Source organism: Acomys minous (genome assembly GCF_964271855.1).
Source record: "Acomys minous genome assembly, contig: scaffold_29, whole genome shotgun sequence".
NCBI lineage: Eukaryota > Metazoa > Chordata > Mammalia > Rodentia > Muridae > Acomys > Acomys minous.
In genome coordinates this window covers 777195-921373 of record NW_028182176.1, presented here as the reverse complement: position 1 = coordinate 921373, position 144179 = coordinate 777195, and positions in this window count along the sequence as shown.

The following is a 144179-nucleotide window of genomic DNA, read 5'->3' as shown; positions in this document are numbered from 1 at the left end:
GTCAGAAATGAGTTTTTTGCCTAAAGAGACATGCCTATTTGCGCAGTAGTACAGATTCTGAGTATGTAACTGGGCTTGATGAAATCAGCATTTCTCTTGCTTCCCTGTGCGTAGAGAAGCTCAGTTTTAGTCACAGTAGCTACCACAAGTGTCTCCTCAGTGTGTTCCCATTTCCTTAGAAACAGTGTATTTGCTGGGAGAAAAGTGCATTACTGTGCGCATTCACCGTTCAGCAAATACAAGTGTAGAAGCACAGCGCTAGCAGACACGACCGTTTCTCGACGTTTTCTAACTCAGGGAACAAGTTGCACACTTCTGAGATGCATTTGGGCAACTTTGTCAGAAATGAGTTTTTTGCCTAAAGAGACATGCCTATTTGCGCAGTAGTACAGATTCTGAGTATGTAACTGGGCTTGATGAAATCAGCATTTCTCTTGCTTCCCTGTGCGTAGGGAAGCTCAGTTTTAGTCACTGTAGCTACCACAAGTGTCTCCTCAGTGTGTTCCCATTTCCTTAGAAACAGTGTATTTGCTGGGAGAAAAGTGCATTACTGTGCGCTTTCACCGTTCAGCAAATACATGTGTAGAAGCACAGCGCTAGCAGAAACGAACATTTCTCGACGTTTTCTAACTCAGAGAACAAAATGCACACTTCTGAGATGCATTTGGGCAACTTTGTCAGAAATGAGTTTTTTGCCTACAGAGACATGCCTATTTGCGCAGTAGTACAGATTCTGAGTATGTAACTGGGCTTGATGAAATCAGCATTTCTCTTGCTTCCCTGTGCGTAGCGAAGCTCAGTTTTAGTCACAGTAGCTCCCACAAGTGTCTCCTCAGTGTGTTCCCATTTCCTTAGAAACAGTGTATTTGCTGGGAGAAAAGTGCATTACTGTGCGCTTTCACCGTGCAGCAAATATATGTGTAGAAGCACAGCTCTAGCAGAAACGAACGTTTCTCGACGTTTTCTAACTCAGGGAACAAGTTGCACACTTCTGAGATGCATTTGGGCAACTTTGTCAGAAATGAGTTTTTTGCCTAAAGAGACATGCCTATTTGCGCAGTAGTACAGATTCTGAGTATGTAACTGGGCTTGATGAAATCAGCATTTCTCTTGCTTCCCTGTGCGTAGGGAAGCTCAGTTTTAGTCACAGTAGCTCCCACAAGTGTCTCCTCAGTGTGTTCCCATTTCCTTATAAACAGTGTATTTGCTGGGAGAAAAGTGCATTACTGTGCGCTTTCACCGTTCATCAAATACATGTGTAGAAGCACAGCGCTAGCAGAAACGACCGTTTCTCGACGTTTTCTAACTGAGGGAACAAGTTGCACACTTCTGAGATGCATTTGGGCAACTTTGTCAGAAAAGTGTTTTTTGCCTAAAGAGACATGCCTACTTGCGCATTAGTACAGATTCTGAGTATGTAACTGGGCTTGATGAAATCAGCATTTCTCTTGCTTCCCTGTGCGTAGGGAAGCTCAGTTTTAGTCACAGTAGCTCCCACAAGTGTCTCCTCAGTGTGTTCCCATTTCCTTAGAAACAGTGTATTTGCTGGGAGAAAAGTGCATTACTGTGCGCTTTCACCGTTCAGCAAATACATGTGTAGAAGCACAGCGCTAGCAGAAACGACCGTTTCTCGACGTTTTCTAACTCAGGGAACAAGTTGCACACTTCTGAGATGCATTTGGGCAACTTTGTCAGAAATGAGTTTTTTGCCTAAAGAGACATGCCTATTTGTGCAGTAGTACAGATTCTGAATATGTAACTGCGTTGATGAAATCAGCATTTCTCTTGCTTCCCTGTGCGTAGGGAAGCTCAGTTTTAGTCTCTGTAGCTCCCACATGTGTCTCCTCAGAGTGATCCCATTTCCTTAGAAACAGTGTATTTGCTGGGAGAAAAGTGCATTACTGTGCGCTTTCACCGTTCAACAAATACATGTGTAGAAGCACAGCGCTAGCAGAAACGACCGTTTCTCGACGTTTTCTAACTCAGGGAACAAGTTGCACACTTCTGAGATGCATTTGGGCAACTTTGTCAGAAATGAGTTTTTTGCCTAAAGAGACATGCCTATTTGCGCAGTAGTACAGATTCTGAGTATATAACTGGGCTTGATGAAATCAGCATTTCTCTTGCTTCCATGTGCGTAGGGAAGCTCAGTTTTAGTCACAGTAGCTCCCACAAGTGTCTCCTCAGTGTGTTCCCATTTCCTTAGAAACAGTGTATTTGCTGGGAGAAAAGTGCATTACTGTGCGCTTTCACCGTTCAGCAAATACATGTGTAGAAGCACAGCGCTAGCAGATACGACCGTTTTCGATGTTTTCTAACTCAGGGAACAAGTTGCACACTTCTGAGATGCATTTGGGCAACTTTGTCAGAAATGAGTTTTTTGCCTAAAGAGACATGCCTATTTGCGAAGTAGTACAAATTCTGAGTATGTAACTGGGCTTGATGAAATCAGCATTTCTCTTGCTTCCCTGTGCGTAGGGAAGCTCAGTTTTCGTCTCTGTAGCTCCCACAAGTGTCTCCTCAGTGTGTTCCCATTTCCTTAAAAAACAGTGTATTTGCTGGGGGAAAAGTGCATTACTGTGCGCTTTCACCGTTCAGCAAATACATGTGTAGAAGCACAGCGCTAGCAGAAATGAACGTTTCTCGACGTTTTCTAACTCAGGGAACAAGTTGCACACTTCTGAGATGCATTTGGGCAACTTTGTCAGAAATGAGTTTTTTGCCTAAAGAGACATGCCTATTTGCGCAGTAGTACAGATTCTGAGTATGTAACTGGGCTTGATGAAATCAGCATTTCTCTTGCTTCCCTGTGCGTAGGGAAGCTCAGTTTTAGTCACAGTAGCTCCCACAAGTGTCTCCTCAGTGTGTTCCCATTTCCTTAGAAACAGTGTATTTGCTGGGAGAAAAGTGCATTACTGTGCGCTTTCACCGTTCAGCAAATACATGTGTAGAAGCACAGCGCTAGCAGAAACGACCGTTTCTCGACGTTTTCTAACTCAGGGAACAAGTTGCACACTTCTAGATACATTTGGGCAACTTTGTCAGAAATGAGTTTTTTGTCTAAAAAGACATGCCTACTTGCGCAGTAGTACAGATTCTGAGTATGTAACTGGGCTTGATGAAATCAGCATTTCTCTTGCTTCCCTGTGCGTAGGGAAGCTCAGTTTTAGTCACAGTAGCTCCCACAAGTGTCTCCTCAGTGTTTCCCATTTCCTTAGAAACAATGTATTTGCTGGGAGAAAAGTGCATTACTGTGCGCTTTCACCATTCATCAAATACATGTGTAGAAGCACAGCGCTAGCATAAACGACCATTTCTCGACGTTTTCTAACTCAGGGATCAAGTTGCACACTTCTGAGATGCATTTGGGCAACTTTGTCAGAAATGAGTTTTTTGCCTAAAGAGACATGCCTATTTGCGCAGTAGTACAGATTCTGAGTATGTAACTGGGCTTGATGAAATCAGCATTTCTCTAGCTTCCCTGTGCGTAGGGAAGCTCAGTTTTAGTCACAGTAGCTCCCACAGTGTCTCCTCAGTGTGTTCCCATTTCCTTAGAAACAGTGTATTTGCTGGGAGAAAAGTGCATTACTGTGCGCTTTCACCGTTCAGCAAATACATGTGTAGAAGCACAGCGCTAGCAGAAACGAACATTTCTCGACGTTTTCTAACTCAGGGAACAAGTTGCACACTTCTGAGATGCATTTGGGCAACTTTGTCAAAAATGAGTTTTTTGCCTAAAGAGACATGCCTATTTGCGCAGTAGTACAGATTCTGAGTATGTAATTGGGCTTGATGAAATCAGCATTTCTCTTGCTTCCCTGTGCGTAGGGAAGCTCAGTTTTAGTCACAGTAGCTCCCACAAGTGTCTCCTCAGTGTGTTCCCATTTCCTTATAAACAGTGTATTTGCTGAGAGAAAAGTGCATTACTGTGCGCTTTCACCGTTCATCAAATACATGTGTAGAAGCACAGCGCTAGCAGAAACGACCGTTTCTCGATGTTTTCTAACTGAGGGAACAAGTTGCACACTTCTGAGATGCATTTGGGCAACTTTGTCAGAAAAGTGTTTTTTGCCTAAAGAGACATGCCTACTTGCGCAGTAGTACAGATTCTGAGTATGTAACTGGGCTTGATGAAATCAGCATTTCTCTTGCTTCCCTGTGCGTAGGGAAGCTCAGTTTTAGTCACAGTAGCTCCCACAAGTGTCTCCTCAGTGTGTTCCTATTTCCTTAGAAACAGTGTATTTGCTGGGAGAAAAGTGCATTACAGTGCGCTTTCACCGTTCAGCAAATACATGTGTAGAAGCACAGCGCTAGCAGAAACGAACGTTTCTCGACGTTTTCTAACTCAGCGAACAAGTTGCACACTTCTGAGATGCATTTGGGCAACTTTGTCAGAAATGAGTTTTTTGCCTAAAGAGACATGCCTATTTGCGCAGTAGTACAGATTCTGAGTATGTAACTGGGCTTGATGAAATCAGCATTTCTCTTGCTTCCCTGTGCGTAGGGAAGCTCAGTTTTAGTCACAGTAGCTCCCACAAGTGTCTCCACAGTGTGTTCCCATTTCCTTAGAAACAGTGTATTTGCTGGGAGAAAAGTGCATTACTGTGCGCTTTCACCGTTCAGCAAATACATGTGTAGAAGCACAGCGCTAGCAGAAACGACCGTTTCTCGACGTTTTCTAACTCAGGGAACAAGTTGCACACTTCTGAGATGCATTTGGGCAACTTTGTCAGAAATGAGTTTTTTGCCTAAAGAGACATGCGTATTTGCGCAGTAGTACAGATTCTGAGTATGTAACTGGGCTTGATGAAATCAGCATTTCTCTTGCTTCCCTGTGCGTAGGGAAGCTCAGTTTTAGTCACAGTAGCTCCCACAAGTGTCTCCTCAGTGTGTTCCCATTTCCTTAGAAACAGTGTATTTGCTGGGAGAAAAGTGCATTACTGTGTGCTTTCACCATTCAGGAAATACATGTGTAGAAGCCCAGCGCTAGCAGATACGACCGTTCTCGACGTTTTCTAACTCAGGGAACAAGTTGCACACTTCTGAGATGCATTTGGGCAACTTTGTCAGAAATGAGTTTTTTGCCTAAAGAGACATGCCTATTTGCGCAGTAGTACAAATTCTGACTATGTAACTGGGCTTGATGAAATCAGCATTTCTCTTGCTTCCCTGTGCGAAGGGAAGCTCAGTTTTAGTCATAGTAGCTCCCACAAGTGTCTCCTCAGTGTGTTCCCATTTCCTTAGAAACAGTGTATTTGCTGGGAGAAAAGTGCATTACTGTGCGCTTTCACCGTTCATCAAATACATGTGTAGAAGCACAGCGCTAGCAGAAACGATCGTTTCTCCACGTTTTCTAACTCAGGGAACAAGTTGCACACTTCTGAGATGCATTTTGGCAACTTTGTCAGAAATGAGTTTTTTGCCTAAAGAGACATGCCTATTTGCGCAGTAGTACAGATTCTGAATATGTAACTGAGTTGATGAAATCAGCATTTCTCTTGCTTCCCTGTGCGTAGGGAAGCTCAGTTTTAGTCTCTGTAGCTCCCACATGTGTCTCCTCAGAGTGATCCCATTTCCTTAGAAACAGTGTATTTGCTGGGAGAAAAGTGCATTACTGTGCGCTTTCACCGTTCAGCAAATACATGTGTAGAAGCACAGCGCTAGCAGAAACGACCGTTTCTCGACGTTTTCTAACTCAGGGAACAAGTTGCACACTTCTGAGATGCATTTGGGCAACTTTGTCAGAAATGAGTTTTTTGCCTAAAGAGACATGCCTATTTGCGCAGTAGTACAGATTCTGAGTATGTAACTGGGCTTGATGAAATCAGCATTTCTCTTGCTTCCCTGTGCGTAGGGAAGCTCAGTTTTAGTCACAGTAGCTCCCACAAGTGTCTCCTCAGTGTGTTCCCATTTCCTTAGAAACAGTGTATTTGCTGAGAGAAAAGTGCATTACTGTGCACTTTCACCGTTCATCAAACACATGTGTAGAAGCACAGCGCTAGCAGAAACGACCGTTTCTCGACGTTTTCTAACTCAGGGAACAAGTTGCACACTTCTGAGATGCATTTGGGCAACTTTTTCAGAAATGAGTTTTTTGCCTAAAGAGACATGCCTACTTGCACAGTAGTACAGATTCTGAGTATGTAACTGGGCTTGATGAAATCAGCATTTCTCTTGCTTCCCTGTGCGTATGGAAGCTCAGTTTTAGTCACAGTAGCTCCCAAAAGTGTCTCCTCAGTGTGTTCCCATTTCCTTAGAAACAGTGTATTTGCTGGGAGAAAAGTGCATTACTGTGCGCTTTCACCGTTCAGCAAATACATGTTTAGAAGCACAGCGCTAGCAGAAACGACCGTTTCTCGACGTTTTCTAACTCAGGGAACAAGTTGCACACTTCTGAGATGCATTTGGGCAACTTTGTCAGAAATGAGTTTTTTGCCTAAAGAGACATGCCTATTTGCGCAGTAGTATAGATTCTGAGTATGTAACTGGGCTTGATGAAATCAGCATTTCTCTTGCTTCCCTGTGCGTAGGGAAGCTCACTTTTAGTCACAGTAGCTCGCACAAGTGTCTCCTCAGTGTGTTCCCATTTCCTTAGAAACAGTGTATTTGCTGGGAGAAAATTGCATTACTGTGCGCTTTGACCATTCAGCAAATACAAGTGTAGAAGCACAGCGCTAGCAGATGCGACCGTTTCTCGACGTTTTCTAACTCAGAGAACAAAATGCACACTTCTGAGATGCATTTGGGCAACTTTGTCAGAAATGAGTTTTTTGCCTACAGAGACATGCCTATTTGCGCAGTAGTACAGATTCTGAGTATGTAACTGGGCTTGATGAAATCAGCATTTCTCTTGCTTCCCTGTGCGTAGGGAAGCTCAGTTTTAGTCACAGTAGCTCCCACAAGTGTCTCCTCAGTGTGTTCCCATTTCCTTAGAAACAGTGTATTTGCTGGGAGAAAAGTGCATTACTGTGCGCTTTCACCGTTCAGCAAATACATGTGTAGAAGCACAGCGCTAGCAGAAACGACCGTTTCTCGACGTTTTCTAACTCAGGGAACAAGTTGCACACTTCTGAGATGCATTTGGGCAACTTTGTCAGAAATGAGTTTTTTGCCTAAAGAGACATGCCTATTTGCGCAGTAGTACAGATTCTGAGTATGTAACTGGGCTTGATGAAATCAGCATTTCTCTTGCTTCCCTGTGCGTAGGGAAGCTCAGTTTTAGTCACAGTAGCTCCCACAAGTGTCTCCTCAGTGTGTTCCCATTTCCTTAGAAACAGTGTATTTGCTGGGAGAAAAGTGCATTACTGTGCGCTTTCACCATTCAGCAAATACATGTGTAGAAGCCCAGCGCTAGCAGATACGACCGTTCTCGACGTTTTCTAACTCAGGGAACAAGTTGCACACTTCTGAGATGCATTTAGGCAACTTTGTCAGAAATGAGTTTTTTGCCTAAAGAGACATGCCTATTTGCGCAGTAGTACAAATTCTGACTATGTAACTGGGCTTGATGAAATCAGCATTTCTCTTGCTTCCCTGTGCGAAGGGAAGCTCAGTTTTAGTCACAGTAGCTCCCACAAGTGTCTCCTCAGTGTGTTCCCATTTCCTTAGAAACAGTGTATTTGCTGGGAGAAAAGTGCATTACTGTGCGCTTTCACCGTTCAGCAAATACATGTGTAAAAGCACAGCGCTAGCAGAAACGACCGTTTCTCGACGTTTTCTAACTCAGGGAACAAGTTTCACACTTCTGAGATGCATTTGGGCAACTTTGTCAGAAATGAGTTTTTTGCCTAAAGAGACATGCCTATTTGCGCAGTAGTACAGATTCTGAGTATGTAACTGGGCTGGATGAAATCAGCATTTCTCTTGCTTCCCTGTGCATAGGGAAGCTCAGTTTTAGTCACAGTAGCTCGCACAAGTGTCTCCTCAGTGTGTTCCCATTTCCTTAGAAACAGTGTATTGGCTGGGAGAAAGTGCATTACTGTGTGCTTTCACCATTCAGGAAATACATGTGTAGAAGCCCAGCGCTAGCAGATACGACCGTTCTCGACGTTTTCTAACTCAGGGAACAAGTTGCACACTTCTGAGATGCATTTGGGCAACTTTGTCAGAAATGAGTTTTTTGCCTAAAGAGACATGCCTATTTGCGCAGTAGTACAGATTCTGAGTATGTAACTGGGCTTAATGAAATCAGCATTTCTCTTGCTTCCCTGTGCGTAGGGAAGCTCAGTTTTAGTCACAGTAGCTCCCACAAGTGTCTCCTCAGTGTGTTCCCATTTCCTTAGAAACAGTGTATTTGCTGGGAGAAAAGTGCATTACTGTGCGCTTTCACCGTTCATCAAATACATGTGTAGAAGCACAGCGCTAGCAGAAACGATCGTTTCTCCACGTTTTCTAACTCAGGGAACAAGTTGCACACTTCTGAGATGCATTTTGGCAACTTTGTCAGAAATGAGTTTTTTGCCTAAAGAGACATGCCTATTTGCGCAGTAGTACAGATTCTGAATATGTAACTGAGTTGATGAAATCAGCATTTCTCTTGCTTCCCTGTGCGTAGGGAAGCTCAGTTTTAGTCTCTGTAGCTCCCACATGTGTCTCCTCAGAGTGATCCCATTTCCTTAGAAACAGTGTATTTGCTGGGAGAAAAGTGCATTACTGTGCGCTTTCACCGTTCATCAAATACATGTGTAGAAGCACAGCGCTAGCAGAAACGACCGTTTCTCGACGTTTTCTAACTCAGGGAACAAGTTACACTTCTGAGATGCATTTGGGCAACTTTGTCAGAAATGAGTTTTTTGCCTAAAGAGACATGCCTATTTGCGCAGTAGTACAGATTCTGAGTATATAACTGGGCTTGATGAAATCAGCATTTCTCTTGCTTCCATGTGCGTAGGGAAGCTCAGTTTTAGTCACAGTAGCTCCCACAAGTGTCTCCTCAGTGTGTTCCCATTTCCTTAGAAACAGTGTATTTGCTGGGAGAAAAGTGCATTACTGTGCGCTTTCACCGTTCAGCAAATACATGTGTAGAAGCACAGCGCTAGCAGATACGACCGTTCTGGACGTTTTCTAACTCAGGGAACAAGTTGCACACTTCTGAGATGCGTTTGGGCAACTTTGTCAGAAATGAGTTTTTTGCCTAAAGAGACATGACTATTTGCGAAGTAGTACAAATTCTGAGTATGTAACTGGGCTTGATGAAATCAGCATTTCTCCTGCTTCCCTGTGCGTAAGGAAGCTCAGTTTTAGTCTCTGTAGCTCCCACAAGTGTCTCCTCAGTGTGTTCCCATTTCCTTAAAAAACAGTGTATTTGCTGGGAGAAAAGTGCATTACTGTGCGCTTTCACCGTTCAGCAAATACATGTGTAGAAGCACAGCGCTAGCAGAAACGAACGTTTCTCGACGTTTTCTAACTCAGGGAACAAGTTGCACACTTCTGAGATGCATTTGGGCAACTTTGTCAGAAATGAGTTTTTTGCCTAAAGAGGCATGCCTATTTGCGCAGTAGTACAGATTCTGAGTATGTAACTGGGCTTGATGAAATCAGCATTTCTCTTGCTTCCCTGTGCGTAGGGAAGCTCAGTTTTAGTCACAGTAGCTCCCACAAGTGTCTCCTCAGTGTGTTCCCATTTCCTTAGAAACAGTGTATTTGCTGGGAGAAAAGTGCATTACTGTGCGCTTTCACCGTTCAGCAAATACATGTGTAGAAGCACAGCGCTAGCAGAAACGACCGTTTCTCGACGTTTTCTAACTCAGGGAACAAGTTGCACACTTCTGAGATGCATTTGGGCAACTTTGTCAGAAATGAGTTTTTTGCCTAAAGAGACATGCCTATTTGCGCAGTAGTACAGATTCTGAGTATGTAACTGGGCTTGATGAAATCAGCATTTCTCTTGCTTCCCTGTGCGTAGGGAAGCTCAGTTTTAGTCACAGTAGCTCCCACAAGTGTCTCCTCAGTGTGTTCCCATTTCCTTATAAACAGTGTATTTGCTGAGATAAAAGTGCATTACTGTGCACTTTCACCGTTCATCAAATACATGTGTAGAAGCACAGCGCTAGCAGAAACGACCGTTTCTCGACGTTTTCTAACTCAGGGAACAAGTTGCACACTTCTGAGATGCATTTGGGCAACTTTGTCAGAAATGAGTTTTTTGCCTAAAGAGACATGCCTACTTGCACAGTAGTACAGATTCTGAGTATGTAACTGGGCTTGATGAAATCAGCATTTCTCTTGCTTCCCTGTGCGTATGGAAGCTCAGTTTTAGTCACAGTAGCTCCCACAAGTGTCTCCTCAGTGTGTTCCCATTTCCTTAGAAACAGTGTATTTGCTGGGAGAAAAGTGCATTACTGTGCGCTTTCACCGTTCAGCAAATACATGTGTAGAAGCACAGCGCTAGCAGAAACGACCGTTTCTCGACGTTTTCTAACTCAGGGAACAAGTTGCACACTTCTGAGATGCATTTGGGCAACTTTGTCAGAAATGAGTTTTTTGCCTAAAGAGACATGCCTATTTGCGCAGTAGTATAGATTCTGAGTATGTAACTGGGCTTGATGAAATCAGCATTTCTCTGGCTTCCCTGTGCGTAGGGAAGCTCAGTTTTAGTCACAGTAGCTCCCACAAGTGTCTCCTCAGTGTGTTCCCATTTCCTTATAAACAGTGTATTTGCTGAGAGAAAAGTGCATTACTGTGCGCTTTCACCGTTCATCAAATACATGTGTAGAAGCACAGCGCTAGCAGAAACGACCGTTTCTCGACGTTTTCTAACTCAGGGAACAAGTTGCACACTTGTGAGATGCATTTGGGCAACTTTGTCAGAAATGAGTTTTTTGCCTAAAGAGACATGCCTACTTGCGCAGTAGTACAGATTCTGAGTATGTAACTGGGCTTGATGAAATCAGCATTTCTCTTGCTTCCCTGTGCGTAGGGAAGCTCAGTTTTAGTCACAGTAGCTCCCACAAGTGTCTCCTCAGTGTTTCCCATTTCCTTAGAAACAATGTATTTGCTGGGAGAAAAGTGCATTACTGTGCGCTTTCACCATTCATCAAATACATGTGTAGAAGCACAGCGCTAGCATAAACGACCATTTCTCGACGTTTTCTAACTCAGGGATCAAGTTGCACACTTCTGAGATGCATTTGGGCAACTTTGTCAGAAATGAGTTTTTTGCCTAAAGAGACATGCCTATTTGCGCAGTAGTACAGATTCTGAGTATGTAACTGGGCTTGATGAAATCAGCATTTCTCTTGCTTCCCTGTGCGTAGGGAAGCTCAGTTTTAGTCACAGTAGCTCCCACAAGTGTCTCCTCAGTGTGTTCCCATTTCCTTATAAACAGTGTATTTGCTGAGAGAAAAGTGCATTACTGTGCGCTTTCACCGTTCATCAAATACATGTGTAGAAGCACAGCGCTAGCAGAAACGACCGTTTCTCGAAGTTTTCTAACTGAGGGAACAAGTTGCACACTTCTGAGATGCATTTGGGCAACTTTGTCAGAAAAGTGTTTTTTGCCTAAAGAGACATGCCTACTTGCGCAGTAGTACAGATTCTGAGTATGTAACTGGGCTTGATGAAATCAGCATTTCTCTTGCTTCCCTGTGCGTAGGGAAGCTCAGTTTTAGTCACAGTAGCTCCCACAAGTGTCTCCTCAGTGTGTTCCTATTTCCTTAGAAACAGTGTATTTGCTGGGAGAAAAGTGCATTACTGTGCGCTTTCACCGTTCAGCAAATACATGTGTAGAAGCACAGCGCTAGCAGAAACGAACGTTTCTCGACGTTTTCTAACTCAGGGAACAAGTTGCACACTTCTGAGATGCATTTGGGCAACTTTGTCAGAAATGAGTTTTTTGCCTACAGAGACATGCCTATTTGCGCAGTAGTACAGATTCTGAGTATGTAACTGGGCTTGATGAAATCAGCATTTCTCTTGCTTCCCTGTGCGTAGGGAAGCTCAGTTTTAGTCACAGTAGCTCCCAAAAGTGTCTCCTCAGTGTGTTCCCATTTCCTTAGAAACAGTGTATTTGCTGGGAGAAAAGTGCATTACTGTGCGCTTTCACCGTTCATCAAATACATGTGTAGAAGCACAGCGCTAGCAGAAACGACCGTTTCTCGACGTTTTCTAACTCAGGGAACAAGTTGCACACTTCTGAGATGCATTTGGGCAACTTTGTCAGAAATGAGTTTTTTGCCTAAAGAGACATGCCTATTTGTGCAGTAGTACAGATTCGGAGTATGTAATTGGGCTTGATGAAATCAGCATTTCTCTTGCTTCCCTGTGCGTAGGGAAGCTCACTTTTAGTCACAGTAGCTCGCACAAGTGTCTCCTCAGTGTGTTCCCATTTCCTTAGAAACAGTGTATTTGCTGGGAGAAAAGTGCATTACTGTGCGCTTTCACCATTCAGCAAATACAAGTGTAGAAGCACAGCGCTAGCAGAAACGAACGTTTCTCGACGTTTTCTAACTCAGAGAACAAAATGCACACTTCTGAGATGCATTTGGGCAACTTTGTCAGAAATGAGTTTTTTGCCTACAGAGACATGCCTATTTGCGCAGTAGTACAGATTCTGAGTATGTAACTGGGCTTGATGAAATCAGCATTTCTCTTGCTTCCCTGTGCGTAGGGAAGCTCAGTTTTAGTCACAGTAGCTCCCACAAGTGTCTCCTCAGTGTGTTCCCATTTCCTTAGAAACAGTGTATTTGCTGGGAGAAAAGTGCATTACTGTGCGCTTTCAACGTTCATCAAATACATGTGTAGAAGCACAGCGCTAGCAGAAACGAACGTTTCTCGACGTTTTCTAACTCAGGGAACAAGTTGCACACTTCTGAGATGCATTTGGGCAACTTTGTCAGAAATGAGTTTTTTGCCTAAAGAGACATGCCTATTTGCGCAGTAGTACAGATTCTGAGTATGTAACTGGGCTTGATGAAATCAGCATTTCTCTTGCTTCCCTGTGCGTAGGGAAGCTCAGTTTTAGTCACAGTAGCTCCCACAAGTGTCTCCTCAGTGTGTTCCCATTTCCTTAACAACAGTGTATTTGCTGGGAGAAAAGTGCATTACTGTGCGATTTCACCGTTCAGCAAATACATGTGTAGAAGCACAGCGCTAGCAGAAACGAACGTTTCTCAACATTTTCTAACTCAGGGAACAAGTTGCACACTTCTGAGATGCATTTGGGCAACTTTGTCAGAAATGAGTTTTTTGCCTAAAGAGACATGCCTATTTGCGCAGTAGTACAGATTCTGAGTATGTAACTGGGCTTGATGAAATCAGCATTTCTCTTGCTTCCCTGTGCGTAGGGAAGCTCAGTTTTAGTCACAGTAGCTCCCACAAGTGTCTCCTCAGTGTGTTCCCATTTCCTTAGAAACAGTGCATTTGCTGGGAGAAAAGTGCATTACTGTGCGCTTTCACCATTCAGCAAATACATGTGTAGAAGCCCAGCGCTAGCAGATACGACCGTTCTCGACGTTTTCTAACTCAGGGAACAAGTTGCACACTTCTGAGATGCATTTAGGCAACTTTGTCAGAAATGAGTTTTTTGCCTAAAGAGACATGCCTATTTGCGCAGTAGTACAAATTCTGACTATGTAACTGGGCTTGATGAAATCAGCATTTCTCTTGCTTCCCTGTGCGAAGGGAAGCTCAGTTTTAGTCACAGTAGCTCCCACAAGTGTCTTCTCAGTGTGTTCCCATTTCCTTAGAAACAGTGTATTTGCTGGGAGAAAAGAGCATTACTGTGCGCTTTCACCGTTCAGCAAATACATGTTTAAAAGCACAGCGCTAGCAGAAACGACCGTTTCTCGACGTTTTCTAACTCAGGGAACAATTTGCTCACTTCTGAGATGCATTTGGGCAACTTTGTCAGAAATGAGTTTTTTGCCTAAAGAGACATGCCTATTTGCGCAGTAGTACAGATTCAGAGTATGTAACTGGGCTGGATGAAATCAGCATTTCTCTTGCTTCCCTGTGCATAGGGAATCTCAGTTTTAGTCACAGTAGCTCGCACAAGTGTCTCCTCAGTGTGTTCCCATTTCCTTAGAAACAGTGTATTTGCTGGGAGAAAAGTGCATTACTGTGTGCTTTCACCATTCAGGAAATACATGTGTAGAAGCCCAGCGCTAGCAGATACGACCGTTCTCGACATTTTCTAACTCAGGGAACAAGTTGCACACTTCTGAGATGCATTTGGGCAACTTTGTCAGAAATGAGTTTTTTGCCTAAAGAGACATGCCTATTTGCGCAGTAGTACAGATTCTGAGTATGTAACTGGGCTTAATGAAATCAGCATTTCTCTTGCTTCCCTGTGCGTAGGGAAGCTCAGTTTTAGTCACAGTAGCTCCCACAAGTGTCTCCTCAGTGTGTTCCCATTTCCTTAGAAACAGTGTATTTGCTGGGAGAAAAGTGCATTACTGTGCGCTTTCACCGTTCATCAAATACATGTGTAGAAGCACAACGCTAGCGGAAACGATCGTTTCTCCACCTTTTCTAACTCAGGGAACAAGTTGCACACTTCTGAGATGCATTTGGGCAACTTTGTCAGAAATGAGTTTTTTGCCTAAAGAGACATGCCTATTTGCGCAGTAGTACAGATTCTGAATATGTAACTGAGTTGATGAAATCAGCATTTCTCTTGCTTCCCTGTGCGTAGGGAAGCTCAGTTTTAGTCTCTGTAGCTCCCACATGTGTCTCCTCAGAGTGATCCCATTTCCTTAGAAACAGTGTATTTGCTGGGAGAAAAGTGCATTACTGTGCGCTTTCACCGTTCATCAAATACATGTGTAGAAGCACAGCGCTAGCAGAAACGACCGTTTCTCGACGTTTTCTAACTCAGGGAACAAGTTGCACACTTCTGAGATGCATTTGGGCAACTTTGTCAGAAATGAGTTTTTTGCCTAAAGAGACATGCCTATTTGCGCAGTAGTACAGATTTTGAGTATATAACTGGGCTTGATGAAATCAGCATTTCTCTTGCTTCCATGTGCGTAGGGAAGCTCAGTTTTATTCACAGTAGCTCCCACAAGTGTCTCCTCAGTGTGTTCCCATTTCCTTAGAAACAGTGTATTTGCTGGGAGAAAAGTGCATTACTGTGCGCTTTCACCGTTCAGCAAATACATGTGTAGAAGCCCAGCGCTAGCAGATACGACCGTTCTCGACGTTTTCTAACTCAGGGAACAAGTTGCACACTTCTGAGATGCATTTGGGCAACTTTGTCAGAAATGAGTTTTTTGCCTAAAGAGACATGCCTATTTGCGCAGTAGTACAGATTCTGAGTATGTAACTGGGCTTGATGAAATCAGCATTTATCTTGCTTCCCTGTGCGTAGGGAAGCTCAGTTTTAGTCACAGTAGCTCCCTCAAGTGTCTCCTCAGTGTGTTCCCATTTCCTTAGAAACAGTGTATTTGCTGGGAGAAAAGTGCATTACTGTGCGCTTTCACCGTTCAGCAAATACATGTGTAGAAGCACAGCGCTAGCAGAAACGACCGTTTCTCGACGTTTTCTAACTCAGGGAACAAGTTGCACACTTCTGAGATGCATTTGGGCAACTTTGTCAGAAATGAGTTTTTTGCCTAAAGAGACATGCCTATTTAAGCAGTAGTACAGATTCTGAGTATGTAACTGGGCTTGATTAAATCAGCATTACTCTTGCTTCCCTTTGCGTAGGGAAGCTCAGTGTAGTCACTATAGCTCCCACAAGTGTCTCCTCAGTGTGTTCCCATTTCCTTAGAAACAGTGTATTTGCTGGGAGGAAAGTGCATTATTCTGCGCATTCAACGTTCAGCAAATACATGTGTAGAAGGACAGCGCTAGCAGAAACGACCGTTTCTCGACGTTTTCTAACTCAGGGAACAAGTTGCACACTTCTGAGATGCATTTGGGCAACTGTGTCAGAAATGAGTTTTTTGCCTAAAGAGACATGCCTATTTGTGCAGTAGTACAGATTCTGAGTATGTAACTGGGCTTGATGAAATCAGCATTTCTCTTGCTTCCCTGTGCGTAGGGAAGCTCAGTTTTAGTCACTATAGCTCCCACATGTGTCTCCTCAGTGTGTTCCCATTTCCTTAGAAACAGTGTATTTGCTGGGAGAAAAGTGCATTACTGTGCGCTTTCACCGTTCAGCAAATACATGTGTAGAAGCACAGCGCTAGCAGAAACGACAGTTTCTCGACATTTTCTAACTCAGGAAACAAGTTGCACACTTCTGAGATGCATTTGGGCAACTTTGTCAGAAATGAGTTTTTTGCCTAAAGAGACATGCCTACTTGCGCAGTAGTACAGATTCTGAGTTTGTAACTGGGCTTGATGAAATCAGCATTTCTCTTGCTTCCCTGTGCGTAGGGAAGCTCAGTTTTAGTCTCTGTAGCTCGCACAAGTGTCTCCTCAGTGTGTTCCCATTTCCTTAGAAACAGTGTATTTGCTGGGAGAAAAGTGCATTACTGTGCGTTTTCACCGTTCAGCAAATACATGTGTAGAAGCACAGAGCTAGCAGACACGACCGTTTCTCGACGTTTTCTAACTCAGGGAACAAGTTGCACACTACTGAGATGCATGTGGGCAACTTTGTCAGAAATGAGTTTTTTGCCTAAAGACACATGCCTATTTGCGCAGTAGTACAGATTCTGAGTATGTAACTGGGCTTGATAAAATCAGCATTTCTCTTGCTTCCCTGTGCGTAGGGAAGCTCAGTTTTAGTCACTGTAGCTCCCGCAAGTGTCTCCTCAGTGTGTTCCCATTTCGTTAGAAACAGTGTAATTGCTGGGAGAAAAGTGCATTACTGTGCGCTTTCACCGTTCAGCAAATACATGTGTAGAAGCACAGCGCTAGCAGACACTACAGTTTCTCGACGTTTTCTAACTCAGGGAACAAGTTGCACACTTCTGAGATGCATTTGGGCAACTTTGTCAGAAATGAGTTTTTTGCCTAAAGAGACATGCCTATTTGCGCAGTAGAACAGATTCTGAGTATGTAACTGGGCTTGATAAAATCAGCATTTCTCTTGCTTCCCTGTGCGTAGGGAAGCTCAGTTTTAGTCACTGTAGCTCCCACAAGTGTCTCCTCAGTGTGTTCCCATTTCCTTAGAAACAGTGTATTTGCTGGGAGAAAAGTGCATTACTGTGCGCTTTCACCGTTCAGCAAATACATGTGTAGAAGCACAGCGCTAGCAGAAATGAACGTTTCTCGACGTTTTCTAACTCAGGGAACAAGTTGCACACTTCTGAGATGCATTTGGGCAACTTTGTCAGAAATGAGTTTTTTGCCTAAAGAGACATGCCTATTTGCGCAGTAGTACAGATTCTGAGTATATAACTGGGCTTGATGAAATCAGCATTTCTCTTGCTTCCATGTGCGTAGGGAAGCTCAGTTTTATTCACAGTAGCTCCCACAAGTGTCTCCTCAGTGTGTTCCCATTTCCTTAGAAACAGTGTATTTGCTGGGAGAAAAGTGCATTACTGTGCGCTTTCACCGTTCAGCAAATACATGTGTAGAAGCACAGCGCTAGCAGATACGACCGTTCTCGACGTTTTCTAACTCAGGGAACAAGTTGCACACTTCTGAGATGCATTTGGGCAACTTTGTCAGAAATGAGTGTTTTTCCTAAAGAGACATGCCTATTTGCGCAGTAGTACAGATTCTGAGTATGTAACTGGGCTTGATGAAATCAGCATTTATCTTGCTTCCCTGTGCGTAGGGAAGCTCAGTTTTAGTCACAGTAGCTCCCACAAGTGTCTCCTCAGTGTGTTCCCATTTCCTTAGAAACAGTGTATTTGCTGGGAGAAAAGTGCATTACTGTGCGCTTTCACCGTTCAGCAAATACATGTGTAGAAGCACAGCGCTAGCAGAAACGACCGTTTCTCGACCTTTTGTAACTCAGGGAACAAGTTGCACACTTCTGAGATGCATTTGGGCAACTTTGTCAGAAATGAGTTTTTTGCCTAAAGAGACATGCCTATTTGCGCAGTAGTACAGATTCTGAGTATGTAACTGGGCTTGATGAAATCAGCATTTCTCTTGCTTCCCTGTGGGTAGAGAAGCTCAGTTTTAGTCACAGTAGCTACCACAAGTGTCTCCTCAGTGTGTTCCCATTTCCTTAGAAACAGTGTATTTGCTGGGAGAAAAGTGCATTACTGTGCGCTTTCACCGTTCAGCAAATACAAGTGTAGAAGCCCAGCGCTAGCAGACACGACCGTTTCTCGACGTTTTCTAACTCAGGGAACAAGTTGCACACTTCTGAGATGCATTTGGGCAACTTTGTCAGAAATGAGTTTTTTGCCTAAAGAGACATGCCTATTTGCGCAGTAGTACAGATTCTGAGTATGTAACTGGGCTTGATGAAATCAGCATTTCTCTTGCTTCCCTGTGCGTAGGGAAGCTCAGTTTTAGTCACTGTAGCTACCACAAGTGTCTCCTCAGTGTGTTCCCATTTCCTTAGAAACAGTGTATTTGCTGGGAGAAAAGTGCATTACTGTGCGCTTTCACCGTTCAGCAAATACATGTGTAGAAGCACAGCGCTAGCAGAAACGAACATTTCTCGACGTTTTCTAACTCAGGAAACAAGTTGCACACTTCTGAGATGCATTTGGGCAACTTTGTCAGAAATGAGTTTTTTGCCTACAGAGACATGCCTATTTGCGCAGTAGTACAGATTCTGAGTATGTAACTGGGCTTGATGAAATCAGCATTTCTCTTGCTTCCCTGTGCGTAGCGAAGCTCAGTTTTAGTCACAGTAGCTCCCACAAGTGTCTCCTCAGTGTGTTCCCATTTCCTTAGAAACAGTGTATTTGCTGGGAGAAAAGTGCATTACTGTGCGCTTTCACCGTGCAGCAAATACATGTGTAGAAGCACAGCGCTAGCAGAAACGAACGTTTCTCGACGTTTTCTAACTCAGGGAACAAGTTGCACACTTCTGAGATGCATTTGGGCAACTTTGTCAGAAATGAGTTTTTTGCCTAAAGAGACATGCCTATTTGCGCAGTAGTACAGATTCTGAGTATGTAAATGGATTGATGAAATCAGCATTTCTCTTGCTTCCCTGTGCGTAGGGAAGCTCAGTTTTAGTCACTGTAGCTCCCACAAGTGTCTCCTCAGTGTGTTCCCATTTCGTTAGAAACAGTGTATTTGCTGGGAGAAAAGTGCATTACTGTGCGCTTTCACCGTTCAGCAAATACATGTGTAGAAGCACAGCGCTAGCAGAAACGAACGTTTCTCGACGTTTTCTAAATCAGAGAACAAGTTGCACACTTCTCAGATGCATTTGGGCAACTTTGTCAGAAATGAGTTTTTTGCCTAAAGAGACATGCCTATTTAAGCAGTAGTACAGATTCTGAGTATGTAACTGGGCTTGATTAAATCAGCATTACTCTTGCTTCCCTTTGCGTAGGGAAGCTCAGTGTAGTCACTATAGCTCCCACAAGTGTCTCCTCAGTGTGTTCCCATTTCCTTAGAAACAGTGTATTTGCTGGGAGGAAAGTGCATTATTCTGCGCATTCAACGTTCAGCAAATACATGTGTAGAAGGACAGCGCTAGCAGAAACGACCGTTTCTCGACGTTTTCTAACTCAGGGAACAAGTTGCACACTTCTGAGATGCATTTGGGCAACTTTGTCAGAAATGAGTTTTTTCCCTAAGGAGACATGCCTATTTGCGCAGTAGTACAGATTCTGAGTATGTAACTGGGCTTGATGAAATCAGCATTTCTCTTGCTTCCCTGTGCGTAGGGAAGCTCAGTTTTAGTCACTGTAGCTCCCACAAGTGTCTCCTCTGTGTGTTCCCATTTCCTTAGAAACAGTGTATTTGCTGGGAGAAAAGTGCATTATTGTGCGCTTTCACCGTTCAGCAAATACCTGTGTAGAAGCACAGCGCTAGCAGAAACGACCGTTTCTCGACGTTTTCTAACTCAGGGAACAAGTTGCACACTTCTGAGATGCATTTGGGCAACTGTGTCAGAAATGAGTTTTTTGCCTAAAGAGACATGCCTATTTGCGCAGTAGTACAGATTCTGAGTATGTAACTGGGCTTGATGAAATCAGCATTTCTCTTGCTTCCCTGTGCGTAGGGAAGCTCAGTTTTAGTCTCTGTAGCTCGCACAAGTGTCTCCTCAGTGTGTTCCCATTTCCTTAGAAACAGTGTGTTTGCTGGGAGAAAAGTGCATTACTGTGCGTTTTCACCGTTCAGCAAATACATGTGTAGAAGCACAGAGCTAGCAGACACGACCGTTTCTCGACGTTTTCTAACTCAGGGAACAAGTTGCACACTACTGAGATGCATGTGGGCAACTTTGTCAGAAATGAGTTTTTTGCCTAAAGACACATGCCTATTTGCGCAGTAGTACAGATTCTGAGTATGTAACTGGGCTTGATAAAATCAGCATTTCTCTTGCTTCCCTGTGCGTAGGGAAGCTCAGTTTTAGTCACTGTAGCTCCCGCAAGTGTCTCCTCAGTGTGTTCCCATTTCGTTAGAAACAGTGTATTTGCTGGGAGAAAAGTGCATTACTGTGCACTTTCACCGTTCAGCAAATACATGTATAGAAGCACAGCGCTAGCAGAAACGAACGTTTCTCGACGTTTTCTAAATCAGAGAACAAGTTGCACACTTCTGAGATGCATTTGGGCAACTTTGTCAGAAATGAGTTTTTTGCCTAAAGAGACATGCCTATTTAAGCAGTAGTACAGATTCTGAGTATGTAACTGGGCTTGATTAAATCAGCATTTCTCTTGCTTCCCTTTGCGTAGGGAAGCTCAGTGTAGTCACTGTAGCTCCCACAAGTGTCTCCTCAGTGTGTTCCCATTTCCTTAGAAACAGTGTATTTGCTGGGAGAAAAGTGCATTATTCTGCGCATTCAAGGTTCAGCAAATACATGTGTAGAAGCACAGCGCTAGCAGAAACGACCGTTTCTCGACGTTTTCTAACTCAGGGAACAAGTTGCACACTTCTGAGATGCATTTGGGCAACTTTGTCAGAAATGAATTTTTTGCCTAAAGAGACATGCCTATTTGCGCAGTAGTACAGATTCTGAGTATGTAACTGGGCTTGATGAAATCAGCATTTCTCTTGCTTCCCTGTGCGTAGGGAAGCTCAGTTTTAGTCACTGTAGCTCCCACAAGTGTCTCCTCAGTGTGTTCCCATTTCCTTAGAAACAGTGTATTTGCTGGGAGAAAAGTGCATTATTGTGCGCTTTCACCGTTCAGCAAATACATTTGTAGAAGCACAGCGCTAGCAGAAACGACCGTTTCTCGACGTTTTCTAACTCAGGGAACAAGTTGCACACTTCTGAGATGCATTTGGGCAACTTTGTCAGAAATGAGTTTTTTCCCTAAAGAGACATGCCTATTTGCGCAGTAGTACAGATTCTGAGTATGTAACTGGGCTTGATGAAATCAGCATTTCTCTTGCTTCCCTGTGCGTAGGGAAGCTCAGTTTTAGTCACTGTAGCTCCCACAAGTGTCTCCTCTGTGTGTTCCCATTTCCTTAGAAACAGTGTATTTGCTGGGAGAAAAGTGCATTATTGTGCGCTTTCACCGTTCAGCAAATACCTGTGTAGAAGCACAGCGCTAGCAGAAACGACCGTTTCTCGACGTTTTCTAACTCAGGGAACAAGTTGCACACTTCTGAGATGCATTTGGGCAACTGTGTCAGAAATGAGTTTTTTGCCTAAAGAGACATGCCTATTTGCGCAGTAGTACAGATTCTGAGTATGTAACTGGGCTTGATGAAATCAGCATTTCTCTTGCTTCCCTGTGCGTAGGGAAGCTCAGTTTTAGTCACTATAGCTCCCACATGTGTCTCCTCAGTGTGTTCCCATTTCCTTAGAAACAGTGTATTTGCTGGGAGAAAAGTGCATTACTGTGCGCTTTCACCGTTCAGCAAATACATGTGTAGAAGCACAGCGCTAGCAGAAACGACAGTTTCTCGACATTTTCTAACTCAGGAAACAAGTTGCAAACTTCTGAGATGCATTTGGGCAACTTTGTCAGAAATGAGTTTTTTGCCTAAAGAGACATGCCTACATGCGCAGTAGTACAGATTCTGAGTTTGTAACTGGGCTTGATGAAATCAGCATTTCTCTTGCTTCCCTGTGCGTAGGGAAGCTCAGTTTTAGTCTCTGTAGCTCGCACAAGTGTCTCCTCAGTGTGTTCCCATTTCCTTAGAAACAGTGTGTTTGCTGGGAGAAAAGTGCATTACTGTGCGTTTTCACCGTTCAGCAAATACATGTGTAGAAGCACAGAGCTAGCAGACACGACCGTTTCTCGATGTTTTCTAACTCAGGGAACAAGTTGCACACTACTGAGATGCATGTGGGCAACTTTGTCAGAAATGAGTTTTTTGCCTAAAGACACATGCCTATTTGCGCAGTAGTACAGATTCTGAGTATGTAACTGGGCTTGATAAAATCAGCATTTCTCTTGCTTCCCTGTGCGTAGGGAAGCTCAGTTTTAGTCACTGTAGCTCCCGCAAGTGTCTCCTCAGTGTGTTCCCATTTCGTTAGAAACAGTGTATTTGCTGGGAGAAAAGTGCATTACTGTGCACTTTCACCGTTCAGCAAATACATGTATAGAAGCACAGCGCTAGCAGAAACGAACGTTTCTCGACGTTTTCTAAATCAGAGAACAAGTTGCACACTTCTGAGATGCATTTGGGCAACTTTGTCAGAAATGAGTTTTTTGCCTAAAGAGACATGCCTATTTAAGCAGTAGTACAGATTCTGAGTATGTAACTGGGCTTGATTAAATCAGCATTTCTCTTGCTTCCCTTTGCGTAGGGAAGCTCAGTGTAGTCACTGTAGCTCCCACAAGTGTCTCCTCAGTGTGTTCCCATTTCCTTAGAAACAGTGTATTTGCTGGGAGAAAAGTGCATTATTCTGCGCATTCAAGGTTCAGCAAATACATGTGTAGAAGCACAGCGCTAGCAGAAACGACCGTTTCTCGACGTTTTCTAACTCAGGGAACAAGTTGCACACTTCTGAGATACATTTGGGCAACTTTGTCAGAAATGAGTTTTTTGCCTAAAGAGACATGCCTATTTGCGCAGTAGAACAGATTCTGAGTATGTAACTGGGCTTGATAAAATCAGCATTTCTCTTGCTTCCCTGTGCGTAGGGAAGCTCAGTTTTAGTCACTGTAGCTCCCACAAGTGTCTCCTCAGTGTGTTCCCATTTCCTTAGAAACAGTGTATTTGCTGGGAGAAAAGTGCATTACTGTGCGCTTTCACCCTTCAGCAAATACATGTGTAGAAGCACAGCGCTAGCAGACACTACAGTTTCTCGACGTTTTCTAACTCAGGGAACAAGTTGCACACTTCTGAGATGCATTTGGGCAACTTTGTCAGAAATGAGTTTTTTGCCTAAAGAGACATGCCTATTTGCGCAGTAGAACAGATTCTGAGTATGTAACTGGGCTTGATAAAATCAGCATTTCTCTTGCTTCCCTGTGCGTAGGGAAGCTCAGTTTTAGTCACTGTAGCTCCCACAAGTGTCTCCTCAGTGTGTTCCCATTTCCTTAGAAACAGTGTATTTGCTGGGAGAAAAGTGCATTACTGTGCGCTTTCACCGTTCAGCAAATACATGTGTAGAAGCAAAGCGCTAGCAGAAACGACCGTTTCTCGACATTTTCTAACTCAGGGAACAAGTTGCACACTTCTGAGATGCATGTGGGCAACTTTGTTAGAAATGAGTTTTTTGCCTACAGAGACATGCCTATTTGCGCAGTAGTACAGATTCTGAGTATGTAACTGGGCTTGATGAAATCAGCATTTCTCTTGCTTCCCTGTGCGTAGGGAAGCTCAGTTTTAGTCACAGTAGTTCCCACAAGTGTCTCCTCAGTGTGTTCCCATTTCCTTAGAAACAGTGTATTTGCTGGGAGAAAAGTGCATTACTGTGCGCTTTCACCGTTCAGCAAATACATGTGTAGAAGCACAGCGCTAGCAGAAACGAACGTTTCTCGACGTTTTCTAACTCAGGGAACAAGTTGCACACTTCTGAGATGCATTTGGGCAACTTTGTCAGAAATGAGTTTTTTGCCTACAGAGACATGCCTATTTGCGCAGTAGTACAGATTCTGAGTATGTAACTGGGCTTGATGAAATCAGCATTTCTCTTGCTTCCCTGTGCGTAGGGAAGCTCAGTTTTAGTCACAGTAGCTCCCACAAGTGTCTCCTCAGTGTGTTCCCATTTCCTTAGAAACAGTGTATATGCTGGGAGAAGAGTGCATTACTGTGCGCTTTCACCGTTCAGCAAATACATGTGTAGAAGCACAGCCCTAGCAGAAACGACCGTTTCTCGACGTTTTCTAACTCAGGGAACAAGTTGCACACTTCTGAGATGCATTTGGGCAACTTTGTCAGAAATGAGTTTTTTGCCTAAAGAGACATGCCTATTTGCGCAGTAGTACAGATTCTGAGTATGTAACTGGGCTTGATGAAATCAGCATTTCTCTTGCTTCCCTGTGCGTAGGGAAGCTCAGTTTTAGTCACAGTAGCTCCCACAAATGTCTCCTCAGTGTGTTCCCATTTCCTTAGAAACAGTGTATTTTCTGGGAGATAAGTGCATTACTGTGTGCTTTCACCGTTCAGCAAATACATGTGTAGAAGCACAGCGCTAGCAGAAACGAACGTTTCTCGACGTTTTCTAACTCAGGGAACAAGTTGCACACTTCTGAGATGCATTTGGGCAACTTTGTCAGAAATGAGTTTTTTGCCTAAAGAGACATGCCTATTTGCGCAGTAGTACAGATTCTGAGTATGTAACTGGGCTTTATGAAATCAGCATTTCTCTTGCTTCCCTGTGCGTAGGGAAGCTCAGTTTTAGTCACAGTAGCTCCCACAAGTGTCTCCTCAGTGTGTTCCCATTTCCTTAGAAACAGTGTATTTGCTGGGAGAAAAGTGCATTACTGTGCGCTTTCACCGTTCAGCAAATACAAGTGTAGAAGCACAGCGCTAGCAGACACGACCGTTTCTCGACGTTTTCTAACTCAGAAAACAAGTTGCATACTTCTGAGATGCATTTGGGCAACTTTGTCAGAAATGAGTTTTTTGCCTAAAGAGACATGCCTATTTGCGCAGTAGTACAGATTCTGAGTATGTAACTGGGCTTGATGAAATCAGCATTTCTCTTGCTTCCCTGTGCGTAGGGAAGCTCAGTTTTAGTTACTGTAGCTCCCACAAGTGTCTCCTCAGTGTGTTCCCATTTCCTTAGAAACAGTGTAATTGCTGGGAGAAAAGTGCATTACTGTGCGCTTTCACCGTTCAGCAAATACATGTGTAGAAGCACAGCGCTAGCAGAAACGACGGTTTCTCGATGTTTTCTAACTCAGGAAACAAGTTGCACACTTCTGAGATGAATTTAGGCAACTTTGTCAGAAATGAGTTTTTTGCCTAAAGAGACATGCCTATTTGCGCAGTAGTACAGATTCTGAGTATGTAACTGGGCTTGATGAAATCAACATTTCTCTTGCTTCCCTGTGCGTAGGGAATCTCAGTTTTAGTCACTGTAGCTCCCACAAGTGTCTGCTCACTGTGTTCCCATTTCCTTAGAAACAGTGTATTTGCTGGGAGAAAAGTGCATTACTGTGCGCTTTCACCGTTCAGCAAATACATGTGTAGAAGCACATCGCTAGCAGAAACGACCGTTTCTCGACGTTTTTTTTTTTTTTTTTTTTTTTGGTTTTTGGAGACAAGGTTTCTCTGTGTAGCCTGGGCTGTCCTAGACTCGCTTTGTAGACCAGGCTGGCCTCGAACTCACAGCGATCCGCCTGCCTCTGCCTCCCGAGTGCTGGGTTCTCGACGTTTTCTAACTCCGAGAACAAGTTGCACACTTCTGAGATGCATTTGGGCAACTTTGTCAGAAATGAGTTTTTTCCCTAAAGAGACATGCCTATTTGCGCAGTAGTACAGATTCTGAGTATGTAACTGGGCTTGATGAAATCAGCATTTCTCTTGCTTCCCTGTGCGTAGGGAAGCTCAGTTTTAGTCACTGTAGCTACCACAAGTGTCTCCTCAGTGTGTTCCCATTTCCTTAGAAACAGTGTATTTGCTGGGAGAAAAGTGCATTACTGTGCGCTTTCACAGTTCAGCAAATACATGTGTAGAAGCACAGAGCTAGCAAACACTACAGTTTCTCGACGTTTTCTAACTCAGGGAACAAGTTGCACACTTCTGAGATGCATTTGGGCAACTTTGTCAGAAATGAGTTTTTTGCCTAAAGAGACATGCCTATTTGCGCAGTAGAACAGATTCTGAGTATGTAACTGGGCTTGATAAAATCAGCATTTCTCTTGCTTCCCTGTGCGTAGGGAAGCTCAGTTTTAGTCACTGTAGCTCCCACAAGTGTCTCCTCAGTGTGTTCCCATTTCCTTAGAAACAGTGTAATTGCTGGGAGAAAAGTGCATTACTGTGCGCTTTCACCGTTCAGCAAATACATGTGTAGAAGCACAGCGCTAGCAGAAACGACCGTTTCTCGACGTTTTCTAACTCAGGGAAAAAGTTGCACACTTCTGAGATTTATTTGGGCAAGTTTGTCAAAAATGAGTTTTTTGCCTAAAGAGACATGCCTATTTGCGCAGTAGTACAGATTCTGAGTATGTAACTGGGCTTGATGAAATCAGCATTTCTCTTGCTTCCCTGTGCGTAGGGAAGCTCAATTTTAGTCACTGTAGCTCCCACAAGTGTCTCCTCAGTGTATTCCCATTTCCTTAGAAACAGTGTATTTGCTGGGAAAAAAGTGAATTACTGTGCGCTTTCACCGTTCAGCAAATACATGTGTAGAAGCACAGTGCTAGCAGAAACGACCGTTTCTCGACGTTTTCTAACTCAGGGAACAAGTTGCACACTTCTGAGATGCATTTGGGCAACTTTGTCAGAAATGAGTTTTTTGCCTAAAGAGACATGCCTATTTGCGCAGTAGTACAGATTCTTAGTATGTAACTGGGCTTGATGAAATCAGCATTTCTCTTGCTTCCCTGTGCGTAGGGAAGCTCAGTTTTAGTCACAGTAGCTCCCACAAGTGTCCTCTCAGTGTGTTCCCATTTCCTTAGAAACAGTGTATTTGCTGGGAGAAAAGTGCATTACTGTGCGCTTTCACCGTTCAGCAAATACATGTGTAGAAGCACAGCGCTAGCAGAAACGAACGTTTCTCGACATTTTCTAACTCAGGGAACAAGTTGCACACTTCTGAGATGCATTTGGGCAACTTTGTCAGAAATGAGTTTTTTGCCTAAAGAGACATGCCTATTTGCGCAGTAGTACAGATTCTGAGTATGTAACTGGGCTTGATGAAATCAGCATTTCTCTTGCTTCCCTGTGCGTAGGGAAGCTCAGTTTTAGTCACAGTAGCTCCCACAAGTGTCTCCTCAGTGTGTTCCCATTTCCTTAGAAACAGTGTATTTGCTGGGAGAAAAGTGCATTACTGTGCGCTTTCACCGTTCAGCAAATACATGTGTAGAAGCACAGCGCTAGCAGAAACGAACGTTTCTCGACGTTTTCTAACTCAGTGAACAAGTTGCACACTTCTGAGATGCATTTGGGCAACTTTGTCAGAAATGAGTTTTCTGCCTAAAGAGACATGCCTATTTGCGCAGTAGTACAGATTCTGAGTATGTAACTGGGCTTGATGAAATCAGCATTTCTCTTGCTTCCCTGTGCGTAGGGAAGCTCAGTTTAGTCACAGTAGCTCCCACAAGTGTCTCCTCAGTGTGTTCACATTTCCCTAAAAACAGTGTATTTGCTGGTAGAAAAGTGCATTACTGTGTGCTTTCACCGTTCAGCAAATACATGTGTAGAAGCACAGCGCTAGCAGAAACGAAAGTTTCTCGACATTTTCTAACTCAGGGAACAAGTTGCACACTTCTGAGATGCATTTGGGCAACCTTGTCAGAAATGAGTTTTTTGCCTAAAGAGACATGCCTATTTGCGCAGTAGTACAGATTCTGAGTATGTAACTGGGCTTGATGAAATCAGCATTTCTCTTGCTTCCCTGTGCGTAGGGAAGCTCAGTTTTAGTCACAGTAGCTCCCACAAGTGTCTCCTCAGTGTGTTCCCATTTCCTTAGAAACAGTGTATTTGCTGGGAGAAAAGTGCATTACTCTGCGCTTTCACCTTTCAGCAAATACATGTGTAGAAGCACAGCGCTAGCAGAAACAAACGTTTCTCGACGTTTTCTAACTCAGGGAACAAGTTGCACACTTCTGAGATGCATTTGGGCAACTTTGTCAGAAATGAGTTTTTTGCCTAAAGAGACATGCCTATTTGCGCATTAGAACAGATTCTGAGTATGTAACTGGGCTTGATGAAATCAGCATTTCTCTTGCTTCCCTGTGCGTAGGGAAGCTCAGTTTTAGTCACAGTAGCTCCCACAAGTGTCTCCTCAGTGTGTTCCCATTTCCTTAGAAACAGTGTATTTGCTGGGAGAAAAGTGCATTACTCTGCGCTTTCACCGTTCAGCAAATACATGTGTAGAAGCACAGCGCTAGCAGAAACGAACGTTTCTCGAGGTTTTCTAACTCAGGGAACAAGTTGCACACTTCTGAGATGCATTTGGGCAACTTTGTCAGAAATGAGTTTTTTGCCTTCAGAGACATGCCTATTTGCGCAGTAGTACAGATTCTGAGTATGTAACTGGGCTTGATGAAATCAGCATTTCTCTTGCTTCCCTGTGCGTAGGGAAGCTCAGTTTTAGTCACAGTAGCTCCCACAAGTGTCTCCTCTGTGTGTTCCCATTTCCTTAGAAGCAGTGTCTTTACTGGGAGAAAAGTGCATTACTGTGGTCTGTCACCGTTCAGCAAATACATGTGTAGAAGCACAGCGCTAGCAGAAACGAACGTTTCTCGACGTTTTCTAACTCAGGGAACAAGTTGCACACTTCTGAGATGCATTTGGGCAACTTTGTCAGAAATGAGTTTTTTGCCTACAGAGACATGCCTATTTGCGCAGTAGTACAGATTCTGAGTATGTAACTGGGCTTGATGAAATCAGCATTTCTCTTGCTTCCCTGTGCGTAGGGAAGCTCAGTTTTAGTCACAGTAGCTCCCACAAGTGTCTCCTCAGTGTGTTCCCATTTCCTTAGAAACAGTGTATTTGCTGGGAGAAAAGTGCATTACTGTGCGCTTTCACCGTTCAGCAAATACATGTGTAGAAGCACAGCGCTAGCAGAAACGAACGTTTCTCGACGTTTTCTAACTCAGGGAACAAGTTGCACACTTCTGAGATGCATTTGGGCAACTTTGTCAGAAATGAGTTTTTTGCCTACAGAGACATGCCTATTTGCGCAGTAGTACAAATTCTGAGTATGTAACTGGGCTTGATGAAATCAGCATTTCTCTTGCTTCCCTGTGCGTAGGGAAGCTCAGTTTTAGTCACAGTAGCTCCCACAAGTGTCTCCCTAGTGTGTTCCCATTTCCTTAGAAACAGTGTATTTGCTGGGAGAAAAGTGCATTACTGTGCGCTTTCATCGTTCAGCAAATACATGTGTAGAAGCACAGCGCTAGCAGAAACGAACGTTTCTCGACGTTTTCTAACTCAGGGTACAAGTTGCACACTTCTGAGATGCATTTGTGCAACTTTGTCAGAAATGAGTTTTTTGCCTAAAGAGACAAGCCTATTTGCGAAGTAGTAAAGATTCTGAGTATGTAACTGGGCTTGATGAAATCAGCATTTCTCTTGCTTCCCTGTGCGTAGGGAAGCTCAGTTTTAGTCACAGTAGCTCCCACAAGTGTCTCCTCAGTGTGTTCCCATTTCCTTAGAAACAGTGTATTTGCTGGGAGAAAAGTGCATTACTGTGCGCTTTCACCGTTCAGCAAATACATGTGTAGAAGCACAGCACTAGCAGAAACGAACGTTTCTCGACGTTTTCTAACTCAGGGAACAAGTTGCACACTTCTGAGATGCATTTGGGCAACTTTGTCAGAAATGAGTTTTTTGCCTAAAGAGACATGCGTATTTGCGCAGTAGTACAGATTCTGAGTATGTAACTGGGCTTGATGAAATCAGCATTTCTCTTGCTTCCCTGTGCATAGGGAAGCTCAGTTTTAGTCACAGTAGCTCCCACAAGTGTCTCCTCAGTGTGTTCCCATTTCCTTAGAAACAGTGTATTTGCTGGGAGAAAAGTGCATTACTGTGCGCTTTCACCGTTCAGCAAATACATGTGTAGAAGCACAGCGCTAGCAGAAACGAACGTTTCTCGAAGTTTTCTAACTCAGGGAACAAGTTGCACACTTCTGAGATGCATTTGGGCAACTTTGTCAGAAATGAGTTTTTTGCCTAAAGAGACATGCCTATTTGCGCAGTAGTACAGATTCTGAGTATGTAACTGGGCTTGATGAAATCAGCATTTCTCTTGCTTCCCTGTGCATAGGGAAGCTCAGTTTTAGTCACAGTAGCTCCCACAAGTGTCTCCACAGTGTGTTCCCATTTCCTTAGAAACAGTGTATTTGCTGGGAGAAAAGTGCATTACTGTGCGCTTTCACCGTTCAGCAAATACATGTGTAGAAGCACAGCGCTAGCAGAAACGAACGTTTCTCGACGTTTTCTAACTCAGGGAACAAGTTGCACACTTCTGAGATGCATTTGGGCAACTTTGTCAGAAATGAGTTTTTTGCCTAAAGAGACATGCCTATTTGCGCAGTAGTACAGATTCTGAGTATGTAACTGGGCTTGATGAAATCAGCATTACTCTTGCTTCCCTGTGCGTAGGGAAGCTCAGTTTTAGTCACAGTAGCTCCCACAAGTGTCTCCTCAGTGTGTTCCCATTTCCTTAGAAACAGTGTATTTGCTGGGAGAAAAGTGCATTACTGTGCGCTTTCACCGTTCAGCAAATACATGTGTAGAAGCACAGCGCTAGCAGAAACGACCATTTCTCGACGTTTTCTAACTCAGGGAACCAGTTGCACACTTCTGAGATGCATTTGGGCAACTTTGTCAGAAATGAGTTTTTTGCCTACAGAGACATGCCTATTTGCGCAGTAGTACAGATTCTGAGTATGTAACTGGGCTTGATGAAATCAGCATTTCTCTTGCTTCCCTGTGCGTAGGGAAGCTCAGTTTTAGTCACAGTAGCTCCCACAAGTGTCTCCTCAGTGTGTTCCCATTTCCTTAGAAACAGTGTATTTGCTGGGAGAAAAGTGCATTACTGTGCGCTTTCACCGTTCAGCAAATACATGTGTAGAAGCACAGTGCTAGCAGAAACGAACGTTTCTCGACGTTTTCTAACTCAGGGAACAAGTTGCACACTTCTGAGATGCATTTGGGCATCTTTGTCAGAAATGAGTTTTTTGCCTACAGAGACATGCCTATTTGCGCAGTAGTACAGATTCTGAGTATGTAACTGGGCTTGATGAAATCAGCATTTCTCTTGCTTCCCTGTGCGTAGGGAAGCTCAGTTTTAGTCACAGTAGCTCCCACAAGTGTCTCCTCAGTGTGTTCCCATTTCCTTAGAAACAGTGTATTTGCTGGGAGAAAAGTGCATTACTGTGCGCTTTCACCGTTCAGCAAATACATGTGTAGAAGCACAGCAATAGCAGAAACGAACGTTTCTCGACGTTTTCTAACTCAGGGAACAAGTTGCACACTTCTGAGATGCATTTGGGCAACTTTGTCAGAAATGAGTTTTTTGCCTACAGAGACATGCCTATTTGCGCAGTAGTACAGATTCTGAGTATGTAACTGGGCTTGATGAAATCAGCATTTCTCTTGCTTCCCTGTGCGTGGGGAAGCTCAGTTTTAGTCACAGTAGCTCCCACAAGTGTCTCCTCAGTGTGTTCCCATTTCCTTAGGAACAGTGTATTTGCTGGGAGAAAAGTGCATTACTGCGCGCTTTCACCGTTCAGCAAATACATGTGTAGAAGCACAGCGCTAGCAGAAACGAACGTTTCTCGATGTTTTCTAACTCAGGGAACAAGTTGCACACTTCTGAGATGCATTTGGGTAACTTTCTCAAAAATGAGGTTTTTGCCTACAGAGACATGCCTATTTGCGCAGTAGTACAGATTCTGAGTATGTAACTGGGCTTGATGAAATCAGCATTTCTCTTGCTTCCCTGTGCATAGGGAAGCTCAGTTTTAGTCACAGTAGCTCCCACAAGTGTCTCCTCAGTGTGTTCCCAGTTCCTTAGAAACAGTGTATTTGCTGGGAGAAAAGTGCATTACTGTGCGCTTTCACCGTTCAGCAAATACATGTGTAGAAGCACAGCGCTAGCAGAAACGAACGTTTCTCGACGTTTTCTAACTCAGGGAACAAGTGGCACACTTCTGAGATGCATTTGGGCAACTTTGTCAGAAATGAGTTTTTTGCCTAAAGAAACATGCCTATTTGCGCAGTAGTACAGATTCTGAGTATGTCACTGGGCTTGATGAAATCAGCATTTCTCTTGCTTCCCTGTGCGTAGGGAAGCTCAGTTTTAGTCACAGTAGCTCCCACAAGTGTCTCCTCAGTGTGTTCCCATTTCCTTAGAAACAGTGTATTTGCTGGGAGAAAAGTGCATTACTGTGCGCTTTCACCGTTCAGCAAATACATGTGTAGAAGCACAGGGTAGCAGAAACGACCGTTTCTCGACGTTTTCTAACTCAGGGAACAAGTTGCACACTTCTGAGATGCATTTGGGCAACTTTGTCAGAAATGAGTTTTTTGCCTACAGAGACATGCCTATTTGCGCAGTAGTACAGATTCTGAGTATGTAACTGGGCTTGATGAAATCAGCATTTCTCTTGCTTCCCTGTGCGTAGGGAAGCTCAGTTTTAGTCACAGTAGCTCCCACAAGTGTCTCCTCAGTGTGTTCCCAGTTCCTTAGAAACAGTGTATTTGCTGGGAGAAAAGTGCATTACTGTGCGCTTTCACCGTTCAGCAAATACATGTGTAGAAGCACAGCGCTAGCAGAAACGACCGTTTCTCGACGTTTTCTAACTCAGGGAACAAGTGGCACACTTCTGAGATGCATTTGGTAAACTTTGTCAGAAAAGAGTTTTTTGCCTACAGAGACGTGCCTATTTGCGCAGTAGTACAGATTCTGAGTATGTAACTGGGCTTGATGAAATCAGCATTTCTCTTGCTTCCCTGTGCGTAGGGAAGCTCAGTTTTAGTCACAGTAGCTCCCACAAGTGTCTCCTCAGTGTGTTCCCATTTCCTTAGAAACAGTGTATTTGCTGGGAGAAAAGTGCATTACTGTGCGCTTTCACCGTTCAACAAATACATGTGTAGAAGCACAGCGCTAGCAGAAACGAACGTTTCTCGACGTTTTCTAACTCAGGGAACAAGTCGCACACTTCTGAGATGCATTTGTGTAACTATCTCAAAAATGAGTTTTTTGCCTACAGAGACATGCCTATTTGCGCAGTAGTACAGATTCTGAGTATGTAACTGGGCTTGATGAAATCAGCATTTCTCTTGCTTCCCTGTGCGTAGGGAAGCTCAGTTTTAGTCACAGTAGCTCCCACAAGTGTCTCCTCAGTGTGTTCCAAGTTCCTTAGAAACAGTGTATTTGCTGGGAGAAAAGTGCATTACTGTGCGATTTCACCGTTCAGCAAATACATGTGTAGAAGCACAGCGCTAGCTGAAACGACCGTTTCTCGACGTTTTCTAACTCAGGGAACAAGTGGCACACTTCTGAGATGCATTTGGTAAACTTTGTCAGAAATGAGTTTTTTGCCTACAGAGACGTGCCTATTTGCGCAGTAGTACAGATTCTGAGTATGTAACTGGGCTTGATGAAATCAGCATTTCTCTTGCTTCCCTGTGCGTAGGGAAGCTCAGTTTTAGTCACAGTAGCTCCCACAAGTGTCTCCTCAGTGTGTTCCCATTTCCTTAGAAACAGTGTATTTGCTGGGAGAAAAGTGCATTACTGTGCGCTTTCACCGTTCAACAAATACATGTGTAGAAGCACAGCGCTAGCAGAAACGAACGTTTCTCGACGTTTTCTAACTCAGGGAACAAGTTGCACACTTCTGAGATGCATTTGGGCAACTTTGTCAGAAATGAGTTTTTTGCCTACAGAGACATGCCTATTTGCGCAGTAGTACAGATTCTGAGTATGTAACTGGGCTTGATGAAATCAGCATTTCTCTTGCTTCCCTGTGCATAGGGAAGCTCAGTTTTAGTCACAGTAGCTCCCACAAGTGTCTCCTCAGTGTGTTACCATTTCCTTAGAAACAGTGTATTTGCTGGGAGAAAAGTGCATTACTGTGCGCTTTCACCGTTCAGCAAATACATGTGTAGAAGCACAGCGCTAGCTGAAACGACCGTTTCTCGACGTTTTCTAACTCAGGGAACAAGTGGCACACTTCTGAGATGCATTTGGTAAACTTTGTCAGAAATGAGTTTTTTGCCTACAGAGACGTGCCTATTTGCGCAGTAGTACAGATTCTGAGTATGTAACTGGGCTTGATGAAATCAGCATTTCTCTTGCTTCCCTGTGGGTAGGGAAGCTCAGTTTTAGTCACAGTAGCTCCCACAAGTGTCTCCTCAGTGTGTTCCCATTTCCTTAGAAACAGTGTATTTGCTGGGAGAAAAGTGCATAACTGTGCGCTTTCACCGTTCAACAAATACATGTGTAGAAGCACAGCGCTAGCAGAAACGAACGTTTCTCGACGTTTTCTAACTCAGGGAACAAGTTGCACACTTCTGAGATGCATTTGGGCAACTTTGTCAGAAATGAGTTTTTTGCCTACAGAGACATGCCTATTTGCGCAGTAGTACAGATTCTGAGTATGTAACTGGGCTTGATGAAATCAGCATTCTCTTGCTTCCCTGTGCGTAGGGAAGCTCAGTTTTAGTCACAGTAGCTCCCACAAGTGTCTCCTCAGTGTGTTCCCATTTCCTTAGAAACAGTGTATTTGCTGGGAGAAAAGTGCATTACTGTGCGCTTTCACCGTTCAGCAAATACATGTGTAGAAGCACAGCGCTAGCAGAAACGAACGTTTCTCGACGTTTTCTAACTCAGGGAACAAGTTGCACACTTCTGAGATGCATTTGGGCAACTTTGTCAGAAATGAGTTTTTTGCCTACAGAGACATGCCTATTAGCGCAGTAGTACAGATTCTGAGTATGTAACTGGGCTGGATGAAATCAGCATTTCTCTTGCTTCCCTGTGCATAGGGATGCTCAGTTTTAGTCCCAGTAGCTCCCACAAGTGTCTCCTCAGTGTGTTCCCATTTCCTTAGAAACAGTGTATTTGCTGGGAGAAAAGTGCATTACTGTGCGCTTTCACCGTTCAGCAAATACATGTGTTGAAGCACAGCGTTAAAAGATATGACCATTTCTCGACGTTTTCTAACTCAGGGAACAAGTTGCACACTTCTGAGATGCATTTGGGCAACTTTGTCAGAAATGAGTTTTTTGCCTACAGAGACATACCTATTTGCACAGTAGTACAGATTCTGAGTATGTAACTGGGCTTGATGAAATCAGCATTTCTGTTGCTTCCCTGTGCGTAGGGAAGCTCAGTTTTAGTCACAGTAGCTCCCACAAGTGTCTCCTCAGTGTGTTCCCATTTCCTTAGAAACAGTGTATTTGCTGGGAGAAAAGTGCATTACTGTGCGCTTTCACCATTCAGCAAATACATGTGTAGAAGCACAGCGATAGCAGAAACGAACGTTTATCGACGTTTTCTAACTCAGGGAACAAGTTGCACACTTCTGAGATGCATTTGGGCAACTTTGTCAGAAATGAGTTTTTTGCCTACAGAGACATGCCTATTTGCGCAGTAGTACAGATTCTGAGTATGTAACTGGGCTTGATGAAATCAGCATTTCTCTTGCTTCCCTGTGCGTAGGGAAGCTCAGTTTTAGTCACAGTAGCTCCCACAAGTGTCTCCTCAGTGTGTTCCCATTTCCTTAGAAACAGTGTATTTGCTGGGAGAAAAGTGCATTACTGTGCGCTTTCACCGTTCAGCAAATACATGTGTAGAAGCACAGGGTAGCAGAAACGACCGTTTCTCGACGTTTTCTAACTCAGGGAACAAGTTGCACACTTCTGAGATGCATTTGGGCAACTTTGTCAGAAATGAGTTTTTTGCCTACAGAGACATGCCTATTTGCGCAGTAGTACAGATTCTGAGTATGTAACTGGGCTTGATGAAATCAGCATTTCTCTTGCTTCCGTGTGCGTAGGGAAGCTCTGTTTTAGTCACAGTAGCTCCCACAAGTGTCTCCTCAGTGAGTTCCCAGTTCCTTAGAAACAGTGTATTTGCTGGGAGAAAAGTGCATTACTGTGCGCTTTCACCGTTCAGCAAATACATGTGTAGAAGCACAGCGCTAGCAGAAACGACCGTTTCTCGACGTTTTCTAACAAAGGGAACAAGTGGCACACTTCTGAGACGCATTTGGTAAACTTTGTCAGAAAAGAGTTTTTTGCCTACAGAGACGTGCCTATTTGCGCAGTAGTACAGATTCTGAGTATGTAACTGGGCTTGATGAAATCAGCATTTCTCTTGCTTCCCTGTGCGTAGGGAAGCTCAGTTTTAGTCACAGTAGCTCCCACAAGTGTCTCCTCAGTGTGTTCCCATTTCCTTAGAAACAGTGTATTTGCTGGGAGAAAAGTGCATTACTGTGCGCTTTCACCGTTCAGCAAATACATGTGTAGAAGCACAGCGCTAGCAGAAACGACCGTTTCTCGACGTTTTCTAACTCAGGGAACAAGTCGCACACTTCTGAGATGCATTTGTGTAACTATCTCAAAAATGAGTTTTTTGCCTACAGAGACATGCCTATTTGCGCAGTAGTACAGATTCTGAGTATGTAACTGGGCTTGATGAAATCAGCATTTCTCTTGCTTCCCTGTGCGTAGGGAAGCTCAGTTTTAGTCACAGTAGCTCCCACAAGTGTCTCCTCAGTGTGTTCCAAGTTCCTTAGAAACAGTGTATTTGCTGGGAGAAAAGTGCATTACTGTGCGCTTTCACCGTTCAGCAAATACATGTGTAGAAGCACAGCGCTAGCTGAAACGACCGTTTCTCGACGTTTTCTAACTCAGGGAACAAGTGGCACACTTCTGAGATGCATTTGGTAAACTTTGTCAGAAATGAGTTTTTTGCCTACAGAGACCTGCCTATTTGCGCAGTAGTACAGATTCTGAGTATGTAACTGGGCTTGATGAAATCAGCATTTCTCTTGCTTCCCTGTGCGTAGGGAGGCTCAGTTTTAGTCACAGTAGCTCCCACAAGTGTCTCCTCAGTGTGTTCCCATTTCCTTAGAAACAGTGTATTTGCTGGGAGAAAAGTGCATTACTGTGCGCTTTCACCGTTCAACAAATACATGTGTAGAAGCACAGCGCTAGCAGAAACGAACGTTTCTCGACGTTTTCTAACTCAGGGAACAAGTTGCACACTTCTGAGATGCATTTGGGCAACTTTGTCAGAAATGAGTTTTTTGCCTACAGAGACATGCCTATTTGCGCAGTAGTACATATTCTGAGTATGTAACTGGGCTTGATGAAATCAGCATTTCTCTTGCTTCCCTGTGCATAGGGATGCTCAGTTTTAGTCCCAGTAGCTCCCACAAGTGTCTCCTCAGTGTGTTCCCATTTCCTTAGAAACAGTGTATTTGCTGGGAGAAAAGTGCATTACTGTGCGCTTTCACCGTTCAGCAAATACATGCGTAGAAGCACAGCGCTAGCAGAAAAGACCGTTTCTCGACGTTTTCTAACTCAGGGAACAAGTTGCACACTTCTTAGATGCATTTGGGCAACTTTGTCAGAAATGAGTTTTTTGCCTAAAGAGACATGCCTATTTGCGCAGTAGTACAGATTCTGAGTATGTAACTGGGCTGGAAGAAATCAGCATTTCTCTTGCTTCCCTGTGCGTAGGGAAGCTCAGTTTTAGTCACAGTAGCTCCCACAAGTGTCTCCTCAATGTGTTCCCATTTCCATAGAAACAGTGTATTTGCTGGGAGAAAAGTGCATTACTGTGCGCTTTCACCGTTCAGCAAATACATGTGTAGAAGCACAGCGCTAGCTGAAACGACCGTTTCTCGACGTTTTCTAACTCAGGGAACAAGTAGCACACTTCTGAGAGGCATTTGGTAAACTTTGTCAGAAATGAGTTTTTTGCCTATAGAGACATGCCTATTTGCGCAGTAGTACAGATTCTGAGTATGTAACTGGGCTGGATGAACTCAGCATTTCTCTTGCTTCCCTGTGCGTAGGGAAGCTCAGTTTTAGTCACAGTAGCTCCCACAAGTGTCTCCTCAGTGTGTTCCCATTTCTTTAGAAACAGTGTATTTGCTGGGAGAAAAGTGCATTACTGTGCGCTTTCACCGTTCAGCATATACATGTGTAGAAGCACAGCGATAGCAGAATCGAACGTTTCTCGACGTTGTCTAACTCAGGGAACAAGTTGCACACTTCTGAGATGCATTTGGGCAACTTTGTCAGAAATGAGTTTTTTGCCTATAGAGACATGCCTATTTGCGCAGTAGTACAGATTCTGAGTATGTAACTGGGCTTGATGAAATCAGCATTCTCTTGCTTCCCTGTTCGTAGGGAAGCTCAGTTTTAGTCACAGTAGCTCCCACAAGTGTCTCCTTAGTGTGTTCCCATTTCCTTAGAAACAGTGTATTTGCTGGGAGAAAAGTGCATTACTTTGCGCTTTCACCGTTCAGCAAATACATGTGTAGAAGCACAGCGCTAGCAGAAACGAACGTTTCTCGACGTTTTTTAACTCAGGGAACAAGTTGCACACTTCTGAGATGCATTTGGGCAACTTTGTCAGAAATGAGTTTTTTGCCTACAGAGACATGCCTATTTGCGCAGTAGTACAGATTCTGAGTATGTAACTGGGCTTGATGAAATCAGCATTTCTCTTGCTTCCCTGTGCGTAGGGAAGCTCTGTTTTAGTCACAGTAGCTCCCACAAGTGTCTCCTCAGTGAGTTCCCAGTTCCTTAGAAACAGTGTATTTGCTGGGAGAAAAGTGCATTACTGTGCGCTTTCACCGTTCAGCAAATACATGTGTAGAAGCACAGCGCTAGCAGAAACGACCGTTTCTCGACGTTTTCTAACACAGGGAACAAGTGGCACACTTCTGAGATGCATTTGGTAAACTTTGTCAGAAAAGAGTTTTTTGCCTACAGAGACGTGCCTATTTGCGCAGTAGTACAGATTCTGAGTATGTAACTGGGCTTGATGAAATCAGCATTTCTCTTGCTTCCCTGTGCGTAGGGAAGCTCACTTTTAGTCACAGTAGCTCCCACAAGTGTCTCCTCAGTGTGTTACCATTTTTTTAGAAACAGTGTATTTGCTGGGAGAAAAGTGCATTACTGTGCGCTTTCACCGTTCAGCAAATACATGTGTAGAAGCACAGCGCTAGCAGAAACGAACGTTTCTCGACGTTTTCTAACTCAGGGAACAAGTTGCACACTTCTGAGATGCATTTGGGCAACTTTGTCAGAAATGAGTTTTTTGCCTAAAGAGACATGCCTATTTGCGCAGTAGTACAGATTCTGAGTATGTAACTGGGCTTGATGAAATCAGCATTTCTCTTGCTTCCCTGTGCGTAGGTAAGCTCAGTTATAGTCACAGTAGCTCCCACAAGTGTCTCCTCAGTGTGTTCCCATTTCCTTAGAAACAGTGTATTTGCTGGGAGAAAAGTGCATTACTGTGCGCTTTCACCGTTCAGCAAATACATGTGTAGAAGCACAGCGCTAGCTGAAACGACCGTTTCTCGATGTTTTCTAACTCAGGGAACAAGTGGCACACTTATGAGATGCATTTGGTAAACTTTGTCAGAAAAGAGTTTTTTGCCTACAGAGACGTGCCTATTTGCGCAGTAGTACAGATTCTGAGTATGTAACTGGGCTTGATGAAATCAGCATTTCTCTTGCTTCCCTGTGCGTAGGGAAGCTCACTTTTAGTCACAGTAGCTCCCACAAGTGTCTCCTCAGTGTGTTACCATTTTTTTAGAAACAGTGTATTTGCTGGGAGAAAAGTGCATTACTGTGCGCTTTCACCGTTCAGCAAATACATGTGTAGAAGCACAGCGCTAGCAGAAACGAACGTTTCTCGACGTTTTCTAACTCAGGGAACAAGTTGCACACTTCTGAGATGCATTTGGGCAACTTTGTCAGAAATGAGTTTTTTGCCTAAAGAGACATGCCTATTTGCGCAGTAGTACAGATTCTGAGTATGTAACTGGGCTTGATGAAATCAGCATTTCTCTTGCTTCCCTGTGCGTAGGTAAGCTCAGTTATAGTCACAGTAGCTCCCACAAGTGTCTCCTCAGTGTGTTCCCATTTCCTTAGAAACAGTGTATTTGCTGGGAGAAAAGTGCATTACTGTGCGCTTTCACCGTTCAGCAAATACATGTGTAGAAGCACAGCGCTAGCTGAAACGACCGTTTCTCGATGTTTTCTAACTCAGGGAACAAGTGGCACACTTATGAGATGCATTTGGTAAACTTTGTCAGAAATGAGTTTTTGCCTACAGAGACGTGCCTATTTGCGCAGTAGTACAGATTCTGAGTATGTAACTGGGCTTGATGAAATCAGCATTTCTCTTGCTTCCCTGTGCGTAGGGAAGCTCAGTTTTAGTCACAGTAGCTCCCACAAGTGTCTCCTCAGTGTGTTCCCATTTCCTTAGAAACAGTGTATTTGCTGGGAGAAAAGTGCATTACTGTGCGCTTTCACCGTTCAACAAATACATGTGTAGAAGCACAGCGCTAGCAGAAACGAACGTTTCTCGACGTTTTCTAACTCAGGGAACAAGTTGCACACTTCTGAGATGCATTTGGGCAACTTTGTCAGAAATGAGTTTTTTGCCTACAGAGACATGCCTATTTGCGCAGTAGTACAGATTCTGAGTATGTAACTGGGCTGGATGAAATCAGCATTTCTCTTGCTTCCCTGTGCGTAGGGAAGCTCAGTTTTAGTCACAGTAGCTCCCACAAGTGTCTCCTCAGTGTGTTCCCATTTCCTTAGAAACAGTGTATTTGCTGGGAGAAAAGTGCATTACTGTGCGCTTTCACCGTTCAACAAATACATGTGTAGAAGCACAGCGCTAGCAGAAACGAACGTTTCTCGATGTTTTCTAACTCAGGGAACAAGTTGCACACTTCTGAGATGCATTTGGGCAACTTTGTCAGAAATGAGTTTTTTGCCTACAGAGACATGCCTATTTGCGCAGTAGTACAGATTCTGAGTATGTAACTGGGCTTGATGAAATCAGCATTTCTCTTGCTTCCCTGTGCGTAGGGAAGCTCAGTTTTAGTCACAGTAGCTCCCACAAGTGTCTCCTCAGTGTGTTACCATTTCCTTTGAAACAGTGTATTTGCTGGGAGAAAAGTGCATTACTGTGCGCTTTCACCGTTCAGCAAATACATGTGTAGAAGCACAGCGCTAGCTGAAACGACCGTTTCTCGATGTTTTCTAACTCAGGGAACAAGTGGCACACTTATGAGATGCATTTGGTAAACTTTGTCAGAAATGAGTTTTTGCCTATAGAGACGTGCCTATTTGCGCAGTAGTACAGATTCTGAGTATGTAACTGGGCTTGATGAAATCAGCATTTCTCTTGCTTCCCTGTGCGTAGGGAAGCTCAGTTTTAGTCACAGTAGCTCCCACAAGTGTCTCCTCAGTGTGTTCCCATTTCCTTAGAAACAGTGTATTTGCTGGGAGAAAAGTGCATTACTGTGCGCTTTCACCGTTCAACAAATACATGTGTAGAAGCACAGCGCTAGCAGAAACGAACGTTTCTCGACGTTTTCTAACTCAGGGAACAAGTTGCACACTTCTGAGATGCATTTGGGCAACTTTGTCAGAAATGAGTTTTTTGCCTACAGAGACATGCCTATTTGCGCAGTAGTACAGATTCTGAGTATGTAACTGGGCTGGATGAAATCAGCATTTCTCTTGCTTCCCTGTGCGTAGGGATGCTCAGTTTTAGTCCCAGTAGCTCCCACAAGTGTCTCCTCAGTGTGTTCCCATTTCCTTAGAAACAGTGTATTTGCTGGCAGAAAAGTGCATTACTGTGCGCTTTCACCGTTCACCAAATACATGCGTAGAAGCACAGCGCTAGCAGAAAATACCGTTTCTCGACGTTTTCTAACTCAGGGAACAAGTTGCACACTTCTGAGATGCATTTGGGCAACTTTGTCAGAAATGAGTTTTTTGCCTAAAGAGACATGCCTATTTGCCCAGTAGTACAGATTCTGAGTATGTAACTGGGCTTGATGAAATCAGCATTTCTCTTGCTTCCCTGTGCGTAGGGAAGCTCAGTTTTAGTCACAGTAGCTCCCACAAGTGTCTCCTCAATGTGTTCCCATTTCCATAGAAACAGTGTATTTGCTGGGAGAAAAGTGCATTACTGTGCGCATTCACCGTTCAGCAAATACATGTGTAGAAGCACAGCGCTAGCTGAAACGACCGTTTCTCGACGTTTTCTAACTCAGGGAACAAGTGGCACACTTCTGAGAGGCATTTGGTAAACTTTGTCAGAAATGAGTTTTTTGCCTACAGAGACGTGCCTATTTGCGCAGTAGTACAGATTCTGAGTATGTAACTGGGCTTGATGAAATCAGCATTTCTCTTGCTTCCCTGTGCGTAGGGAAGCTCAGTTTTAGTCACAGTAGCTCCCACAAGTGTCTCCTCAGTGTGCTCCCATTTCCTTAGAAACAGTGTATTTGCTGGGAGAAAAGTGCATTACTGTGCGCTTTCACCGTTCAACAAATACATGTGTAGAAGCACAGCGCTAGCAGAAACGAACGTTTCTCGATGTTTTCTAACTCAGGGAACAAGTTGCACACTTCTGAGATGCATTTGGGCAACTTTGTCAGAAACGAGTTTTTTGCCTACGGAGACATGCCTATTTGCGCAGTAGTACAGATTCTGAGTATGTAACTGGGCTTGATGAAATCAGCATTTCTCTTGCTTCCCTGTGCGTAGGGAAGCTCAGTTTTAGTCACAGTAGCTCCCACAAGTGTCTCCTCAGTGTGTTACCATTTCCTTTGAAACAGTGTATTTGCTGGGAGAAAAGTGCATTACTGTGCGCTTTCACCGTTCAGCAAATACATGTGTAGAAGCACAGCGCTAGCTGAAACGACCGTTTCTCGACGTTTTCTAACTCAGGGAACAAGTGGCACACTTCTGAGATGCATTTGGTAAACTTTGTCAGAAATGAGTTTTTTGCCTATAGAGACGAGCCTATTTGCGCAGTAGTACAGATTCTGAGTATGTAACTGGGCTTGATGAAATCAGCATTTCTCTTGCTTCCCTGTGGGTAGGGAAGCTCAGTTTTAGTCACAGTAGCTCCCACAAGTGTCTCCTCAGTGTGTTCCCATTTCCTTAGAAACAGTGTATTTGCTGGGAGAAAAGTGCATAACTGTGCGCTTTCACCGTTCAACAAATACATGTGTAGAAGCACAGCGCTAGCAGAAACGAACGTTTATCGACGTTTTCTAACTCAGGGAACAAGTTGCACACTTCTGAGATGCATTTGGGCAACTTTGTCAGAAATGAGTTTTTTGCCTAAAGAGACATGCCTATTTGCGCAGTAGTACAGATTCTGAGTAGGTAACTGGGCTTGATGAAATCAGCATTTCTCTTGCTTCCCTGTGCGTAGGTAAGCTCAGTTATAGTCACAGTAGCTCCCACAAGTGTCTCCTCAGTGTGTTCCCATTTCCTTAGAAACAGTGTATTTGCTGGGAGAAAAGTGCATTACTGTGCGCTTTCACCGTTCAGCAAATACATGTGTAGAAGCACAGCGCTAGCAGAAACGAAAGTTTCTCGACGTTTTCTATCTCAGGGAACAAGTTGCACACTTCTTAGATGCATTTGTGTAACTATCTCAAAAATGAGTTTTTTGCCTACAGAGACATGCCTATTTGCGCAGTAGTACAGATTCTGAGTATGTAACTGGGCTTGATGAAATCAGCATTTCTCTTGGTTCCCTCTGCGTAGGGAAGCTCAGTTTTAGTCACAGTAGCTCCCACAAGTGTCTCCTCAGTGTGTTCCCAGTTCCTTAGAAACAGTGTATTTGCTGGGAGAAAAGTGCATTACTGTGCGCTTTCACCGTTCAGCATATACATGTGTAGAAGCACAGCGCTAGCTGAAACGACCGTTTCTCGATGTTTTCTAACTCAGGGAACAAGTGGCACACTTACGAGATGCATTTGGTAAACTTTGTCAGAAATGAGTTTTTTGCCTACAGAGACATGCCTATTTGCTCAGTAGTACAGATTCTGAGTATGTAACTGTGCTTGATGAAATCAGCATTTCTCTTGCTTCCCTGTGCGTAGGGAAGCACAGTTTTAGTCACAGTAGCTCCCACAAGTGTCTCCTCAGTGTGTTCCCATTTCCTTAGAAACAGTGTATTTGCTGGGAGAAAAGTGCATTACTGTGCGCTTTCACCGTTCAGCAAATACATGTGTAGAAGCACAGCGCTAGCAGAAACGACCGTTTCTCGACGTTTTCTAACTCAGGGAACAAGTTGCACACTTCTGAGATGCATTTGGGCAACTTTGTCAGAAATGAGTTTTTTGCCTACAGAGACATGCCTATTTGCGCAGTAGTACAGATTCTGAGTATGTAACTGGGCTGGATGAAATCAGCATTTCTCTTGCTTCCCTGTGCGTAGGGATGCTCAGTTTTAGTCCCAGTAGTTCCCACAAGTGTCTCCTCAGTGTGTTCCCAGTTCCTTAGAAACAGTGTATTTGCTGGGAGAAAAGTGCATTACTGTGCGCTTTCACCGTTCAGCAAATACATGCGTAGAAGCACAGCGCTAGCAGAAAAGACCGTTTCTCGACGTTTTCTAACTCAGGGAACAAGTTGCACACTTCTGAGATGCATTTGGGCAACTTTGTCAGAAATGAGTTTTTTGCCTACAGAGACATGCCTATTTGCGCAGTAGTACAGATTCTGAGTATGTAACTGGGCTTGATGAAATCAGCATTTCTCTTGCTTCCCTGTGCGTAGGGAAGCTCAGTTTTAGTCACAGTAGCTCCCACAAGTGTCTCCTCAGTGTGTTCCCATTTCCTTAGAAACAGTGTATTTGCTGGGAGAAAAGTGCATTACTGTGCGCTTTCACCGTTCAGCAAATACATGTGTAGAAGCACAGCGCTAGCAGAAACGACCGTTTCTCGACGTTTTCTAACTCAGGGAACAAGTTGCACACTTCTGAGATGCATTTGGGCAACTTTGTCAGAAATGAGTTTTTTGCCTGCAGAGACATGCCTATTTGCGCAGTAGTACAGATTCTGAGTATGTAACTGGGCTTGATGAAATCAGCATTTCTCTTGCTTCCCTGTGCGTAGGAAAGCTCAGTTTTAGTCACAGTAGCTCCCACAAGTGTCTCCTCAGTGTGTTCCCATTTGCTTAGAAACAGTGTATTTGCTGGGAGAAAAGTCCAATACTGTGCGCTTTCACCGTTCAGCAAATACATGTGTAGAAGCACAGCGCTAGCAGAAACGACCGTTTCTCGACGTTTTCTAACTCAGGGAACAAGTTGCACACTTCTGAGATGCATTTGGGCAACTTTGTCAGAAATGAGTTATTTGCCTACAGAGACATGCCTATTTGCGCAGTAGTACAGATTCTGAGTATGTAACTGGGCTGGAAGAAATCAGCATTTCTCTTGCTTCCCTGTGCGTAGGGAAGCTCAGTTTTAGTCACAGTAGCTCCCACAAGTGTCTCCTCAGTGTGTTCCCATTTCCTTAGAAACAGTGTATTTGCTGGGAGAAAAGTGCATTACTGTGCGCTTTCACCGTTCAGCAAATACATGTGTAGAAGCACAGCGGTAGCAGAAACGACTGTTTCTCGACGTTTTCTAACTCAGGACACAAGTTGCACACTTCTGAGATGCATTTGGGCAACTTTGTCAGAAATGAGTTTTTTGCCTACAGAGACATGCCTATTTGCGCAGTAGTACAGATTCTGAGTATGTAACTGGGCTTGATGAAATCAGCATTTCTCTTGCTTCCCTGTGCGTAGGGAAGCTCAGTTTTAGTCACAGTAGCTCCCACAAGTGTCTCCTCAGTGTGTTCCCATTTCCTTAGAAACAGGGTATTTGCTGGGAGAAAAGTGCATTACTGTGCGCTTTCACCGTTTAGCAAATACATGTGTAGAAGCACAGCGTTAGCAGAAACGACCGTTTCTTGACGTTTTCTAACTCAGGGAACAAGATGCACACTTCTGAGATGCATTTGGGCAACTTTGTCAGAAATGAGTTTTTTGCCTACAGAGACATGCCTATTTGCTCAGTAGTACAGATTCTGAGTATGTAACTGTGCTTGATGAAATCAGCATTTCTCTTGCTTCCCTGTGCGTAGGGAAGCTCAGTTTTAGTCACAGTAGCTCCCACAAGTGTCTCCTCAGTGTGTTCCCATTTCCTTAGAAACAGTGTATTTGCTGGGAGAAAAGTGCATTACTGTGCGCTTTCACCGTTCAACAAATACATGTGTAGAAGCACAGCGCTAGCAGAAACGAACGTTTCTCGACGTTTTCTAACTCAGGGAACAAGTTGCACACTTCTGAGATGCATTTGGGCAACTTTGTCAGAAATGAGTTTTTTGCCTACAGAGACATGCCTATTTGCGCAGTAGTACAGATTCTGAGTATGTAACTGGGCTTGATGAAATCAGCATTCTCTTGCTTCCCTGTGCGTAGGGAAGCACAGTTTTAGTCACAGTAGCTCCCACAAGTGTCTCCTCAGTGTGTTCCCATTTCCTTAGAAACAGTGTATTTGCTGGGAGAAAAGTGCATTACTGTGCGCTTTCACCGTTCAGCAAATACATGTGTAGAAGCACAGCGCTAGCAGAAACGAACGTTTCTCGACGTTTTCTAACTCAGGGAACACGTTGCACACTTCTGAGATGCATTTGGGCAACTTTGTCAGAAATGAGTTTTTTGCCTACAGAGACATGCCTATTTGCGCAGTAGTACAGATTCTGAGTATGTAACTGGGCTGGATGAAATCAGCATTTCTCTTGCTTCCCTGTGCGTAGGGATGCTCAGTTTTAGTCACAGTAGCTCCCACAAGTGTCTCCTCAGTGTGTTCCCAGTTCCTTAGAAACAGTGTATTTGCTGGGAGAAAAGTGCATTACTGTGCGCTTTCACCGTTCAGCAAATACATGCGTAGAAGCACAGCGCTAGCAGAAAAGACCGTTTCTCGACGTTTTCTAACTCAGGGAACAAGTTGCACACTTCTGAGATGCATTTGGGCAACTTTGTCAGAAATGAGTTTTTTGCCTAAAGAGACATGCCTATTTGCGCAGTAGTACAGATTCTGAGTATGTAACTGGGCTTGATGAAATCAGCATTTCTCTTGCTTCCCTGTGCGTAGGGAAGCTCAGTTTTAGTCACAGTAGCTCCCACAAGTGTCTCCTCAGTGTGTTCCCATTTCCTTAGAAACAGGGTATTTGCTGGGAGAAAAGTGCATTACTGTGCGCTTTCACCGTTCAGCAAATACATGTGTAGAAGCACAACGTTAGCAGAAACGACCATTTCTCGACGTTTTCTAACTCAGGGAACAAGTTGCACACTTCTGAGATGCATTTGGGCAACTTTGTCAGAAATGAGTTTTTTGCCTACAGAGACATGCCTATTTGCGCAGTAGTACAGATTCTGAGTATGTAACTGGGCTTGATGAAATCAGCATTTCTCTTGCTTCCCTGTGCGTAGGGAAGCTCAGTTTTAGTCACAGTAGCTCCCACAAGTGTCTCCTCAGTGTGTTCCCATTTCCTTAGAAACAGTGTATTTGCTGGGAGAAAAGTGCATTACTGTGCGCTTTCACCGTTCAGCAAATACATGTGTAGAAGCACAGCGCTAGCAGAAACGACCGTTTCTCGACGTTTTCTAACTCAGGGAACAAGTTGCACACTTCTGAGATGCATTTGGGCAACTTTGTCAGAAATGAGTTTTTTGCCTACAGAGACATGCCTATTTGCGCAGTAGTACAGATTCTGAGTATGTAACTTGGCTTGATGAAATCAGCATTTCTCTTGCTTCCCTGTGCGTAGGGAAGCTAAGTTTTAGTCACAGTAGCTCCCACAAGTGTCTCCTCAGTGTGTTCCCATTTCCTTAGAAACAGGGTATTTGCTGGGAGAAAAGTGCATTACTGTGCGCTTTCACCGTTCAGCAAATACATGTGTAGAAGCACAACGTTAGCAGAAACGACCATTTCTCGACGTTTTCTAACTCAGGGAACAAGTTGCACACTTCTGAGATGCATTTGGGCAACTTTGTCAGAAATGAGTTTTTTGCCTACAGAGACATGCCTATTTGCGCAGTAGTACAGATTCTGAGTATGTAACTGGGCTTGATGAAATCAGCATTTCTCTTGCTTCCCTGTGCGTAGGGAAGCTCAGTTTTAGTCCCAGTAGCTCCCACAAGTGTCTCCTCAGTGTGTTCCCATTTCCTTAGAAACAGTGTATTTGCTGGGAGAAAAGTGCATTACTGTGCGCTTTCACCGTTCAGCAAATACATGTGTAGAAGCACAGCGCTAGCAGAAACGACTGTTTCTCGACGTTTTCTAACTCAGGGAACAAGTTGCACACTTCTGAGATGCATTTGTTCAACTTTGTCAGAAATGAGTTTTTTGCCTACAGAGACATGCCTATTTGCGCAGTAGTACAGATTCTGAGTATGTAACTGGGCTTGATGAAATCAGCATTTCTCTTGCTTCCCTGTGCGTAGGGAAGCTCAGTTTTAGTCCCAGTAGCTCCCACAAGTGTCTCCTCAGTGTGTTCCCATTTCCTTAGAAACAGTGTATTTTCTGGGAGAAAAGTGCATTACTGTGCGCTTTCACCGTTCATCAAATACATGTGTAGAAGCACAGCGCTAGCAGAAAAGACCGTTTCTCGACGTTTTCTAACTCAGGGAACAAGTTGCACACTTCTGAGATGCATTTGGGCAACTTTGTCCGAAATGAGTTTTTTGCCTACAGAGACATGCCTATTTGCGCAGTAGTACAGATTCTGAGTATGTAACTGGGCTTGATGAAATCAGCATTTCTCTTGCTTCCCTGTGCGTAGGGAAGCTCAGTTTTAGTCACAGTAGCTCCCACAAGTGTCTCCTCAGTGTGTTCCCATTTCCTTAGAAACAGGGTATTTGCTGGGAGAAAAGTGCATTACTGTGTGCTTTCACCGTTCAGCAAATACATGTGTAGAAGCACAGCGCTAGCAGAAACGAACGTTTCTCGACGTTTTCTAACTCAGGGAACAAGTTGCACACTTCTGAGATGCATTTGGGCAACTTTGTCAGAAATGAGTTTTTTGCCTATAGAGACATGCCTATTTGCGCAGTAGTACAGATTCTGAGTATGTAACTGGGCTGGATGAACTCAGCATTTCTCTTGCTTCCCTGTGCGTAGGGAAGCTCAGTTTTAGTCCCAGTAGCTCCCACAAGAGTCTCCTCAGTGTGTTCCCATTTCCTTAGAAACAGTGTATTTGCTGGGAGAAAAGTGCATTACTGTGCGCTTTCACCGTTCAGCAAATACATGTGTAGAAGCACAGCGCTAGCAGAAACGAACGTTTCTCAACGCTTTCTAACTCAGGGAACAAGTTGCACACTTTTGAGATGCATTTGGGCAACTTTGTCAGAAATGAGTTTTTTGCCTACAGAGTCATGCCTATTTGCGCAGTAGTACAGATTCTGAGTATGTAACTGGGCTTGATGAAATCAGCATTTCTCTTGCTTCCCTGTGCGTAGGGAAGCTCAGTTTTAGTCACAGTAGCTCCCACAAGTGTCTCCTCAGTGTGTTCCCATTTCCTTAGAAACAGTGTATTTGCTGGGAGAAAAGTGCATTACTGTGTGCTTTCACCGTTCAGCAAATACATGTGTAGAAGCACAGCGCTAGCTGAAACGACCGTTTCTCGACGTTTTCTAACTCAGGGAACAAGTTGCACACTTCTGAGATGCATTTGGGCAACTTTGTCAGAAATGAGTTTTTTGCCTACAGAGACATGCCTATTTGCGCAGTAGTACAGATTCTGAGTATGTAACTGGGCTTGATGAAATCAGCATTTCTCTTTCTTCCCTGTGCGTAGGGAAGCTCAGTTTTAGTCACAGTAGCTCCGACTAGTGTCTCCTCAGTGTGTTCCCATTTCCTTAGAAACAGTGTATTTGCTGGGAGAAAAGTGCATTACTGTGCGCTTTCACCGTTCAGCAAATACATGTGTAGAAGCACAGTGCTAGCAGAAACGAATGTTTCTCGACGTTTTCTAACTCAGGGAACAAGTTGCACACTTCTGAGATGCATTTGGGCAACTTTGTCTGAAATGAGTTTTTTGCCTACAGATTCATGCCTATTTGCGCAGTACTACAGATTCTGAGTATGTGTCTGGGCTGGATGAAATCAGCATTTCTCTTGCTTCCCTGTGCGTAGGGAAGCTCAGTTTTAGTCACAGTAGCTCCCACAAGTGTCTCCTCAGTGTGTTCCCATTTCCTTAGAAACAGTGTATTTGCTGGGAGAAAAGTGCATTACTGTGCGCTTTCACCGTTCAGCAAATACATGTTTAGAAGCACAGCACTAGCAGAAACGAACGTTTCTCGACGTTTTCTAACTCAGGGAACAAGTTGCACACTTCTGAGATGCATTTGGGCAACATTGTCAGAAATGAGTTTTTTGCCTACAGAGACATGCCTATTTGCGCAGTAGTACAGATTCTGAGTATGTAACTGGGCTGGATGAAATCAGCATTTCTCTTGCTTCCCTGTGCGTAGGGAAGCTCAGTTTTAGTCCCAGTAGCTCCCACAAGTGTCTCCTCAGTGTGTTCCCATTTCCTTAGAAACAGTGTATTTGCTGGGAGAAAAGTGCATTACTGTGCGCTTTCACCGTTCAGCAAATACATGTGTAGAAGCACAGCGCTAGCAGAAACGAACTAGTCTCGACGTTTTCTAACTCAGGGAACAAGTGGCACACTTCTGAGATGCATTTGGGCAACTTTGTCAGAAATGAGTTTTTTGCCTACAGAGACATGCCTATTTGCACAGTAGTACAGATTCTGAGTATGTAACTGGGCTTGATGAATTCAGCATTTCTCTTGCTTCCCTGTGCGTAGGGAAGCTCAGTTTTAGTCACAGTAGCTCCCACAAGTGTCTCCTCAGTGTGTTCCCATTTCCTTAGAAACAGTGTATTTGCTGGGAGAAAAGTGCATTACTGTGTGCTTTCACCGTTCAGCAAATACATGTGTAGAAGCACAGCGCTAGCAGAAACGACCGTTTCTTGACGTTTTCTAACTCATGGAACAAGTTGCACACTTCTGAGATGCATTTGGGTAACTTTCTCAAAAATGAGTTTTTTGCCTACAGAGACATGCCTATTTGCGCAGTAGTACAGATTCTGAGTATATAACTGGGCTTGATGAAATCAGCATTTCTCTTGCTTCCCTGTGCGTAGGGAAGCTCAGTTTTAGTCACAGTAGCTCCCACAAGTGTCTCCTCAGTTTGTACCCAGTTCCTTAGAAACAGTGAGTGTATTTGCTGGGAGAAAAGTGCATTACTGTGCACTTTCACCGTTCAGCAAATACATGTGTAGAAACACAGCGCTAGCTGAAACGACCGTTTCTCGACGTGTTCTAACTCAGGGAACAAGTGGCACACTTCTGAGATGCATTTGGGCAACTTTTTCAGAAATGAGTTTTTTGCCTAAAGAGACATGCCTATTTGCGCAATAGTACAGATTCTGAGTATGTAACTGCGCTTGATGAAATCAGCATTTCTCTTGCTTCCCTGTGCGTAGGGAAGCTCAGTTTTAGTCACAGTAGCTCCCACAAGTGTCTCCTCAGTGTGTTCCCATTTCCTTAGAAACAGTGTATTTGCTGGGAGAAAAGTGCATTACTGTGCGCTTTCACGGTTCTGCAAATACATGTGTAGAAGCACAGCGCTAGCAGAAACAACCGTTTCTCGACGTTTTCTAACTCAGGGAACAAGTTGCACACTTCTGAGATGCATTTGGGCAACTTTGTCCGAAATGAGTTTTTTGCCTTCAGAGACATGCCTATTTGCGCAGTAGTACAGATTCTGAGTATGTAACTGGGCTTGATGAAATCAGCATTTCTCTTGCTTCCCTGTGCGTAGGGAAGCTCAGTTTTAGTCACAGTAGCTCCCACAAGTGTCTCCTCAGTGTGTTCCCATTTCCTTAGAAACAGTGTATTTGCTGGGAGAAAAGTGCCTTACTGTGCGCTTTCACCGTTCAGCAAATACATGTGTAGAAGCACAGTGCTAGGAGAAACTAACGTTTCTCGACGTTTTCTAACTCAGGAAACAAGTTTCACACTTCTGAGATGCATTTGGGCAACTTTGTCCGAAATGAGTTTTTTGCCTAAAGAGACATGCCTATTTGCGCAGTAGTACAGATTCTGAGTATGTAACTTGGCGTGATGAAATCAGCATTTCTCTTGCTACCCTGTGCGTAGGGAAGCTCAGTTTTAGTCACAGTAGCTCCCACAAGTGTCTCCTCAGTGTGTTCCCATTTCCTTAGAAACAGTGTATTTGCTGGGAGAAAAGTGCATTACTGTGCGCTTTCTCCGTTCAGAAAATACATGTGTAGAAGCACAGCACTAGCAGAAACGAACGTTTCTCGACGTTTTCTAACTCAGGGAACAAGTTGCACACTTCTGAGATGCATTTGGGCAACTTTGTCAGAAATGAGTTTTTTGCCTAAAGAGACATGCCTATTTGCGCAGTAGTACAGATTCTGAGTATGTAACTGTGCATGATGAAATCAGCATTTCTCTTGCTTCCCTGTGCGTAGGGAAGCTTAGTTTTAGTCACAGTAGCTCCCACAAGTGTCTCCTCAGTGTGTTCCCATTTCCTTAGAAACAGTGTATTTGCTGGGAGAAAAGTGCATTACTGTGCGCTTTCACGGTTCTGCAAATACATGTGTAGAAGCACAGCGCTAGCAGAAACGAACGTTTCTCAACGCTTTCTAACTCAGGGAACAAGTTGCACACTTCTGAGATGCATTTGGGCAACTTTGTCAGAAATGAGTTTTTTGTCTACAGAGACATGCCTATTTGCGCAGTAGTACAGATTCTGAGTATGTAACTGGGCTGGATGAAATCAGCATTTCTCTTGCTTCCCTGTGTGTAGGGAAGCTCAGTTTTAGTCACAGTAGCTCCCACAAGTGTCTCCTCAGTGTGTTCCCAGTTCCTTAAAAAGAGTGTATTTGTTGGGAGAAAAGTGCATTACTGTGCGCTTTCACCGTTCAGCAAATACATGTGTAGAAGCACAGCGCTAGCAGAAACGACCGTTTCTCGACCTTTTCTAACTCATGGAACAAGTTGCACACTTCTGAGATGCATTTGGGCAACTTTGTCAGAAATGAGTTTTTTGCCTACAGAGACATGCCTATTTGCGCAGTAGTACAGATTCTGAGTATGTAACTGGGCTGGATGAAATAAGCATTTCTCTTGCTTCCCTGTGCGTAGGGAAGCTCAGTTTTAGTCACAGTAGCTCCCACAAGTGTCTCCTCAGTGTGTTCCCATTTCCTTAGAAACAGTGTATTTGCTTGGAGAAAAGTGAATTACTGTGCGCTTTCACGGTTCTGCAAATACATGTGTAGAAGCACAGCGCTAGCAGAAACGAACGTTTCTCAACGCTTTCTAACTCAGGGAACAAGTTGCACACTTCTGAGATGCATTTGGGCAACTTTGTCAGAAATGAGTTTTTTGTCTACAGAGACATGCCTATTTGCGCAGTAGTACAGATTCTGAGTATGTAACTGGGCTGGATGAAATCAGCATTTCTCTTGCTTCCCTGTGTGTAGGGAAGCTCAGTTTTAGTCACAGTAGCTCCCACAAGTGTCTCCTCAGTGTGTTCCCAGTTCCTTAAAAAGAGTGTATTTGTTGGGAGAAAAGTGCATTACTGTGCGCTTTCACCGTTCAGCAAATACATGTGTAGAAGCACAGCGCTAGCAGAAACGACCGTTTCTCGACCTTTTCTAACTCATGGAACAAGTTGCACACTTCTGAGATGCATTTGGGCAACTTTGTCAGAAATGAGTTTTTTGCCTACAGAGACATGCCTATTTGCGCAGTAGTACAGATTCTGAGTATGTAACTGGGCTGGATGAAATAAGCATTTCTCTTGCTTCCCTGTGCGTAGGGAAGCTCAGTTTTAGTCACAGTAGCTCCCACAAGTGTCTCCTCAGTGTGTTCCCATTTCCTTAGAAACAGTGTATTTGCTGGGAGAAAAGTGCATTACTGTGCGCTTTCACCGTTCAGCAAATACATGTGTAGAAGCACAGCGCTAGCTGAAACGACCGTTTCTCGACGTTTTCTAACTCAGGGAACAAGTTGCACACTTCTGAGATGCATTTGGGCAACTTTGTCAGAAATGAGTTTTTTGCCTACAGAGACATGCCTATTTGCGCAGTAGTACAGATTCTGAGTATGTAACTGGGCTTGATGAAATCAGCATTTCTCTTTCTTCCCTGTGCGTAGGGAAGCTCAGTTTTAGTCACAGTAGCTCCGACTAGTGTCTCCTCAGTGTGTTCCCATTTCCTTAGAAACAGTGTATTTGCTGGGAGAAAAGTGCATTACTGTGCGCTTTCACCGTTCAGCAAATACATGTGTAGAAGCACAGTGCTAGCAGAAACGAATGTTTCTCGACATTTTCTAACTCAGGGAACAAGTTGCACACTTCTGAGATGCATTTGGGCAACTTTGTCTGAAATGAGTTTTTTGCCTACAGATTCATGCCTATTTGCGCAGTACTACAGATTCTGAGTATGTGTCTGGGCTGGATGAAATCAGCATTTCTCTTGCTTCCCTGTGCGTAGGGAAGCTCAGTTTTAGTCACAGTAGCTCCCACAAGTGTCTCCTCAGTGTGTTCCCATTTCCTTAGAAACAGTGTATTTGCTGGGAGAAAAGTGCATTACTGTGCGCTTTCACCGTTCAGCAAATACATGTTTAGAAGCACAGCACTAGCAGAAACGAACGTTTCTCGACGTTTTCTAACTCAGGGAACAAGTTGCACACTTCTGAGATGCATTTGGGCAACATTGTCAGAAATGAGTTTTTTGCCTACAGAGACATGCCTATTTGCGCAGTAGTACAGATTCTGAGTATGTAACTGGGCTTGATGAAATCAGCATTTCTCTTGCTTCCCTGTGCGTAGGGAAGCTCAGTTTTAGTCACAGTAGCTCCCACAAGTGTCTCCTCAGTGTGTTCCCATTTCCTTAGAAACAGTGTATTTGCTGGGAGAAAAGTGCATTACTGTGCGCTTTCACCGTTCAGCAAATACATGTGTAGAAGCACAGCGCTAGCTGAAACGACCGTTTCTCGACGTTTTCTAACTCAGGGAACAAGTTGCACACTTCTGAGATGCATTTGGGCAACTTTGTCAGAAATGAGTTTTTTGCCTACAGAGACATGCCTATTTGCGCAGTAGTACAGATTCTGAGTATGTAACTGGGCTTGATGAAATCAGCATTTCTCTTTCTTCCCTGTGCGTAGGGAAGCTCAGTTTTAGTCACAGTAGCTCCGACTAGTGTCTCCTCAGTGTGTTCCCATTTCCTTAGAAACAGTGTATTTGCTGGGAGAAAAGTGCATTACTGTGCGCTTTCACCGTTCAGCAAATACATGTGTAGAAGCACAGTGCTAGCAGAAACGAATGTTTCTCGACGTTTTCTAACTCAGGGAACAAGTTGCACACTTCTGAGATGCATTTGGGCAACTTTGTCTGAAATGAGTTTTTTGCCTACAGATTCATGCCTATTTGCGCAGTACTACAGATTCTGAGTATGTGTCTGGGCTGGATGAAATCAGCATTTCTCTTGCTTCCCTGTGCGTAGGGAAGCTCAGTTTTAGTCACAGTAGCTCCCACAAGTGTCTCCTCAGTGTGTTCCCATTTCCTTAGAAACAGTGTATTTGCTGGGAGAAAAGTGCATTACTGTGCGCTTTCACCGTTCAGCAAATACATGTTTAGAAGCACAGCACTAGCAGAAACGAACGTTTCTCGACGTTTTCTAACTCAGGGAACAAGTTGCACACTTCTGAGATGCATTTGGGCAACATTGTCAGAAATGAGTTTTTTGCCTACAGAGACATGCCTATTTGCGCAGTAGTACAGATTCTGAGTATGTAACTGGGCTGGATGAAATAAGCATTTCTCTTGCTTCCCTGTGCGTAGGGAAGCTCAGTTTTAGTCACAGTAGCTCCCACAAGTGTCTCCTCAGTGTGTTCCCATTTCCTTAGAAACAGTGTATTTGCTGGGAGAAAAGTGCATTACTGTGCGCTTTCACCGTTCAGCAAATACATGTGTAGAAGCACAGCGCTAGCAGAAACGAACTAGTCTCGACGTTTTCTAACTCAGGGAACAAGTGGCACACTTCTGAGATGCATTTGGGCAACTTTGTCAGAAATGAGTTTTTTGCCTACAGAGACATGCCTATTTGCACAGTAGTACAGATTCTGAGTATGTAACTGGGCTTGATGAATTCAGCATTTCTCTTGCTTCCCTGTGCGTAGGGAACCTCAGTTTTAGTCACAGTAGCTCCCACAAGTGTCTCCTCAGTGTGTTCCCATTTCCTTAGAAACAGTGTATTTGCTGGGAGAAAAGTGCATTACTGTGTGCTTTCACCGTTCAGCAAATACATGTGTAGAAGCACAGCGCTAGCAGAAACGACCGTTTCTTGACGTTTTCTAACTCATGGAACAAGTTGCACACTTCTGAGATGCATTTGGGTAACTTTCTCAAAAATGAGTTTTTTGCCTACAGAGACATGCCTATTTGCGCAGTAGTACAGATTCTGAGTATATAACTGGGCTTGATGAAATCAGCATTTCTCTTGCTTCCCTGTGCGTAGGGAAGCTCAGTTTTAGTCACAGTAGCTCCCACAAGTGTCTCCTCAGTTTGTACCCAGTTCCTTAGAAACAGTGAGTGTATTTGCTGGGAGAAAAGTGCATTACTGTGCACTTTCACCGTTCAGCAAATACATGTGTAGAAACACAGCGCTAGCTGAAACGACCGTTTCTCGACGTGTTCTAACTCAGGGAACAAGTGGCACACTTCTGAGATGCATTTGGGCAACTTTTTCAGAAATGAGTTTTTTGCCTAAAGAGACATGCCTATTTGCGCAATAGTACAGATTCTGAGTATGTAACTGCGCTTGATGAAATCAGCATTTCTCTTGCTTCCCTGTGCGTAGGGAAGCTCAGTTTTAGTCACAGTAGCTCCCACAAGTGTCTCCTCAGTGTGTTCCCATTTCCTTAGAAACAGTGTATTTGCTGGGAGAAAAGTGCATTACTGTGCGCTTTCACGGTTCTGCAAATACATGTGTAGAAGCACAGCGCTAGCAGAAACAACCGTTTCTCGACGTTTTCTAACTCAGGGAACAAGTTGCACACTTCTGAGATGCATTTGGGCAACTTTGTCCGAAATGAGTTTTTTGCCTTCAGAGACATGCCTATTTGCGCAGTAGTACAGATTCTGAGTATGTAACTGGGCTTGATGAAATCAGCATTTCTCTTGCTTCCCTGTGCGTAGGGAAGCTCAGTTTTAGTCACAGTAGCTCCCACAAGTGTCTCCTCAGTGTGTTCCCATTTCCTTAGAAACAGTGTATTTGCTGGGAGAAAAGTGCCTTACTGTGCGCTTTCACCGTTCAGCAAATACATGTGTAGAAGCACAGTGCTAGGAGAAACTAACGTTTCTCGACGTTTTCTAACTCAGGAAACAAGTTTCACACTTCTGAGATGCATTTGGGCAACTTTGTCCGAAATGAGTTTTTTGCCTAAAGAGACATGCCTATTTGCGCAGTAGTACAGATTCTGAGTATGTAACTTGGCGTGATGAAATCAGCATTTCTCTTGCTACCCTGTGCGTAGGGAAGCTCAGTTTTAGTCACAGTAGCTCCCACAAGTGTCTCCTCAGTGTGTTCCCATTTCCTTAGAAACAGTGTATTTGCTGGGAGAAAAGTGCATTACTGTGCGCTTTCTCCGTTCAGAAAATACATGTGTAGAAGCACAGCACTAGCAGAAACGAACGTTTCTCGACGTTTTCTAACTCAGGGAACAAGTTGCACACTTCTGAGATGCATTTGGGCAACTTTGTCAGAAATGAGTTTTTTGCCTAAAGAGACATGCCTATTTGCGCAGTAGTACAGATTCTGAGTATGTAACTGTGCATGATGAAATCAGCATTTCTCTTGCTTCCCTGTGCGTAGGGAAGCTTAGTTTTAGTCACAGTAGCTCCCACAAGTGTCTCCTCAGTGTGTTCCCATTTCCTTAGAAACAGTGTATTTGCTGGGAGAAAAGTGCATTACTGTGCGCTTTCACGGTTCTGCAAATACATGTGTAGAAGCAGAGCGCTAGCAGAAACGAACGTTTCTCAACGCTTTCTAACTCAGGGAACAAGTTGCACACTTCTGAGATGCATTTGGGCAACTTTGTCAGAAATGAGTTTTTTGTCTACAGAGACATGCCTATTTGCGCAGTAGTACAGATTCTGAGTATGTAACTGGGCTGGATGAAATCAGCATTTCTCTTGCTTCCCTGTGTGTAGGGAAGCTCAGTTTTAGTCACAGTAGCTCCCACAAGTGTCTCCTCAGTGTGTTCCCAGTTCCTTAAAAAGAGTGTATTTGTTGGGAGAAAAGTGCATTACTGTGCGCTTTCACCGTTCAGCAAATACATGTGTAGAAGCACAGCGCTAGCAGAAACGACCGTTTCTCGACCTTTTCTAACTCATGGAACAAGTTGCACACTTCTGAGATGCATTTGGGCAACTTTGTCAGAAATGAGTTTTTTGCCTACAGAGACATGCCTATTTGCGCAGTAGTACAGATTCTGAGTATGTAACTGGGCTTGATGAAATAAGCATTTCTCTTGCTTCCCTGTGCGTAGGGAAGCTCAGTTTTAGTCACAGTAGCTCCCACAAGTGTCTCCTCAGTGTGTTCCCATTTCCTTAGAAACAGTGTATTTGCTGGGAGAAAAGTGCATTACTGTGCGCTTTCACCGTTCAGCAAATACATGTGTAGAAGCACAGCGCTAGCAGAAACGAACTAGTCTCGACGTTTTCTAACTCAGGGAACAAGTGGCACACTTCTGAGATGCATTTGGGCAACTTTGTCAGAAATGAGTTTTTTGCCTACAGAGACATGCCTATTTGCACAGTAGTACAGATTCTGAGTATGTAACTGGGCTTGATGAATTCAGCATTTCTCTTGCTTCCCTGTGCGTAGGGAAGCTCAGTTTTAGTCACAGTAGCTCCCACAAGTGTCTCCTCAGTGTGTTCCCATTTCCTTAGAAACAGTGTATTTGCTGGGAGAAAAGTGCATTACTGTGTGCTTTCACCGTTCAGCAAATACATGTGTAGAAGCACAGCGCTAGCAGAAACGACCGTTTCTTGACGTTTTCTAACTCATGGAACAAGTTGCACACTTCTGAGATGCATTTGGGTAACTTTCTCAAAAATGAGTTTTTTGCCTACAGAGACATGCCTATTTGCGCAGTAGTACAGATTCTGAGTATATAACTGGGCTTGATGAAATCAGCATTTCTCTTGCTTCCCTGTGCGTAGGGAAGCTCAGTTTTAGTCACAGTAGCTCCCACAAGTGTCTCCTCAGTTTGTACCCAGTTCCTTAGAAACAGTGAGTGTATTTGCTGGGAGAAAAGTGCATTACTGTGCACTTTCACCGTTCAGCAAATACATGTGTAGAAACACAGCGCTAGCTGAAACGACCGTTTCTCGACGTGTTCTAACTCAGGGAACAAGTGGCACACTTCTGAGATGCATTTGGGCAACTTTTTCAGAAATGAGTTTTTTGCCTAAAGAGACATGCCTATTTGCGCAATAGTACAGATTCTGAGTATGTAACTGCGCTTGATGAAATCAGCATTTCTCTTGCTTCCCTGTGCGTAGGGAAGCTCAGTTTTAGTCACAGTAGCTCCCACAAGTGTCTCCTCAGTGTGTTCCCATTTCCTTAGAAACAGTGTATTTGCTGGGAGAAAAGTGCATTACTGTGCGCTTTCACGGTTCTGCAAATACATGTGTAGAAGCACAGCGCTAGCAGAAACAACCGTTTCTCGATGTTTTCTAACTCAGGGAACAAGTTGCACACTTCTGAGATGCATTTGGGCAACTTTGTCCGAAATGAGTTTTTTGCCTTCAGAGACATGCCTATTTGCGCAGTAGTACAGATTCTGAGTATGTAACTGGGCTTGATGAAATCAGCATTTCTCTTGCTTCCCTGTGCGTAGGGAAGCTCAGTTTTAGTCACAGTAGCTCCCACAAGTGTCTCCTCAGTGTGTTCCCATTTCCTTAGAAACAGTGTATTTGCTGGGAGAAAAGTGCCTTACTGTGCGCTTTCACCGTTCAGCAAATACATGTGTAGAAGCACAGTGCTAGGAGAAACTAACGTTTCTCGACGTTTTCTAACTCAGGAAACAAGTTTCACACTTCTGAGATGCATTTGGGCAACTTTGTCCGAAATGAGTTTTTTGCCTAAAGAGACATGCCTATTTGCGCAGTAGTACAGATTCTGAGTATGTAACTGGGCGTGATGAAATCAGCATTTCTCTTGCTACCCTGTGCGTAGGGAAGCTCAGTTTTAGTCACAGTAGCTCCCACAAGTGTCTCCTCAGTGTGTTCCCATTTCCTTAGAAACAGTGTATTTGCTGGGAGAAAAGTGCATTACTGTGCGCTTTCACCGTTCAGAAAATACATGTGTAGAAGCACAGCACTAGCAGAAACGAACGTTTCTCGACGTTTTCTAACTCAGGGAACAAGTTGCACACTTCTGAGATGCATTTGGGCAACTTTGTCAGAAATGAGTTTTTTGCCTAAAGAGACATGCCTATTTGCGCAGTAGTACAGATTCTGAGTATGTAACTGTGCATGATGAAATCAGCATTTCTCTTGCTTCCCTGTGCGTAGGGAAGCTTAGTTTTAGTCACAGTAGCTCCCACAAGTGTCTCCTCAGTGTGTTCCCATTTCCTTAGAAACAGTGTATTTGCTGGGAGAAAAGTGCATTACTGTGCGCTTTCACGGTTCTGCAAATACATGTGTAGAAGCACAGCGCTAGCAGAAACGAACGTTTCTCAACGCTTTCTAACTCAGGGAACAAGTTGCACACTTCTGAGATGCATTTGGGCAACTTTGTCAGAAATGAGTTTTTTGTCTACAGAGACATGCCTATTTGCGCAGTAGTACAGATTCTGAGTATGTAACTGGGCTGGATGAAATCAGCATTTCTCTTGCTTCCCTGTGTGTAGGGAAGCTCAGTTTTAGTCACAGTAGCTCCCACAAGTGTCTCCTCAGTGTGTTCCCAGTTCCTTAAAAAGAGTGTATTTGTTGGGAGAAAAGTGCATTACTGTGCGCTTTCACCGTTCAGCAAATACATGTGTAGAAGCACAGCGCTAGCAGAAACGACCGTTTCTCGACCTTTTCTAACTCATGGAACAAGTTGCACACTTCTGAGATGCATTTGGGCAACTTTGTCAGAAATGAGTTTTTTGCCTACAGAGACATGCCTATTTGCGCAGTAGTACAGATTCTGAGTATGTAACTGGGCTGGATGAAATAAGCATTTCTCTTGCTTCCCTGTGCGTAGGGAAGCTCAGTTTTAGTCACAGTAGCTCCCACAAGTGTCTCCTCAGTGTGTTCCCATTTCCTTAGAAACAGTGTATTTGCTTGGAGAAAAGTGCATTACTGTGCGCTTTCACGGTTCTGCAAATACATGTGTAGAAGCACAGCGCTAGCAGAAACGAACGTTTCTCAACGCTTTCTAACTCAGGGAACAAGTTGCACACTTCTGAGATGCATTTGGGCAACTTTGTCAGAAATGAGTTTTTTGTCTACAGAGACATGCCTATTTGCGCAGTAGTACAGATTCTGAGTATGTAACTGGGCTGGATGAAATCAGCATTTCTCTTGCTTCCCTGTGTGTAGGGAAGCTCAGTTTTAGTCACAGTAGCTCCCACAAGTGTCTCCTCAGTGTGTTCCCAGTTCCTTAAAAAGAGTGTATTTGTTGGGAGAAAAGTGCATTACTGTGCGCTTTCACCGTTCAGCAAATACATGTGTAGAAGCACAGCGCTAGCAGAAACGACCGTTTCTCGACCTTTTCTAACTCATGGAACAAGTTGCACACTTCTGAGATGCATTTGGGCAACTTTGTCAGAAATGAGTTTTTTGCCTACAGAGACATGCCTATTTGCGCAGTAGTACAGATTCTGAGTATGTAACTGGGCTGGATGAAATAAGCATTTCTCTTGCTTCCCTGTGCGTAGGGAAGCTCAGTTTTAGTCACAGTAGCTCCCACAAGTGTCTCCTCAGTGTGTTCCCATTTCCTTAGAAACAGTGTATTTGCTTGGAGAAAAGTGCATTACTGTGCGCTTTCACCGTTCAGCAAATACATGTGTAGAAGCACAGCGCTAGCAGAAACGAACTAGTCTCGACGTTTTCTAACTCAGGGAACAAGTGGCACACTTCTGAGATGCATTTGGGCAACTTTGTCAGAAATGAGTTTTTTGCCTACAGAGACATGCCTATTTGCACAGTAGTACAGATTCTGAGTATGTAACTGGGCTTGATGAATTCAGCATTTCTCTTGCTTCCCTGTGCGTAGGGAAGCTCAGTTTTAGTCACAGTAGCTCCCACAAGTGTCTCCTCAGTGTGTTCCCATTTCCTTAGAAACAGTGTATTTGCTGGGAGAAAAGTGCATTACTGTGTGCTTTCACCGTTCAGCAAATACATGTGTAGAAGCACAGCGCTAGCAGAAACGACCGTTTCTTGACGTTTTCTAACTCATGGAACAAGTTGCACACTTCTGAGATGCATTTGGGTAACTTTCTCAAAAATGAGTTTTTTGCCTACAGAGACATGCCTATTTGCGCAGTAGTACAGATTCTGAGTATATAACTGGGCTTGATGAAATCAGCATTTCTCTTGCTTCCCTGTGCGTAGGGAAGCTCAGTTTTAGTCACAGTAGCTCCCACAAGTGTCTCCTCAGTGTGTTCCCATTTCCTTAGAAACAGTGTATTTGCTGGGAGAAAAGTGCCTTACTGTGCGCTTTCACCGTTCAGCAAATACATGTGTAGAAGCACAGTGCTAGGAGAAACTAATGTTTCTCGACGTTTTCTAACTCAGGAACCAAGTTTCACACTTCTGAGATGCATTTGGGCAACTTTGTCCGAAATGAGTTTTTTGCCTAAAGAGACATGCCTATTTGCGCAGTAGTACAGATTCTGAGTATGTAACTGGGCTTGATGAAATCAGCATTTCTCTTGCTTCCCTGTGTGTAGGGAATCTCAGTTTTAGTCACAGTAGCTCCCACAAATGTCTCCTCAGTGTGTTCCCAGTTCCTTAGAAACAGTGTATTTGCTGGGAGAAAAGTACATTAGTGTGCGCTTTCACCGTTCAGCAAATACATGTGTAGAAGCACAGCCCTAGCAGAAACGAACGTTTCTCGACGTTTTCTAACTCAGGGAACAAGTTGCACACTTCTGAGATGCATTTGGGCAACTTTGTCAGAAATGAGTTTTTTGCCTACAGAGACATGCCTATTTGCGCAGTAGTACAGATTCTGAGTATGTAATAGGGCTTGAAGAAATCAGCATTTCTCTTGCTTCCCTGTGCGTAGGGAAGCTCAGTTTTAGTCACAGTAGCTCCCACAAGTGTCTCCTCAGTCTGTTCCCATTTCTTTAGAAACAGTGTATTTGCTGGGAGAAAAGTGCATTACTGTGCGCTTTCACCGTTCAGCAAATACATGTGTAGAAGCACACCGCTAGCAGAAAAGACCGTGTCTCGACGTTTTCTAACTCAGGGAACAAGTTGCACACTTCTGAGATGCATTTGGGCAACTTTGTCAGAAATGAGTTTTTTGCCTAAAGAGACATGCCTATTTGCGCAATAGTACAGATTCTGAGTATGTAACTGGGCTGGATGAAATCAGCATTTCTCTTGCTTCCCTGTGCGTAGGGAAGCACACTTTTAGTCACAGTAGCTCCCACAAGTGTCTCCTCAGTTTGTTCCCATTTCCTTAGAAACAGTGTATTTGCTGGGAGAAAAGTGCATTACTGTGCGCTTTCACCGTTCAGCAAATACATGTGTAGAAGCACAGCACTAGCAGAAACGACCGTTTCTCGACGTTTTCTAACTCAGGGAACAAGTTGCACTCTTCTGAGATGCATTTGGGCAACTTTGTGAGAAATGAGTTTTTTGCCTACAGAGACATGCCTATTTGCGCAGTAGTACAGATTCTGAGTATGTAACTCGGTTTGATGAAATCAGCATTTCTCTTGCTTCCCTGTGCGTAGGGAAGCTCAGTTTTAGTCACAGTAGCTCCCACAAGTGTCTCCTCAGTGTGTTCCCATTTCCTTAGAAACAGTGTATTTGCTGGGAGAAAAGTGCATTACTGTGCGCTTTCACCGTTCAGCAAATACATGTGTAGAAGCACAGCGCTAGCAGAAACGACCGTTTCTCGATGTTGTCTATCTCAGGGAACAAGTTGCACACTTCTGAGATGCATTTGGGCAACTTTGTCAGAAATGAGTTTTTTGCCTACAGAGACATGCCTATTTGCGCAGTAGTACAGATTCTGAGTATGTAACTGGGCTGGATGAAATCAGCATTTCTCTTGCTTCCCTGTGCGTAGGGAAGCTCAGTTTTAGTCACAGTAGCTCCCACAAGTGTCTCCTCAGTGTGTTCCCATTTCCTTAGAAACAGTGTATTTGCTGGGAGAAAAGTGCATTACTGTGCGCTTTCACCGTTCAGCAAATACATGTGTAGAAGCACAGCGCTAGCAGAAACGAACTAGTCTCGACGTTTTCTAACTCAGGGAACAAGTGGCACACTTCTGAGATGCATTTGGGCAACTTTGTCTGAAATGAGTTTTTTGCCTACAGAGACATGCCTATTTGCACAGTAGTACAGATTCTGAGTATGTAACTGGGCTTGATGAATTCAGCATTTCTCTTGCTTCCCTGTGCGTAGGGAAGCTCAGTTTTAGTCCCAGTAGCTCCCACAAGTGTCTCCTCAGTGTGTTCCCATTTCCTTAGAAACAGTGTATTTGCTGGGAGAAAAGTGCATTACTGTGTGCTTTCACCGTTCAGCAAATACATGTGTAGAAGCACAGCGCTAGCAGAAACGACCGTTTCTTGACGTTTTCTAACTCATGGAACAAGTTGCACACTTCTGAGATGCATTTGGGTAACTTTCTCAAAAATGAGTTTTTTGCCTACAGAGACATGCCTATTTGCGAAGTAGTACAGATTCTGAGTATATAACTGGGCTTGATGAAATCAGCATTTCTCTTGCTTCCCTGTGCGTAGGGAAGCTCAGTTTTAGTCACAGTAGCTCCCACAAGTGTCTCCTCAGTTTGTACCCAGTTCCTTAGAAACAGTGAGTGTATTTGCTGGGAGAAAAGTGCATTACTGTGCACTTTCACCGTTCAGCAAATACATGTGTAGAAACACAGCGCTAGCTGAAACGACCGTTTCTCGACGTGTTCTAACTCAGGGAACAAGTGGCACACTTCTGAGATGCATTTGGGCAACTTTTTCAGAAATGAGTTTTTTGCCTAAAGAGACATGCCTATTTGCGCAATAGTACAGATTCTGAGTATGTAACTGCGCTTGATGAAATCAGCATTTCTCTTGCTTCCCTGTGCGTAGGGAAGCTCAGTTTTAGTCACAGTAGCTCCCACAAGTGTCTCCTCAGTGTGTTCCCATTTCCTTAGAAACAGTGTATTTGCTGGGAGAAAAGTGCATTACTGTGCGCTTTCACGGTTCTGCAAATACATGTGTAGAAGCACAGCGCTAGCAGAAACAACCGTTTCTCGACGTTTTCTAACTCAGGGAACAAGTTGCACACTTCTGAGATGCATTTGGGCAACTTTGTCCGAAATGAGTTTTTTGCCTTCAGAGACATGCCTATTTGCGCAGTAGTACAGATTCTGAGTATGTAACTGGGCTTGATGAAATCAGCATTTCTCTTGCTTCCCTGTGCGTAGGGAAGCTCAGTTTTAGTCACAGTAGCTCCCACAAGTGTCTCCTCAGTGTGTTCCCATTTCCTTAGAAACAGTGTATTTGCTGGGAGAAAAGTGCCTTACTGTGCGCTTTCACCGTTCAGCAAATACATGTGTAGAAGCACAGTGCTAGGAGAAACTAACGTTTCTCGACGTTTTCTAACTCAGGAAACAAGTTTCACACTTCTGAGATGCATTTGGGCAACTTTGTCCGAAATGAGTTTTTTGCCTAAAGAGACATGCCTATTTGCGCAGTAGTACAGATTCTGAGTATGTAACTGGGCGTGATGAAATCAGCATTTCTCTTGCTACCCTGTGCGTAGGGAAGCTCAGTTTTAGTCACAGTAGCTCCCACAAGTGTCTCCTCAGTGTGTTCCCATTTCCTTAGAAACAGTGTATTTGCTGGGAGAAAAGTGCATTACTGTGCACTTTCACCGTTCAGAAAATACATGTGTAGAAGCACAGCACTAGCAGAAACGAACGTTTCTCGACGTTTTCTAACTCAGGGAACAAGTTGCACACTTCTGAGATGCATTTGGGCAACTTTGTCAGAAATGAGTTTTTTGCCTAAAGAGACATGCCTATTTGCACAGTAGTACAGATTCTGAGTATGTAACTGTGCATGATGAAATCAGCATTTCTCTTGCTTCCCTGTGCGTAGGGAAGCTTAGTTTTAGTCACAGTAGCTCCCACAAGTGTCTCCTCAGTGTGTTCCCATTTCCTTAGAAACAGTGTATTTGCTGGGAGAAAAGTGCATTACTGTGCGCTTTCACGGTTCTGCAAATACATGTGTAGAAGCATAGCGCTAGCAGAAACGACCGTTTCTCGACGTTTTCTAACTCAGGGAACAAGTTGCACACTTCTGAGATGCATTTGGGCAACTTTGTCCGAAATGAGTTTTTTGCCTACAGAGACATGACTATTTGCGCAGTAGTACAGATTCTGAGTATGTAACTGGGCTTGATGAAATCAGCATTTCTCTTGCTTCCCTGTGCGTAGGGAAGCTCAGTTTTAGTCACAGTAGCTCCCACAAGTGTCTCCTCAGTGTGTTCCCATTTCCTTAGAAACAGTGTATTTGCTGGGAGAAAAGTGCCTTACTGTGCGCTTTCACCGTTCAGCAAATACATGTGTAGAAGCACAGTGCTAGGAGAAACTAATGTTTCTCGACGTTTTCTAACTCAGGAAACAAGTTTCACACTTCTGAGATGCATTTGGGCAACTTTGTCCGAAATGAGTTTTTTGCCTAAAGAGACATGCCTATTTGCGCAGTAGTACAGATTCTGAGTATGTAACTGGGCTTGATGAAATCAGCATTTCTCTTGCTTCCCTGTGTGTAGGGAATCTCAGTTTTAGTCACAGTAGCTCCCACAAATGTCTCCTCAGTGTGTTCCCAGTTCCTTAGAAACAGTGTATTTGCTGGGAGAAAAGTACATTAGTGTGCGCTTTCACCGTTCAGCAAATACATGTGTAGAAGCACAGCCCTAGCAGAAACGAACGTTTCTCGACGTTTTCTAACTCAGGGAACAAGTTGCACACTTCTGAGATGCATTTGGGCAACTTTGTCAGAAATGAGTTTTTTGCCTACAGAGACATGCCTATTTGCGCAGTAGTACAGATTCTGAGTATGTAATAGGGCTTGAAGAAATCAGCATTTCTCTTACTTCCCTGATCGTAGGGAAGCTCAGTTTTAGTCACAGTAGCTCCCACAAGTGTCTCCTCAGTCTGTTCCCATTTCTTTAGAAACAGTGTATTTGCTGGGAGAAAAGTGCATTACTGTGCGCTTTCACCGTTCAGCAAATACATGTGTAGAAGCACACCGCTAGCAGAAAAGACCGTGTCTCGACGTTTTCTAACTCAGGGAACAAGTTGCACACTTCTGAGATGCATTTGGGCAACTTTGTCAGAAATGAGTTTTTTGCCTAAAGAGACATGCCTATTTGCGCAATAGTACAGATTCTGAGTATGTAACTGGGCTGGATGAAATCAGCATTTCTCTTGCTTCCCTGTGCGTAGGGAAGCTCAGTTTTAGTCACAGTAGCTCCCACAAGTGTCTCCTCAGTGTGTTCCCAGTTCCTTAAAAAGAGTGTATTTGTTGGGAGAAAAGTGCATTACTGTGTGCTTTCACCGTTCAGCAAATACATGTGTAGAAGCACAGCGCTAGCAGAAACGAACGTTTCTCGATGTTGTCTATCTCAGGGAACAAGTTGCACACTTCTGAGATGCATTTGGGCAACTTTGTCAGAAATGAGTTTTTTGCCTACAGAGACATGCCTATTTGCGCAGTAGTACAGATTCTGAGTATGTAACTGGGCTGGATGAAATCAGCATTTCTCTTGCTTCCCTGTGCGTAGGGAAGCTCAGTTTTAGTCACAGTAGCTCCCACAAGTGTCTCCTCAGTGTGTTCCCATTTCCTTAGAAACAGTGTATTTGCTGGGAGAAAATTGCATTACTGTGCGCTTTCACCGTTCAGCAAATACATGTGTAGAAGCACAGCGCTAGCTGAAACGACCGTTTCTCGACGTTTTCTAACTCCGGGAACAACTGGCACACTTCTGAGATGCATTTGGGCAACTTTGTCAGAAATGAGTTTTTTGCCTACAGAGACATGCCTATTTGCGCAGTAGTACAGATTCTGAGTATGTAACTGGGCTTGATGAAATAAGCATTTCTCTTGCTTCCCTGTGCGTAGGGAAGCTCAGTTTTAGTCACAGTAGCTCCCACAAGTGTCTCCTCAGTGTGTTCCCATTTCCTTAGAAACAGTGTATTTGCTGGGAGAAAAGTGCATTACTGTGCGCTTTCACCGTTCAGCAAATTCATGTGTAGAAGCACAACGCTAGCAGAAACGAACGTTTCTCGACGTTTTCTAACTCAGGGAACAAGTTGCACACTTCTGAGATGCATTTGGGCAACTTTGTCAGAAATGAGTTTTTTGCCTACAGAGACAAGCCTATTTGCGCAGTAGTACAGATTCTGAGTAGGTAACTGGGCTTGATGAAATCAGCATTCTCTTGCTTCCCTGTGCGTAGGGAAGTTCAGTTTTAGTCACAGTAGCTCCCACAAGTGTCTCCTCAGTGTGTTCCCATTTCCTTAGAAACAGTGTATTTGCTGGGAGAAAAGTGCATTACTGTGCGCTTTCACCGTTCAGCAAATACATGTGTAGAAGCACAGCGCTAGCAGAAACGACCGTTTCTCGACGTTTTCTAACTCAGGGAACAAGTTGCACACTTCTGAGATGCATTTGGGCAACTTTGTCAGAAATGAGTTTTTTGCCTAAAGAGACATGCCTATTTGCGCAGTAGTACAGATTCTGAGTATGTAACTGGGCTTGATGAAATCAGCATTTCTCTTGCTTCCCTGTGCGTAGGGAAGCTCAGTTTTAGTCACAGTAGCTCCCACAAGTGTCTCCTCAGTGTGTTCCCATTTCCTTAGAAACAGTGTATTTGCTGGGAGAAAAGTGCATTACTGTGCGCTTTCACCATTCAGCAAATACATGTGTAGAAGCACAGCCCTAGCAGAAACGACCGTTTCTCAACGTTTTCTAACTCAGGGAACAAGTTGCACACTTCTGAGATGCATTTGGGCAACTTTGTCAGAAATGAGTTTTTTGCCTAAAGAGACATGCCTATTTGCGCAGTAGTACAGATTCTGAGTATGTAACTGGGCTTGATGAAATCAGCATTTCTCTTGCTTCCCTGTGCGTAGGGAAGCTCAGTTTTAGTCACAGTAGCTCCCACAAGTGTCTCCTCAGTGTGTTCCCATTTCCTTAGAAACAGTGTATTTGCTGGGAGAAAAGTGCAGTACTGTGCGCTTTCACCGTTCAGCAAATACATGTGTAGAAGCATAGCGCTAGCAGAAACGAACGTTTCTCGACGTTTTCTAACTCAGGGAACAAGTTGCACACTTCTGAGATGCATTTGGGCAACTTTGTCAGAAATGAGTTTTTTGCCTACAGAGACATGCCTATTTGCGCAGTAGTACAGATTCTGAGTATGTAACTGGGCTTGATGAAATCAGCATTTCTCTAGCTTCCCTGTGCGTATGGAAGCTCAGTTTTAGTCACAGTAGCTCCCACAAGTGTCTCCTCAGTGTGTTCCCAGTTCCTTAGAAACAGTGTGTTTGCTGGGAGAAAAGTGCATTACTGTGCGCTTTCACCGTTCAGCAAATACATGTGTAGAAGCACAGCGCTAGCAGAAACGAATGTTTCTCGACGTTTTCTAACTCAGGGAACAAGTTGCACACTTCTGAGATGCATTTGGGCAACTTTTTCAGAAATGAGTTTTTTGCCTAAAGAGACATGCCTATTTGCGCAGTAGTACAGATTCTGAGTATGTAACTGGGCCGGATGAAATCAGCATTTCTCTTGCTTCCCTATGCGTAGGGAAGCTCAGTTTTAGTCACAGTAGCTCCCACAAGTGTCTCCTCAGTGTGTTCCCATTTCCTTAGAAACAGTGTATTTGCTGGGAGAAAAGTGCATTACTGTGCGCTTTCACCGTTCAGCAAATACATGTGTAGAAGCACAGCGCTAGCAGAAACGAACGTTTCTCGACGTTTTCTAACTCAGGGAACAAGTTGCACACTTCTGAGATGCATTTGGGCAACTTTGTCAGAAATGAGTTTTTTGCCTACAGAGACAAGCCTATTTGCGCAGTAGTACAGATTCTGAGTATGTAACTGGGCTTGATGAAATCAGCATTTCTCTTGCTTCCCTGTGCGTAGGGAAGCTCAGTTTTAGTCACAGTAGCTCCCACAAGTTTCTTCTCAGTGTGTTCCCATTTCCTTAGAAACCGTGTATTTGCTGGGAGAAAAGTGCATTTCTGTGCGCTTTCACCGTTCAGCAAATACATGTGTAGAAGCACAGCGCTAGCAGAAACGACGGTTTCTCGACGTTTTCTAACTCCGGGAACAAGTTGCACACTTCTGAGATGCATTTGGGCAACTTTGTCAGAAATGAGTTTTTTGCCTACAGAGACATGCCTATTTGCGCAGTAGTACAGATTCTGAGTATGTAACTGGGCTTGATGAAATCAGCATTTCTCTTGTTTCCCTGTGCGTAGGGAAGCTCAGTTTTAGTCACAGTAGCTTCCACAAGTGTCTCCTCAGTGTGTTCCCATTTCCTTAGAAACAGTGTATTTGCTGGGAGAAAAGTGCATTACTGTGCGCTTTCACCGTTCAGCAAATACATGTGTAGAAGCACAGCGCTAGCAGAAACGACCGTTTCTCGAAGTTTTCTAACTCAGGGAACAAGTTGCACACTTCTGAGATGCATATGGGCAACTTTGTCAGAAATGAGTTTTTTTGCCTACAGAGACATGCCTATTTGCGCAGTAGTACAGATTCTGAGTATGTAACTCAGTTTGATGAAATCAGCATTTCTCTTGCTTCCCTGTGCGTAGGGAAGCTCAGTTTTAGTCACAGTAGCTCCCACAAGTGTCTTATCAGTGTGTTCCCATTTCCTTAGAAACAGTGTATTTGCTGGGAGAAAAGTGCATTACTGTGCGCTTTCACCGTTCAGCAAATACATGTGTAGAAGCACAGCGCTAGCAGACACGAACGTTTCTCGACGTTTTCTAACTCAGGGAACAAGTTGCACACTTCTGAGATCCATTTGGGCAACTTTGTCAGAAATGAGTTTTTTGCCTACATAGACATGCCTATTTGCGCAGTAGTACAGATTCTGAGTATGTAACTGGGCTTGATGAAATCAGCATTTCTCTTGCTTCCCTGTGCGTAGGGAAGCTCAGTTTTAGTCACAGTAGCTCCCACAAGTGTCTCCTCAGTGTGTTCCCATTTCCTTAGAAACAGTGTATTTGCTGGGAGAAAAGTGCATTACGGTGCGTTTTCACCGTTCAGCAAATACATGTGTAGAAGCACAACGCTAGCAGAAACGACCGTTTCTCGACGTTTTCTAACTCAGGGAACAAGTTGCACACTTCTGAGATGCATTTGGGCAACTTTGTCAGAAATGAGTTTTTTGCCTACAGAGACATGCCTATTTGCGCAGTAGTACAGATTCTGAGTATGTAACTGGGCTTGATGAAATCAGCATTTCTCTTGCTTCCCTGTGCTTAGGGAAGCTCAGTTTTAGTCACAGTAGCTCCCACAAGTGTCTCCTTAGTGTGTTCCCATTTCCTTAGAAACAGTGTATTTGCTGGGAGAAAAGTGCATTACTGTGCGCTTTCACCGTTCAGCAAATACAAGTGTAGAAGCACAGCGCTAGCAGAAACGAACGTTTCTCGACGTTTTCTAACTCAGGGAACAAGTTGCACACTTCTGAGATGCATTTGGGCAACTTTGTCAGAAATGAGTTTTTTGCCTACAGAGACATGCCTATTTGCGCAGTAGTACAGATTCTGAGTATGTAACTCGGTTTGATGAAATCAGCATTTCTCTTGCTTCCCTGTGCTTAGGGAAGCTCAGTTTTAGTCACAGTAGCTCCCACAAGTGTCTCCTCAGTGTGTTCCCATTTCCTTAGAAACAGTGTATTTGCTGGGAGAAAAGTGCAACTGTGCGCTTTCACCGTTCAGCAAATACATGTGTAGAAGCACAGCGCTAGCAGAAACGACCGTTTCTCGACGTTTTCTAACTCAGGGAACAAGTTGCAAACTTCTGAGATGCATTTGGGGAACTTTGTCAGAAATGAGGTTTTTGCCTACAAAGACATGCCTATTTGCGCAGTAGTACAGATTCTGATTATGTACCTGGGCTTGATGAAATCAGCATTTCTCTTGCTTCCCTGTGCGTAGGGAAGCTCAGTTTTAGTCACAGTAGCTCCCACAAGTGTCTCCTCAGTGTGTTCCCATTTCCTTAGAAACAGTGTATTTGCTGGGAGAAAAGTGCATTACTGTGTGCTTTCACCGTTCAGCAAATACATGTGTAGAAGCACAGCGCTAGCAGAAACGACCGTTTCTCGACGTTTTCTAACTCAGGGAACAAGTTGCACACTTCTGAGATGCATTTGGGCAACTTTGTCAGAAATGAGTTTTTTGCCTACAGAGACATGCCTATTTGCGCAGTAGTGCAGATTCTGAGTATGTAACTGGGCTTGATGAAATCAGCATTTCTCTTGCTTCCCTGTGCGTAGGGAAGCTCAGTTTTAGTCACAGTAGCTCCCACAAGTGTCTCCTCAGTGTGTTCCCATTTCCTTAGAAACAGTGTATTTGCTGGGAGAAAAGTGCATTACGGTGCGCTTTCACCGTTCAGCAAATACATGTGTAGAAGCACAGCGCTAGCAGAAACGAACGTTTCTCGACGTTTTCTAACTCAGGGAACAAGTTGCACACTTCTGAGATGCATTTGGGCAACTTTGTCAGAAATGAGTTTTTTGCCTACAGAGACATGCCTATTTGCACAGTAGTACAGATTCTGATTATGTACCTGGGCTTGATGAAATCAGCATTTCTCTTGCTTCCCTGTGCGTAGGGAAGCTCAGTTTTAGTCACAGTAGCTCCCACAAGTGTCTCCTCAGTGTGTTCCCATTTCCTTAGAAACAGTGTATTTGCTGGGAGAAAAGTGCATTACTGTGCGCTTTCACCGTTCAGCAAATACATGTGTAGAAGCACAGCGCTAGCAGAAACGACCGTTTCTCGACGTTTTCTAACTCCGGGAACAAGTTGCACACTTCTGAGATGCATTTGGGCAACTTTGTCAGAAATGAGTTTTTTGCCTACAGAGACATGCCTATTTGCGCAGTAGTACAGATTCTGAGTATGTAACTGGGCTTGATGAAATCAGCATTTCTCTTGCTTCCCTGTGCGTAGGGAAGCTCAGTTTTAGTCACAGTAGCTCCCACAAGTTACTCCTTAGTGTGTTCCCATTTCCTTAGAAACAGTGTATTTGCTGGGAGAAAAGTGCATTACTGTGTGCTTTCACCGTTCAGCAAATACATGTGTAGAAGCACAACGCTAGCAGAAACGAACGTTTCTCGACGTTTTCTAACTCAGGGAACAAGTTGCACACTTCTGAGATGCATTTGGGCAACTTTGTCAGAAATGAGTTTTTTGCCTACAGAGACATGCCTATTTGCACAGTAGTACAGATTCTGATTATGTACATGGGCTTGATGAAATCAGCATTTCTCTTGCTTCCCTGTGCGTAGGGAAGCTCAGTTTTAGTCACAGTAGCTCCCACAAGTGTCTCCTCAGTGTGTTCCCATTTCCTTAGAAATAGTGTTTTTCCTGGGAGAAAAGTACCTTACTGTGCGCTTTAAACGTTCAGCAAATACATGTGTACAAGCACAGCGCTAGCAGAAACGACCGTTTCTCGACGTTTTCTAACTCAGGGAACAAGTTGCACACTTCTGAGATGCATTTGGGCAACTTTGTCAGAAATGAGTTTTTTGCCTACAGAGACATGCCTATTTGCGCAGTAGTATAGATTCTGATTATGTACCTGGGCTTGATGAAATCAGCATTTCTCTTGCTTCCCTGTGCGTAGGGAAGCTCAGGTTTAGTCACAGTAGCTCCCACAAGTGTCTCCTCAGTGTGTTCCCATTTCCTTAGAAACGGTGTATTTGCTGGGAGAAAAGTGCATTACTGTGCGCTTTCACCGTTCAGCAAATACATGTGTAGAAGCACAGCGCTAGCAGAAACGACCGTTTCTCGACGTTTTCTAACTCCGGGAACAAGTTGCACACTTCTGAGATGCATTTGGGCAACTTTGTCAGAAATGAGTTTTTTGCCTACAGAGACATGCCTATTTGCGCAGTAGTACAGATTCTGAGTATGTAACTGGGCTTGATGAAATCAGCATTTCGCTTGCTTCCCTGTGCGTAGGGAAGCTCAGTTTTAGTCACAGTAGCTCCCACAAGTGTCTCCTCAGTGTGTTCCCATTTCCTTAGAAACATTGTATTTGCTGGGAGAAAAGTGCATTACTGTGCGCTTTCACCGTTCAGCAAATACATGTGTAGAAGCACAGCGCTAGCAGAAACGAACGTTTCTCGACGTTTTCTAACTCAGGGAACAAGTTGCACACTTCTGAGATGCATTTGGGCAACTTTGTCAGAAATGAGTTTTTTGCCTACAGAGACATGCCTATTTGCGCAGTAGTACAGATTCTGAGTATGTAACTGGGCTTGATGATATCAGCCTTTCTCTTGCTTCCCTGTGCTTAGGGAAGCTCAGTTTTAGTCACAGTAGCTCCCACAAGTGTCTCCTCAGTGTGTTCCCATTTCCTTAGAAACAGTGTATTTGCTGGGAGAAAAGTGCATTACTGTGCGCTTTCACCGTTCAGCAAATACATGTGTAGAAGCACAGCGCTAGCAGAAACGACCGTTTCTCGACTTTTTCTAACTCAGGAAACAAGTTGCACACTTCTGAGATGCATTTGGGCAACTTTGTCAGAAATGAGTTTTTTGCCTACAGAGACATGCCTATTTGCACAGTAGTACAGATTCTGATTATGTACATGGGCTTGATAAAATCAGCATTTCTCTTGCTTCCCTGTGCGTAGGGAAGCTCAGTTTCAGTCACAGTAGCTCCCACAAGTGTCTCCTCAGTGTGTTCCCATTTCCTTAGAAACAGTGTATTTGCTGGGAGAAAAGTGCATTACTGTGCGCTTTCACCGTTCAGCAAATACATGGGTAGAAGCACATCGCTAGCAGAAACGACCGTTTCTCGACGTTTTCTAACTCCGGGAACAAGTTGCACACTTCTGAGATGCATTTGGCAACTTTGTCCGAAATGAGTTTTTTGCCTAAAGAGACATGCCTATTTGCGCAGTAGTACAGATTCTGAGTATGTAACTGGGCTTGATGAAATCAGCATTTCTCTTGCTTCCCTGTGCGTAGGGAAGCTCAGTTTTAGTCACAGTAGCTCCCACAAGTGTCTCCTCAGTGTGTTCCCATTTCCTTAGAAACAGTGTATTTGCTGGGAGAAAAGTGCATTACTGTGCGCTTTCACCGTTCAGCAAATACATGTGTAGAAGCACAGCGCTAGCAGAAACGAACGTTTCTCGACGTTTTGTAACTCAGGGAACTAGTTGCACACTTCTGAGATGCATTTGGGCAACTTTGTCAGAAATGAGTTTTTTGCCTACAGAGACATGCCTATTTGCGCAGTAGTACAGATTCTGAGTATGTAACTGGGCTTGATGAAATCAGCATTTCTCTTGCTTCCCTGTGCTTAGGGAAGCTCAGTTTTAGTCACAGTAGCTCCCACAAGTGTCTCCTCAGTGTGTTCCCATTTCCTTAGAAACAGTGTATTTGCTGGGAGAAAAGTGCATTACTGTGCGCTTTCACCGTTCAGCAAATACATGTGTAGAAGCACAGCGCTAGCAGAAACGAACGTTTCTCGACGTTTTCTAACTCAGGGAACAAGTTGCACACTTCTGAGATGCATTTGGGCAACTTTGTCAGAAATGAGTTTTTTGCCTACAGAGACATGCCTATTTGCACAGTAGTACAGATTCTGATTATGTACATGGGCTTGATGAAATCAGCATTTCTCTTGCTTCCCTGTGCGTAGGGAAGCTCAGTTTTACTCACAGTAGCTCCCACAAGTGTCTCCTCAGTGTGTTCCCATTTCCTTAGAAACAGTGTATTTGCTGGGAGAAAAGTGCATTACTGTGCGCTTTCACCGTTCAGCAAATACATGTGTAGAAGCACAGCGCTAGCAGAAACGACCGTTTCTCGACGTTTTCTAACTCCGGGAACAAGTTGCACACTTCTGAGATGCATTTGGGCAACTTTGTCAGAAATGAGTTTTTTGCCTACAGAGACATGCCTATTTGCGCAGTAGTACAGATTCTGAGTATGTAACTGGGCTTGATGAAATCAGCATTTCGCTTGCTTCCCTGTGCGTAGGGAAGCTCAGTTTTAGTCACAGTAGCTCCCACAAGTGTCTCCTCAGTGTGTTCCCATTTCCTTAGAAACATTGTATTTGCTGGGAGAAAAGTGCATTACTGTGCGCTTTCACCGTTCAGCAAATACATGTGTAGAAGCACAGCGCTAGCAGAAACGAACGTTTCTCGACGTTTTCTAACTCAGGGAACAAGTTGCACACTTCTGAGATGCATTTGGGCAACTTTGTCAGAAATGAGTTTTTTGCCTACAGAGACATGCCTATTTGCGCAGTAGTACAGATTCTGAGTATGTAACTGGGCTTGATGAAATCAGCCTTTCTCTTGCTTCCCTGTGCGTAGCGAAGCTCAGTTTTAGTCACAGTAGCTCCCACAAGTGTCTTATCAGTGTGTTCCCACTTCCTTAGAAACAGAGTATTTGCTGGGAGAATAGTGCATTACTGTGTGCTTTCACCGTTCAGCAAATACATGTGTAGAAGCACAGCGCTAGCAGAAAAGAACGTTTCTCGACGTTTTCTAACTCAGGGAACAAGTTGCACACTTCTGAGATGCATTTGGGCAACTTTGTCAGAAATGAGTTTTTTGCCTACAGAGACATGCCTATTTGCACAGTAGTACAGATTCTGATTATGTACATGGGCTTGATGAAATCAGCATTTCTCTTGCTTCCCTGTGCGTAGGGAAGCTCAGTTTTAGTCACAGTAGCTCCCACAAGTGTCTCCTCAGTGTGTTCCCATTTCCTTAGAAACAGTGTATTTGCTGGGAGAAAAGTGCATTACTGTGCGCTTTCACCGTTCAGCAAATACATGTGTAGAAGCACAGCGCTAGCAGAAACGAACGTTTCTCGACGTTTTCTAACTCAGGGAACAAGTTGCACACATCTGAGATGCATTTGGGCAACTTTGTGAGAAATGAGTTTTTTGCCTACAGAGACATGCCTATTTGCGCAGTAGTACAGATTCTGAGTATGTAACTGGGCTTGATGAAATCAGCATTTCTCTTGCTTCCCTGTGCGTAGGAAAGCTCAGTTTTAGTCACAGTAGCTCCCACAAGTGTCTCTTCAGTGTTTTCCCATTTCCTTAGAAACAGTGTATTTGCTGGGAGAAAAGTGCATTACTGTGCGCTTTCACCGTTCAGCAAATACATGTGTAGAAGCACAGCGCTAGCAGAAACGACCGTTTCTCGACTTTTTCTAACTCAGGGAACAAGTTGCACACTTCTGAGATGCATTTGGGCAACTTTGTCAGAAATGAGTTGTTTGCCTACAGAGACATGCCTATTTGCGCAGTAGTACAGATTCTGAGTATGTAACTGGGCTTGATGAAATCAGCATTTCTCTTGCTTCCCTGTGCGTAGGGAAGCTCAGTTTTAGTCACAGTAGCTCCCACAAGTGTCTCCTCAGTGCGTTCCCAGTTCCTTAGAAACAGTGTATTTGCTGGGAGAAAAGTGAATTACTGTGCGCTTTCACCGTTCAGCAAATACATGTGTAGAAGCACAGCGCTAGCAGAAACGACCGTTTCTCGACGTTTTCTAACTCAGGGAACAAGTTGCACACTTCTGAGATGCATTTGGGTAACTTTCTCAAAAATGAGTTTTTTGCCCACAGAGACATGCCTATTTGCACAGTAGTACAGATTCTGAGTATGTAACTGGGCTTGATGAAATCAGCATTTCTCTTGCTTCCCTGTGCGTAGGGAAGCTCACTTTTAGTCACAGTAGCTCCCACAAGTGTCTCCTCAGTGTGTTCCCAGTTCCTTAGAAACAGTGTATTTGCTGGGATAAAAGTGCATTACTGTGGGCTTTCACCGTTCAGCAAATACATGTGTAGAAGCACAGCGCTAGCAGAAACGAACGTTTCTTGACGTTTTCTAACTCAGGAAACAAGTTGCACACTTCTGAGATGCATTTGGGCAACTTTGTCAGAAATGAGTTTTTTGCCTACAGAGACATGCCTATTTGCGCAGTAGTACAGATTCTGAGTATGTAACTGGGCTTGATGAAATCAGCATTTCCCTTGCTTCCCTGTGCGTAGGGAAGCTCAGTTTTAGTCACAGTAGCTCCCACAAGTGTCTCCTCAGTGTGATCCCAGTTCCTTAGAAACAGTGTATTTGCTGGGAGAAAAGTGCATTACTGTGCGCTTTCACCGTTCAGCAAATACATGTGTAGAAGCACAGCGCTAGCAGAAACGACCGTTTCTCGAAGTTTTCTAACTCAGGGAACAAGTTGCACACTTCTGAGATGCATTTGGGCAACTTTGTCAGAAATGAGTTGTTTGCCTACAGAGACATGCCTATTTGCGCAGTAGTACAGATTCTGAGTATGTAACTGGGCTTGATGAAATCAGCATTTCTCTTGCTTCACTGTGCGTAGGGAAGCTCAGTTTTAATCACAGTAGCTCCCACAAGTGTCTCCTCAGTGTGTTCCCATTTCCTTAGAAACAGTGTATTTGCTGGGAGAAAAGTGCGTTACTGTGTGCTTTCACCGTTCAGCAAATACATGTGTAGAAGCACAGCGCCAGCAGAAACGACCGTTTCTCGACGTTTTCTAACTCAGGGAACAAGTTGCACACTTCTGAGATGCATTTGGGCAACTTTGTCAGAAATGAGTTGTTTGCCTACAGAGAAATGCCTATTTGCGCAGTAGTACAGATTCTGAGTATGTAACTGGGCTTGATGAAATCAGCATTTCTCTTGCTTCCCTGTGCGTAGGGAAGCTCAGTTTTAGTCACAGTAGCTCCCACAAGTGTCTCCTCAGTGTGTTCCCATTTCCTTAGAAACAGTGTTTTTGCTGGGAGAAATGTGCATTACTGTGCGCTTTCATCGTTCAGCAAATACATGTGTAGAAGCACAGCGCTAGCTGGAACGACCGTTTCTCGACATTTTCTAACTCAGGGAACAAGTGGCACACTTCTGAGATGCATTTGGGCAACTTTGTCAGAAATGAGTTTTTTGCCTACAGAGACATGCCTATTTGCGCAGTAGTACAGATTCTGAGTATGAAACTGGGCTTGATGAAATCAGCATTTCTCTTGCTTCCCTGTGCGTAGGGAAGCTCAGTTTTAGTCACAGTAGCTCCCACAAGTGTCTCCTCAGTGTGTTCCCATTTCCTTAGAAACAGTGTATTTGCTGGGAGAAAAGTGCATTACTGTGCGCTTTCACCGTTCAGCAAATACATGTGTAGAAGCACAGTGCTAGCAGAAACGACCGTTTCTCGACGTTTTCTAACTCAGGGAACAAGTTGCACACTTCTGAGATGCATTTGGGCAACTTTGTCAGAAATGAGTTTTTTGCCTACAGAGACATGCCTATTTGCGCAGTAGTACAGATTCTGAGTATGTAACTGGGCTGGATGAAATCAGCATTTCTCTTGCTTCCCTGTGCGTAGGGAAGCTCAGTTTTAATCACAGTAGCTCCCACAAGTGTCTCCTCAGTGTGTTCCCATTTCCTTAGAAACAGTGTATTTGCTGGGAGAAAAGTGCATTACTGTGCGCTTTCACCGTTCAGCAAATACATGTGTAGAAGCACAGCGCTAGCAGAAACGACCGTTTCTCGACGTTTTCTAACTCAGGGAACAAGTTGCACACTTCTGAGATGCATTTGGGCAACTTTGTCAGAAATGAGTTTTTTGCCTACAGAGACATGCCTATTTGCGCAGTAGTACAGATTCTGAGTATGTAACTGGGCTGGATGAAATCAGCATTTCTCTTGCTTCCCTGTGCGTAGGAAAGCTCAGTTTTAATCACAGTAGCTCCCACAAGTGTCTCCTCAGTGTGTTCCCATTTCCTTAGAAACAGTGTATTTGCTGGGAGAAAAGTGCATTACTGTGCACTTTCACCTTACAGCAAATACATGTGTAGAAGCACAGCGCTAGCAGAAACGACCGTTTCTCGACGTTTTCTAACTCAGGGAACAAGTTGCACACTTCTGAGATGCATTTGGGCAACTTTGTCAGAAATGAGTTTTTGCCTACAGAGACATGCCTATTTGCGCAGTAGTACAGATTCTGAGTATGTAACTGGGCTGGATGAAATCAGCATTTCTCTTGCTTCCCTGTGTGTAGGGAAGCTCAGTTTTAGTCACAGTAGCTCCCAAAAGTGTCTCCTCAGTGTGTTCCCATTTCCTTAGAAACAGTGTATTTGCTGGGAGAAAAGTGCATTACTGTGCGCTTTCACCGTTCAGCAAATACATGTGTAGAAGCACAGCGCTAGCAGAAACGACCGTTTCTCGACGTTTTCTAACTCAGGGAACAAGTTGCACACTTCTGAGATGCATTTGGGCAACTTTGTCAGAAATGAGTTTTTTGCCTAAAGAGACATGCCTATTTGCGCAGTAGTACAGATTCTGAGTATGTAACTGGGCGTGATGAAATCAGCATTTCTCTTGCTTCCCTGTGCGTAGGGAAGCTCAGTTTTAGTCACAGTAGCTCCCACAAGTGTCTCCTCAGTGTGTTCCCAGTTCCTTAGAAACAGTGTATTTGCTGGGAGAAAAGTGCATTACTGTGCGCTTTCACCGTTCAGCAAATACATGTGTAGAAGCACAGCGCTAGCAGAAACGACCGTTTCTCGACGTTTTCTAACTCAGGGAACAAGTTGCACACTTCTGAGATGCATTTGGGCAACTTTGTCAGAAATGAGTTTTTTGCCTAAAGAGACATGCCTATTTGCGCAATAGTACAGATTCTGAGTATGTAACTGGGCTGGATGAAATCAGCATTTCTCTTGCTTCCCTTTGCGTAGGGAAGCACACTTTTAGTCACAGTAGCTCCCACAAGTGTCTCCTCAGTTTGTTCCCATTTCCTTAGAAACAGTGTATTTGCTGGGAGAAAAGTGCATTACTGTGCGCTTTCACCGTTCAGCAAATACATGTGTAGAAGCACAGCGCTAGCAGAAACGACCGTTTCTCGACGTTTTCTAACTCAGGGAACAAGTTGCACACTTCTGAGATGCATTTGGGCAACTTTGTCAGAAATGAGTTTTTTGCCTAAAGAGACATGCCTATTTGCGCAGTAGTACAGATTCTGAGTATGTAACTGGGCGTGATGAAATCAGCATTTCTCTTGCTTCCCTGTGCCTAGGGAAGCTCAGTTTTAGTCACAGTAGCTCCCACAAGTGTCTCCTCAGTGTGTTCCCAGTTCCTTAGAAACAGTGTATTTGCTGGGAGAAAAGTGCATTACTGTGCGCTTTCACCGTTCAGCAAATACATGTGTAGAAGCACAGCGCTAGCAGAAACGACCGTTTCTCGACGTTTTCTAACTCAGGGAACAAGTTGCACTCTTCTGAGATGCATTTGGGCAACTTTGTGAGAAATGAGTTTTTTGCCTACAGAGACATGCCTATTTGCGCAGTAGTACAGATTCTGAGTATGTAACTGGGCTTGATGAAATCAGCATTTCTCTTGCTTCCCTGTGCGTAGGGAAGCTCAGTTTTAGTCACAGTAGCTCCCACAAGTGTCTCCTCAGTGTGTTCCCATTTCCTTAGAAACAGTGTATTTGCTGGGAGAAAAGTGCATTACTGTGCGCTTTCACCGTTCAGCAAATACATGTGTAGAAGCACAGCGCTAGCTGAAACGACCGTTTCTCGACGTTTTCTAACTCAGGGAACAAGTTGCACACTTCTGAGATGCATTTGGGCAACTTTGTCAGAAATGAGTTTTTTGCCTACAGAGACATGCCTATTTGCGCAGTAGTACAGATTCTGAGTATGTAACTGGGCTTGATGAAATCAGCATTTCTCTTGCTTCCCTGTGCGTAGGGAAGCTCAGTTTTAGTCACAGTAGCTCCCACAAGTGTCTCCTCAGTGTGTTCCCAGTTCCTTAGAAACAGTGTATTTGCTGGGAGAAAAGTGCATTACTGTGCGCTTTCACCGTTCAGCAAATACATGTGTAGAAGCACAGCGCTAGCAGAAACGACCGTTTCTCGACATTTTCTAACTCAGGGAACAAGTTGCACACTTCTGAGATGCATTTGGGCAACTTTGTCAGAAATGAGTTTTTTGCCTACAGAGACATGCCTATTTGCGCAATAGTACAGATTCTGAGTATGTAACTGGGCTGGATGAAATCAGCATTTCTCTTGCTTCCCTGTGCGTAGGGAAGCTCAGTTTTAGTCACAGTAGCTCCCACAAGTGTCTCCTCAGTGTGTTCCCATTTCCTTAGAAACAGTGTATTTGCTGGGAGAAAATTGCATTACTGTGCGCTTTCACCGTTCAGCAAATACATGTGTAGAAGCACAGCGCTAGCTGAAACGACCGTTTCTCGACGTTTTCTAACTCAGGGAACAAGTGGCACACTTCTGAGATGCATTTGGGCAACTTTGTCAGAAATGAGTTTTTTGTCTACAGAGACAAGCCTATTTGCGCAGTAGTACAGATTCTGAGTAGGTAACTGGGCTTGATGAAATCAGCATTCTCTTGCTTCCCTGTGCGTAGGGAAGTTCAGTTTTAGTCACAGTAGCTCCCACAAGTGTCTCCTCAGTGTGTTCCCATTTCCTTAGAAACAGTGTATTTGCTGGGAGAAAAGTGCATTACTGTGCGCTTTCACCGTTCAGCAAATACATTTGTAGAAGCACAGCGCTAGCAGAAACGACCGTTTCTCGACGTTTTCTAACTCAGGGAACAAGTTGCACACTACTGAGATGCATTTGGGCAACTTTGTCAGAAATGAGTTTTTTGCCTAAAGAGACATGCCTATTTGCGCAGTAGTACAGATTCTGAGTATGTAACTGGGCTTGATGAAATCAGCATTTCTCTTGCTTCCCTGTGTGTAGGGAAGCTCAGTTTTAGTCACAGTAGCTCCCACAAGTGTCTCCTCAGTGTGTTCCCATTTCCTTAGAAACAGTGTATTTGCTGGGAGAAAAGTGCATTACTCTGCGCTTTCACCGTTCAGCAAATACATGTGTAGAAGCACAGCCCTAGCAGAAACGACCGTTTCTCAACGTTTTCTATCTCAGGGAACAAGTTGCACACTTCTGAGATGCATTTGGGCAACTTTGTCAGAAATGAGTTTTTTGCCTAAAGAGACATGCCTATTTGCGCAATAGTACAGATTCTGAGTATGTAACTGGGCTGGATGAAATCAGCATTTCTCTTGCTTCCCTTTGCGTAGGGAAGCACACTTTTAGTCACAGTAGCTCCCACAAGTGTCTCCTCAGTTTGTTCCCATTTCCTTAGAAACAGTGTATTTGATGGAAGAAAAGTGCATTACTGTGCTCTTTCACCATTCAGCAAATACATGTGTAGAAGCACAGCGCTAGCAGAAACGACCGTTTCTCGACGTTTTCTAACTCAGGGAACAAGTTGCACACTTCTGAGATGCATTTGGGCAACTTTGTCAGAAATGAGTTTTTTGCCTAAAGAGACATGCCTATTTGCGCAGTAGTACAGATTCTGAGTATGTAACTGGGCTTGATGAAATCAGCATTTCTCTTGCTTCCCTGTGCGTAGGGAAGCTCAGTTTTAGTCAAAGTAGCTCCCACAAGTGTCTCCTCAGTGTGTTCACATTTCCTTAGAAACAGTGTATTTGCTGGGAGAAAAGTGCATTACTGTGCGCTTTCACCGTTCAGCAAATACATGTGTAGAAGCACAGCGCTAGCTGAAACGACCGTTTCTCGACGTTTTCTAACTCAGGGAACAAGTTGCACACTTCTGAGATGCATTTGGGCAACTTTGTCAGAAATGAGTTTTTTGCCTACAGAGACATGCCTATTTGCGCAGTAGTTCAGATTCTGAGTATGTAACTGGGCTTGATGAAATCAGCATTTCTCTTGCTTCCCTGTGCGTAGGGAAGCTCAGTTTTAGTCACAGTAGCTCCCACAAGTGTCTCCTCAGTGTGTTCCCATTTCCTTAGAAACAGTGTATTTGCTGGGAGAAAAGTGCATTACTGTGTGCTTTCACCGTTCAGCAAATACATGTGTAGAAGCACAGCGCTAGCACAAATGAACGTTTCTCGATGTTGTCTATCTCAGGGAACAAGTTGCACACTTCTGAGATGCATTTGGGCAACTTTGTCAGAAATGAGTTTTTTGCCTACAGAGACATGCCTATTTTCGCAGTAGTACAGATTCTGAGTATGTAACTGGGCTTGATGAAATCAGCATTTCTCTTGCTTCCCTGTGCGTAGGGAAGCTCAGTTTTAGTCACAGTAGCTCCCACAAGTGTCTCCTCAGTGTGTTCCCAGTTCCTTAGAAACAGTGTATTTGCTGGGAGAAAAGTGCATTACTGTGCGCTTTCACCGTTCAGCAAATACATGTGTAGAAGCACAGCGCTAGCAGAAACGACCGTTTCTCGACATTTTCTAACTCAGAGAACAAGTTGCACACTTCTGAGATGCATTTGGGCAACTTTGTCAGAAATGAGTTTTTTGCCTACAGAGACATGCCTATTTGCGCAATAGTACAGATTCTGAGTATGTAACTGGGCTTGATGAAATCAGCATTTCTCTTGCTTCCCTGTGCGTAGGGAAGCTCAGTTTTAGTCACAGTAGCTCCCACAAGTGTCTCCTCAGTGTGTTCCCATTTCCTTAGAAACAGTGTATTTGCTGGGAGAAAATTGCATTACTGTGCGCTTTCACCGTTCAGCAAATACATGTGTAGAAGCACAGCGCTAGCTGAAACGACCGTTTCTCGACGTTTTCTAACTCAGGGAACAAGTGGCACACTTCTGAGATGCATTTGGGCAACTTTGTCAGAAATGAGTTTTTTGCCTACAGAGACATGCCTATTTGCGCAGTAGTACAGATTCTGAGTATGTAACTGGGCTGGATGAAATCAGCATTTCTCTTGCTTCCCTGTGCGTAGGGAAGCTCAGTTTTAGTCACAGTAGCTCCCACAAGTGTCTCCTCAGTGTGTTCCCATTTCCTTAGAAACAGTGTATTTGCTGGGAGAAAAGTGCATTACTGTGCGCTTTCACCGTTCAGCAAATTCATGTGTAGAAGCACAGCGCTAGCAGAAACGAACGTTTCTCGACGTTTTCTAACTCAGGGAACAAGTTGCACACTTCTGAGATGCATTTGGGCAACTTTGTCAGAAATGAGTTTTTTGCCTACAGAGACAAGCCTATTTGTGCAGTAGTACAGATTCTGAGTAGGTAACTGGGCTTGATGAAATCAGCATTCTCTTGCTTCCCTGTGCGTAGGGAAGTTCAGTTTTAGTCACAGTAGCTCCCACAAGTGTCTCCTCAGTGTGTTCCCATTTCCTTAGAAACAGTGTATTTGCTGGGAGAAAAGTGCATTACTGTGCGCTTTCACCGTTCAGCAAATAAATGTGTAGAAGCACAGCACTAGCAGAAACGACCGTTTCTCGACGTTTTCTAACTCAGGGAACAAGTTGCACACTTCTGAGATGCATTTGGGCAACTTTGTCAGAAATGAGTTTTTTGCCTAAAGAGACATGCCTATTTGCGCAATAGTACAGATTCTGAGTATGTAACTGGGCTGGATGAAATCAGCATTTCTCTTGCTTCCCTGTGCGTAGGGAAGCACACTTTTAGTCACAGTAGCTCCCACAAGTGTCTCCTCAGTGTGTTCCCATTTCCTTAGAAACAGTGTATTTGCTGGGAGAAAAGTGCATTACTGTGCGCTTTCACCGTTCAGCAAATACATGTGTAGAAGCACAGCACTAGCAGAAACGACCGTTTCTCGACGTTTTCTAACTCAGGGAACAAGTTGCACTCTTCTGAGATGCATTCGGGCAACTTTGTGAGAAATGAGTTTTTTGCCTACAGAGACATGCCTATTTGCGCAGTAGTACAGATTCTGAGTATGTAACTGGGCTTGATGAAATCAGCATTTCTCTTGCTTCCCTGTGCGTAGGAAAGCTCAGTTTTAGTCACAGTAGCTCCCACAAGTGTCTCCTCAGTGTGTTCCCATTTCCTTAGAAACAGTGTATTTGCTGGGAGAAAAGTGCATTACTGTGCGCTTTCACCGTTCAGCAAATACATGTGTAGAAGCACAGCGCTAGCAGAAACGACCGTTTCTTGACGTTTTCTAACTCAGGGAACAAGTTGCACACTTCTGAGATGCATTTGGACAACTTTGTCAGAAATGAGTTTTTTGCCTACAGAGACATGCCTATTTGCGCAGTAGTACAGATTCTGAGTATGTAACTGGGCTTGATGAAATCAGCATTTCTCTTGCTTCCCTGTGCGTAGGGAAGCTCAGTTTTAGTCAAAGTAGCTCCCACAAGTGTCTCCTCAGTGTGTTCACATTTCCTTAGAAACAGTGTATTTGCTGGGAGAAAAGTGCATTACTGTGCGCTTTCACCGTTCAGCAAATACATGTGTAGAAGCACAGCGCTAGCTGAAACGACCGTTTCTCGACGTTTTCTAACTCAGGGAACAAGTTGCACACTTCTGAGATGCATTTGGGCAACTTTGTCAGAAATGAGTTTTTTGCCTACAGAGACATGCCTATTTGCGCAGTAGTTCAGATTCTGAGTATGTAACTGGGCTTGATGAAATCAGCATTTCTCTTGCTTCCCTGTGCGTAGGGAAGCTCAGTTTTAGTCACAGTAGCTCCCACAAGTGTCTCCTCAGTGTGTTCCCAGTTCCTTAGAAACAGTGTATTTGCTGGGAGAAAAGTGCATTACTGTGCGCTTTCACCGTTCAGCAAATACATGTGTAGAAGCACAGCGCTAGCAGAAACGACCGTTTCTCGACATTTTCTAACTCAGGGAACAAGTTGCACACTTCTGAGATGCATTTGGGCAACTTTGTCAGAAATGAGTTTTTTGCCTACAGAGACATGCCTATTTGCGCAATAGTACAGATTCTGAGTATGTAACTGGGCTGGATGAAATCAGCATTTCTCTTGCTTCCCTGTGCGTAGGGAAGCTCAGTTTTAGTCACAGTAGCTCCCACAAGTGTCTCCTCAGTGTGTTCCCATTTCCTTAGAAACAGTGTATTTGCTGGGAGAAAATTGCATTACTGTGCGCTTTCACCGTTCAGCAAATACATGTGTAGAAGCACAGCGCTAGCTGAAACGACCGTTTCTCGACGTTTTCTAACTCAGGGAACAAGTGGCACACTTCTGAGATGCATTTGGGCAACTTTGTCAGAAATGAGTTTTTTGCCTACAGAGACATGCCTATTTGCGCAGTAGTACAGATTCTGAGTATGTAACTGGGCCAGATGAAATCAGCCTTTCTCTTGCTTCCCTGTGCGTAGGAAAGCTCAGTTTTAGTCACAGTAGCTCCCACAAGTGTCTTCTCAGTGTGTTCCCATTTCCTTAGAAACAGTGTATTTGCTGGGAGAAAAGTGCATTTCTGTGTGCTTTCACCGTTCAGCAAATACATGTGTAGAAGCACAGCGCTAGCAGAAACGAACGATTCTCGACGTTTTCTAACTCAGGGAACAAGTTGCACACTTCTGAGATGCATTTGGGCAACTTTGTCAGAAATGAGTTTTTTGCCTACAGAGACATGCCTATTTGCGCAGTAGTACAGATTCTGAGTATGTAACTGGGCTTGATGAAATCAGCCTTTCTCTTGCTTCCCTGTGCGTAGCGAAGCTCAGTTTTAGTCACAGTAGCTCCAACAAGTGTCTTATCAGTGTGTTCCCATTTCCTTAGAAACAGTGTATTTGCTGGGAGAAAAGTGCATTACTGTGCGCTTTCACCGTTCAGCAAATACATGTGTAGAAGCACAGCGCTAGCAGAAACGAAGGTTTCTCGACGTTTTCTAACTCAGGGAACAAGTTGCACACTTCTGAGATGCATTTGGGCAACTTTGTCAGAAATGAGTTTTTTGCCTACATAGACATGCCTATTTGCGCAGTAGTACAGATTCTGAGTATGTAACTGGGCTTGATGAAATCAGCATTTCTCTTGCTTCCCTGTGCGTAGGGAAGCTCAGTTTTAGTCACAGTATCTCCCACAAGTGTCTGCTCACTGTGTTCCCATTTCCTTAGAAACAGTGTATTTGCTGGGAGAAAAGTGCATTACTGTGCGCTTTCACCGTTCAGCAAATACATGTGTAGAAGCACAACGCTAGCAGAAACGACCGTTTCTCGACGTTTTCTAACTCAGGGAACAAGTTGCACACTTCTGAGATGCATTTGGGCAACTTTGTCAGAAATGAGTTTTTTGCCTACAGAGACATGCCTATTTGCACAGTAGTACAGATTCTGAGTATGTAACTGGGCTTGATGAAATCAGCATTTCTCTTGCTTCCCTGTGCGTAGGGAAGCTCAGTTTTAGTCACAGTAGCTCCCACAAGTGTCTCCTCAGTGTGTTCCCATTTCCTTAGAAACAGTTTATTTGCTGGGAGAAAAGTGCATTACTGTGTGCTTTCACCGTTCAGCAAATACATGTGTAGAAGCACAACGCTAGCAGAAACGAACGTTTCTCGACGTTTTCTAACTCAGGGAACAAGTTGCACACTTCTGAGATGCATTGGGCAACTTTGTCAGAAATGAGTTTTTTGCCTACAGAGACATGCCTATTTGCGCAGTAGTACAGATTCTGAGTATGTAACTGGGCTTGATGAAATCAGCATTTCTCTTGCTTCCCTGTGCTTAGGGAAGCTCAGTTTTAGTCACAGTAGCTCCCACAAGTGTCTCCTCAGTGTGTTCCCATTTCCTTAGAAACAGTGTATTTGCTGGGAGAAAAGTGCATTACTGTGCGCTTTCACCGTTCAGCAAATACATGTGTAGAAGCACAGCGCTAGCAGAAACGAACGTTTCTCGACGTTTTCTAACTCAGGGAACAAGTTACACACTTCTGAGATGCATTTGGGCAACTTTGTCAGAAATGAGTTTTTTGCCTACAGAGACATGCCTATTTGCACAGTAGTACAGATTCTGATTATGTACATGGGCTTGATGAAATCAGCATTTCTCTTGCTTCGCTGTTCGTAGGGAAGCTCAGTTTTAGTCACAGTAGCTCCCACAAGTGTCTCCTCAGTGTGTTCCCATTTCCTTAGAAACAGTGTATTTGCTGGGAGAAAAGTGCATTACTGTGCGCTTTCACCGTTCAGCAAATACATGTGTAGAAGCACAGCGCTGCAGAAACGAACGTTTCTCGACGTTTTCTAACTCAGGGAACAAGTTGCACACATCTGAGATGCATTTGGGCAACTTTGTCAGAAATGAGTTTTTTGCCTACAGAGACATGCCTATTTGCGCAGTAGTACAGATTCTGAGTATGTAACTGGGCTTGATGAAATCAGCATTTCTCTTGCTTCCCTGTGCGTAGGAAAGCTCAGTTTTAGTCACAGTAGCTCCCACATGTGTCTCCTCAGTGTTTTCCCATTTCCTTAGAAACAGTGTATTTGCTGGGAGAAAAGTGCATTACTGTGCGCTTTCACCGTTCAGCAAATACATGTGTAGAAGCACAGCGCTAGCAGAAACGACCGTTTCTCGACTTTTTCTAACTCAGGGAAAAAGTTGCACACTTCTGAGATGCATTAGGGCAACGTTGTCAGAAATGAGTTTTTTGCCTACAGAGACATGCCTATTTGCGCAGTAGTACAGATTCTGAGTATGTAACTGGGCTTGATGAAATCAGCCTTTCTCTTGCTTCCCTGTGCGTAGCGAAGCTCAGTTTTAGTCACAGTAGCTCCCACAAGTGTCTTATCAGTGTGTTCCCATTTCCTTAGAAACAGTGTATTTGCTGGGAGAAAAGTGCATTACTGTGCGCTTTCACCGTTCAGCAAATACATGTGTAGAAGCACAGCGCTAGCAGAAACGAAGGTTTCTCGACGTTTTCTAACTCAGGGAACAAGTTGCACACTTCTGAGACGCATTTGGGCAACTTTGTCAGAAATGAGTTTTTTGCCTACATAGACATGCCTATTTGCGCAGTAGTACAGATTCTGAGTATGTAACTGGGCTTGATGAAATCAGCATTTCTCTTGCTTCCCTGTGCGTAGGGAAGCTCAGTTTTAGTCACAGTATCTCCCACAAGTGTCTCCTCAGTGTGTTCCCATTTCCTTAGAAACAGTGTATTTGCTGGGAGAAAAGTGCATTACTGTGCGCTTTCACCGTTCAGCAAATACATGTGTAGAAGCACAACGCTAGCAGAAACGACCGTTTCTCGACGTTTTCTAACTCAGGGAACAAGTTGCACACTTCTGAGTTGCATTTGGGCAACTTTGTCAGAAATGAGTTTTTTGCCTACAGAGACATGCCTATTTGCGCAGTAGTACAGATTCTGAGTATGTAACTGGGCTTGATGAAATCAGCATTTCTCTTGCTTCCCTGTGCTTAGGGAAGCTCAGTTTTAGTCACAGTAGCTCCCACAAGTGTCTCCTCAGTGTGTTCCCATTTCCTTAGAAACAGTGTATTTGCTGGGAGAAAAGTGCATTACTGTGCGCTTTCACCGTTCAGCAAATACATGTGTAGAAGCACAGCGCTAGCAGAAACGAACGTTTCTAGACGTTTTCTAACTCAGGAAACAAGTTGCACACTTCTGAGATGCATTTGGGCAACTTTGTCAGAAATGAGTTTTTTGCCTACAGAGACATGCCTATTTGCGCAGTAGTACAGATTCTGAGTATGTAACTGGGCTTGATGAAATCAGCATTTCTCTTGCTTCCCTGTGCGTAGGGAAGCTCAGTTTTAGTCACAGTAGCTCCCAGAAGTGTCTCCTCAGTGTGTTCCCATTTCCTTAGAAACAGTGTATTTGCTGGGAGAAATGTGCATTACTGTGCGCTTTCACCGTTCAGCAAATACATGTGTAGAAGCACATCGCTAGCAGAAACGACCGTTTCTCAACGTTTTCTAACTCCGGGAACAAGTTGCACACTTCTGAGATGCATTTGGGCAACGTTGTCAGAAATGAGTTTTTTGCCTACAGAGACATGCCTATTTGTGCAGTAGTACAGATTCTGAGTATGTAACTGGGCTGGATGAAATCAGCATTTCTTTTGCTTCCCTGTGCGTAGGGAAGCTCAGTTTTAGTCACAGTAGCTCCCACAAGTGTCTCCTCAGTGTGTTCCCATTTCCTTAGAAACAATGTATTTGCTGGGAGAAAAGTGCATTACTGTGGACTTTCACCATTCAGCAAATACATGTGTAGAAGCACAGCGCTAGCAGAAACGAACGTTTCTCAACGTTTTCTAACTCAGGGAACAAGTTGCACACTTCTGAGATGCATTTGGGCAACTTTGTCAGAAATGAGTTTTTTGCCTAAAGAGACATGCCTATTTGCGCAGTAGTACAGATTCTGAGTATGTTACTGGGCTTGATGAAATCAGCATTTCTCTTGCTTCCCTGTGCGTAGGGAAGCTCAGTTTTAGTCACAGTAGCTCCCACAAGTGTCTCCTCAGTGTGTTCCCATTTCCTTAGAAACAGTGTATTTGCTGGGAGACAAGTGCATTACTGTGCGCTTTCACCGTTCAGCAAATACATGTGTAGAAGCACAGCGCTAGCAGAAACGACCGTTTCTCGACGTTTTCTAACTCAGGGAACAAGTTGCACACTTCTGAGATGCATTTGGGCAACGTTGTCAGAAATGAGTTTTTTGCCTACAGAGACATGCCTATTTGTGCAGTAGTACAGATTCTGAGTATGTAACTGGGCTGGATGAAATCAGCATTTCTTTTGCTTCCCTGTGCGTAGGGAAGCTCAGTTTTAGTCACAGTAGCTCCCACAAGTGTCTCCTCAGTGTGTTCCCATTTCCTTAGAAACAATGTATTTGCTGGGAGAAAAGTGCATTACTGTGGACTTTCACCATTCAGCAAATACATGTGTAGAAGCACAGCGCTAGCAGAAACGAACGTTTCTCAACGTTTTCTAACTCAGGGAACAAGTTGCACACTTCTGAGATACATTTGGGCAACTTTGTCAGAAATGAGTTTTTTGCCTAAAGAGACATGCCTATTTGCGCAGTAGTACAGATTCTGAGTATGTTACTGGGCTTGATGAAATCAGCATTTCTCTTGCTTCCCTGTGCGTAGGGAAGCTCAGTTTTAGTCACAGTAGCTCCCACAAGTGTCTCCTCAGTGTGTTCCCATTTCCTTAGAAACAGTGTATTTGCTGGGAGACAAGTGCATTACTGTGCGCTTTCACCGTTCAGCAAATACATGTGTAGAAGCACAGCGCTAGCAGAAACGACCGTTTCTCGACGTTTTCTAACTCAGGGAACAAGTTGCACACTTCTGAGATGCATTTGGGCAACTTTGTCAGAAATGAGTTTTTTGCCTAAAGAGACAAGGCTATTGGTGCAGTAGTACAGATTCTGAGTATGTAACTGGGCTTGATGAAATCAGCATTTCTTTTGCCTCCCTGTGCGTAGGGAAGCTCAGTTTTAGTCACAGTAGCTCCCACAAGTGTCTCCTCAGTGTGTTCCCATTTCCTTAGAAAAAGTGTATTTGCTGGGAGAAAAGTGCATTACTGTGCGCTTTCACCGTTCAGCAAATACATGTGTAGAAGCACAGCACTAGCAGAAACGACCGTTTCTCAACGTTTTCTAACTCAGGGAACAAGTTGCACACTTCTGAGATGCATTTGGGCAACTTTGTCAGAAATGAGTTTTTTGCCTAAAGAGACATGCCTATTTGCGCAGTAGTACAGATTCTGAGTATGTAACTGGGCTTGATGAAATCAGCATTTCTCTTGCTTCCATGTGCGTAGGGAAGCTCAGTTTTAGTCACAGTAGCTCCCACAAGTGTCCCCTCAGTATGTTCCCATTTCCTTAGAAAAAGTGTATTTGCTGGGAGAAAAGTGCATTACTGTGCGCATTCAACGTTCAGCAAATACATGTGTAGAAGCACAGCGCTAGCAGAAACGACCGTTTCTCGACGTTTTCTAACTCAGGGAACAAGTTGCACACTTCTGAGATGCATTTGGGCAACTTTGTCAAAAATGAGTTTTTTGCCTAAAGAGACATGCCTATTTGCGCAGTAGTACAGATTCTGAGTATGTAACAGGGCTTGATGAAATCAGCATTTCTCTTGCTTCCCTGTGCGGAGGGAAGCTCAGTTTTAGTCACAGTAGCTCCCACAAGTGTCTCCTCAGTGTGTTCCCATTTCCTTAGAAACAGTGTATTTGCTGGGAGAAAAGTGCATTACTGTGCGCTTTCACCGTTCAGCAAATACATGTGTAGAAGCACAGCGCTAGCAGAAACAACCGTTTCTCGACGTTTTCTAACTCAGGGAACAAGTTGCACACTTCTAAGATGCATTTGGGCAACATTGTCAGAAATGAGTTTTTTGCCTACAGAGACATGCCTATTTGGCAGTAGTACAGATTCTGAGTATGTAACTGGGCTTGATGAAATCAGCATTTCTCTTGCTTCCCTGTGCGTAGGGAACCTCAGTTTTCGTCACTGTAGCTCCCACAAGTGTCTCCTCAGTGTGTTACCATTTCCTTAGAAACAGTGTATTTGCTGGGAGAAAAATGCATTACTGTGCGCTTTCACCGTTCAGCAAATACATGTGTTGAAGCACAGCGCTAGCAGAAACGACCGTTTCTCGACGTTTTCTAACTCAGGGAACAAGTTGCACACTTCTGAGATGCATTTGGGCAACTTTGTCAAAAATGAGTTTTTTGCCTAAAGAGACATGCCTATTTGCGCAGTAGTACAGATTCTGAGTATGTAACTGGGCTTGATGAAATCAGCATTTCTCTTGCTTCCCTGTGCGTAGGGAAGCTCACTTTTAGTCACAGTAGCTCCCACAAGTGTCTCCTCAGTGTGTTCCCAGTTCCTTAGAAACAGTGTATTTGCTGGGAGAAAAGTGCATTACTGTGCGCTTTCACCGTTCAGCAAATACATGTGTAGAAGCACAGCGCTCGCAGAAACGACCGTTTCTCGACGTTTTCTAACTCAGGGAACAAGTTGCACACTTCTGAGATGCATTTGGGCAACTTTGTCAGAAATGAGTTTTTTGCCTAAAGAGACATGCCTATTTGCGCAGTAGTACAGATTCTGAGTATGTAACTGGGCTTGATGAAATCAGCATTTCTGTTGCCTCCCTGTGCGTAGGGAAGCTCAGTTTTAGTCACAGTAGCTCCCATAAGTGTCTCCTCAGTGTGTTCCCATTTCCTTAGAAAAAGTGTATTTGCTGGGAGAAAAGTGCATTACTGTGTGATTTCACCGTTCAGCAAATACATGTGTAGAAGCACAGCACTAGCAGAAACGACCGTTTCTCAACGTTTTCTAACTCAGCGAACAAGTTGCACACTTCTGAGATGCATTTGGGCAACTTTGTCAGAAATGAGATTTTTGCCTAAAGAGACATGCCTATTTGCGCAGTAGTACAGATTCTGAGTATGTAACTGGGCTTGATGAAATCAGCATTTCTCTTGCTTCCCTGTGCGTAGGGAAGCTCAGTTTTAGTCACAGTAGCTCCCACAAGTGTCCCCTCAGTATGTTCCCATTTCCTTAGAAAAAGTGTATTTGCTGGGAGAAAAGTGCATTACTGTGCGCTTTCAACGTTCAGCAAATACATGTGTAGAAGCACAGCGCTAGAAGAAACGACCGTTTCTCGACGTTTTCTAACTCAGGGAACAAGTTGCACACTTCTGAAATGCATTTGGGCAACTTTGTCAAAAATGAGTTTTTTGCCTAAAGAGACATGCCTATTTGGCAGTAGTACAGATTCTGAGTATGTAACAGGGATTGATGAAATCAGCATTTCTCTTGCTTCCCTGTGCGTAGGGAAGCTCAGTTTTAGTCACAGTAGCTCCCACAAGTGTCTCCTCAGTGTTTTCCCTTTTCCTTAGAAACAGTGTATTTGCTGGGAGAAAAGTGCATTACTGTGCGCTTTCACCGTTCAGCAAATACATGTGTAGAAGCACAGCGCTAGCAGAAACAACCGTTTCTCGACGTTTTCTAACTCAGGGAACAAGTTGCACACTTCTAAGATGCATTTGGGCAACATTGTCAGAAATGAGTTTTTTGCCTACAGAGACATGCCTATTTGCGCAGTAGTAGAGATTCTGAGTATGTAACTGGGCTTGATGAAATCACCATTTCTCTTGCTTCCCTGTGCGTAGGGAAGCTCAGTTTTCGTCAAGGTAGCTCCCACAAGTGTCTCCTCAGTGTGTTCCCATTTCCTTAGAAACAGTGTATTTGCTGGGAGAAAAGTGCATTACTGTGCGCTTTCACCGTTCAGCAAATACATGTGTAGAAGCACAGCTCTAGCAGAAACGACCGTTTCTCGACGTTTTCTAACTCAGGGAACAAGTTGCACACTTCTGAGATGCATTTGGGCAACTTTGTCAGAAATGAGTTTTTTGCCTAAAGAGACATGCCTATTTGCGCAGTAGTACAGATTCTGAGTATGTAACTGGGCTTGATGAAATCAGCATTTCTCTTGCTTCCCTGTGCGTAGGGAAGCTCAGTTTTAGTCCCAGTAGCTCCCACAAGTGTCTCCTCAGTGTGTTCCCATTTCCTTAGAAACAGTGTTTTTCCTGGGAGAAAAGTGCATTACTGTGCGCTTTCAACGTTCAGAAAATACATGTGTAGAAGCACAGCGCTAGCAGAAACGACCTTTTCTCGATGTTTTCTAACTCACGGAAAAAGTTGCACACTTCTGAGATGCATTTGGGCAATTTTGTCAGAAATGAGTTTTTTGCCTAAAGAGACATGCCTATTTGTGCAGTAGTACAGATTCTGAGTATGTAACTGGGCTTGATGAAATCAGCATTTCTCTTGCTTCCCTGTGCATAGGGAAGCTCAGTTTTAGTCACTGTAGCTTCCACAAGTGTCTGCTCAGTGTGTTCCCATTTCCTTAGAAACACTGTATTTGCTGGGAGAAAAGTGCATTACTGTGTGCTTTCACCGTTCAGCAAATACATGTGTAGAAGCACAGCGCTAGCAGAAACGAACGTTTCTCGACGTTTTCTAACTCAGGGAACAAGTTGCACACTTCTGAGATGCATTTGGGCAACTTTGTCAGAAATGAGTTTTTTGCCTAAAGAGACATGCCTATTTGCACAGTAGTACAGATTCTGAGTATGTAACTGGGCTGGATGAATTCAGCATTTCTCTTGCTTCCCTGTGCGTAGGGAAGCTCAGTTTTAGTCACGGTAGTTCCCACAAGTGTCTTCTCAGTGTGTTCCCATTTCCTTAGAAACAGTGTATTTGCTGGGAGAAAAGTGCATTACTGTGCGCTTTCACCGTTCAGCAAATACATGTGCAGAAGCACAGCGCTAGCAGAAAGGACCATTTCTCAACGTTTTCTAACTCAGGGAACAAGATGCACACTTCTGAGATGCATTTGGGCAACTTTGTCAGAAATGAGTTTTTTGCCTAAAGAGACATGCCTATTTGCGCAGTAGTACAGATTCTGAGTATGTAACTGGGCTTGATGAAATCAGCATTTCTTTTGCTTCCCTGTGCGTAGGGAAGCTCAGTTTTAGTCACAGTAGCTCCCACAAGTGTCTCCTCAGTGTGTTCCCATTTCCTTAGAAAAAGTGTATTTGCTGGGAGAAAAGTGCATTACTGTGTGATTTCACCGTTCAGCAAATACATGTGTAGAAGCACAGCACTAGCAGAAACGACCGTTTCTCAACGTTTTCTAACTCAGGGAACAAGTTGCACACTTCTGAGATGCATTTGGGCAACTTTGTCAGAAATGAGTTTTTTGCCTAAAGAGACATGCCTATTTGCGCAGTAGTACAGATTCTGAGTATGTAACTGGGCTTGATGAAATCAGCATTTCTTTTGCTTCCCTGTCCGTAGGGAAGCTCACTTTTAGTCACAGTAGCTCCCACAAGTGTCTCCTCAGTGTGTTCCCATTTCCTTAGAAAAAGTGTATTTGCTGGGAGAAAAGTGCATTACTGTGCGCTTTGACCATTCAGCAAATACAAGTGTAGAAGCACAGCGCTAGCAGATGCGACCGTTTCTCGACGTTTTCTAACTCAGAGAAAAAAATGCACACTTCTGAGATGCATTTGGGCAACTTTGTCAGAAATGAGTTTTTTGCCTACAGAGACATGCCTATTTGCGCAGTAGTACAGATTCTGAGTATGTAACTGGGCTTGATGAAATCAGCATTTCTCTTGCTTCCCTGTGCGTAGGGAAGCTCAGTTTTAGTCACAGTAGCTCCCACAAATGTCTCCTCAGTGTGTTCCCATTTCCTTAGAAACAGTGTATTTGCTGGGAGAAAAGTGCATTACTGTGCGCTTTCACCGTTCAGTAAATACATGTGTAGAAGCACAGCGCTAGCAGAAACGACCGTTTCTCGACCTTTTCTAACTCAGGGAACAAGTTGCACACTTCTGAGATGCATTTGGGCAACTTTGTCAAAAATGAGTTTTTTGCCTAAAGAGATATGCCTATTTGCGCAGTAGTACAGATTCTGAGTATGTAACTGGGCTTGATGAAATCAGCATTTCTCTTGCTTCCCTGTGCGTAGGGAAGCTCAGTTTTAGTCACAGTAGCTCCCACAAGTGTCTCCTCAGTGTGTTCCCATTTCCTTAGAAACAGTGTATTTGCTGGGAGAAAAGTGCATTACTGTGCGCTTTCACCGTTCAGCAAATACATGTGTAGAAGCACAGCGCTCGCAGAAACGACCGTTTCTCGACGTTTTCTAACTCAGGAAACAAGTTGCACACTTCTGAGATGCATTTGGGCAACTTTGTCAGAAATGAGTTTTTTGCCTAAAGAGACATGCCTATTTGCGCAGTAGTACAGATTCTGAGTATGTAACTGGGCTTGATGAAATCAGCATTTCTCTTGCTTCCCTGTGCGTAGGGAAGCTCAGTTTTAGTCACAGTAGCTCCCACAAATGTCTCCTCAGTGTGTTCCCATTTCCTTAGAAACAGTGTATTTGCTGGGAGAAAAGTGCATTACTGTGCGCTTTCACCGTTCAGTAAATACATGTGTAGAAGCACAGCGCTAGCAGAAACGACCGTTTCTCGACCTTTTCTAACTCAGGGAACAAGTTGCACACTTCTGAGATGCATTTGGGCAACTTTGTCAAAAATGAGTTTTTTGCCTAAAGAGATATGCCTATTTGCGCAGTAGTACAGATTCTGAGTATGTAACTGGGCTTGATGAAATCAGCATTTCTCTTGCTTCCCTGTGCGTAGGGAAGCTCAGTTTTAGTCACAGTAGCTCCCACAAGTGTCTCCTCAGTGTGTTCCCATTTTCTTAGAAACAGTGTATTTGCTGGGAGAAAAGTGCATTACTGTGCGCTTTCACCGTTCAGCAAATACATGTGTAGAAGCACAGCGCTCGCAGAAACGACCGTTTCTCGACGTTTTCTAACTCAGGGAACATGTTGCACACTTCTGAGATGCATTTGGGCAACTTTGTCAGAAATGAGTTTTTTGCCTAAAGAGACATGCCTATTTGCGCAGTAGTACAGATTCTGAGTATGTAACTGGGCTTGATGAAATCAGCATTTCTGTTGCCTCCCTGTGCGTAGGGAAGCTCAGTTTTAGTCACAGTAGCTCCCACAAGTGTCTCCTCAGTGTGTTCCCATTTCCTTAGAAAAAGTGTATTTGCTGGGAGAAAAGTGCATTACTGTGTGATTTCACCGTTCAGCAAATACATGTGTAGAAGCACAGCACTAGCAGAAACGACCGTTTCTCAACGTTTTCTAACTCAGGGAACAAGTTGCACACTTCTGAGATGCATTTGGGCAACTTTGTCAGAAATGAGATTTTTGCCTAAAGAGACATGCCTTATTTGCGCAGTAGTACAGATTCTGAGTATGTAACTGGGCTTGATGAAATCAGCATTTCTCTTGCTTCCCTGTGCTTAGGGAAGCTCAGTTTTAGTCACAGTAGCTCCCACAAGTGTCCCCTCAGTATGTTCCCATTTCCTTAGAAAAAGTGTATTTGCTGGGAGAAAAGTGCATTACTGTGCGCTTTCAACGTTCAGCAAATACATGTGTAGAAGCACAGCGCTAGAAGAAACGACCGTTTCTCGACGTTTTCTAACTCAGGTAACAAGTTGCACACTTCTGAGATGCATTTGGGCAACTTTGTCAGAAATGAGTTTTTTGCCTACAGAGACATGCCTATTTGCGCAGTAGTACAGATTCTGAGTATGTAACTGGGCTTGATGAAATCAGCATTTCTCTTGCTTCCCTGTGCGTAGGGAAGCTCAGTTTTAGTCACAGTAGCTCCCACAAGTGTCTCCTCAGTGTGTTCCCATTTCCTTAGAAACAGGGTATTTGCTGGGAGAAAAGTGCATTACTGTGCGCTTTCACCGTTCAGCAAATACATGTGAAGAAGCACAGCGCTAGCAGAAACGACCGTTTCTCGACGTTTTCTAACTCAGGGAACAACTTGCACACTTCTGAGATGCATTTCGGTAACTTTCTCAAAAATGAGTTTTTTGCCTACAGAGACATGCCTATTTGCGCAGTAGTACAGATTCTGAGTATGTAACTGGGCTTGATGAAATCATCATTTCTCTTGCTTCCCTGTGCGTAGGGAAGCTCAGTTTTAGTCACAGTAGCTCCCACAAGTGTCTCCTCAGTGTGTTCCCATTTCCTAAGAAACAGTGTATTTGCTGGGAGAAAAGTGCATTACTGTGCGCTTTCACCGTTCAGCAAATACATGTGTAGATGCACAGCGCTAGCAGAAACGAATGTTTCTCGATGTTTTCTAACTCAGGGAACAAGTGGCACACTTCTGAGATGCATTTGGGCAACTTTATCAGAAATGAGTTTTTTGCCTACAGAGACATGCCTATTTGCGCAGTAGTACAGATTCTGAGTATGTAACTGGGCTTGATGAAATCAGCATTTCTCTTGCTTCCCTGTGCGTAGGGAAGCTCAGTTTTAGTCACAGTAGCTCCCACAAGTGTCTCCTCAGTGTGTTCCCATTTCCTGTGAAGAAGTGTATTTGCTGGGAGAAAAGTGCATTACTGTGCGCTTTCACCGTTCTGCAAATACATGTGTAGAAGCACAGCGCTAGCAGAAACGACCGTTTCTCGACGTTTTCTAACTCAGGGAACAAGTTGCACACTTCTGAGATGCATTTGGGCAACGTTGTCAGAAATGAGTTTTTTGCCTAAAGAGACATGCCTATTTGCGCAGTAGTACAGATTCTGAGTATGTAACTGGGCTTGATGAAATCAGCATTTCTCTTGCTTCCCTGTGCGTAGGGAAGCTCAGTTTTAGTCACAGTATCTCCCACAAGTGTCTCCTCAGTGTGTTCCCATTTCCTTAGAAACAGTGTATTTGCTGGGAGAAAAGTGCATTACTGTGCGCTTTCACCGTTCAGCAAATACATGTGTAGAAGCACAGCGCTAGCAGAAACGACCGTTTCTCGACGTTTTCTAACTCAGGTAACAAGTTGCACACTTCTGAGATGCATTTGGGCAACTTTGTCAGAAATGAGTTTTTTGCCTACAGAGACATGCCTATTTGCGCAGTAGTACAGATTCTGAGTATGTAACTGGGCTTGATGAAATCATCATTTCTCTTGCTTCCCTGTGCGTAGGGAAGCTCAGTTTTAGTCACAGTAGCTCCCACAAGTGTCTCCTCAGTGTGTTCCCATTTCCTAAGAAACAGTGTATTTGCTGGGAGAAAAGTGCATTACTGTGCGCTTTCACCGTTCAGCAAATACATGTGTAGATGCACAGCGCTAGCAGAAACGACCGTTTCTCGATGTTTTCTACTCAGGGAACAAGTGGCACACTTCTGAGATGCATTTGGGCAACTTTGTCAGAAATGAGTTTTTTGCCTACAGAGACATGCCTATTTGCGCAGTAGTACAGATTCTTAGTATGTAACTGGGCTTGATGAAATCAGCATTTCTCTTGCTTCCCTGTGCGTAGGGAAGCTCAGTTTTAGTCACAGTAGCTCCCACTAGTGTCTCCTCAGTGTGTTCCCATTTCCTTAGAAACAGTGTATTTGCTGGGAGAAAAGTGAATTACTGTGCGCTTTCACCGTTCAGCAAATACATGTGTAGAAGCACAGCGCTAGCAGAAACGAACGTTTCTCGACGTTTTCTAACTCAGGGAACAACTTGCACACTTCTGGGATGCATTTCGGTAACTTTCTCAAAAATGAGTTTTTTGCCTACAGAGACATGCCTATTTGCGCAGTAGTACAGATTCTGAGTATGTAACTGGGCTTGATGAAATCAGCATTTCTCTTGCTTCCCTGTGCGTAGGGAAGCTCAGTTTTAGTCACAGTAGCTCCCACAAGTGTCTCCTCAGTGTGTTCCCATTTCCTTAGAAACAGGGTATTTGCTGGGAGAAAAGTGCATTACTGTGTGCTTTCACCGTTCAGCAAATACATGTGTAGAAGCACATCGCTGGCAGAAACGACCGTTTCTCGACGTTTTCTAACTCAGGGAACAAGTTGCACACTTCTGAGATGCATTTGGGCAACTTTGTCAGAAATGAGTTTTTTGCCTACAGAGACATGCCTATTTGCGCAGTAGTACAGATTCTGAGTATGTAACTGGGCTTGATGAAATCAGCATTTCTCTTGCTTCCCTGTGCGTAGGGAAGCTCAGTTTTAGTCACAGTAGCTCCCACAAGTGTCTCCTCAGTGTGTTCCCATTTCCTTAGAAACAGTGTATTTGCTGGGAGAAAAGTGCATTACTGTGCGCTTTCACCGTTCAGCAAATACATGTGTAGAAGCACAGCGCTAGCAGAAACGAACGTTTCTCGACGATTTCTAACTCAGGGAATAGGTTGCACACTTCTGAGATGCATTTGGGCACCTTTGTCCGAAATGAGTTTTTTGCCAACAGAGACATGCCTATTTGCGCAGTAGTACAGATTCTGAGTATGTAACAGGGCTTGATGAAATCAGCATTTCTCTTGCTTCCCTGTGCGTAGGGAAGCTCAGTTTTAGTCACAGTAGCTCCCACAAGTGTCTCCTCAGTGTGTTCCCAGTTCCTTAGAAACAGTGTATTTGCTGGGAGAAGAGTGCATTACTGTGCGCTTTCACCGTTCTGCAAATACATGTGTAGAAGCACAGCGCTAGCAGAAACGAACGTTTCTCAACATTTTCTAACTCAGGGAACAAGTTGCACACTTCTGAGATGCATTTGGGCAACTTTGTCAGAAATGAGTTTTTTGCCTACAGAGACATGCCTATTTGCGCAGTAGTACAGATTCTGAGTATGTAACTGGGCTTGATGAAATCAGCATTTCTCTTGCTTTGCTGTGCGTAGGGAAGCTCAGTTTTAGTCACAGTATCTCCCACAAGTGTCTCCTCAGTGTGTTCCCATTTCCTTAGAAACAGTGTATTTGCTGGGAGAAAAGTGCATTACTGTGCGCTTTCACCGTTCTGCAAATACATGTGTAGAAGCACAGCGCTAGCAGAAACGACCGTTTCGCGAAGTTCTCTAACTCAGGGAACAAGTTGCACACTTCTGAGATGCATTTGGGCAACTTTGTCAGAAATGAGTTTTTTGCCTACAGAGACATGCCTATTTGCGCAGTAGTACAGATTCTGAGTATGTAACTGGGCTTGATGAAATCAGCATTTCTCTTGCTTCCTGTGCATAGGGAAGCTCAGTTTTAGTCACAGTAGCTCCCACAAGTGTCTCCTCAGTGTGTTCCCACTTCCATAGAAACAGTGTATTTGCTGGGAGAAAAGTGCATTACTGTGTGCTTTCACCGTTCAGCAAATACATGTGTAGAAGCACAGCGCCAGCAGAAAGGACCGTTTCTCGACGTTTTCTAACTCAGGGAACAAGTTGCACACTTCTGAGATGCATTTGGGCAACTTTGTCAGAAATGAGTTTTTTGCCTACAGAGACATGCCTATTTGCGCAGTAGTACAGATTCTGAGTATGTAACTGGGCTTGATGAAATCAGCATTTCTCTTGCTTCCCTGTGCATAGGGAAGCTCAGTTTTAGTCACAGTAGCTCCCACAAGTGTCTCCTCAGTGTGTTCCCAGTTCCTTAGAAACAGTGTATTTGCTGGGAGAAAAGTGCATTATTGTGCGCGTTCACTGTTCAGCAAATACATGTGTAGAAGCACAGCGCTAGTGGAAACGACCGTTTCTCGACGTTTTCTAACTCAGGGAACAAGTTGCACACTTCTGAGATGCATTTGGGCAACTTTGTCAGAAATGAGTTTTTTGCCTAAAGAGACATGCCTATTTGCGCAGTAGTACAGATTCTGAGTATGTAACTGGGCTTGATGAAATCAGCATTTCTCTTGCTTCCCTGTGCGTAGGGAAGCTCAGTTTTAGTCACAGTAGCTCCCACAAGTGTTTCCTCAGTGTGTTCCCATTTCCTTAGAAACAGTGTATTTGCTGGGAGAAAAGTGCATTACTGTGCGCTTTCACCGTTCAGCAAATACATGTGTAGAAGCACAGCGCCAGCAGAAATGACCGTTTCTCGACGTTTTCTAACTCAGGGAACAAGTTGCACACTTCTGAGATGCATTTGGGCAACTTTGTCAGAAATGAGTTTTTTGCCTACAGAGACATGCCTATTTGCGCAGTAGTACAGATTCTGAGTATATAACTCGGTTTGATGAAATCAGCATTTCTCTTGCTTCCCTGTGCGTAGGGAAGCTCAGTTTTAGTCACAGTAGCTCCCACAAGTGTCTCCTCAGTGTGTTCCCATTTCCTTAGAAACAGTGTATTTGCTGGGAGAAAAGTGCATTACTGTGCGCTTTCACCGTTCAGCAAATACATGTGTAGAAGCACAGCGCTAGCAGAAACGAACGTTTCTCGACGTTTTCTAACTCAGGGAACAAGTTGCACACTTCTGAGATGCATTTGGGCAACTTTGTCAGAAATGAGTTTTTTGCCTACAGAGACATGCCTATTTGCGCAGTAGGACAGATTCTGAGTATGTAACTGGGCTTGATGAAATCAGCATTTCTCTTGCTTCCTGTGCATAGGGAAGCTCAGTTTTAGTCACAGTAGCTCCCACAAGTGTCTCCTCAGTGTGTTCCCACTTCCATAGAAACAGTGTATTTGCTGGGAGAAAAGTGCATTACTGTGCGCTTTCACCGTTCAGCAAATACATGTGTAGAAGCACAGCGCTAGCAGAAAGGACCCTTTCTCAACGTTTTCTAACTCAGGGAACAAGTTGCACACTTCTGAGATGCATTTGGGCAACTTTGTCAGAAATGAGTTTTTTGCCTACAGAGACATGCCTATTTGCCCAGTAGTACAGATTCTGAGTATGTAATTCGGTTTGATGAAATCAGCATTTCTCTTGCTTCCCTGTGCGTAGGGAAGCTCAGTTTTAGTCACAGTAGCTCCCACAAGTGTCTCCTCAGTGTGTTCCCACTTCCATAGAAACAGTGTATTTGCTGGGAGAAAAGTGCATTACTGTGCGCTTTCACCGTTCAGCAAATACATGTGTAGAAGCACAGCGCTAGCAGAAAGGACCGTTTCTCGACGTTTTCTAACTCAGGGAACAAGTTGCACACTTCTGAGATGCATTTGGGCAACTTTGTCAGAAATGAGTTTTTTGCCTTACAGCGACATGCCTATTTGCGCAGTAGTACAGATTCTGAGTATGTAACTGGGCTTGATGAAATCAGCATTTCTCTTGCTTTGCTGTGCGTAGGGAAGCTCAGTTTTAGTCACAGTAGCTCCCACAAGTGTCTCCTCAGTGTGTTCCCAGTTCCTTAGAAACAGTGTATTTGCTGGGAGAAAAGTGCATTACTGTGCGCTTTCACCGTTCTGCAAATACATGTGTAGAAGCACAGCGCTAGCAGAAACGACCGTTTCTCGACGTTTTCTAACTCAGGGAACAAGTTGCACACTTCTGAGATGCATTTGGGCAACTTTGTCAGAAATGAGTTTTTTGCCTACAGAGACATGCCTATTTGCGCAGTAGTACAGATTCTGAGTATGTAACTGGGCTTGATGAAATCAGCATTTCTCTTGCTTCCCTGTGCGTAGGGAAGCTCAGTTTTAGTCACAGTAGCTCCCACAAGTGTCTCCTCAGTGTGTTCCCATTTCCTTAGAAACAGTGTATTTGCTGGGAGAAAAGTGCATTACTCTGCGCTTTCACCGTTCAGCAAATACATGTGTAGAAGCACAGCGCTAGCAGAAACGACCGTTTCTCGACGTTTTCTAACTCAGGGAACAAGTTGCACACTTCTGAGATGCATTTGGGCAACTTTGTCAGAAATGAGTTTTTTGCCTACAGAGACATGCCTATTTGCGCAGTAGTACAGATTCTGAGTATGTAACTCGGTTTGATGAAATCAGCATTTCTCTTGCTTCCCTGTGCATAGGGAAGCTCCGTTTTAGTCACAGTAGCTCCCACAAGTGTCTCCTCAGTGTGTTCCCATTTCCTTAGAAACAGTGTATTTGCTGGGAGAAAAGTGCATTACTGTGCGCTTTCACCGTTCAGCAAATACATGTGTAGAAGCACAGCGCTAGCAGAAACGAACGTTTCTCGACGATTTCTAACTCAGGGAATAGGTTGCACACTTCTGAGATGCATTTGGGCACCTTTGTCCGAAATGAGTTTTTTGCCTACAGAGACATGCCTATTTGCGCAGTAGTACAGATTCTGAGTATGTAACAGGGCTTGATGAAATCAGCATTTCTCTTGCTTCCCTGTGCGTAGGGAAGCTCAGTTTTAGTCACAGTAGCTCCCACAAGTGTCTCCTCAGTGTGTTCCCAGTTCCTTAGAAACAGTGTATTTGCTGGGAGAAGAGTGCATTACTGTGCGCTTTCACCGTTCTGCAAATACATGTGTAGAAGCACAGCGCTAGCAGAAACGAACGTTTCTCAACATTTTCTAACTCAGGGAACAAGTTGCACACTTCTGAGATGCATTTGGGCAACTTTGTCAGAAATGAGTTTTTTGCCTACAGAGACATGCCTATTTGCGCAGTAGTACAGATTCTGAGTATGTAACTGGGCTTGATGAAATCAGCATTTCTCTTGCTTTGCTGTGCGTAGGGAAGCTCAGTTTTAGTCACAGTAGCTCCCACAAGTGTCTCCTCAGTGTGTTCCCATTTCCTTAGAAACAGTGTATTTGCTGGGAGAAAAGTGCATTACTGTGCGCTTTCAGCGTTCTGCAAATACATGTGTAGAAGCACAGCGCTAGCAGAAACGACCGTTTCTCGAAGTTCTCTAACTCAGGGAACAAGTTGCACACTTCTGAGATGCATTTGGGCAACTTTGTCAGAAATGAGTTTTTTGCCTACAGAGACATGCCTATTTGCGCAGTAGTACAGATTCTGAGTATGTAACTGGGCTGGATGAAATCAGCATTTCTCTTGCTTCCCTGTGCGTAGGGAAGCTCAGTTTTAGTCACAGTAGCTCCCACAAGTGTCTCCTCAGTGTGTTCCCATTTCCTTAGAAACAGTGTATTTGCTGGGAGAAAAGTGCATTAGTGTGCGCTTTCACCGTTCAGCAAATACATGTGTAGAAGCACAGCGCTAGCAGAAACGAACGTTTCTCGACGTTTTCTAACTCAGGGAACAAGTTGCACACTTCTGAGATGCATTTGGGCAACTTTGTCAGAAATGAGTTTTTTGCCTACAGAGACATGCCTATTTGCGCAGTAGTACAGATTCTGAGTATGTAACTGGGCTGCATGAAATCAGCATTTCTCTTGCTTCCCTGTGCGTAGGGAAGCTCAGTTTTAGTCACAGTAGCTCCCACAAGTGTCTCCTCAGTGTGTTCCCACTTCCATAGAAACAGTGTATTTGCTGGGAGAAAAGTGCATTACTGTGTGCTTTCACCGTTCAGCAAATACATGTGTAGAAGCACAGCGCCAGCAGAAAGGACCGTTTCTCGACGTTTTCTAACTCAGGGAACAAGTTGCACACTTCTGAGATGCATTTGGGCAACTTTGTCAGAAATGAGTTTTTTGCCTACAGAGACATGCCTATTTGCGCAGTAGTACAGATTCTGAGTATGTAACTGGGCTTGATGAAATCAGCATTTCTCTTGCTTCCCTGTGCATAGGGAAGCTCAGTTTTAGTCACAGTAGCTCCCACAAGTGTCTCCTCAGTGTGTTCCCAGTTCCTTAGAAACAGTGTATTTGCTGGGAGAAAAGTGCATTATTGTGCGCGTTCACTGTTCAGCAAATACATGTGTAGAAGCACAGCGCTAGTGGAAACGACCGTTTCTCGACGTTTTCTAACTCAGGGAACAAGTTGCACACTTCTGAGATGCATTTGGGCAACTTTGTCAGAAATGCATTTGCCTAAAGTTTTTTGCCTAAAGAGACATGCCTATTTGCGCAGTAGTACAGATTCTGAGTATGTAACTGGGCTTGATGAAATCAGCATTTCTCTTGCTTCCCTGTGCGTAGGGAAGCTCTGTTTTCGTCACAGTAGCTCCCACAAGTGTTTCCTCAGTGTGTTCCCATTTCCTTAGAAACAGTGTATTTGCTGGGAGAAAAGTGCATTACTGTACGCTTTCACCGTTCAGCAAATACATGTGTAGAAGCACAGCGCCAGCAGAAATGACCGTTTCTCGACGTTTTCTAACTCAGGGAACAAGTTGCACACTTCTGAGATGCATTTGGGCAACTTTGTCAGAAATGAGTTTTTTGCCTACAGAGACATGCCTATTTGCGCAGTAGTACAGATTCTGAGTATATAACTCGGTTTGATGAAATCAGCATTTCTCTTGCTTCCCTGTGCGTAGGGAAGCTCAGTTTTAGTCACAGTAGCTCCCACAAGTGTCTCCTCAGTGTGTTCCCATTTCCTTAGAAACAGTGTATTTGCTGGGAGAAAAGTGCATTACTGTGCGCTTTCACCGTTCAGCAAATACATGTGTAGAAGCACAGCGCTAGCAGAAACGAACGTTTCTCGACGTTTTCTAACTCAGGGAACAAGTTGCACACTTCTGAGATGCATTTGGGCAACTTTGTCAGAAATGAGTTTTTTGCCTACAGAGACATGCCTATTTGCGCAGTAGGATAGATTCTGAGTATGTAACTGGGCTTGATTAAATCAGCATTTCTCTTGCTTCCTGTGCATAGGGAAGCTCAGTTTTAGTCACAGTAGCTCCCACAAGTGTCTCCTCAGTGTGTTCCCACTTCCATAGAAACAGTGTATTTGCTGGGAGAAAAGTGCATTACTGTGCGCTTTCACCGTTCAGCAAATACATGTGTAGAAGCACAGCGCTAGCAGAAAGGACCCTTTCTCGACGTTTTCTAACTCAGGGAACAAGTTGCACACTTCTGAGATGCATTTGGGCAACTTTGTCAGAAATGAGTTTTTTGCCTACAGAGACATGCCTATTTGCCCAGTAGTACAGATTCTGAGTATGTAATTCGGTTTGATGAAATCAGCATTTCTCTTGCTTCCCTGTGCGTAGGGAAGCTCAGTTTTAGTCACAGTAGCTCCCACAAGTGTCTCCTCAGTGTGTTCCCACTTCCATAGAAACAGTGTATTTGCTGGGAGAAAAGTGCATTACTGTGCGCTTTCACCGTTCAGCAAATACATGTGTAGAAGCACAGCGCCAGCAGAAATGACCGTTTCTCGACGTTTTCTAACTCAGGGAACAAGTTGCACACTTCTGAGATGCATTTGGGCAACTTTGTCAGAAATGAGTTTTTTGCCTACAGAGACATGCCTATTTGCGCAGTAGTACAGATTCTGAGTATATAACTCGGTTTGATGAAATCAGCATTTCTCTTGCTTCCCTGTGCGTAGGGAAGCTCAGTTTTAGTCACAGTAGCTCCCACAAGTGTCTCCTCAGTGTGTTCCCATTTCCTTAGAAACAGTGTATTTGCTGGGAGAAAAGTGCATTACTGTGCGCTTTCACCGTTCAGCAAATACATGTGTAGAAGCACAGCGCTAGCAGAAACGAACGTTTCTCGACGTTTTCTAACTCAGGGAACAAGTTGCACACTTCTGAGATGCATTTGGGCAACTTTGTCAGAAATGAGTTTTTTGCCTACAGAGACATGCCTATTTGGGCAGTAGGATAGAGTCTGAGTATGTAACTGGGCTTGATGAAATCAGCATTTCTCTTGCTTCCTGTGCATAGGGAAGCTCAGTTTTAGTCACAGTAGCTCCCACAAGTGTCTCCTCAGTGTGTTCCCACTTCCATAGAAACAGTGTATTTGCTGGGAGAAAAGTGCATTACTGTGCGCTTTCACCGGTCAGCAAATACATGTGTAGAAGCACAGCGCTAGCAGAAAGGACCCTTTCTCGACGTTTTCTAACTCAGGGAACAAGTTGCACACTTCTGAGATGCATTTGGGCAACTTTGTCAGAAATGAGTTTTTTGCCTACAGAGACATGCCTATTTGCCCAGTAGTACAGATTCTGAGTATGTAATTCGGTTTGATGAAATCAGCATTTCTCTTGCTTCCCTGTGCGTAGGGAAGCTCAGTTTTAGTCACAGTAGCTCCCACAAGTGTCTCCTCAGTGTGTTCCCACTTCCATAGAAACAGTGTATTTGCTGGGAGAAAAGTGCATTACTGTGCGCTTTCACCGTTCAGCAAATACATGTGTAGAAGCACAGCGCTAGCAGAAAGGACCGTTTCTCGACGTTTTCTAACTCAGGGAACAAGTTGCACACTTCTGAGATGCATTTGGGCAACTTTGTCAGAAATGAGTTTTTTGCCTTACAGAGACATGCCTATTTGCGCAGTAGTACAGATTCTGAGTATGTAACTGGGCTTGATGAAATCAGCATTTCTCTTGCTTTGCTGTGCGTAGGGAAGCTCAGTTTTAGTCACAGTAGCTCCCACAAGTGTCTCCTCAGTGTGTTCCCAGTTCCTTAGAAACAGTGTATTTGCTGGGAGAAAAGTGCATTACTGTGCGCTTTCACCGTTCTGCAAATACATGTGTAGAAGCACAGCGCTAGCAGAAACGACCGTTTCTCGACGTTTTCTAACTCAGGGAACAAGTTGCACACTTCTGAGATGCATTTGGGCAACTTTGTCAGAAATGAGTTTTTTGCCTACAGAGACATGCCTATTTGCGCAGTAGTACAGATTCTGAGTATGTAACTGGGCTTGATGAAATCAGCATTTCTCTTGCTTCCCTGTACGTAGGGAAGCTCAGTTTTAGTCACAGTAGCTCCCACAAGTGTCTCCTCAGTGTGTTCCCATTTCCTTAGAAACAGTGTATTTGCTGGGAGAAAAGTGCATTACTCTGCGCTTTCACCGTTCAGCAAATACATGTGTAGAAGCACAGCGCTAGCAGAAACGACCGTTTCTCGACGTTTTCTAACTCAGGGAACAAGTTGCACACTTCTGAGATGCATTTGGGCAACTTTGTCAGAAATGAGTTTTTTGCCTACAGAGACATGCCTATTTGCGCAGTAGTACAGATTCTGAGTATGTAACTCGGTTTGATGAAATCAGCATTTCTCTTGCTTCCCTGTGCATAGGGAAGCTCCGTTTTAGTCACAGTAGCTCCCACAAGTGTCTCCTCAGTGTGTTCCCATTTCCTTAGAAACAGTGTATTTGCTGGGAGAAAAGTGCATTACTGTGCGCTTTCACCATTCAGCAAATACATGTGTAGAAGCACAGCGCTAGCAGAAACGAACGTTTCTCGACGTTTTCTAATTCAGGGAACAAGTTGCACACTTCTGAGATGCATTTGGGCAACTTTGTCAGAAATGAGTTTTTTGCGTACAGAGACATGCCTATTTGCGCAGTAGTACAGATTCTGAGTATGTAACTGGGCTTGATGAAATCAGCATTTCTCTTGCTTCCCTGTGCGTAGGGAAGCTCAGTTTTAGTCACAGTAGCTCCCACAAGTGTCTCCTCAGTGTGTTCCCATTTCCTTAGAAACAGTGTATTTGCTGGGAGAAAAGTGCATTACTATGCGCTTTCACCGTTCAGCAAATACATGTGTAGAAGCACAGCGCTAGCAGAAACGACGTTTCTCGACATTTTCTAACTCAGGAACAAGTTGCACACTTCTGAGATGCATTTGGGCAACTTTGTCAGAAATGAGTTTTTTGCCTACAGAGACATGCCTATTTGCGCAGTAGTACAGATTCTGAGTATGTAACTCGGTTTGATGAAATCAGCATTTCTCTTGCTTCCCTGTGCATAGGGAAGCTCAGTTTTAGTCACAGTAGCTCCCACAAGTGTCTCCTCAGTGTGTTCCCATTTACTTAGAAACAGTGTATTTGCTGGGAGAAAAGTGAATTACTGTGCGCTTTCACCGTTCAGCAAATACATGTGTAGAAGCACAGCGCTATCAGAAACGAACGTTTCTCGACGTTTTCTAACTCAGGGAACAAGTTGCACACTTCTGAGATGCATTTGGGCAACTTTGTCAGAAATGAGTTTTTTGCCTACAGAGACATGCCTATTTGCGCAGTAGTACAGATTCTGAGTACGTAACTGGGCTTGATGAAATCAGCATTTCTCTTGCTTCCCTGTGCGTAGGGAAGCTCAGTTTTAGTCACAGTAGCTCCTACAAGTGTCTCCTCAGTGTGTTCCCATTTCCTTAGAAACAGTGTATTTGCTGGGAGAAAAGTGCATTACTGTGCGCTTTCACCGTTCAGCAAATACATGTGTAGAAGCACAGCGCTAGCAGAAACAACCGTTTCTCGACGTTTTCTAACTCAGGGAACAAGTTGCACACTTCTGAGATGCATTTGGGCAACTTTGTCAGAAATGAGTTTTTTGCCTACAGAGACATGCCTATTTGCGCAGTAGTACAGATTCTGAGTATGTAACTGGGCTTGATGAAATCAGCATTTCTCTTGCTTCCCTGTGCGTAGGGAAGCTCAGTTTTAGTCACAGTAGCTCCCACAAGTGTCTCCTCAGTGTGTTCCCATTTCCTTAGAAACAGTGTATTTGCTGGGAGAAAAGTGCATTACTGTGCGCTTTCACCGTTCAGCAAATACATGTGTAGAAGCACAGCGCTAGCAGAAACGACCGTTTCTCGACGTTTTCTAACTCAGGGAACAAGTTGCACACTTCTGAGATGCATTTGGGCAACTTTGTCAGAAATGAGTTTTTTGCCTACAGAGACATGCCTATTTGCGCAGTAGTACAGATTATGAGTATGTAACTCGGTTTGATGAAATCAGCATTTCTCTTGCTTCCCTGTGCATAGGGAAGCTCAGTTTTAGTCACAGTAGCTCCCACAAGTGTCTCCTCAGTGTGTTCCCATTTACTTAGAAACAGTGTATTTGCTGGGAGAAAAGTGCATTACTGTGCGCTTTCACCGTTCAGCAAATACATGTGTAGAAGCACAGCGCTAGCAGAAACGACCGTTTCTCGACGTTTTCTAACTCAGGGGACAAGGTGCACACTTCTGAGATGCATTTGGGCAACTTTGTCAGAAATGAGTTTTTTGCCTACAGAGACATGCCTATTTGCGCAGTAGTACAGATTCTGAGTATGTAACTGGCCTGAATGAAATCAGCATTTCTCTTGCTTCCCTGTGCGTGGGGAAGCTCAGTTTTAGTCACAGTAGCTCCCACAAGGGTCTCCTCAGTGTGTTCCCAGTTCCTTAGAAACAGTGTATTTGCTGGGAGAAAAGTGCATTACTGTGCGTTTTCACCGTCCAGCAGATACATGTGTAGAAGCACAGCGCTAGCAGCAACGAACGTTTCTCGACGTTTTCTAACTCAGGGAACAAGTTGCACACTTCTGAGATGCATTTGGGCAACTTTGTCAGAAATGAGTTTTTTGCCTACAGAGACATGCCTATTTGCGCAGTAGTACAGATTCTGAATATGTAACTGGGCTTGATGACATCAGCATTTCTCTTGCTTCCCTGTGCGTAGGGAAGCTCAGTTTTAGTCACAGTAGCTCCCACAAGTGTCTCCTCAGTGTGTTCCCAGTTCCTTAGAAACAGTGTATTTGCTGGGAGAAAAGTGCATTACTGTGCGCTTTCACCATTCAGCGAATACAACTGTAGAAGCACAGCGCTAGCACAAACGAACGTTTCTCGACGCTTTCTAACTCAGGGAACAAGTGGCACACTTCTGAGATGCATTTGGGCAACTTTGTCAGAAATGAGTTTTTTGCCTACAGAGACATGCCTATTTGCGCAGTAGTACAGATTCTGAGTATGTAACTGGGCTTGATGAAATCAGCATTTCTCTTGCTTCCCTGTGCGTAGGGAAGCACAGTTTTAGTCACAGTAGCTCCCACAAGTGTCTCCTCAGTGTGTTCCCAGAGCCTTAGAAACAGTGTATTTGCTGGGAGAAAAGTGCATTACTGTGCGCTTTCACCGTTCAGCAAATACATGTGTAGAAGCACAGCGCTAGCAGAAACGACCGTTTCTCGACGTTTTCTAACTCAGGGAACAAGTTGCACACTTCTGAGATGCATTTGGGCAACTTAGTCAGAAATGAGTTTTTTGCCTACAGAGACATGCAAATTTGCTCAGTAGTACAGATTCTGAGTAGGTAACTGGGCTTGATGAAATCAGCATTCTCTTGCTTCCCTGTGCGTAGGGAAGCTCAGTTTTAGTCACAGTAGCTCCCACAAGTGTCTCCTCAGTGTGTTCCCAGTTCCTTAGAACAGTGTATTTGCTGGGAGAAAAGTGCATTACTGTGCGCGTTCACTGTTCAGCAAATACATGTGTAGAAGCACAGCGCTAGCAGAAACGAACGTTTCTCGACGTTTTCTAACTCAGGGAACAAGTTGCACACTTCTGAGATGCATTTGGGCAACTTTGTCAGAAATGAGTTTTTTGCCTACAGAGACATGCCTATTTGCGCAGTAGTACAGATTCTGAGTATGTAACTGGGCTGAATGAAATCAGCATTTCTCTTGCTTCCCTGTGCGTGGGGAAGCTCAGTTTTAGTCACAGTAGCTCCCACAAGTGTCTCCTCAGTGTGTTCCCATTTCCTTAGAAACAGTGTATTTGCTGGGAGAAAAGTGCATTACTGTGCGCTTTCACCGTTCATCAGATACATGTGTAGAAGCACAGCGCTAGCAGCAACGAACGTTTCTCGACGTTTTCTAACTCAGGGAACAAGTTGCACACTTCTGAGATGCATTTGGGCAACTTTGTCAGAAATGAGTTTTTTACCTAGAGAGACATGCCTATTTGCGCAGTAGTACAGATTCTGAATATGTAACTTGGCTTGATGACATCAGCATTTCTCTTGCTTCCCTGTGCGTAGGGAAGCTCAGTTTTAGTCACAGTAGCTCCCACAAGTGTCTCCTCAGTGTGTTCCCAGTTCCTTAGAAACAGTGTATTTGCTGGGAGAAAAGTGCATTACTGTGCGCTTTCACCATTCAGCGAATACAACTGTAGAAGCACAGCGCTAGCACAAACGAACGTTTCTCGACGTTTTCTAACTCAGGGAACAAGTGGCACACTTCTGAGATGCATTTGGGCAACTTTGTCAGAAATGAGTTTTTTGCCTACAGAGACATGCCTATTTGCGCAGTAGTACAGATTCTGAGTATGTAACTGGGCTTGATGAAATCAGCATTTCTCTTGCTTCCCTGTGCGTAGGGAAGCACAGTTTTAGTCACAGTACCTCCCACAAGTGTCTCCTCAGTGTGTTCCCATTTCCTTAGAAACAGTGTATTTGCTGGGAGAAAAGTGCATTACTGTGCGCTTTCACCGTTCAGCAAATACATGTGTAGAAGCACAGCGCTAGCAGAAACGACCGTTTCTCGACGTTTTCTAACTCAGGGAACAAGTTGCACACTTCTGAGATGCATTTGGGCAACTTAGTCAGAAATGAGTTTTTTGCCTACAGAGACATGCAAATTTGCTCAGTAGTACAGATTCTGAGTAGGTAACTGGGCTTGATGAAATCAGCATTCTCTTGCTTCCCTGTGCGTAGGGAAGCTCAGTTTTAGTCACAGTAGCTCTCACAAGTGTCTCCTCAGTGTGTTCCCAGTTCCTTAGAAACAGTGTATTTGCTGGGAGAAAAGTGCATTACTGTGCGCTTTCACCGTTCAGCAAATACATGTGTAGAAGCACAGCGCTAGCAGAAACGACCGCTTCTCGACGTTTTTTAACTCAGGAAACAAGTTGCACACTTCTGAGATGCATTTGGGCAACTTTGTCAGAAATGAGTTTTTTACCTAGAGAGACATGCCTATTTGCGCAGTAGTACAGATTCTGAATATGTAACTGGGCTTGATGACATCAGCATTTCTCTTGCTTCCCTGTGCGTAGGGAAGCTCAGGTTTAGTCACAGTAGCTCCCACAAGTGTCTCCTCAGTGTGTTCCCAGTTCCTTAGAAACAGTGTATTTGCTGGGAGAAAAGTGCATTACTGTGCGCTTTCACCATTCAGCGAATACAACTGTAGAAGCACAGCGCTAGCACAAACGAACGTTTCTCGACGTTTTCTAACTCAGGGAACAAGTGGCACACTTCTGAGATGCATTTGGGCAACTTTGTCAGAAATGAGTTTTTTGCCTACAGAGACATGCCTATTTGCGCAGTAGTACAGATTCTGAGTATGTAACTGGGCTTGATGAAATCAGCATTTCTCTTGCTTCCCTGTGCGTAGGGAAGCACAGTTTTAGTCACAGTACCTCCCACAAGTGTCTCCTCAGTGTGTTCCCATTTCCTTAGAAACAGTGTATTTGCTGGGAGAAAAGTGCATTACTGTGCGCTTTCACCGTTCAGCAAATACATGTGTAGAAGCACAGCGCTAGCAGAAACGACCGTTTCTCGACGTTTTCTAACTCAGGGAACAAGTTGCACACTTCTGAGATGCATTTGGGCAACTTAGTCAGAAATGAGTTTTTTGCCTACAGAGACATGCAAATTTGCTCAGTAGTACAGATTCTGAGTAGGTAACTGGGCTTGATGAAATCAGCATTCTCTTGCTTCCCTGTGCGTAGGGAAGCTCAGTTTTAGTCACAGTATCTCCCACAAGTGTCTCCTCAGTGTGTTCCCATTTCCTTAGAAACAGTGTATTTGCTGGGAGAAAAGTGCATTACTGTGCGCTTTCACCGTTCAGCAAATACATGTGTAGAAGCACAGCGCTAGCAGAAACGACCGTTTCTCGACGTTTTCTAACTCAGGGAACAAGTTGCACACTTCTGAGATGCATTTGGGCAACTTTGTCAGAAATGAGTTTTTTGCCTACAGAGACATGCCTATTTGCGCAGTAGTACAGATTCTGAGTATGTAACTCGGTTTGATGAAATCAGCATTTCTCTTGCTTCCCTGTGCATAGGGAAGCTCAGTTTTAGTCACAGTAGCTCCCACAAGTGTCTCCTCAGTGTGTTCCCATTTACTTAGAAACAGTGTATTTGCTGGGAGAAAAGTGCATTACTGTGCGCTTTCACCGTTCAGCAAATACATGTGTAGAAGCACAGCGCTAGCAGAAACGACCGTTTCTCGACGTTTTCTAACTCAGGGAACAAGTTGCACACTTCTGAGATGCATTTGGGCAACTTTGTCAGAAATGAGTTTTTTGCCTACAGAGACATGCCTATTTGCGCAGTAGTACAGATTCTGAGTATGTAACTGGGCTTGATGAAATCAGCATTTCTCTTGCTTCCCTGTGCGTAGGGAAGCTCAGTTTTAGTCACAGTAGCTCCCACAAGTGTCTCCTCAGTGTGTTCCCATTTCCTTAGAAACAGTGTATTTCCTGGGAGAAAAGTGCATTACTGTGCGCTTTCACCGTTCAGCAAATACATGTGTAGAAGCACAGCGCTAGCAGAAACGACCGTTTCTCGACGTTTTCTAACTCAGGGAACAAGTTGCACACTTCTGAGATGCATTTGGGCAACTTTGTCAGAAATGAGTTTTTTGCCTACAGAGACATGCCTATTTGCGCAGTAGTACAGATTCTGAGTATGTAACTGGGCTTGATGAAATCAGCATTTCTCTTGCTTTGCTGTGCGTAGGGAAGCTCAGTTTTAGTCACAGTAGCTCCCACAAGTGTCTCCTCAGTGTGTTCCCATTTCCTTAGAAACAGTGTATTTGCTGGGAGAAAAGTGCATTACTGTGCGCTTTCACCGTTCAGCAAATACATGTGTAGAAGCACAGCGCTAGCAGAAACGACCGTTTCTCGACGTTTTCTAACTCAGGGAACAAGTTGCACACTTCTGAGATGCATTTGGGCAACTTTGTCAGAAATGAGTTTTTTGCCTACAGAGACATGCCTATTTGCGCAGTAGTACAGATTCTGAGTATGTAACTCGGTTTTATGAAATCAGCATTTCTCTTGCTTCCCTGTGCATAGGGAAGCTCAGTTTTAGTCACAGTAGCTCCCACAAGTGTCTCCTCAGTGTGTTCCCATTTACTTAGAAACACTGTATTTGCTGGGAGAAAAGTGCATTACTGTGCGCTTTCACCGTTCAGCAAATACATGTGTAGAGTCACAGCGCTAGCAGAAACGACCGTTTCTCGACGTTTTCTAACTCAGGGGACAAGGTGCACACTTCTGAGATGCATTTGGGCAACTTTGTCAGAAATGAGTTTTTTGCCTACAGAGACATGCCTATTTGCGCAGTAGTACAGATTCTGAGTATGTAACTGGGATGGATGAAATCAGCATTTCTCTTGCTTCCCTGTGCGTAGGGAAGCTCAATTTTAGTAACAGTAGCTCCCACAAGTGTCTCCTCAGTATGTTCCCAGTTCCTTAGAAACAGTGTATTTGCTGGGAGAAAAGTGCATTACTGTGCTCATTCACCGTTCAGCAAATACATGTGTAGAAGCACAGCGCTAGCAGAAACGAACGTTTCTTGACGTTTTCTAACTCAGGGAACAAGTTGCACACTTCTGAGATGCATTTGGGCAACTTTGTCAGAAATGAGTTTTTTGCCTACAGAGACATGCCTATTTGCGCAGTAGTACAGATTCTGAGTATGTAACTGGGCTGGATGAAATCAGCATTTCTCTTGCTTCCCTGTGCGTAGGGAAGCTCAGTTTTAGTCACAGTAGCTCCCACAAGTGTCTCCTCAGTGTGTTCCCAGTTCCTTAGAAACAGTGTATTTGCTGGGAGAAAAGTGAATTACTGTGCGCTTTCACCGTTCAGCAAATACATGTGTAGAAGCACAGCGCCAGCAGAAACGACCGTTTCTCGACGTTTTCTAACTCAGGGAACAAGTGGCACACTTCTGAGATGCATATGGGCAACTTTGTCAGAAATGAGTTTTTTGCCTACAGAGACATGCCTATTTGCGCAGTAGTACAGATTCTGAGTATATAACACGGTTTGATGAAATCAGCATTTCTCTTGCTTCCCTGTGCGTGGGGAAGCTCAGTTTTAGTCACAGTAGCTCCCACAAGTGTCTCCTCAGTGAGTTCCCATTTCCTTAGAAACAATGTATTTGCTGGGAGAAAAGCGCATTACTGTGCGCTTTCACCGTTCAGCAAATACATGTGTAGAAGCACAGCGCTAGCAGAAACGAACGTTTCTCGACGTTTTCTAACTCAGGGAACAAGTTGCACACTTCTGAGATGCATTTGGGCAACTTAGTCAGAAATGAGTTTTTTGCCTACAGAGACATGCAAATTTGCTCAGTAGTACAGATTCTGAGTAGGTAACTGGGCTTGATGAAATCAGCATTCTCTTGCTTCCCTGTGCGTAGGGAAGCTCAGTTTTAGTCACAGTATCTCCCACAAGTGTCTCCTCAGTGTGTTCCCATTTCCTTAGAAACAGTGTATTTGCTGGGAGAAAAGTGCATTACTGTGCGCTTTCACCGTTCAGCAAATACATGTGTAGAAGCACAGCGCTAGCAGAAACGACCGTTTCTCGACGTTTTCTAACTCAGGGAACAAGTTGCACACTTCTGAGATGCATTTGGGCAACTTTGTCAGAAATGAGTTTTTTGCCTACAGAGACATGCCTATTTGCGCAGTAGTACAGATTCTGAGTATGTAACTCGGTTTGATGAAATCAGCATTTCTCTTGCTTCCCTGTGCATAGGGAAGCTCAGTTTTAGTCACAGTAGCTCCCACAAGTGTCTCCTCAGTGTGTTCCCATTTACTTAGAAACAGTGTATTTGCTGGGAGAAAAGTGCATTACTGTGCGCTTTCACCGTTCAGCAAATACATGTGTAGAAGCACAGCGCTAGCAGAAACGACCGTTTCTCGACGTTTTCTAACTCAGGGAACAAGTTGCACACTTCTGAGATGCATTTGGGCAACTTTGTCAGAAATGAGTTTTTTGCCTACAGAGACATGCCTATTTGCGCAGTAGTACAGATTCTGAGTATGTAACTGGGCTTGATGAAATCAGCATTTCTCTTGCTTCCCTGTGCGTAGGGAAGCTCAGTTTTAGTCACAGTAGCTCCCACAAGTGTCTCCTCAGTGTGTTCCCATTTCCTTAGAAACAGTGTATTTCCTGGGAGAAAAGTGCATTACTGTGCGCTTTCACCGTTCAGCAAATACATGTGTAGAAGCACAGCGCTAGCAGAAACGACCGTTTCTCGACGTTTTCTAACTCAGGGAACAAGTTGCACACTTCTGAGATGCATTTGGGCAACTTTGTCAGAAATGAGTTTTTTGCCTACAGAGACATGCCTATTTGCGCAGTAGTACAGATTCTGAGTATGTAACTGGGCTTGATGAAATCAGCATTTCTCTTGCTTTGCTGTGCGTAGGGAAGCTCAGTTTTAGTCACAGTAGCTCCCACAAGTGTCTCCTCAGTGTGTTCCCATTTCCTTAGAAACAGTGTATTTGCTGGGAGAAAAGTGCATTACTGTGCGCTTTCACCGTTCAGCAAATACATGTGTAGAAGCACAGCGCTAGCAGAAACGACCGTTTCTCGACGTTTTCTAACTCAGGGAACAAGTTGCACACTTCTGAGATGCATTTGGGCAACTTTGTCAGAAATGAGTTTTTTGCCTACAGAGACATGCCTATTTGCGCAGTAGTACAGATTCTGAGTATGTAACTCGGTTTTATGAAATCAGCATTTCTCTTGCTTCCCTGTGCATAGGGAAGCTCAGTTTTAGTCACAGTAGCTCCCACAAGTGTCTCCTCAGTGTGTTCCCATTTACTTAGAAACACTGTATTTGCTGGGAGAAAAGTGCATTACTGTGCGCTTTCACCGTTCAGCAAATACATGTGTAGAGTCACAGCGCTAGCAGAAACGACCGTTTCTCGACGTTTTCTAACTCAGGGGACAAGGTGCACACTTCTGAGATGCATTTGGGCAACTTTGTCAGAAATGAGTTTTTTGCCTACAGAGACATGCCTATTTGCGCAGTAGTACAGATTCTGAGTATGTAACTGGGCTGGATGAAATCAGCATTTCTCTTGCTTCCCTGTGCGTAGGGAAGCTCAATTTTAGTAACAGTAGCTCCCACAAGTGTCTCCTCAGTATGTTCCCAGTTCCTTAGAAACAGTGTATTTGCTGGGAGAAAAGTGCATTACTGTGCTCATTCACCGTTCAGCAAATACATGTGTAGAAGCACAGCGCTAGCAGAAACGAACGTTTCTTGACGTTTTCTAACTCAGGGAACAAGTTGCACACTTCTGAGATGCATTTGGGCAACTTTGTCAGAAATGAGTTTTTTGCCTACAGAGACATGCCTATTTGCGCAGTAGTACAGATTCTGAGTATGTAACTGGGCTGGATGAAATCAGCATTTCTCTTGCTTCCCTGTGCGTAGGGAAGCTCAGTTTTAGTCACAGTAGCTCCCACAAGTGTCTCCTCAGTGTGTTCCCAGTTCCTTAGAAACAGTGTATTTGCTGGGAGAAAAGTGAATTACTGTGCGCTTTCACCGTTCAGCAAATACATGTGTAGAAGCACAGCGCCAGCAGAAACGACCGTTTCTCGACGTTTTCTAACTCAGGGAACAAGTGGCACACTTCTGAGATGCATATGGGCAACTTTGTCAGAAATGAGTTTTTTGCCTACAGAGACATGCCTATTTGCGCAGTAGTACAGATTCTGAGTATATAACACGGTTTGATGAAATCAGCATTTCTCTTGCTTCCCTGTGCGTGGGGAAGCTCAGTTTTAGTCACAGTAGCTCCCACAAGTGTCTCCTCAGTGAGTTCCCATTTCCTTAGAAACAATGTATTTGCTGGGAGAAAAGCGCATTACTGTGCGCTTTCACCGTTCAGCAAATACATGTGTAGAAGCACAGCGCTAGCAGAAACGAACGTTTCTCGACGTTTTCTAACTCAGGGAACAAGTTGCACACTTCTGAGATGCATTTGGGCAACTTAGTCAGAAATGAGTTTTTTGCCTACAGAGACATGCAAATTTGCTCAGTAGTACAGATTCTGAGTAGGTAACTGGGCTTGATGAAATCAGCATTCTCTTGCTTCCCTGTGCGTAGGGAAGCTCAGTTTTAGTCACAGTATCTCCCACAAGTGTCTCCTCAGTGTGTTCCCATTTCCTTAGAAACAGTGTATTTGCTGGGAGAAAAGTGCATTACTGTGCGCTTTCACCGTTCAGCAAATACATGTGTAGAAGCACAGCGCTAGCAGAAACGACCGTTTCTCGACGTTTTCTAACTCAGGGAACAAGTTGCACACTTCTGAGATGCATTTGGGCAACTTTGTCAGAAATGAGTTTTTTGCCTACAGAGACATGCCTATTTGCGCAGTAGTACAGATTCTGAGTATGTAACTCGGTTTGATGAAATCAGCATTTCTCTTGCTTCCCTGTGCATAGGGAAGCTCAGTTTTAGTCACAGTAGCTCCCACAAGTGTCTCCTCAGTGTGTTCCCATTTACTTAGAAACAGTGTATTTGCTGGGAGAAAAGTGCATTACTGTGCGCTTTCACCGTTCAGCAAATACATGTGTAGAAGCACAGCGCTAGCAGAAACGACCGTTTCTCGACGTTTTCTAACTCAGGGAACAAGTTGCACACTTCTGAGATGCATTTGGGCAACTTTGTCAGAAATGAGTTTTTTGCCTACAGAGACATGCCTATTTGCGCAGTAGTACAGATTCTGAGTATGTAACTGGGCTTGATGAAATCAGCATTTCTCTTGCTTCCCTGTGCGTAGGGAAGCTCAGTTTTAGTCACAGTAGCTCCCACAAGTGTCTCCTCAGTGTGTTCCCATTTCCTTAGAAACAGTGTATTTCCTGGGAGAAAAGTGCATTACTGTGCGCTTTCACCGTTCAGCAAATACATGTGTAGAAGCACAGCGCTAGCAGAAACGACCGTTTCTCGACGTTTTCTAACTCAGGGAACAAGTTGCACACTTCTGAGATGCATTTGGGCAACTTTGTCAGAAATGAGTTTTTTGCCTACAGAGACATGCCTATTTGCGCAGTAGTACAGATTCTGAGTATGTAACTGGGCTTGATGAAATCAGCATTTCTCTTGCTTTGCTGTGCGTAGGGAAGCTCAGTTTTAGTCACAGTAGCTCCCACAAGTGTCTCCTCAGTGTGTTCCCATTTCCTTAGAAACAGTGTATTTGCTGGGAGAAAAGTGCATTACTGTGCGCTTTCACCGTTCAGCAAATACATGTGTAGAAGCACAGCGCTAGCAGAAACGACCGTTTCTCGACGTTTTCTAACTCAGGGAACAAGTTGCACACTTCTGAGATGCATTTGGGCAACTTTGTCAGAAATGAGTTTTTTGCCTACAGAGACATGCCTATTTGCGCAGTAGTACAGATTCTGAGTATGTAACTCGGTTTTATGAAATCAGCATTTCTCTTGCTTCCCTGTGCATAGGGAAGCTCAGTTTTAGTCACAGTAGCTCCCACAAGTGTCTCCTCAGTGTGTTCCCATTTACTTAGAAACACTGTATTTGCTGGGAGAAAAGTGCATTACTGTGCGCTTTCACCGTTCAGCAAATACATGTGTAGAGTCACAGCGCTAGCAGAAACGACCGTTTCTCGACGTTTTCTAACTCAGGGGACAAGGTGCACACTTCTGAGATGCATTTGGGCAACTTTGTCAGAAATGAGTTTTTTGCCTACAGAGACATGCCTATTTGCGCAGTAGTACAGATTCTGAGTATGTAACTGGGCTGGATGAAATCAGCATTTCTCTTGCTTCCCTGTGCGTAGGGAAGCTCAATTTTAGTAACAGTAGCTCCCACAAGTGTCTCCTCAGTATGTTCCCAGTTCCTTAGAAACAGTGTATTTGCTGGGAGAAAAGTGCATTACTGTGCTCATTCACCGTTCAGCAAATACATGTGTAGAAGCACAGCGCTAGCAGAAACGAACGTTTCTTGACGTTTTCTAACTCAGGGAACAAGTTGCACACTTCTGAGATGCATTTGGGCAACTTTGTCAGAAATGAGTTTTTTGCCTACAGAGACATGCCTATTTGCGCAGTAGTACAGATTCTGAGTATGTAACTGGGCTGGATGAAATCAGCATTTCTCTTGCTTCCCTGTGCGTAGGGAAGCTCAGTTTTAGTCACAGTAGCTCCCACAAGTGTCTCCTCAGTGTGTTCCCAGTTCCTTAGAAACAGTGTATTTGCTGGGAGAAAAGTGAATTACTGTGCGCTTTCACCGTTCAGCAAATACATGTGTAGAAGCACAGCGCCAGCAGAAACGACCGTTTCTCGACGTTTTCTAACTCAGGGAACAAGTGGCACACTTCTGAGATGCATATGGGCAACTTTGTCAGAAATGAGTTTTTTGCCTACAGAGACATGCCTATTTGCGCAGTAGTACAGATTCTGAGTATATAACACGGTTTGATGAAATCAGCATTTCTCTTGCTTCCCTGTGCGTGGGGAAGCTCAGTTTTAGTCACAGTAGCTCCCACAAGTGTCTCCTCAGTGAGTTCCCATTTCCTTAGAAACAATGTATTTGCTGGGAGAAAAGTGCATTACTGTGCGCTTTCACCGTTCAGCAAATACATGTGTAGAAGCACAGCGCTAGCAGAAACGAACGTTTCTCGACGTTTTCTAACTCAGGGAACAAGTTGCACACTTCTGAGATGCATTTGGGCAACTTTGTCAGAAATGAGTTTTTTGCCTACAGAGACATGCCTATTTGCGCAGTAGTACAGATTCGGAGTATGTAATTCGGTTTGATGAAATCAGCATTTCTCTTGCTTCCCTGTGCGTAGGGAAGCTCAGTTTTAGTCACAGTAGCTCCCACAAGTGTCTCCTCAGTGTGTTCCCATTTCCTTAGAAACAGTGTATTTGCTGGGAGAAAAGTGCATTACTGTGCGCTTTCACCGTTCAGCAAATACATGTGTAGAAGCACAGCGCTAGCAGAAACGAACGTTTCTCGACGTTTTCTAACTCAGGGAACAAGTTGCACACTTCTGAGATGCATTTGGGCAACTTTGTCAGAAATGAGTTTTTTGCCTACAGAGACATGCCTATTTGCGCAGTAGTACAGATTCTGAGTATGTAACTCGGTTTGATGAAATCAGCATTTCTCTTGCTTCCCTGTGCATAGGGAAGCTCAGTTTTAGTCACAGTAGCTCCCACAAGTGTCTCCTCAGTGTGTTCCCATTTCCTTAGAAACAGTGTATTTGCTGGGAGAAAAGTGCATTACTGTGCGCTTTCACCGTTCAGCAAATACATGTGTAGAAGCACAGCGCTAGCAGAAACGACCGTTTCTCGACGTTTTCTAACTCAGGGAACAAGTTGCACACTTCTGAGATGCATTTGGGCAACTTTGTCAGAAATGAGTTTTTTGCCTACAGAGACATGCCTATTTGCGCAGTAGTACAGATTCTGAGTATGTAACTGGGCTGGATGAAATCAGCATTTCTCTTGCTTCCCTGTGCGTAGGGAAGCTCAGTTTTAGTCACAGTAGCTCCCACAAGTGTCTCCTCAGTGTGTTCCCATTTCCTTAGAAACAGTGTATTTGCTGGGAGATAAGTGCATTAGTGTGCGCTTTCACCGTTCAGCAAATACATGTGTAGAAGCACAGCGCTAGCAGAAACGAACGTTTCTCGACGTTTTCTAACTCAGGGAACAAGTTGCACACTTCTGAGATGCATTTGGGCAACTTTGTCAGAAATGAGTTTTTTGCCTACAGAGACATGCCTATTTGCGCAGTAGTACAGATTCTGAGTATGTAACTGGGCTGCATGAAATCAGCATTTCTCTTGCTTCCCTGTGCGTAGGGAAGCTCAGTTTTAGTCACAGTAGCTCCCACAAGTGTCTCCTCAGTGTGTTCCCATTTCCTTAGAAACAATGTATTTGCTGGGAGAAAAGTGCATTACTGTGCGCTTTCACCGTTCAGCAAATACATGTGTAGAAGCACAGCGCTAGCAGAAACGAACGTTTCTCGACGTTTTCTAACTCAGGGAACAAGTTGCACACTTCTGAGATGCATTTGGGCAACTTTGTCAGAAATGAGTTTTTTGCCTACAGAGACATGCCTATTTGCGCAGTAGTACAGATTCGGAGTATGTAATTCGGTTTGATGAAATCAGCATTTCTCTTGCTTCCCTGTGTGTAGGGAAGCTCAGTTTTAGTCACAGTAGCTCCCACAAGTGTCTCCTCAGTGTGTTCCCATTTCCTTAGAAACAGTGTATTTGCTGGGAGAAAAGTGCATTACTGTGCGCTTTCACCGTTCAGCAAATACATGTGTAGAAGCACAGCGCTAGCAGAAACGAACGTTTCTCGACGTTTTCTAACTCAGGGAACAAGTTGCACACTTCTGAGATGCATTTGGGCAACTTTGTCAGAAATGAGTTTTTTGCCTACAGAGACATGCCTATTTGCGCAGTAGTACAGAATCTGAGTATGTAACTGGGCTGGATGAAATCAGCATTTCTCTTGCTTCCCTGTTCGTAGGGAAGCTCAGTTTTAGTCACAGTAGCTCCCACAAGTGTCTCCTCAGTGTGTTCCCATTTCCTTAGAAACAGTGTATTTGCTGGGAGAAAAGTGCATTACTGTGCGCTTTCACCGTTCAGCAAATACATGTGTAGAAGCACAGCGCTAGCAGAAACGAACGTTTCTCGACGTTTTCTAACTCAGGGAACAAGTTGCACACTTCTGAGATGCATTTGGGCAACTTTGTCAGAAATGAGTTTTTTGCCTACAGAGACGTGCCTATTTGCGCAGTAGTACCGATTCTGAGTATGTAACTGGGCTTGATGAAATCAGCATTTCTCTTGCTTCCCTGTGCGTAGGGAAGCTCAGTTTTAGTCACAGTAGCTCCCACAAGTGTCTCCTCAGTGTGTTCCCAGTTCCTTAGAAACAGTGTATTTGCTGGGAGAAAAGTGCATTACTGTGCGCTTTCACCGTTCAGCAAATACATGTGTTGAAGCACAGTGCCAGCAGAAACGACCGTTTCTCGACGTTTTCTAACTCAGGGAACAAGTGGCACACCTCTGAGATGCATATGGGCAACTTTGTCAGAAATGAGTTTTTTGCCTACAGAGACATGCCTATTTGCGCAGTAGTACAGATTCTGAGTATATAACACTGTTTGATGAAATCAGCATTTCTCTTGCTTCCCTGTGCGTAGGGAAGCTCAGTTTTAGTCACAGTAGCTCCCACAAGTGTCTCCTCAGTGAGTTCCCATTTCCTTAGAAACAATGTATTTGCTGGGAGAAAAGTGCATTACTGTGCGCTTTCACCGTTCAGCAAATACATGTGTAGAAGCACAGCGCTAGCAGAAACGAACGTTTCTCGACGTTTTCTAACTCAGGGAACAAGTTGCACACTTCTGAGATGCATTTGGGCAACTTTGTCAGAAATGAGTTTTTTGCCTACAGAGACATGCCTATTTGCGCAGTAGTACAGATTCGGAGTATGTAATTCGGTTTGATGAAATCAGCATTTCTCTTGCTTCCGTGTGCATAGGGAAGCTCAGTTTTAGTCACAGTAGCTCCCACAAGTGTCTCCTCAGTGTGTTCCCATTTACTTAGAAACAGTGTATTTGCTGGGAGAAAAGTGCATTACTGTGCGCTTTCACCGTTCAGCAAATACATGTGTAGAAGCACAGCGCTAGCAGAAACGACCGTTTCTCGACGTTTTCTAACTCAGGGAACAAGTTGCACACTTCTGAGATGCATTTGGGCAACTTTGTCAGAAATGAGTTTTTTGCCTAAAGAGACATGCCTATTTGCGCAGTAGTACAGAATCTGAGTATGTAACTGGGCTGGATGAAATCAGCATTTCTCTTGCTTCCCTGTGCGTAGGGAAGCTCAGTTTTAGTCACAGTAGCTCCCACAAGTGTCTCCTCAGTGTGTTCCCATTTCCTTAGAAACAGTGTATTTGCTGGGAGAAAAGTGCATTACTGTGCGCTTTCACCGTTCAGCAAATACATGTGTAGAAGCACAGCGCTAGCAGAAACGAACGTTTCTCGACGTTTTCTAACTCAGGGAACAAGTTGCACACTTCTGAGATGCATTTGGGCAACTTTGTCAGAAATGAGTTTTTTGCCTACAGAGACGTGCCTATTTGCGCAGTAGTACAGATTCTGAGTATGTAACTGGGCTGGATGAAATCAGCATTTCTCTTGCTTCCCTGTGCGTAGGGAAGCTCAGTTTTAGTCACAGTAGCTCCCACAAGTGTCTCCTCAGTGTGTTCCCATTTCCTTAGAAACAGTGTATTTGCTGGGAGAAAAGTGCATTAGTGTGCGCTTTCACCGTTCAGCAAATACATGTGTAGAAGCACAGCGCTAGCAGAAACGAACGTTTCTCGACGTTTTCTAACTCAGGGAACAAGTTGCACACTTCTGAGATGCATTTGGGCAACTTTGTCAGAAATGAGTTTTTTGCCTACAGAGACATGCCTATTTGCGCAGTAGTACAGATTCTGAGTATGTAACTGGGCTGCATGAAATCAGCATTTCTCTTGCTTCCCTGTGCGTAGGGAAGCTCAGTTTTAGTCACAGTAGCTCCCACAAGTGTCTCCTCAGTGTGTTCCCATTTCCTTAGAAACAATGTATTTGCTGGGAGAAAAGTGCATTACTGTGCGCTTTCACCGTTCAGCAAATACATGTGTAGAAGCACAGCGCTTGCAGAAACGAACGTTTCTCGACGTTTTCTAACTCAGGGAACAAGTTGCACACTTCTGAGATGCATTTGGGCAACTTTGTCAGAAATGAGTTTTTTGCCTACAGAGACATGCCTATTTGCGCAGTAGTACAGATTCGGAGTATGTAATTCGGTTTGATGAAATCAGCATTTCTCTTGCTTCCCTGTGTGTAGGGAAGCTCAGTTTTAGTCACAGTAGCTCCCACAAGTGTCTCCTCAGTGTGTTCCCATTTCCTTAGAAACAGTGTATTTGCTGGGAGAAAAGTGCATTACTGTGCGCTTTCACCGTTCAGCAAATACATGTGTAGAAGCACAGCGCTAGCAGAAACGAACGTTTCTCGACGTTTTCTAACTCAGGGAACAAGTTGCACACTTCTGAGATGCATTTGGGCAACTTTGTCAGAAATGAGTTTTTTGCCTACAGAGACATGCCTATTTGCGCAGTAGTACAGAATCTGAGTATGTAACTGGGCTGGATGAAATCAGCATTTCTCTTGCTTCCCTGTTCGTAGGGAAGCTCAGTTTTAGTCACAGTAGCTCCCACAAGTGTCTCCTCAGTGTGTTCCCATTTCCTTAGAAACAGTGTATTTGCTGGGAGAAAAGTGCATTACTGTGCGCTTTCACCGTTCAGCAAATACATGTGTAGAAGCACAGCGCTAGCAGAAACGAACGTTTCTCGACGTTTTCTAACTCAGGGAACAAGTTGCACACTTCTGAGATGCATTTGGGCAACTTTGTCAGAAATGAGTTTTTTGCCTACAGAGACGTGCCTATTTCCGCAGTAGTACCGATTCTGAGTATGTAACTGGGCTTGATGAAATCAGCATTTCTCTTGCTTCCCTGTGCGTAGGGAAGCTCAGTTTTAGTCACAGTAGCTCCCACAAGTGTCTCCTCAGTGTGTTCCCAGTTCCTTAGAAACAGTGTATTTGCTGGGAGAAAAGTGCATTACTGTGCGCTTTCACCGTTCAGCAAATACATGTGTTGAAGCACAGTGCCAGCAGAAACGACCGTTTCTCGACGTTTTCTAACTCAGGGAACAAGTGGCACACCTCTGAGATGCATATGGGCAACTTTGTCAGAAATGAGTTTTTTGCCTACAGAGACATGCCTATTTGCGCAGTAGTACAGATTCTGAGTATATAACACTGTTTGATGAAATCAGCATTTCTCTTGCTTCCCTGTGCGTAGGGAAGCTCAGTTTTAGTCACAGTAGCTCCCACAAGTGTCTCCTCAGTGAGTTCCCATTTCCTTAGAAACAATGTATTTGCTGGGAGAAAAGTGCATTACTGTGCGCTTTCACCGTTCAGCAAATACATGTGTAGAAGCACAGCGCTAGCAGAAACGAACGTTTCTCGACGTTTTCTAACTCAGGGAACAAGTTGCACACTTCTGAGATGCATTTGGGCAACTTTGTCAGAAATGAGTTTTTTGCCTACAGAGACATGCCTATTTGCGCAGTAGTACAGATTCGGAGTATGTAATTCGGTTTGATGAAATCAGCATTTCTCTTGCTTCCGTGTGCATAGGGAAGCTCAGTTTTAGTCACAGTAGCTCCCACAAGTGTCTCCTCAGTGTGTTCCCATTTACTTAGAAACAGTGTATTTGCTGGGAGAAAAGTGCATTACTGTGCGCTTTCACCGTTCAGCAAATACATGTGTAGAAGCACAGCGCTAGCAGAAACGACCGTTTCTCGACGTTTTCTAACTCAGGGAACAAGTTGCACACTTCTGAGATGCATTTGGGCAACTTTGTCAGAAATGAGTTTTTTGCCTAAAGAGACATGCCTATTTGCGCAGTAGTACAGAATCTGAGTATGTAACTGGGCTGGATGAAATCAGCATTTCTCTTGCTTCCCTGTGCGTAGGGAAGCTCAGTTTTAGTCACAGTAGCTCCCACAAGTGTCTCCTCAGTGTGTTCCCATTTCCTTAGAAACAGTGTATTTGCTGGGAGAAAAGTGCATTACTGTGCGCTTTCACCGTTCAGCAAATACATGTGTAGAAGCACAGCGCTAGCAGAAACGAACGTTTCTCGACGTTTTCTAACTCAGGGAACAAGTTGCACACTTCTGAGATGCATTTGGGCAACTTTGTCAGAAATGAGTTTTTTGCCTACAGAGACGTGCCTATTTGCGCAGTAGTACAGATTCTGAGTATGTAACTGGGCTGGATGAAATCAGCATTTCTCTTGCTTCCCTGTGCGTAGGGAAGCTCAGTTTTAGTCACAGTAGCTCCCACAAGTGTCTCCTCAGTGTGTTCCCATTTCCTTAGAAACAGTGTATTTGCTGGGAGAAAAGTGCATTAGTGTGCGCTTTCACCGTTCAGCAAATACATGTGTAGAAGCACAGCGCTAGCAGAAACGAACGTTTCTCGACGTTTTCTAACTCAGGGAACAAGTTGCACACTTCTGAGATGCATTTGGGCAACTTTGTCAGAAATGAGTTTTTTGCCTACAGAGACATGCCTATTTGCGCAGTAGTACAGATTCTGAGTATGTAACTGGGCTGCATGAAATCAGCATTTCTCTTGCTTCCCTGTGCGTAGGGAAGCTCAGTTTTAGTCACAGTAGCTCCCACAAGTGTCTCCTCAGTGTGTTCCCATTTCCTTAGAAACAATGTATTTGCTGGGAGAAAAGTGCATTACTGTGCGCTTTCACCGTTCAGCAAATACATGTGTTGAAGCACAGTGCCAGCAGAAACGACCGTTTCTCGACGTTTTCTAACTCAGGGAACAAGTGGCACACCTCTGAGATGCATATGGGCAACTTTGTCAGAAATGAGTTTTTTGCCTACAGAGACATGCCTATTTGCGCAGTAGTACAGATTCTGAGTATATAACACTGTTTGATGAAATCAGCATTTCTCTTGCTTCCCTGTGCGTAGGGAAGCTCAGTTTTAGTCACAGTAGCTCCCACAAGTGTCTCCTCAGTGAGTTCCCATTTCCTTAGAAACAATGTATTTGCTGGGAGAAAAGTGCATTACTGTGCGCTTTCACCGTTCAGCAAATACATGTGTAGAAGCACAGCGCTAGCAGAAACGAACGTTTCTCGACGTTTTCTAACTCAGGGAACAAGTTGCACACTTCTGAGATGCATTTGGGCAACTTTGTCAGAAATGAGTTTTTTGCCTACAGAGACATGCCTATTTGCGCAGTAGTACAGATTCGGAGTATGTAATTCGGTTTGATGAAATCAGCATTTCTCTTGCTTCCGTGTGCATAGGGAAGCTCAGTTTTAGTCACAGTAGCTCCCACAAGTGTCTCCTCAGTGTGTTCCCATTTACTTAGAAACAGTGTATTTGCTGGGAGAAAAGTGCATTACTGTGCGCTTTCACCGTTCAGCAAATACATGTGTAGAAGCACAGCGCTAGCAGAAACGACCGTTTCTCGACGTTTTCTAACTCAGGGAACAAGTTGCACACTTCTGAGATGCATTTGGGCAACTTTGTCAGAAATGAGTTTTTTGCCTAAAGAGACATGCCTATTTGCGCAGTAGTACAGAATCTGAGTATGTAACTGGGCTGGATGAAATCAGCATTTCTCTTGCTTCCCTGTGCGTAGGGAAGCTCAGTTTTAGTCACAGTAGCTCCCACAAGTGTCTCCTCAGTGTGTTCCCATTTCCTTAGAAACAGTGTATTTGCTGGGAGAAAAGTGCATTACTGTGCGCTTTCACCGTTCAGCAAATACATGTGTAGAAGCACAGCGCTAGCAGAAACGAACGTTTCTCAACGTTTTCTAACTCAGGGAACAAGTTGCACACTTCTGAGATGCATTTGGGCAACTTTGTCAGAAATGAGTTTTTTGCCTACAGAGACGTGCCTATTTGCGCAGTAGTACCGATTCTGAGTATGTAACTGGGCTTGATGAAATCAGCATTTCTCTTGCTTCCCTGTGCGTAGGGAAGCTCAGTTTTAGTCACAGTAGCTCCCACAAGTGTCTCCTCAGTGTGTCCCCAGTTCCTTAGAAACAGTGTATTTGCTGGGAGAAAAGTGCATTACTGTGCGCTTTCACCGTTCAGCAAATACATGTGTAGAAGCACAGCGCCAGCAGAAACGACCGTTTCTCGACGTTTTCTAACTCAGGGAACAAGTGGCACACTTCTGAGATGCATATGGGCAACTTTGTCAGAAATGAGTTTTTTGCCTACAGAGACATGCCTATTTGCGCAGTAGTACAGATTCTGAGTATATAACACGGTTTGATGAAATCAGCATTTCTCTTGCTTCCCTGTGCGTAGGGAAGCTCAGTTTTAGTCACAGTAGCTCCCACAAGTGTCTCCTCAGTGAGTTCCCATTTCCTTAGAAACAATGTATTTGCTGGGAGAAAAGTGCATTACTGTGCGCTTTCACCGTTCAGCAAATACATGTGTAGAAGCACAGCGCTAGCAGAAACGAACGTTTCTCGACGTTTTCTAACTCAGGGAACAAGTGGCACACTTCTGAGATGCATTTGGGCAACTTTGTCAGAAATGAGTTTTTTGCCTACAGAGACATGCCTATTTGCGCAGTAGTACAGATTCGGAGTATGTAATTCGGTTTGATGAAATCAGCATTTCTCTTGCTTCCCTGTGCGTAGGGAAGCTCAGTTTTAGTCACAGTAGCTCCCACAAGTGTCTCCTCAGTGTGTTCCCATTTCCTTAGAAACAGTGTATTTGCTGGGAGAAAAGTGCATTACTGTGCGCTTTCACCGTTCAGCAAATACATGTGTAGAAGCACAGCGCTAGCAGAAACGAACGTTTCTCGACGTTTTCTAACTCAGGGAACAAGTTGCACACTTCTGAGATGCATTTGGGCAACTTTGTCAGAAATGAGTTTTTTGCCTACAGAGACATGCCTATTTGCGCAGTAGTACAGATTCTGAGTATTTAACTCGGTTTGATGAAATCAGCATTTCTCTTGCTTCCCTGTGCATAGGGAAGCTCAGTTTTAGTCACAGTAGCTCCCACAAGTGTCTCCTCAGTGTGTTCCCATTTACTTAGAAACAGTGTATTTGCTGGGAGAAAAGTGCATTACTGTGCGCTTTCACCGTTCAGCAAATACATGTGTAGAAGCACAGCGCTAGCAGAAACGAACGTTTCTCGACGTTTTCTAACTCAGGGAACAAGTTGCACACTTCTGAGATGCATTTGGGCAACTTTGTCAGAAATGAGTTTTTTGCCTAAAGAGACATGCCTATTTGCACAGTAGTACAGAATCTGAGTATGTAACTGGGCTGGATGAAATCAGCATTTCTCTTGCTTCCCTGTGCGTAGGGAAGCTCAGTTTTAGTCACAGTAGCTCCCACAAGTGTCTCCTCAGTGTGTTCCCATTTCCTTAGAAACAGTGTATTTGCTGGGAGAAAAGTGCATTACTGTGCACTTTCACCGTTCAGCAAATACATGTGTAGAAGCACAGCGCTAGCAGAAACAAACGTTTCTCGACGTTTTCTAACTCAGGGAACAAGTTGCACACTTCTGAGATGCATTTGGGCAACTTTGTCAGAAATGAGTTTTTTGCCTACAGAGACATGCCTATTTGCGCAGTAGTACCGATTCTGAGTATGTAACTGGGCTTGATGAAATCAGCATTTCTCTTGCTTCCCTGTGCGTAGGGAAGCTCAGTTTTAGTCACAGTAGCTCCCACAAGTGTCTCCTCAGTGTGTTCCCAGTTCCTTAGAAACAGTGTATTTGCTGGGAGAAAAGTGCATTACTGTGCGCTTTCACCGTACAGCAAATACATGTGTAGAAGCACAGCGCTAGCAGAAACGACCGTTTCTCGACGTTTTCTAACTCAGGGAACAAGTGGCACACTTCTGAGATGCATTTGGGCAACTTTGTCAGAAATGAGTTTTTTGCCTACAGAGACATGCCTATTTGCGCAGTAGTACAGATTCTGAGTATGTAACTGGGCTGGATGAAATCAGCATTTCTCTTGCTTCCCTGTGCGTAGGGAAGCTCAGTTTTAGTCACAGTAGCTCCCACAAGTGTCTCCTCAGTGTGTTCCCATTTCCTTAGAAACAGTGTATTTGCTGGGAGAAAAGTGCATTAGTGTGCGCTTTCACCGTTCAGCAAATACATGTGTAGAAGCACAGCGCTAGCAGAAACGAACGTTTCTCGACGTTTTCTAACTCAGGGAACAAGTTGCACACTTCTGAGATGCATTTGGGCAACTTTGTCAGAAATGAGTTTTTTGCCTACAGAGACATGCCTATTTGCGCAGTAGTACAGATTCTGAGTATGTAACTGGGCTGCATGAAATCAGCATTTCTCTTGCTTCCCTGTGCGTAGGGAAGCTCAGTTTTAGTCACAGTAGCTCCCACAAGTGTCTCCTCAGTGTGTTCCCATTTCCTTAGAAACAATGTATTTGCTGGGAGAAAAGTGCATTACTGTGCGCTTTCACCGTTCAGCAAATACATGTGTAGAAGCACAGCGCTAGCAGAAACGACCGTTTCTCGACGTTTTCTAACTCAGGGAACAAGTTGCACACTTCTGAGATGCATTTGGGCAACTTTGTCAGAAATGAGTTTTTTGCCTACAGAGACATGCCTATTTGCGCAGTAGTACAGATTCTGAGTATGTAACTGGGCTTGATGAAATCAGCATTTCTCTTGCTTCCCTGTGCGTAGGGAAGCTCAGTTTTAGTCACAGTAGCTCCCACAAGTGTCTCCTCAGTGTGTTCCCATTTCCTTAGAAACAGTGTATTTGCTGGGAGAAAAGTGCATTACTGTGCGCTTTCACCGTTCAGCAAATACATGTGTAGAAGCACAGCGCTAGCAGAAACGAACGTTTCTCGACGTTTTCTAACTCAGGGAACAAGTTGCACACTTCTGAGATGCATTTGGGCAACTTTGTCAGAAATGAGTTTTTTGCCTACAGAGACATGCCTATTTGCGCAGTAGTACAGATTCTGAGTATGTAACTCGGTTTGATGAAATCAGCATTTCTCTTGCTTCCCTGTGCATAGGGACCTCAGTTTTAGTCACAGTAGCTCCCACAAGTGTCTCCTCAGTGTGTTCCCATTTACTTAGAAACAGTGTATTTGCTGGGAGAAAAGTGCATTACTGTGCGCTTTCACCGTTCAGCAAATACATGTGTAGAAGCACAGCGCTAGCAGAAACGACCGTTTCTCGACGTTTTCTAACTCAGGGAACAAGTTGCACACTTCTGAGATGCATTTGGGCAACTTTGTCAGAAATGAGTTTTTTGCCTAAAGAGACATGCCTATTTGCGCAGTAGTACAGAATCTGAGTATGTAACTGGGCTGGATGAAATCAGCATTTCTCTTGCTTCCCTGTGCGTAGGGAAGCTCAGTTTTAGTCACAGTAGCTCCCACAAGTGTCTCCTCAGTGTGTTCCCATTTCCTTAGAAACAGTGTATTTGCTGGGAGAAAAGTGCATTACTGTGCGCTTTCACCGTTCAGCAAATACATGTGTAGAAGCACAGAGCCAGCAGAAATGACCGTTTCTCGACGTTTTCTAACTCAGGGAACAAGTGGCACACTTCTGAGATGCATTTGGGCAACTTTGTCAGAAATGAGTTTTTTGCCTACAGAGACATGCCTATTTGCGCAGTAGTACAGATTCTGAGTATGTAACTGGGCTGGATGAAATCAGCATTTCTCTTGCTTCCCTGTGCGTAGGGAAGCTCAGTTTTAGTCACAGTAGCTCCCACAAGTGTCTCCTCAGTGTGTTCCCATTTCCTTAGAAACAGTGTATTTGCTGGGAGAAAAGTGCATTACTGTGCGCTTTCACCGTTCAGCAAATACATGTGTAGAAGCACAGCGCTAGCAGAAACGACCGTTTCTCGACGTTTTCTAACTCAGGGAACAAGTTGCACACTTCTGAGATGCATTTGGGCAACTTTGTCAGAAATGAGTTTTTTGCCTACAGAGACATGCCTATTTGCGCAGTAGTACAGATTCTGAGTATGTAACTGGGCTTGATGAAATCAGCATTTCTCTTGCTTCCCTGTGCGTAGGGAAGCTCAGTTTTAGTCACAGTAGCTCCCACAAGTGTCTCCTCAGTGTGTTCCCATTTCCTTAGAAACAGTGTATTTGCTGGGAGAAAAGTGCATTACTGTGCGCTTTCACCGTTCAGCAAATACATGTGTAGAAGCACAGCGCTAGCAGAAACGAACGTTTCTCGACGTTTTCTAACTCAGGGAACAAGTTGCACACTTCTGAGATGCATTTGGGCAACTTTGTCAGAAATGAGTTTTTTGCCTACAGAGACATGCCTATTTGCGCAGTAGTACAGATTCTGAGTATGTAACTGGGCTGCATGAAATCAGCATTTCTCTTGCTTCCCTGTGCGTAGGGAAGCTCAGTTTTAGTCACAGTAGCTCTCACAAGTGTCTCCTCAGTGTGTTCCCATTTCCTTAGAAACAGTGTATTTGCTGGGAGAAAAGTGCATTACTGTGCGCTTTCACCGTTCAGCAAATACATGTGTAGAAGCACAGCGCTAGCAGAAACGACCGTTTCTCGACGTTTTCTAACTCAGGGAACATGTGGCACACTTCTGAGATGCATTTGGGCAACTTTGTCAGAAATGAGTTTTTTGCCTACAGAGACATGCCTATTTGCGCAGTAGTACAGATTCTGAGTATGTAACTGGGCTTGATGAAATCAGCATTTCTCTTGCTTCCCTGTGCGTAAGGAAGCTCAGTTTTAGTCACAGTAGCTCCCACAAGTGTCTCCTCAGTGTGTTCCCAGTTCCTTAGAACAGTGTATTTGCTGGGAGAAAAGTGCATTATTGTGCGTGTTCACAGTTCAGCAAATACATGTGTAGAAGCACAGCGCTAGCAGAAACGAACGTTTCTCGACGTTTTCTAACTCAGGGAACAAGTTGCACACTTCTGAGATGCATTTGGGCAACTTTGTCAGAAATGAGTTTTTTGCCTACAGAGACATGCCTATTTGCGCAGTAGTACAGATTCTGAGTATGTAACTGGGCTGAATGAAATCAGCATTTCTCTTGCTTCCCTGTGCGTGGGGAAGCTCAGTTTTAGTCACAGTAGCTCCCACAAGTGTCTCCTCAGTGTGTTCCCATTTCCTTAGAAACAGTGTATTTGCTGGGAGAAAAGTGCATTACTGTGCGCTTTCACCGTTCAGCAGATACATGTGTAGAAGCACAGCGCTAGCAGCAACGAACGTTTCTCGACGTTTTCTAACTCAGGGAACAAGTTGCACACTTCTGAGATGCATTTGGGCAACTTTGTCAGAAATGAGTTTTTTACCTACAGAGACATGCCTATTTGCGCAGTAGTACAGATTCTGAATATGTAATTGGGCTTGATGACATCAGCATTTCTCTTGCTTCCCTGTGCGTAGGGAAGCTCAGTTTTAGTCACAGTAGCTCCCACAAGTGTCTCCTCAGTGTGTTCCCAGTTCCTTAGAAACAGTGTATTTGCTGGGAGAAAAGTGCATTACTGTGCGCTTTCACCATTCAGCGAATACAACTGTAGAAGCACAGCGCTAGCACAAACGAACGTTTCTCGACGTTTTCTAACTCAGGGAACAAGTGGCACACTTCTGAGATGCATTTGGGCAACTTTGTCAGAAATGAGTTTTTTGCCTACAGAGACATGCCTATTTGCGCAGTAGTACAGATTCTGAGTATGTAACTGGGCTTGATGAAATCAGCATTTCTCTTGCTTCCCTGTGCGTAGGGAAGCACAGTTTTAGTCACAGTAGCTCCCACAAGTGTCTCCTCAGTGTGTTCCCATTTCCTTAGAAACAGTGTATTTGCTGGGAGAAAAGTGCATTACTGTGCACTTTCACCGTTCAGCAAATACATGTGTAGAAGCACAGCGCTAGCAGAAACGAACGTTTCTCGATGTTTTCTAACTCAGGGAACAAGTTGCACACTTCTGAGATGCATTTGGGCAACTTAGTCAGAAATGAGTTTTTTGCCTACAGAGACATGCAAATTTGCTCAGTAGTACAGATTCTGAGTAGGTAACTGGGCTTGATGAAATCAGCATTCTCTTGCTTCCCTGTGCGTAGGGAAGCTCAGTTTTAGTCACAGTAGCTCCCACAAGTGTCTCCTCAGTGTGTTCCCAGTTCCTTAGAACAGTGTATTTGCTGGGAGAAAAGTGCATTACTGTGCGCGTTCACTGTTCAGCAAATACATGTGTAGAAGCACAGCGCTAGCAGAAACGAACGTTTCTCGACGTTTTCTAACTCAGGGAACAAGTTGCACACTTCTGAGATGCATTTGGGCAACTTTGTCAGAAATGAGTTTTTTGCCTACAGAGACATGCCTATTTGCGCAGTAGTACAGATTCTGAGTATGTAACTGGGCTGAATGAAATCAGCATTTGTCTTGCTTCCCTGTGCGTGGGGAAGCTCAGTTTTAGTCACAATAGCTCCCACAAGTGTCTCCTCAGTGTGTTCCCATTTCCTTAGAAACAGTGTATTTGCTGGGAGAAAAGTGCATTACTGTGCGCTTTCACCGTTCAGCAGATACATGTGTAGAAGCACAGCGCTAGCAGCAACGAACGTTTCTCGACGTTTTCTAACTCAGGGAACAAGTTGCACACTTCTGAGATGCATTTGGGCAACTTTGTCAGAAATGAGTTTTTTACCTACAGAGACATGCCTATTTGCGCAGTAGTACAGATTCTGAATATGTAACTGGGCTTGATGACATCAGCATTTCTCTTGCTTCCCTGTGCGTAGGGAAGCTCAGTTTTAGTCACAGTAGCTCCCACAAGTGTCTCCTCAGTGTGTTCCCAGTTCCTTAGAAACAGTGTATTTGCTGGGAGAAAAGTGCATTACTGTGCGCTTTCACCATTCAGCGAATACAACTGTAGAAGCACAGCGCTAGCACAAACGAACGTTTCTCGACGTTTTCTAACTCAGGGAACAAGTTGCACACTTCTGAGATGCATTTGGGCAACTTTGTCAGAAATGAGTTTTTTGCCTAAAGAGACATGCCTATTTGCGCAGTAGTACAGATTCTGAGTATGTAACTGGGCTTGATGAAAACAGCATTGCTCTTGCTTCCCTGTGCGTAGGGAAGCTCAGTTTTAGTCACAGTAGCTCCCACAAGTGTCTCCTCAGTGTGTTCCCAGTTCCTTAGAAACAGAGTATTTTCTGGGAGAAAAGTGCATTACTCTGCGCTTTCACCATTCAGCAAATACATGTGTAGAAGCACAGCGCTAGCAGAAACGAACGTTTCTCGACGTTTTCTAACTCAGGGAACAAGTGGCACACTTCTGAGATGCATTTGGGCAACTTTGTCAGAAATGAGTTTTTTGCCTACAGAGACATGCCTATTTGCGCAGTAGTACAGATTCTGAGTATGTAACTGGGCTTGATGACATCAGCATTTCTCTTGCTTCCCTGTGCGTAGGGAAGCTCAGTTTTAGTCACAGTAGCTCCCACAAGTGTCTCCTCAGTGTGTTCCCATTTCCTTAGAAACAGTGTATTTGCTGGGAGAAAAGTGCATTACTGTGCGCTTTCACCGTTCAGCAAATACATGTGTAGAAGCACAGCGCTAGCAGAAACGAACGTTTCTCGATGTTATCTAACTCAGGGAACAAGTTGCAAACTTCTGAGATGCATTTGGGCAACTTTGTCAGAAATGAGTTTTTGCCTACAGAGACATGCCTATTTGGGCAGTAGTACAGATTCTAAGTAGGTAACTGGGCTTGATGAAATCAGCATTTCTCTTGCTTCCCTGTGCGTAGGGAAGCTCAGTTTTAGTCACAGTAGCTCCCACAAGTGTCCCCTCAGTGTGTTCCCATTTCCTTAGAAACAGTGTATTTGCTGGGAGAAAAGTGCATTACTGTGCGCTTTCACCGTTCAGCAAATACATGTGTAGAAGCACAGCGCTAGCAGAAACGACCGTTTCTCGATGTTTTCTAACTCAGGGAACAAGTTGCACACTTCTGAGATGCAATTGGGCAACTTTGTCAGAAATGAATTTTTTGCCTACAGAGACATGCCTATTTGCGCAGTAGTACAGATTCTGAGTATGTAACTAGGCTTGATGAAATCAGCATTTCTCTTGCTTCCCTGTGCGTAGGGAAGGTCAGTTTTAGTCACAGTAGCTCCCACAAGTGTCTCCTCAGTGTGTTCCCATTTCCTTAGAAACAGTGTATTTGCTGGGAGAAAAGTGCATTACTCTGCGCTTTCACCGTTCAGCAAATACATGTGTAGAAGCACAGCGCTAGCAGAAACGACCGTTTCTCGACGTTTTCTAACTCAGGGAACAAGTTGCACACTTCTGAGATGCATTTGGGCAACTTTGTCAGAAATGAGTTTTTTGCCTACAGAGACATGCCTATTTGCGCAGTAGTACAGATTCTGAGTATGTAACTCGGTTTGATGAAATCAGCATTTCTCTTGCTTCCCTGTGCATAGGGAAGCTCAGTTTTAGTCACAGTAGCTCCCACAAGTGTCTCCTCAATGTGTTCCCATTTACTTAGAAACAGTGTATTTGCTGGGAGAAAAGTGCATTACTGTGCGCTTTCACCGTTCAGCAAATACATGTGTAGAAGCACAGCGCTAGCAGAAACGAACGTTTCTCGACGTTTTCTAACTCAGGGGACAAGGTGCACACTTCTGGGATGCATTTGGGCAACTTTGTCAGAAATGAGTTTTTTGCCTACAGAGACATGCCTATTTGCGCAGTAGTACAGATTCTGAGTATGTAACTGGGCTGGATGAAATCAGCATTTCTCTTGCTTCCCTGTGCGTAGGGAAGCTCAGTTTTAGTAACAGTAGCTCCCACAAGTGTCTCCTCAGTATGTTCCCAGTTCCTTAGAAACAGTGTATTTGCTGGGAGAAAAGTGCATTACTGTGCGCATTCACCGTTCAGCAAATACATGTGTAGAAGCACAGCGCTAGCAGAAACGAACGTTTCTCGACGTTTTCTAACTCAGGGAACAAGTTGCACACTTCTGAGATGCATTTGGGCAACTTTGTCAGAAATGAGTTTTTTGCCTACAGAGACATGCCTATTTGCACAGTAGTACAGATTCTGAGTATGTAACTGGGCTTGATGACATCAGCATTTCTCTTGCTTCCCTGTGCGTAGGGAAGCTCAGTTTTAGTCACAGTAGCTCCCACAAGTGTCTCCTCAGTGTGTTCCCATTTCCTTAGAAACAGTGTATTTGCTGGGAGCAAAGTGCATTACTGTGCGCTTTCACCGTTCAGCAAATACATGTGTAGAAGCACAGCGCCAGCAGAAACGACCGTTTCTCGACGTTTTCTAACTCAGGGAACAAGTGGCACACTTCTGAGATGCATTTGGGCAACTTTGTCAGAAATGAGTTTTTTGCCTACAGAGACATGCCTATTTGCGCAGTAGTACAGATTCTGAGTATATAACTCGGTTTGATGAAATCAGCATTTCTCTTGCTTTCCTGTGCGTAGGGAAGCTCAGTTTTAGTCACAGTAGCTCCCACAAGTGTCTCCTCAGTGTGTTCCCATTTCCTTAGAAACAATGTATTTGCTGGGAGAAAAGTGCATTACTGTGCGCTTTCACCGTTCAGCAAATACATGTGTAGAAGCACAGAGCTAGCAGAAACGAACGTTTCTCGACGTTTTCTAACTCAGGGAACAAGTTGCACACTTCTGAGATGCATTTGGGCAACTTTGTCAGAAATGAGTTTTTTGCCTAAAGAGACATGCCTATTTGCGCAGTAGTACAGAATCTGAGTATGTAACTGGGCTGGATGAAATCAGCATTTCTCTTGCTTCCCTGTGCGTAGGGAAGCTCAGTTTTAGTCACAGTAGCTCCCACAAGTGTCTCCTCAGTGTGTTCCCATTTCCTTAGAAACAGTGTATTTGCTGGGAGAAAAGTGCATTACTGTGTGCTTTCACCGTTCAGCAAATACATGTGTAGAAGCACAGCGCTAGCAGAAACAAACGTTTCTCGACGTTTTCTAACTCAGGGAACAAGTTGCACACTTCTGAGATGCATTTGGGCAACTTTGTCAGAAATGAGTTTTTTGCCTACAGAGACATGCCTATTTGCGCAGTAGTACCGATTCTGAGTATGTAACTGGGCTGGATGAAATCAGCATTTCTCTTGCTTCCCTGTGCGTAGGGAAGCTCAGTTTTAGTCACAGTAGCTCCCACAAGTGTCTCCTCAGTGTGTTCCCAGTTCCTTAGAAACAGTGTATTTGCTGGGAGAAAAGTGCATTACTGTACGCTTTCACCGTTCAGCAAATACATGTGTAGAAGCACAGCGCCAGCAGAAACGACCGTTTCTCAACGTTTTCTAACTCAGGGAACAAGTGGCACACTTGTGAGATGCATTTGGGCAACTTTGTCAGAAATGAGTTTTTTGCCTACAGAGACATGCCTATTTGCTCAGTAGTACAGATTCTGAGTAGGTAACTGGGCTTGATGAAATCAGCATTCTCTTGCTTCCCTGTGCGTAGGGAAGCTCAGTTTTAGTCACAGTAGCTCCCACAAGTGTCTCCTCAGTGTGTTCCCAGTTCCTTAGAACAGTGTATTTGCTGGGAGAAAAGTGCATTACTGTGCGCGTTCACTGTTCAGCAAATACATGTGTAGAAGCACAGCGCTAGCAGAAACGAACGTTTCTCGACGTTTTCTAACTCAGGGAACAAGTTGCACACTTCTGAGATGCATTTGGGCAACTTTGTCAGAAATGAGTTTTTTGCCTACAGAGACATGCCTATTTGCGCAGTAGTACAGATTCTGAGTATGTAACTGGGCTGAATGAAATCAGCATTTGTCTTGCTTCCCTGTGCGTGGGGAAGCTCAGTTTTAGTCACAATAGCTCCCACAAGTGTCTCCTCAGTGTGTTCCCATTTCCTTAGAAACAGTGTATTTGCTGGGAGAAAAGTGCATTACTGTGCGCTTTCACCGTTCAGCAGATACATGTGTAGAAGCACAGCGCTAGCAGCAACGAACGTTTCTCGACGTTTTCTAACTCAGGGAACAAGTTGCACACTTCTGAGATGCATTTGGGCAACTTTGTCAGAAATGAGTTTTTTACCTACAGAGACATGCCTATTTGCGCAGTAGTACAGATTCTGAATATGTAACTGGGCTTGATGACATCAGCATTTCTCTTGCTTCCCTGTGCGTAGGGAAGCTCAGTTTTAGTCACAGTAGCTCCCACAAGTGTCTCCTCAGTGTGTTCCCAGTTCCTTAGAAACAGTGTATTTGCTGGGAGAAAAGTGCATTACTGTGCGCTTTCACCATTCAGCGAATACAACTGTAGAAGCACAGCGCTAGCACAAACGAACGTTTCTCGACGTTTTCTAACTCAGGGAACAAGTTGCACACTTCTGAGATGCATTTGGGCAACTTTGTCAGAAATGAGTTTTTTGCCTAAAGAGACATGCCTATTTGCGCAGTAGTACCGATTCTGAGTATGTAACTGGGCTTGATGAAAACAGCATTGCTCTTGCTTCCCTGTGCGTAGGGAAGCTCAGTTTTAGTCACAGTAGCTCCCACAAGTGTCTCCTCAGTGTGTTCCCAGTTCCTTAGAAACAGAGTATTTTCTGGGAGAAAAGTGCATTACTCTGCGCTTTCACCATTCAGCAAATACATGTGTAGAAGCACAGCGCTAGCAGAAACGAACGTTTCTCGACGTTTTCTAACTCAGGGAACAAGTGGCACACTTCTGAGATGCATTTGGGCAACTTTGTCAGAAATGAGTTTTTTGCCTACAGAGACATGCCTATTTGCGCAGTAGTACAGATTCTGAGTATGTAACTGGGCTTGATGACATCAGCATTTCTCTTGCTTCCCTGTGCGTAGGGAAGCTCAGTTTTAGTCACAGTAGCTCCCACAAGTGTCTCCTCAGTGTGTTCCCATTTCCTTAGAAACAGTGTATTTGCTGGGAGAAAAGTGCATTACTGTGCGCTTTCACCGTTCAGCAAATACATGTGTAGAAGCACAGCGCTAGCAGAAACGAACGTTTCTCGATGTTATCTAACTCAGGGAACAAGTTGCAAACTTCTGAGATGCATTTGGGCAACTTTGTCAGAAATGAGTTTTTGCCTACAGAGACATGCCTATTTGGGCAGTAGTACAGATTCTAAGTAGGTAACTGGGCT